Source organism: Schistocerca gregaria, chromosome 7 (genome assembly GCF_023897955.1).
Source record: "Schistocerca gregaria isolate iqSchGreg1 chromosome 7, iqSchGreg1.2, whole genome shotgun sequence".
NCBI lineage: Eukaryota > Metazoa > Arthropoda > Insecta > Orthoptera > Acrididae > Schistocerca > Schistocerca gregaria.
In genome coordinates, this window is record NC_064926.1 from 113,764,851 (window position 1) to 113,909,029 (window position 144,179).

The window sequence follows — 144,179 nt, forward strand, 5'->3', positions numbered from 1 at the left end:
TTATGTAAGCAGCCATTCAGCTTGACATTGATTCATAGAGTTGTTCGATATCATCCTCAACGATGTCGTGCCAAATTCTGCCAAATTGTCGCGTTAGATCCTAAAAATTCTGAGCTGGATGGAGGGCCTTGCTCATAATACTCCAAACGTTCTCCAATGAGGAGAGATCTGACCATCTTGGTTGCCGAGGTAGGGTTTGGTAAACAAAAAAAGAGAAACGTTAGAAACTTTCCGTGTGTGCTGGCGGGCACTTTCTTGCTAAGAATATCGTCGACGTATCGTTGTGCTGTAAATCTATCGCAGCTGACAACCAAGAGGGTCCTGCTATGAAATGGAATTGCATCCCAGGCCATCTCAACCCTCCTGATTGTTGGGCAGTATCGCGGGCGACTGTCAGATTGGTATCCCACTATTGTCCAGAGCGTCCCTCCACTGGTCATCGGGGGTCAATTGGAGGCGGGACTCATCACTGAAGAAAGTTCTACTACATTCAGTGAGATTTATGGCTGAAGACGTCTCTGCACACGCTTCAGACAGTCATTGGACACCAACCTGATTGCGGCCCGCCGAATGGCCCGACAAGCAAGAACGATGGTCTAGTGTGCCATTTGTCTTCATAACCCCTTTGCCGTCATAGACGGCACCCTTACATCACAACGATACATCCACCCTGCGCTTACATTTTAGCAGGATAATGCCCGCCCACATATAGTAAGAATTTCTACTGCTTGTTTTCGTGCTTGCCAACCCTTACTCGGGCAGCAGTTTCGCCATATATCTGCCCATTAGAGAACGTTTGGAAGATTATTGATAAGACTCCAGCTACCTCGGGATTTTGACTATATAACGCAATCAATCAGTGCTGAGCAGAATGACAGCTTGCATAATGGCCAAAGGTGGACAAACGTGTTACTGACTGGCTCACTTTGTGAAGATTGTTCTCTTGAATGAATCATCCAATTTTTCTGAAATTGCAATTATTTAGAAGTATGTGTACGAGGGGGGAGCCGAAAAATAACCGGAATTTCTTTCTAGAAAGCATATACTTTGTTTTCAAATACAACCTTAATCTCCTTCGAAGTTGTCTCCGTTAGCAGTAATACACTTGTCCAAACGCTCATTCCAGTGTTCGAAGCACCTTTTAAATTCGTCCTCTTTGATACGTGCTTGCACTTTCATGACATTGCGTTTTACGTCTTCCACATCCGCAAAACGCTTCCCTCTCAAGTCTCTTTTCATCCTCGTGAATAGGAAGAAGTCCGAGGGTGCTAAATCCGGTGAGTAGGTCAAGGTAGTCGTCGTCGTTGAGGCCAAAAACTGGCGGACGCTGAGAGCCGTGTGCGCGGGAGCGCTGTCGTGATGCAGGAACCACACGCCAGAATCCCACAAAGCCGGACGTTTTCGCGCCAGACTTCTGCGTTTCATAACCTCGAAACAGAATTTTTGGTTTACTGTCTAGTTTTCAGGGACAAATTCAGTGTGTACGCCCTTGATGTAAAAAAAAATCAACATCGTTTTCACATTCTGTTTCACTTGTCGAGCTTTTTTTGGTCGAGGTGAGCCAGGTGACTTCTATTGTGATGACTGTTATTAACTTCCTGGATCGTACCCATAGCACCATGACTCTTTTTCAACAAAATCATTACATGTGATGAGTCGTGGTGTGAATCATCTTTGAACGCGTCCTTCATTTCTAGACAGGCTTGAATTTTGCTGCCACTCTTCGCATCCCCAAATCGATGGTCAAGATGCGCTGAATTGAGCTCCAGGACAAGTTCTTGAGTTGGTCGATTGTCCTGCGTCGATCTTCACTGATGGCGTCACGGATTTTGTCGATGTTGTCTTCGCTTCGAACAGTTGGAGGTCGACCGGAACAGGGCTGATCTTCAACCACCGTTTCTCCTTTTTTAAACCGAGAAAACCATTCGTACACCTGAGTTTCACTAAGAGCATGGTCTTTGTAGGCTGTCTGAATCATCGCAACAGTTTCTGCTGCGTTCTTGCCGAGCAAGAAACAAAACTTCGCTGCCACACATTGTTCGTAGGAACTAGGCATTTCCTACTGTCACGTCTGCACTGTAGGCACACTCAAAGAACTGTCAAAGGAACCACACTTTTCACTGTTGGGTGACGCCAGGTGGCAGAATGACTCAGCAGACCTCCTACTGCAATCCTCTGGTGGCGCAACCTGCTACTACAACTACACGATGTGCATCATTACGATTCTGGTTACTTTTGGGTCCCCCCTCGTATGTGAATCACATCTACCGATTTACGTTCCATGCAGATAATTCCTTCCTGGTGCGTTCGCCAGTTTTTGGCCTCAACGACGACGACTACCTTTACCTACGCGCCGTACTCACCGGATTTAGCACCCTCGGACTTCTTCCTATTCACGAGGATCTCTTAGGGTGTACATTAAATAACAATGTAATTGGCTAAATAGCAGGGCCCATGAATGCAGTAAATAAAATAAGGGGTGGAATTGGTGATCGCCGAGAGCGCTAGACAAGGCAAAGTGTGACGCGGTGACGTTTGCGCTGCAGGTGGCTGCTGGCGGGTGCGGTGTCGATGTCCGCGTCGGTGGTGCTGCTGCTGGCGCTGGCCGCCTGGTGGTGCTCGTCGCGACGCCGCCTGGACGCCACCGCCGACGCCGGTCGCCGGCGCGGTGTCTCCAGGGGCCGCCGGGCCACCTACGTCAATTACCGCCGCGTCGGAGCCGACGAAGACGACGACGACGACGACGATGACGACCACGTCCGCGGGAAGGACGCCGCCGTCAACCTCTCCACCTCAGAGTCCGAGTCGGAAGACACGCAGTACGACGCGGCTGGGCCGCGACCCCCAAAGATGACCGCCAACGGCGCGCCACCGTGAGGAGGGCCTGCAGACCGGAGGCTGTCTAGAGGCGCCGAGGCGAAGCGACCGCTGAGCTCGGCGGAGTACCGGGATTAGTGCTCTTCTCAAATATCTTGTACTTACCTCTCTAAGCCGCAGTATCTGCTAATTCCTCTGAAGGGCCCTTGCACTCGCCGTTTCCTGTGATTTCCTGAAATTCAGTTAATCTAGTCCAAAACTTACGAGAGAGGACAGCGAGTGCCACTCTTATCAACTACGATTTGCTGTAATGCATTGTAGCTTCCCACTTCCTGGCTTTCCATGCACGTTTCTGCTATCGTACTGCCTCTTTCGTACTTAGATTCTGTTACTGCTATTGTCATAGTCGTTCCTCTAAAATCCCTCGGTCGTACATTGCCGTTCAGCATTGAGTTCGATACGCCCCACAGTAGAGTGACAATATCGTATCTCCGGCGTGCTAATTCAATGGAGGGATTGCTGGTCTGAATATGCTTTCCTTCTTTGCTCTTTCTAAACAAACACTAGGGTCAGTGACACTGTTGCCAGTTTTTCAAAGTAAAATCTTTGTGGGAATGAAGGGTTTTAAAGACTGAAACAATGTAATGTATTTCCTAAGTAGGGTAGAAAATACAGCACCCCTAAGTTACATGAAATTTTATGCTCTAATCCCATAATTTGATATACTCTGACTGCAGTTTTTCCAGCAATCCGCATAACAGTACTTTCGTGCGCAGCCTTTATTACTGAGTAGAAGTCAAAACTGTTATATGAAATTCCAGATTAAATTAGAATTATTAATCAGGCGTGCTGAAATTCACCATGACTTATATAGAATATCGTATTTTAATACGTCTTAAATGTATTCCCATTATGCGGAGCGGTATTAGGTGGGCGTTCAACAAAACTCAGGGATACGAGGTTTGGAAATAACAGCAACGATTTTGCACGTTTCGAAAGTTCTAAACAACTTGCAGAAACTTTGGAATACTCTTTCTTGAAAGAGTTTAATTGAAAGAAATTACATTCTATTCAAAACATTCTTCTCTCCTGCTGTTCCTACTACTACTTACTCTGCTGCCGTAGATATAAATGCTGAGCAGAAAAAAAAAATGATGGTGTCAAAAGCAGAATGGAACTTATCCGTAAATTTTCAAATTAGTCCTTTTTGGTGTCTCCTGAGGTAATTCATTTATGACTGACGAAACCAACTTTCTATTTCAAAGCAGAGATTATACACCTTCATCGGCCTCTAGAAATATGCACGGAGGCCTTCCACTCTGCAAGCAACGACAAACCGGCACGTTCTCAGAGACACTGTTCCTTATCGCCATAGAGAATTTTTAGTGATAAGTACTCCCGTTCCACCCATGCTACTGCACAGTCAATTATGTTGTCTTTAGCGAATACGAATATCCGCATTCACGCATGCCACATTACTGTGCCATATATATTTTTCACACTTGCTATTGTCATCTAAAACTCTGCTTTGAACACTCCAAAGTTTAAAGAATTTCTTAAATGTGTCTGCTCTTATCTTCAATCCCCCTTTTTATTTTTCCTATACTTATTTTTATCTTTTGTTTCCTTTTGTGTTCAGAAACATGTAATATGATACGTACCATTGAGAAAGATATTTACAAAATATAAATTACTGCTTATCGAAATATACAGAGATTCCTCGCACAAAAGTCCTGACTTCGTATAAAAATATAGAATTCTACCTTAATTGTAACTTGATACCAATAAGAATATATAAATGATGGTCTAACATTAGTAGTGTGCAACCTCTTCAAAATAAAAGGGCCCTATATTGAATAGGAATAAAATGTCGTTGCTGTGGACATTAATACAAAGTTGTTCACACCTTGAGACAATGTAAATCTGCAGATGAGCTTTAAACTATACCTGTAAAATGTGATAAGTTTTTGCAATGTAATTATTATTATTAAATAGGCAGTATCTGCGCTCCCTCTGCAAACTTAATTAGTCGTGGACTTGTTACTGTTTTACTGTAGTGACGTGAGTGAGAGAAAACTAATATGGCAATGAATGAGTTTCTGTCTTTCTTGAGTGCCTTAGCGTTCGCTCAAATTGTGAGCAACTGCAACTGTCTCAGTAATACTCCAAATACTTTCAAATGAATAACATCAGTCAAAACAGCCACGTTTTGTGTATTTTTGGTGTACTCATGACATTTATGAATAAGCCACTTCTCAAAGTATGTAACGGAAATGTACTTTAGCTATAAGCTGATTCAGTATCCTGTTGCCCTGCAGAGGATTTTTAATATTTATGGGGAAAAAAGATTGTTTTAAATAATTGACTTACTTTTTCAAAAGGTGGTGGGAAATCTTAATTTTTGTAAAATGTAACTTTTATCCTAAAATGTTCATGCTTTCAGGAAATCCTTTAATTCGTTGGTATAAAATTATAAATGATCAGGATTGTTAGCCTGTTATTCCGGAAGCATAGTCATTGTGATTTTTGTATGAATGTTAGATGTGTGCAATGTACAAATCAATAACTGCTGTGAATATTATACCGTTCATTTATCAGGCAATTTACAAATGTCTTTCATTTAAAGTAATTTAGAGGCGTAGTGTAGCTACTATAGTTTTCATCACAAGTAGTTTAAGAATATTGTTTTGCCAATAATGAGTTATTCGAGAAAAAAGTGCAATGTGTGGAGAAAACAAGACTTTCGACATTAATAAAATTTATGTTCCTACTCTGTTGCCTATGGTGTTTTTATTGTCAATACTTATACCGTAATTTAATATTTCCCATTTATATGTGAAACAGAGAAAATTATTCCATGGCTATTTAGACTCAGTTCGACATATCCCAGCATGCTTAATTCGTTGCAGTCAGTGCATTCTCTTATGAATATTTAACTGCTTCTGGCTGCAGGCATCGATCCTGCCCTCCGGCTTATTTGTTCCGTTTTTATTGAGAGGACAGGGCACAAAGACAGTTGTGGAACACGTGTGGTCGGCACGATATTGGACCTCGGAAGGCCACCACCAGGAATTTTAATTGAAATTGTTTTGAATCCATCTTTTGCAAACGTATACGACGCCATGTTATTTCGCTCTGCGGTTACCAGCATAGCTTCACGTTGTCTACCTGTGAAGTCCGAAATACTGACTCACGGAGTTTAAACGGCAAAAATAATTTCTCCATTGCGAAACTGTATCCTGATTTTTAAATTTATCTGTGATAGATTTTAGTGGAATTATATGGTAAAAATATTCGCACTTATTTGGCAAATATGGTCACATTCAGTGTCACACCGTAGTTACCACACTCAGTTACACTAAGCACGTTTTCTGATTTATATCTGGGTCATAACTTGTAAGTCCTAAAATTTTTAGCTGCTGGATTAATACAAAATAGAGAGAAGTTAATACTATGGTTTGAATGTCTCGTGTGTTCTACATAATGTCCTCCCACTTGATTACAATGCACAGGATGTTCATACAACGATGGAAAACTGTAAGAAATTTTGTCTTTCGGGATTTTATTCAACACGTGCGGCACATTAGTACGTTATTCGGTCTTACCGAATCATTAGAGACTTATTCTACGCTTCGTCGCTTTCTTTGTAGGTTCGTGCTGATAACACCAAGTGTCGACGCCTATGATTATTCTTTTTTGGAAAATAATTCTCTGCGTATTTCAAAAAAATGTTCAAATCTGTGTGAAATCGTATGGGAGTTAACTGCTAAGGTCATCAGTCCCTAAGCTTACACACTACTTAACCTAAATTATCCTAAGGACAAACACACACATCCATGCCCGAGGGAGGACTCGAACCTCCGCCGGGACCAGCCGCACAGTCGAAGACTGCAGCGCCTAAGACCGCTCGGCTAATCCCGCGCGGCCCACTTTTTTCATTTCGATTAATTCTCAACAGACATTCACACGTCGTTGTTTTTTGCTCGGGAGACAGTATGTGCGAGTCAATGTTGCAGATTTTATTCAACACTTGACTTACAGATGTTGAGTTCACTGCTCCATTGCGATTTGTAACGCAACAATGTTCACACAGTATGGTCGAACGTCCGATTCTTACCAATGGCTGCTCACAACTGTCTAGTCGAATACGCATGTATTGTTAACAGCTGATAGTTCATGCAGCCACCGTAGTTGCCGCACTTACGCGCAAGGAATAAAGTCAGCCGCTGAACTTTTTGGACGGATGGTGTATAAAGGCTACACATTGAGAAGCGTTACAGAAGACTATGCAACGGAATAGGAGCCTCCGTAGTATTATGTCTGCATGAATTAATGATGATGTTCATACACACTGAAACGTCAAAGAAACTGGTTTAGGCATGATTATTCAAATACAAAGATATGTAAACTGGCAGAATGCGACGCTGCGGTCGGCAGCGCCTATCTAAGACAAGTGTCTGGTGCTGTTATTAGCTCAATTATTGCTCATACAATGGCAGGTTATCAAGATTTTACTGTTTTTGAACGATGGGACAAAGCATCTCAGAGGTAGTGATGAATGGGGATTTTCCCGTACAACCATTTCACGAGTGTACCGTGAATATAAGCAATCCGGTAAAACATCACATACCTGACATCGCTGCGGCCGGAAAAAGATCCTGTAGGAACGGCGCCAACGACGATTGAAGAGGAGAATCTTTCATTGTGACAGAAGTTCAACCATTCCGCAAATTGTTGCAGATTTCAATGCTGGGCCATCAACAAATGCTAGGGTGCGAACCATTCAACGAAACATCATCGACATTGGCTTTCGGAGCTAAAGACCCACTCGTGTACCCTTGATGACTGCACGACACAAAGGTTTACGCCTCGCCTGGACATGTCAACACCGCGTCGGACTGTTGATGACTGGAAACATGTTGTATGGTCGGACAAGTCTCGTTTCAAATTGTATCGAGCGGATGGACGTGGACGGGTGTGAATACAACCTCATGAATCCTGCATGTCAGTAGGGACTGTCCAAGCTAGTGAAGGTTCTGTAATGGTGTGGGGCGTGTTTAGTTTAAGTGATACGGGACCCCTGATACGTCTGGATAGGACTCTGACAATGACACCTACGTAAGTATCCTGTTTGATCAACTGCATCCAATCATATCCATTATTTAGCCCGACGGCTCCAGCAACACTCTTCTGAGTTTTAACACTTCCGATGGCCACGAAACTGAACATTGAGCATATGAATGGGGGGCTCCATGTGGTTCCCAATTCATGCAGCGACCGTAAACCATAAAATTACGAAATATGCAGCAACCAGTGGCAAAATCATGTTTTATTTATTCACTTTTGCAACTCGATTTCAACTGATTAACAGCCATCATCGGTGCAGAGTTTTGGCGTCTGCTTAAGACTGTATTACTACTCAGGGCACATATTGGTTGAAAGCACCGATGATGGCTGTTAATCAGTTCAAATCGATTTGCAAAAGTGAATAAATAAAACATGATTTTGCGACTGGTTGCTGCATATTTGGTAATTATTGAGCATATCTGGGATGCCTTGCAATGTGCTACTGCGAAGAAATCTCCACCCCTCGTACTCTTACGGATATATGGACAGCCCTGCAGGATTTATGGTGTCAATGCACCCAGGATTACTTCAGACATTAGTCAAGTCCATGCCACGTGGTATTGTGGCACTTCTGTATGCTTGCAGGGGCCCTATACGATACTAATCAGATGCGCCAGTTTCCTTGGCTCTACAGCGTAAATAATTCAATTTTAGGCTTACTGATAAAAACAGTTTGGATCGCGCGAATCATATTTATTGGTGAGAGGTTTCAGCGCACAGGCGGAACGTCGTAAGACCATACTCTGAAACATAGATTACTATAAATGTAGAGGGACATACAGATAAAATATAATCAATGTAATAAAAATAAATGAAGTTATACCAAAAGGTGATGTTTGGAGACAGGTCTACGGAACAGGAAGTACAGAAGTCTCCTGATGCTATCAACTGCTAGAGGAACAACGATGTCGTGAGATGAAATAGCAATTGATTATTTACACTGTAAAATGTAATGTAATAAAAATAAATTAATATAAAATAAGAAGCTAATAACATCACTACATACACTGCCCTTTAGAGGACTATGAGTATACACAAGACGATGCTGATTACTTAGCAACGCACAATATGTCGATAACCGTGAAAGATGCTACAAAGGAGTGAGGAATGTCTAACTGGTTGCTAATGGATATAGAAAAACTCTTGAGTATTGCCTATACCTTGACTGGCACACTCGACAGCACTACGTACCAACTACATAGGCTTTTACAATCATTCCTGCCTGTCAGTTAGCCTGCAAGCGATACGACAGAGGAAACAGGTAGGCATAATTCATTACATCGTAGCATTTTTGACAGCTATCGATCCCGAACGCTGCTAAGGAACCAGCAAGGTCCTGCACGTGCAGACGCTCTTGTAGAGGGCAGTGCATTTTATAGCCTTCTTACTCCATGTTAATTTTCATTTCAGAATGTTAAATCTTACAATGTAAACTTATAATAAACAACTTAAGGCTGTATTGTAATTAGATAACATACGCAAGTTCGTAAAAAATGAAATATAGTTGCAGCCACGATAAACCAGTTGCTAAGAAACCAATTACTTTTTATAGATACGTACTATCCCATAGAGAGCAGTGTATGTCATTGGCTTTTTACTCTATGCTATCCTATGTTGTAATTATTTGGATCAAAAATATAATTGTGATTAATCTTAAGCCAATAATATAAATAGATATCGTTCTTAAGTTAAGTTGCTAAACGTTTTCATCAAATATTCAGTAAGCATTCATTCTACTGGTTACAAATGACTGAAACTGAACACCAATAAATGTGATTGTGCGATCGAGTCTGTGTTTCTAAGTACAGTTGTGAAAATCGATCACTCTTTTCACCAAATTTTTTGGAAAGTAAATAAATTATAGTAACAATTGTTGATCTTCCAATTTTAGCAGAATTTTAGTGGAGGAATCTTGATACATTTGTAATGGAATGAACATAATAGTATGGAACCTGTGGTAACTAAGAAAAAAGTTTCACAGTCATCCCAGAATTCACTGTATGTTACACTCATTCGGACCGGAAAGATTAATCATATTCACCAAAACAGGTAAGCAAGCAGGGACACAAATACTGCAAATACACATTCATATCCATTCAGAGACGAAGAGCATAGGCAATGAGAAAATTTGTATGACTGCAGATTAATGTGCAACACACTTAATTCTTGAATGTATGTAACGTCAGTAAATAAAGCATCCGCAAATACATAATATTCCGCATTTAATAAAAGAAATTAGTTTAATATTCTGAAATCACCAAATGAATGATTCAAGTTTCCTAAGAACTAGCATAGGTGAAGTAGGTAACAACAATGAGAAATCATATTTATAACATCATAAAACAGTTATTGATTGTTATAAGAGCCTTTTCAATACAAAATTACGACAGAACGGATAGGAACAGTCATTACGTCCAGTGAGAAAACAACTAGCTGTGGGAGACGGCGCATCATCATCCCCCGTAGGTGGCTTGTAAGCCAGCAGCGCAATCCGTATTGTAAACTGCCGCTGTAATTACCCACTTAAAAATGGCAGCTTGCAGTACTGAGTCAGTTATTTACAATCTCCACTATCACTGAAGTATCTGTAGTCGGTATGTGAGAAGTAGGACAAAGCCATTTGTAGAACACTTTTGATATCAAATTGATACGGAAATTAATTAAATTCATTAATTAATCAACCCCACCTCCACCCACCCCCAATCCCGACCATGCCCAACTCCGCCCCCGGATGACGTCACGTGTTTTTTTTTCCAGATGCACGTGTGCCCCAACCCCCTCCTCCCTCTCCCCCTCTCTCCACCCCCCCTCCTCACAACCTACACTATTGGAGGTAATTTCGAGTTTAGGTGAGAAGTTCGAATTTTGGGAGGGAATCTCGAATTTTGGTGGGAATTTCGAATTTTGGCGGGAATTTCTTGTTCCCAGGATTGTGCCGACATCCTACCCCATCCTCACCCGGGATTGAAGGGAAATTAAAATTGGCAGTACTCTTTCTGAGACTCGAACACAGGTCCTCCGGGGCAGAGAGCCGAATTGATTCCCCCTAACACAGTTAAACAACCAGAGGCGCTTGGAACTGACGGGAAATTAAAAATGTCTGTGCCCTTTCTGGGACTCGAACCCTGATATTACTGGATGGAAAGGCAAGTGCACGCCCAACACATGGAAAAATTTCAGATGCGGGAGAGGAAGATTAGGTTAGTGTACTTAACTTATTTTGGTCAGGAAACTGCAGCAAAGATGGATCCTAATCTACATCTACATGACTACTCTGCAATTCACATTTAAGTGCTTGGCAGAGGGTTCATCGAACCACAATCATACTATCTCTCTACTATTCCACTCCCGAACAGCGAGCGGGAAAAACGAACACCTAAACCTTTCTGTTCGAGCTCTGATTTCTCTTATTTTATTCTGATGATCATTCCTACCTATGTAGGTTGGGCTCAACAAAATATTTTCGCATTCGGAAGAGAAAGTTCGTAAAAAGGTCTCGCCGCGACGAAAAACGTCTATTATGTAATGACTTCCATCCCAACTCGTGTATCATATCTGCCACTCTCTCTCCCCTATAACGTGATAATACAAAACGAGCTGCTCTTTTTTGCACCCTTTCGATGTCCTGAGTCAATCCCACCTGGTAAGGATCCCACACCGCGCAGCAATATTCTAACAGAGGACGAACGAGTGTAGTGTAAGCTGTCTCTTTAGTGGACTTGTTGCATCTTCTAAGTGTCCTGCCGATGAAACGCAACCTTTGGCTCGCCTTCCCGACAATATTATCTATGTGGTCCTTCCAACTGAAGTTGTTCGTAATTTTAACACCCAGGTACTTAGTTGAAATGACAGCCTTGAGAATTGTACTATTTATCGAGTAATCGAATTCCAACGGATTTCTTTTGGAACTCATGTGGATCATCTCACACTTTTCGTTATTTAGCGTCAACTGCCACCTGATACACCATACAGCAATCTTTTCTAAATCGCTTTGCAACTGGTACTGGTCTTCGGATGACCTTGCTAGACGGTAAATTACAGCAGCATCTGCGAACAATCTAAGAGAACTGCTCAGATTGTCACCCAGGTCATTTATATGGATCAGGAACAGTAGAGGTCCCAGGACGCTTCCCTGGGGAACACCTGATATCGCTTCAGTTTTACTCGATGATTTGCCGTCTATTACTACGAACTGCGACCTTCCTGACAGGAAATCACGAATCCAGTCGCACAACTGAGAGGATACCCCATAGCTCCGCAGCTTGATTAGAAGTCGCTTATGAGGAACGGTGTCAAAAGCTTTCCGGAAATCTAGAAATACGGAATCAACTTGAGATCCCCTGTCGATAGAGGCCATTACTTCGTGCGAATAAAGAGCTAGCTGCGTTGCACAAGAGCGATGTTTTCTGAAGCCATGCTGATTACGTGTCAATAGATCGTTCCCTTCGAGGTGATTCATAATGTTTGAATACAGTATATGCTCCAAAACCCTACTGCAAACCGACGTCAATGATATAGGTCTGTAGTTAAATGGATTATTCCTACTACCCTTCTTGAAAACTGGTGCGACCTGCGCAATTTCCCAATCTGTAGGTACAGATCTATCGGTGAGCTAGCGGTTGTATATGAGTGCTAAGTAGGGAGCTATAGTATCAGCGTAATCTGAAAGGAACCTAATCGGTATACAATCTGGACGTGAAGACTTGCCCGTATCAAACGATTTGAGTTGCTTCGCAACCCCTAAGGTATCTACTTCTAAGAAACTCATGCTATCAGATGTTCGTGTTTGAAATTCTGGAATATTCCATTCGTCTTCCCTGGTGAAGGAATTTCGGAAAACTGCGTTCAATAACTCCGCTTTAGCGGCACAGTCGTCGATAACAGTACCATCGGCACTGCGCAGCGAAGGTATTGACTGCGTCTTGCCGCTTGTGTACTTTACATACGACCAGAATTTCTTCGGATTTTCTACCAAATTTCGAGACAATGTTTCGTTGTGGAACCTATTAAAGGCATCTCTCATCGAAGTACGTGCCAAATTTCGCGCGTCTGCGTGATTTCGCGTTCTTCTGAACTTCGCATGCTTTTTCCGTTGCCTCTGCAACAGCGTTCGGACCTTTTTTGTGTACCACGGGGGATCCGTTCCATCTCTTACCATTTTATGAGGTATGAATATCTCAATTGCTGTTGCTACTATATCTTTGAATTTGAGCAACGTGTCGTCTACATTCGCATAGTCAGTTCGGAAGGAATGGAAATTGTCTTTTAGGAAGGCTTCTAGTGGCACTAATTACGTAATTAATCATAAAGATCAAGTCTAATTACACAACTATATGCATAGCACTACACAGGGACGGCATAAAAGCGCAATACCGCTCAAAAACTGACAATACAATACAACTGGTCTTATCCTGCTGGGAATAAAATTTCGCAATACCACTCAAAACTAGCGACAGATACACTCAAACTCTAGCCTACACCTATAAGCTAGCGGGAAAAAGGCAGGGGTGCAAGGTAGTATGTTTATTGTTTTCGGCAGGAACAAGGTTCAACTGGGGAGATGCTGGTGTTGGACACAGAGGAGTTTAAAAAGTGTAAGCATACAATATCTATCGTTGAAACTTCCTGGCAGATTAAAACTGTGTGTCAGACCGAGACTCGAACTCGGGACCTTTGCCTCGAGTCTCGGTCCGGCACACAGTTTTAATGCGCCAGGAAGTTTCATATCAGCACACACTTCGCTGCAGAGTGAAAATCTCATTCTGGAATATCTATCGTTGTTCAACATCAGAGTTTGCTACAGATGCCTACTCAAAAATCACCATGCATCCCAGGTAACCGATGCCAATACTCTATACCACAAGTGATGGAAAAAATGTATTACAGTGTTGTAATTACACTTCGAAATTGTCATGAAAAAACCAGCACTTATAATGAGCTGGTCATAATAAGGCACATGTACTGAGGAAAATCTTCGTCCTAAAGGACTGCAGAGTGGTCAGTAGTTGAACATGCATACTCCTCATAAGACATCCACAGGATGCCGAAAATCGACGACCTCTTTCTCCCTCCCTCCACCTCTCTCTCCCTCCATCCACCTATGGGGGAAACAGGTTCACTGAAATGTCCAGCTCCTCCGCCAAGCATCTCATTGTTTCTCTGCGCCCTCACTGCTCGCCCTTTGCTGCCATCCTCTGTGGTCACTGGCTGCACTCAGCTCTCCACCATCTGGCTGCCACCTTGTGGTGACGCTCCTATGCCAGCGCAATAAAGTGCATCTTGTTCGTCTAAAACATAGGGACAGAGCCCCCACACACCACCCCATAAGCAGAGAGCTGCTGTGTCCGGCGACCGCTTACAGCAGATGCCCCCCCGCTGCCGCCGCCCTTTGCGCCACTCACGATACGCAGCATGCCTTTGAGGCGGCGGTCCTAGACAGCACAAAAGGGAAATTAAGTAGCATAGCCCCAACAATCTGGTGAAAGCACCACATGGCTATTTCAAAAGTTGGCTGTTTGCGAAACTGGAAGCTCATGCCACCTAAAGCGAGTGAAGCTGTACGCTAGCATCCCACAGAACCGTGATAAGTGACTGTTACCCCGACCAAGGGTTAGCCACGGCCTCGTAGGGCACTCGCCCGCCGTTGTGCGCTGGACTGTTTTAACATCAACTCGATTACTATAATAAATGTCCTCTTTCCACGAAAATAGGCAAAGTCCATTTTCTTTTAGTTTTATGAGAAAAATCGGTATAGTTTTTACGTTCGACTGCAGTCGTATCTCGTCTCATTTTTTCTAACGTCCAACGAAGTCTACCACCACCGATCACAAATGATCAGCAAACATGTCCACCATCATGTATAAAATCAGGAAATAAGCTTCGACTATTTTGCTGCGTAAATTACCGATCACCGCAGTATGTTCTCGTTATCTCGAAACAGTCATTGGAGTAAAGAAAAAGCGATAATTTAAACTTCAAAGAAAAAAATAATAATCTATATTAAAAAATTTCTTCCAGCTTGTAGAACAAATTACTTGACCTGAGAGTGTCTCTTGTGTTTGGTGTCTGTAAATAAACTGTCACGCACGTGAAATAACATTAGAGAATACAATCTTTCATGCTGCCATTGGCTCACATTTGGGAAAAACTCAATTATTTTACGTTTGACAAGAACAAGTTATAATTCAAGGGAACGTAGCTGTCTTGTGCACTATGAGAGGTCCCCCTTTTAAAATTACGATGTTATATCATACTAGCGTTTACGAACCAAAACGAGAGAGCCTGTCTCGCCCTGTGTAACTGAAAGATTGAAATTTCATTCTGTGGCGCCCTAGCCAACCGTTTCACCCGTCAGGAGGCACGTTACTGATATAATTTGAAAGGCTAATTAATTAAACTGATCGTGAGAGTCACTTCATATGGCGAGTAATCTTTTTTTTCAGCAGCCGGATTATACTCGCTAATTAGAACAACTGGGAACCCATGGAGGGAACACGATGTTCTTTTCGAGGAACGCTATTGAGAAAAGATATCTGTAGCTGACCACAGAGGAATTCTACAACCCACAACATACATTTCACTTAAGGACTACACTATTAAAAATACGATCGTAAAGCCCACCATCACTCTGCATAAAAAGCGGTCTTGAGTCTACAGAGGCACACATGGCTCGCTGGTAGTGTTTCGCTTTCAGGCAGAAATGCCTATCGAAATGCTATCCGCAATTTGAAATCAAATCTATCTATTCAACCAGAAATTTGCGTCGGATCCAGTAAAGACGTCTTTTAATTACAAGGTTGACTCAAATGAAAATCTTAAATATTTTTTTAAATATTATTTATTGTGCAGAAGTGGTACAAAGCTGTATCACTTTTCAACATAATCTCCCGCACGCTCAATGCAAGTCCTCCAGAGCTTACAAAGTGCATAAATTCCTATAGAAAAAAAATTATTTTGGTAGTCCGCGCAACCACTCATGCACCGCGTGGGGTACCTCTTCATCAGAAAGGAACTTCTTTCCTCCCATTGCGTCTTTGAGTGGTCCAAACATACGCAAATCACTTGGGGTAAGGTCTGGTGTGTATGGTGGATGAGGAAGGCTCTCAAAATGCAGGTATGTGAATGTTGCAACTGTTATACGGGCAGTGTGGGGCCTTGAATTGTAATGTTGCAAAAGGACACTTGCTGACAGCAATCCACGTCGCTTTGATTTGATTGCAGGCCTCAGATGATTTTTTAGGAGATCTGTGTATGATGCACTGGTGACAGTGGCCCCTCTAGGTATGTAATGCTGCAGAATGACGCCATTTTCGTCTCAAAAGAGAGTCAGCATAACCTTCCCTGCTGATGTTTCTGTTCGAAACTACTTTGGTATTGGGGATGAGGAATGGAGCCATTCCTTGCTCGCTCTCTTCTTTTCCGGTTGGTGGAAGTGAACCCAGGTTTCGTCCCCAGCAACGATTCTTGCAAGGAAGCCATCACCTTCTCGTTCAAACCGCCGAAGAAGTTCTTCACAAGCATCAACACGTCGTTCTCTCATTTCAGGAATCAGCTGCCGTGGCATCCATATTGCACACAGTTTGTGAAACTGGAACACATCACGCACAATGTGGTGTGCTGACCCATGACTAATCTGTAAACATGCTGCAGTGTCATTCTTTGTCACTCAACGGTTTTCCTTCACTATAGCAATGTTCTGTGGAGTCACAACGCGTTGTGCCTGACCTGGATGAGGAGCATCTTCCACTGAAGTCACACCATTTGCGAACTTCCTACTCCATTCGTAGACTTGCTGCTGTGACAAACATGCATCACCGTAGTGATCCTTCATTAGTCGAAGAATTTCAATAGGTTTCACACCTTCACTACGCAAAAACCGAATAACAGAACGCTGTTCTTCCCTGGTGCAAGTCGCAAGTGTGGCGGCCATGCTTATACTGATACTGTGACGATATGTGTGCATCTGCACTATGCTGCCACCTACAGGCCATTTTGCACGCTGTTTGTAGCACGCTTACCAACTTACAGGGTAACGAAGCGAAATTTCGATTTGTTATGAAACGTCCACTTACAAAAATTGTGCAAGACTGTGCTTAAGCTGACACACAATATTTTTAGCGCAACGCAATCTGACTTTCAAAAAATCCCTGCAAAAGAATGGCCCTGACTAATATTAACCTATACGTTTCACAAATCACTTACCTCACAAAAATCTTTGTTACTCGAACTACTGCAATACAGCGAGCGCCACTACTGCCAGCTAAATAAAAGATTCAAACTACTGAAGGCACTAACTACTGATAGGCATAGATAGCAAATGAAAGATTTTAATGGAGAACAAACAACGTATTTACCTTAATAGTCATCAAAAGTCATAATATATATAGCAGTTCATGACATCCCGTCTTACAAATTTCAAAACTCCGCCATCTCTCTCCCCATATCCACCACTGCTGGCGGCTCACCTCCAACTGCACGACGCTACGCACTGTTAACATCCAGCTGCCCAACACTACCATGGCGAGTATTACAACAATGCCAACCACCAACTGACTGCACACAGCACAGCCAGTAATTTTCATACAGAGCGCTACGTGGCGTTACCAATATAAAAAACCTAAACAGCCTACTTACAGTTATTACAATTTTAAGGTTTTCATTTGACTCACCCTCGTACTACAGCCACTGGTTAAATCATATTCTTGCCACTTTCGCATCTCTAAACGAGTTACTCTTTTTTTTCGAATCTATCTGCTAAGGATCCTCTAGACCAAGAACTCCAGCGCATCGTGTAACTGCTCCTAAGTCTCTGCCCTGGTCTGCCTACAGCTTAGTCCATGTGATTGTCCTAGTTTAAGTCCGACCTGTATGGAAGTCAGAGAACGCTATGTATAAGACCTTCTGCATCCTGTGGGGAAACAGGACGAGCTGAGTTAATGCGACAGGAGCTGGTTTTGAGCACTCGGTGGAAATGGGAACTTAGTGTCATAGCTCCACCAACCGTGTGCAGTGTGTAAGGCCAGCGCCAAACGAAGCTTTCTCCTGCAACATGAGGCAGTAGAAGAGATAATACGAGCAGTTACGGTGGCGTTCCTTGTTGGAAAAATTAGGAAGACTACACATCATAAATGGCATGTCGGAAGGACGACGATTTTGCTGCTGCATTGCGACACATCTCCAAACTACATATAGGTACTCAGAAGGAGATTTGTGCCACCCAAACATAAGTAGCGGTCCTTTAAATATACAGGTATTGGTTTATTGGAACAGGTGGTTCGTGATTGAAGTCGCTACCACAGACTGGTGTAAAGTTTCATCATCTGTACTGCAGGATGACAATATCCAACAGACTATCAATCACACGAGAGGGTTCCTGTATTGCTCCTTCATAAGGAGTTTAATACATTGTTTTCTTTCGGTTGCCGGCCGGTGTGGCCGAGCGGTTCTAGGCGCTGCAGTCTGCAACCGCGCGACCGCTACGGTCGCAGGTTCGAATCCTGCCTCGGGCATGGATGTGTGTGATGTCCTTAGGTTAGTTAGGTTTAAGTAGTTCTAAGTTCTAGGGGACTGATGACCTCAGAAGTCCCATAGTGCTCAGAGCCATTTGAACCATTTTTTTCTTTCGGTTGTAACGCACCCAATCTGTGTACGCTGCCATACACTTTGTCTTTTCTACAATGACTTAGAGATCCGTGTCAGCTGCTGCTAAACCGACATTAACACGTTACGATCCTCTGGCTCTCACAGAAAACTGAACATCGCATGGCACAACACAGGCTGCTAGAAATAAAACACAGACACGATGTTTCGAATTGACAAAATGTGGAAGACATCGCTACATATGGAAAATGGAGTAATTTGATAGAATTGGAAGGAAAATCAGCATTGGCCGTATTTTGTTGTTTTATTGTGAGCAAAATCGATTTTCAGTCACTTAGTGCCCATCCTAAGTGCTGTAATGTACAATTAAAATTTGTAGTCACTGGTATCAGGCTATAACCACAAGCTTAGAGCGATCACATATACTGAGCAATTTGAAGTATTGTAGAGCACTTCCAACAGCTATTTGGTGATTACCTGTACAGTTAATCTCATCTTCCTATCGACAGGGTAGTGGATTCCCCGTGCTCCCTTAGCACTGTTCCTTTATTTTGCAGTATTGTACATGATTACTGTTCCGGTGTTAACCATAGATAACTTTGAATCAGGTGTTTGCGAAGTATTACAATCCCCGTGTATACATCTGCTTGACAGATGTCTTGTTAATGGAGTTAGTGGTGGAGTGACATGTAATTTCACATGTCAAACACTGATGTTATGCGTTTGTCCCTTTCTTTGTAAGAGACATTCCCCATTACTAACGATCATTTTATATAGGACTGATGCGAGCGTAGAATAACTTCTGATCCGTGATCGAACGTGAATAGTGGGGGCTGTACACCTCTGGAAAGCTGTATTGTACGTGTATCATAAGGAATCGATGTTTCGAGAAAGTAATTCTTTATTTTACAGTTTATCGCCATAGTTTATAGTAGAGAAACCTGCAAGGAGAATGTATGTCATGTGTTGGAAATATATTTCTTACATTTGGATAGTACCAGCGTTGCATTTCATACGATTAATATGTCGGAAACCGCAACGATCTAACATTATAGGATATTTTAAGTGGAGAACCTTGTAGCCTTAGGAGTGCATGTGTTTATGTTCTCTCTTACCAATACCTTCTTGGTAGTGACCCCAGACACCAGAACATTACTTTAGAATTCCTAGAGAAGTTTATTTACGTAAAACGCACCAAACTCCGTCCGTCTGTAGCTGCATCATGCATAAAAGCCGCCTGTTTATTGTTCTGAATCATCTGTTACATCATCACAACAGTTTCATATCTACTCTACACCTATAAGGGGTGCTAATCTCCTCGACGTTGCCGCATATGAAGATATCTTGTGCTCTTGGATGGGTGCGGGACAGCAGTTACAGCTTCGGTTTGAACTGTTCCTACACGAAACGTGGAATGTAGTAGCCTACTTCTGGTCAGCTGTAGGGACCGGTGGTCAAAGACAATGCTAGGAGATATTTCGGTTTTTAACTTGATCCTAAGAACGCGAGAACGCCCTGTGACAACCATCGACATACAGAAAGATCGTAAGTTATGCACAATGATCGAAGTGCTAGAAATATATAGGTCGCTGTGTGGTATACTTTGGAGTATATGTTCGAGAATTAACAATAAATGAATGTGACACACGTACAGTACAGCTTTCCAGAGGTATATAGCCCCCACTATTTTTCATTCGCCAGCCTTTTTCCTCCATTTACATTTAGCAATCTGCCACTGTAGTTTGTGGGATTTATTAATGTTCACCCTTCATAATTCAGCACCATAGGAAGACCTACAGCTCTTCAAAGTTATCTACACACATCAAAAAAAGTTTTGCATCACCCCGCTTCACAGAACTCCTGGACATAGGCGTTGACAGAGGATATTGTCTCACAGACACCGTCCCTTTGACTGTTCAGAGGTGTCACTAAGCACGCCCAAAGATGAAAACAACAAGGCATGAGCAGCACCTATTAGACAGAGGGGTCTTACAGCCCAGCTACTACTGCAGTGGATGACCGCTACCTACGGATTATGGCTCAGAGCAACATTGGCACCAACGCCACCATGTTGGATAATGCTTTTCGTGTAGCCACAGGACATCGTCTTACGATTCAAACTGTGTGCAATAGTCTGCATGATGCCCAGCTTCACTCCCGACGTCCATGGCGAGGACCATCTTTGCAACCACAACACCTTGCAGTGAAGTACAGATGGGCCCAACAACATGCCGAATGGATCGCCCAAGATTGGCATGAAGTGCCTGCTTTATCAGGGTATGTGTTTTTCGGTCTACATTTTCTGCGGTAGAACCCAACCGTCACGCAGCGGGACATGGCAGACATTAATCAGAATCGCAATATCGATTGTTTGTAGGAAGCTCACGTTATGCCCCGTGCTAGAAAAAGAAACTTCTACAAACAACGTCTTGGAATGCCACAGGGACAGGATCGTGTTCTGTCGATATTGGGATTTATCGTCCCACGATATTGCTGTTCACGTCGGTCAAGATCTCACGCGCATATGGAATTACTGTGTTCTGGGTGGCGTACTCAGAGCCATGTAGGATCTAAACTGCCTCACTCCAGTTGCGCCCTAGAGGACAGGTGTATAGACTTCTCGGTTGTACACGGTCGTACAGCCACGTCACGTTCCTTGAACCACAAAAATAGCCTGTCTGTAGCGAGACAAGAGCTCACGTGGACATTGCGACGACGTGAGCTGAAGTGTCCAGGCTTGAGGCACTTTTACAGTAAGCCAGTGATTACACGCACATATCAATTTCTTGACACTATCAGATTATGATCACAAACGCAAGTTCAGTGCTCTGTTAGCAGTTCAAAAGGAATAAGAGGAATCCTTCTTGAAAAAAGTAATCTCTTCTCTGACAACTTAAAGTTCTTTGAAGCCAACACAAATAGATCTTTGCATGAGTCTGAAAAATTCTCCTGCATATGAAAATGTCTGTCTTCTTAGAGACGCACAGCAGGTAGAGAAGTCCCATCTCATGATCAGTACAAGGAGCTCCAGTGTCAGAGTCCACAGCCAGAGCAGCGGGTCGCGATGAGCGGTAGTCCTGGGTGGCTGCGGCGGCGTCGAGTCCGGACGGCGGCGTGGTTCTCGCGATCTTCTAATTCTGCTGGTGGAGACGGAATTGCCTGCTGCTCGCCGAGGGTAGTTATACCCACGTGGCGGATCACAACTAGATAGCTGTTGGTCTAGCGATGTGGGCTCGGATTGGCTGAGGAAAATTGGCGTGGGGGATGCACCATAAGATCCGTACATGTGGCGCCCTCTATGCTCTTATCCGCGTTCTCGGAACTAGCCTGCTTCCTGCAGGCCAGGCAAAGTTCGACTGACTTCAACCAATATCCTTAACACCGATTTTCTGCACAGTTCTTGAACACATTCTGACATCGAATATAATCGATTTCCTTGAAATAGTAAAGCTTCTCTCCACAAACCAGCAAGGATTTAGAAAGCATCGCTTTTACAGCACAAGTCTTGCCCTGCTCACATGACATCCTACAAATCATTATGAAGAGCAACAGGGAGGTTCCATATTCCTAGATTTCCGGAAAGTGTTTGGCACGATGCCCGATGCCCACACAGCAGATTGTTACCGAAGGTCCGAGCATAAGGTTTAGCTTCCCAGATATGTGAGTCACTCGAAGACTTTTTAATTAACAGATCCCAGTACGCTGTCCTAGACGGCGAGAGTTCATCAGAGACAAACGTCTCATCAGGAGTGCCGCAAGGAAATGTGATTGAACCACTTTTATTTTATGTACATAAATTATCTGACGGACACGGTGAGTAGCAATTTACGGCTGTTTGCTGATGACGCAGTGGTGCACTGGAGTGTGCCATCGTTTAATGACTGCAGGAGGATGAAAGATGATTTAGACAAAATTTCTGGTTGGTGTGTGATGAATGGCAACTTGCTCTAAATGTAGAAAAACTTAATGCGGATGAATTGGAAAAACAAACTTATTCCAAATGCAGAAAAACCTAACTTAATGTGAATGAATTGGAAAAACCATCCTGTAATATTCCAATACAGTGTTACTAGTGTTCTGTTCGACACACTCAATTCGATTAAATATCTAGGAGTAACGTAGCAAACCGATATGAAATGGAATGAGCGCGTGAAGTTGATAGTAGGGAACGCGAATGCTCGGCTTAGTTTCATTGGGAGAGTTTCTGGAAAATGTAGCTCAGCGGCAAAAGAGACGGGGTATAGAACGCTAGTGTTACCCATTCTTGAGTACTGATCGAGTGTTGTGATTCGTACCCGGTCGGATTAAGGTGAGGCGTCGAAGAAGTTCACAGGCGGGTTGCTGGACTTGTTACTAGTGTTACAAAGATGCTTTGAGAACTCAAAGGAGGACCCTGGAAGGAAGACAATGCTCTTTCGGCAAGGCACTATCGCGCAGATTTAGAGAATCGGCATCCGAGGCTGGATTGAGAGCAATTCCATCGTTTACAATATATGATTCGCATAATGACCATGAAAATTAGATGCGCGAAATTGGAGCACATACGGAGGATTTTAGACACTCGTTTCACACTCGCTTTATTTGCAAGAGGAACAGAAGAGAAAATGACTAGTAGTAGTAAAGGGTATCCCCCGACGTGTACCGTACGATGGTTTGCGAAGTACAGTATGTGATCAAAAGTATCCGGGCGTCTGGCTGAAAATACACTCCTGGAAATGGAAAAAAGAACACATTGACATCGGTGTGTCAGACCCACCATACTTGCTCCGGACACTGCGAGAGGGCTGTACAAGCAATGATCACACGCACGGCACAGCGGACACACCAGGAACCGAGGTGTTGGCCGTCGAATGGCCCTAGCTGCGCAGAATTTGTGCACCGCCGCCGTCAGTGTCAGCCAGTTTGCCGTGGCATACGCAGCTCCATCGCAGTCTTTAACACTGTTAGCATGCCGCGACAGCGTGGACGTGAACCGTATGTGCAGTTGACGGACTTTGAGCGAGGGCGTATAGTGGGCATGCGGGAGGCCGGGTGGACGTACCGCCGAATTGCTCAACACGTGGGGCGTGAGGTCTCCACAGTACATCGATGTTGTCGCCAGTGGTCGGTGGAAGGTGCACGTGCCCGTCGACCTGGGACCGGACCGCAGCGACGCACGGATGCACGCCAAGACCGTAGGATCCTACGCAGTGCCATAGGGGACCGCACCGCCACTTCCCAGCAAATTAGGGACACTGTTGCTCCTGGGGTATCGGCGAGGACCATTCGCAACCGTCTCCATGAAGCTGGGCTACGGTCCCGCACACCGTTAGGCCGTCTTCCGCTCACGCCCCAACATCGTGCAGCCCACCTCCAGTGGTGTCGCGACAGGCGTGAATGGAGGGACGAATGGAGACGTGTCGTCTTCAGCGATGAGAGTCGCTTCTGCCTTGGTGCCAATGATGGTCGTATGCGTGTTTGGCGCCGTGCAGGTGAGCGCCACAATCAGGACTGCATACGACCGAGGCACACAGTGCCAACACCCGGAATCATGGTGAGGGGAGCGATCTCCTACACTGGCCGTACACCTCTGGTGATCGTCGAGGGGACACTGAATAGTGCACGGTACATCCAAATCGTCATAGAACCCATCGTTCTACCATTCCTAGACCGGCAAGGGAACTTGCTGTTCCAACAGGACAATGCACGTCCGCATGTATCCCGTGCCACCCAACGTGCTCTAGAAGGTGTAAGTCAACTACCCTGGCCAGCAAGATCTCCGGATCTGTCCCCCATTGAGCATGTTTGGGACTGGATGAAGCGTCGTCTCACGCGGTCTGCACGTCCAGCACGAACGCTGGTCCAACTGAGGCGCCAGGTGGAAATGGCATGACAAGCCGTTCCACAGGACTACATCCAGCATCTCTACGATCGTCTCCATGGGAGAATAGCAGCCTGCATTGCTGCGAAAGGTGGATATACACTGTACTAGTGCCGACATTGTGCATGCTCTGTTGCCTGTGTTTATGTGCCTGTGGTTCTTTCAGTGTGATCATGTGATGTATCTGACCCAAGGAATGTGTCAATAAAGTTTCCCCTTCCTGGGACAATGAATTCACGGTGTTCTTATTTCAATTTCCAGGAGTGTACTTACAAGTTCGTGGCGCCATCCGTGGGCCGGCCGCGGTGGTCTAGCGGTTCTAGGCGCTCACTCCGGAACCGCGCGACTGCTACGGTCGCAGGTTCAAATCCTGCCTCGGGCATGGATGTGTGTGATGTCCTTAGGTTAGTTAGGTTTAAGTAGTTCTATGTTCTAGGGAGCTGATGACCACAGGTGTTGTCCCATCGTGCTCAGAGCCGTTTGAACTATTTTTGAGCCATACGTGGGTAATCCTGTTATTCAGTATGGTGTTGGCCCACCCTTAGCCTTGATGTGAGCTTCCACTCTCGCAGGAATACGTTCAGTCAGGTGCTGGAAGGTTTCTTGGGGAATGGCATTCTTCATGGAGTGCTGCACTGAGGAGAGGTATCGATGTCGGTCGGTGAGGCCTGGTACGAAGTCGGCGTTCCAAAACATCCCAAAGGTGTTCTATAGAATTCAGATCAGGACCGTGCAGGCCAGTCTATTACAAGGATGTTGTTGTCGTGTAACCACTCCGCCACAAGCCGTGCATTATGAACAGGCGCTCTTCAACAGTGAGAAACAAGAGGGCGCTTAAAGCCTCAATGTAGGCCTGTGCTGTCATAGTGCTACACAAAACAAGGGGTGCAAGCCTCCACCATGGTAAACACGACCACACCATAACACCACCGCCTCCGAATTTTACTGTTGTCACTACACTCGCTGCCAGATGACGTTACCGGGCATTCGGCACACCGAGACCCTGCTGTCTGATCGCCACATTGTCTACCGCGATTCGTCACTCGACACAACGTTTTTTTCACTGTTAAATCGTCCAATGTTGGCGCTCCTTACACCAAGCTAGGCGTTGTTTGACATTTACGGTGTGATGCCTGGCTTATGAGCAGCCGCTCGACCATAAAATCCAAGTTTTCTCACCTGCCGCCTATTTGTAATAGTACTTGCAGTGGATCCTGATGCAGCTTGGAATTCCTGTGTGATGGTCTGGATAGATGTCTTCCTATTACACATTACAACCTTCTTCAATGGACGACGGTCTCTGTCAGTCAACAGATGAGGTCGACCTTCTAATAACCCTACCACACAAAGGTCAAAATTTTAAAAACGATTGTGGTGTTGCTCACGCTGCTAAATACTGCATTATCGGGCAACAACATATTAGGTGGCAGGTGTCATTACAGCACAGTTAATAGTCATATCATGTAATAATGAAAAAACTAGTTACTCATATTTTTGTGTTTCCCACGCTGGTCTCGTCGTAAAATCATGGCTCAATCGTTGAAAATCTAGGTGGTTATGATTCCAAGGTCGGATGCAAAAAGGCCTAGGTTTCATACTGCTATATTCAAAAGTTTTGTAGATGAGCTTCTCAAACCATTCTTAGAGATTACACTTTTGCTGGACAATGGTGATGTAAAAAAATAATCTGCACTCCGAAATTAAGTTACACTTCCTTTTAATTCCTTCTATTGCAATATCACGCGACACACTAAACATCACTTCACAATACAAAACATACTTGAAAACATCTTCCTCACATTTTATAAGCTAACTACAATATGCATCTTTCCAATATGACGTCCAGGGCTTGACTTCCTCAAGGTCCGACTCTCTAACAACTCAACAACTAACTAACAATCGCTTACGCGCCCAAAAATCCGAGTTACAAGTACGTCAAAGATCATAGTGACAAAAGAAAGAACACATATAAGAAAAATATCATTGCAATATAAACATTTCGATGTATCACAAATGAAATCAAATCTGAATGTTGTCTCAGAAATATGTTAAGTAGTTAACAGAAACACAGAATATTACTGGTATCGAGAGGTTCAGATGAGGTGCCGCAATGGTTACGTAATTGAAGTACCATTTGAACCTGTACGTGTCCCTTCACGTTTCCACTTCACTATCACATAAACAGTGGACCTAGGGATGTTCAGGAGTGTGGAAATCTCGCGTACAGACGCATGACACAAGTGATACCCAATCACCTGACGACGTTCGAAGTCCGTAAGTTCGGCGGAGCGCCCCACTCTGCTCTCTCACCATGTCTAATGACTACTGAACTACTGAGGTCTCTGATATGGAATACTTGATATTTGGTCGTAGCATAATGCACCTAATATTAAAAACGTAAATTTTTGGGGGTGTCCGGATTCTTTTGAGCACGTAGTGTATGTATGTTGTACTAACATGTACGTGTAGATGTAGAAGGTAGTATGAAAGCAATGGCAAACATCCTGCAACGAGTCCATGCATGCTATAGGAGTTTTGTGTTGAAACAATCTTCGCTTTTTACTTTACTAGTTGTATGTGGTATAACGTCAGAATGTATCTTTAATTAGGGTAATGTACCAAAAGCGCGCTGAATAAGCGACAGCGGCTGCCCTGGTTTCTACCAAATTGTTTTTATTCCCCCAATTTTTGTGAATGCTGTATTTTTCGCGCTATCCTAGGCGCCTTTCATGCTGCGTTTATCGAAGTGAGTCGCGGTTTTCTGAGTCGACAAACATACTGCGTATGAGTAACTGACGCTATATTCGCATATGCGGCTTGTACAGAGCAAGAGCAGGCAGTGCTACTCCTCCGCCGCCAGCCCCCGCCGCCCCCACATTCTGCCAGACAGCCGCCTCGCCTCAGTTCGCTGCGCGACTTGATCTCGGCACTGCGTGCACACCGCCTCTCCTCCCCCCGTGCCACCTACCGCAGTGTCGTCGCTACCTGCCAGGTGTATCGCTTACACTCCGCACCAGAGGCGCCTGAGTGCCCCGACAAAGACGCTGGCGCTGTCGTTCGTGCTGTGCCTACGCACGCGATACCCGACGCCAGAGTGGCTCGCTACTGACAACTCCCTGCCAAGACCTCGTCACTCCCTGTCACGGACGGAGTTACACTTCCTGAATTGTCTAAAGTTGTTTTAGCAATCACATTTGAAATCATTTTAGGCCTTCCTTAATTCCAAGTTCATTGTCATGGCTATCGAATTTTATTAATGTAAGGAGTGGCACAGGTGCGAGGAAATGAGAGGAAACTTATTAACAGTAGTATTTAAGGCAACGGAAAAAGCGTGGTGTCAGTAGGCACCAGAAATTGGGCAGCACTCTGTATGAAATCAGATTTGTTGACAGCCTGCTGATGACGTGCCAGCTAGGCGATGACACTAAGAAGACTACTAATTGTTGGCACACGAACTACGATATCTGACAACCTTCTGGAAGGTTCGGAAGATTTAGGGAAAACATTTGTATAGGACAGACTAGCACAAAATTCCCTAAAAAAACAGTTTAAAATGGTCAGTATAAGGGGGCCAGAGACTGATTACTAGGAAGCAGTCGTTATAGAGTCCCAGTTTGATGCTATTGCACTAAAAACAACGAAAAGTCTAACGATAGTCGAAGGAGGAGAACAGATTTTTGGATAAGTATCCAGAAAAGTTTCAGCTACCAGTCGCAATAATAGATTATTTATTCGTCACACGACCGGTTTCGGACTTGTGCCCATCCTCAGGTGTTTGTACATTTATGTACATGTTTATGTTGCTGGAGATGATTATTTGAATACAAATTTTAAAAATTGTTCAACTGAGTGGAAAAAATGTCACCACAGCATATTTATAATATGGATACTTCATCTTTATGCAAGTGCAGATATATTGCTGCCTTGCCACTTACAATTGTTTCACTTTTATCTGTTTAGTAAAAAAAAAAGTGTGTGAAATCTTATGGGACTTAACTGCTAAGGTCATCAGTCTCTAAGCTTTCACACTACTTAACCTAAATTATCCTAAGGACAAACACACACATCCATGCCCTAGGGAGGACTTGAACCTCTGTTTAGTCACCAGCAAATAGTTTTCTGTGTATTCAAACACTGATCCCCACCAATACAAACATGCACATGAATGTATAAACTCCAGAGGATGGCCACAAGTCCGAAACCGGTCGTGACGAATAAATAATTTTTTATTCTGACTGGTAGCGGAAACTTTTCTACACGCTATGATGGAAAAGTCATGGAGTCATGGAGTTCAACAGCATCCACTATGCGATAAAATTCACTTATTCGTAAAGAGTTGTTAGTATATTTTCTGCTAGTTAGTTACGAACACGTCCTGCAGCCATTGTCTCTAGTATTAGCAAGGAGTAACAGTCGGTCATTTCTGTGTTTCAGAATACAAAGAGAAACAGGAGCTGTTTCTCACTTTCCACCTATCGTGAATGATTGCATGTAGTCACAACGAGCAATAGTTTACAGGTTCTATGCGTCAAAGAGGATAAAGTCCTGTCTTGCACTTGTTTCCCTTTGTGGTTAAAGTATTCACAATCGAGTTGCAGGCATAGCTGATAGCGAACGGTAGAACTCGACAGGACTTACATACAGAGTGGAAGAGTGTACACATTTATTTGCAAAGGTGTGTAGCCATAGTAACAAATCTCTCCACATAAGGTTGAACTACGCGGAAATGAATTGTTCTTAAATTTAATTTGGCTCCATCTATACCTTTATTGGCTTCGTATGAAGCCAACAACTTTTCTTCTCTGGTCCAAGATTACCTGTGCTAAGCATCCTACGAGACTTTCTCCCTCTAACTCCGCTAATGTTAGCTTAGTAGACCTCAGCCCACATTTCCATAAATGTCCTTATGGTGCTGCACATGCCACACCTTCGAAGTTGGTAATAGGACCTGTGCCTGGACTCAACACAAAGGAACTTTGAAAAACTTCGAATAATTATGAGTTCGATTTAACGAAAGTTCGACTGTGCTAGGTGAGCTCACGGGATTTTGTAAATAAAAGTATCGTCTACAAAGTTAAAATATAGTGCCAGAGATTCAATTGTTATTTCTTTACGAAGGGAAGCAGAAAGTAATATCCATATCTCAAATTAAAAGAAAGTTGATGTTTTACCTGTATTATTAATTTTGTTTTATTTTAACGTATCAAACAGACGTCACATACAAATTTCTCAGAGTACGTAACAAAACTTCAGCTTTATTTTGGAAGGAACTAAGTGATCACTGACCTATATAGTTCTTCATCAGGCTCACTTTCTATTGTGAGCAACGTCGAACATATATTATCATCTACATCCGTTCTGAGAATGTACGCGGTGACGACTTTGACTCTTTTGGAGTTGAAATTAGAATCTGATCCCCATTTCCATCTTCTTTGTCTTCATCTCGGTTCTTATCACCCAGAACAGCCAAAATCTCAACGTCAGTCAGGGTATTGCAGACTCAGTTGTCAAAATGTACGAATTCAACAACGGTCGATATTATGTGCAAAGCGAGGAAATGGGGTGCAGGCATCGTGAAAAGTAGAATCCATTTCTCCACTGTTCTGTTGTTGCATATGATTCTCTGGCTCCTCGATCAATTCACATTTCTTGAAACTGTTCATAACTACTCTTGTTTGCTCTGTAGCCATGGCCATCGCTTCGAAATCTTTTGTTGGGCTTCATCTTCAGTTTTCTCCAGTATCATCATCACAACTTCCTTGCTTTCCGCTAGACTGAGTAAGCCATTTCAATAAGCATTTTTCATCAGTTCGGTATCTGTAATTCGAGATTTCGCCAGAATGGATGGTGGATCCTTGGAATTTATCGACGGCATCAATATTCTGCTTTTTTTATCGAGAATCTAAAATCTGCAGTTCTTCGCATTGTTAAGTAAACAACCAGTCGCAGAGAGTTGAATCACGAAGTAGTCATCGAAACCATTCAGAACACAATTCGAACTGCCGTGTGTTAGACAGATGCTGACTTGGAAGTATAAGAGTGCTTGCTGGCTCTGTTGTTGTATCAGACGCTTCGATTTACTTAGCGTAACACAGTACACAGGATATCATCGATTTGTCAAGATTTTTCAAGTTGGCGAACGGCTTTGAGGGTTTCGTACAAACCTAATTGTGTATGTAGAGAATAATAGTCGCGTATCCTTTCGTGCCCCTAAGAAACCGCTCTTTACCAACGGCGGAGAGGGGACCTATAGTTTACTGTGGAATCCGAACTACTCATTGTTTACGACGACTCGTCCCATCTTTGAGAGGTGAACTGTAGTTCCAGAAGACTGAAGAATCCGTTGTTCGGGCTAGGTCCGACACAGCGACCTCTCTGCTTCCAGTCACGTGCTTTACCGCTACACTACCAGACCCGACGTGTATGCAGATACTCAATTGTTTTCCATAAGTGACTTTATGAGCATCAAAGTGTGTGATGTATATGGCGTAACTTCTGATGTATTGGTCTGTAAGCTTAAATTACATTGAAGACCCAAAGAAACTGGTACATATGCATGACATCGTGTAGGGCCCCCGTGAACATGCAGAAGTGCCGCAGCACTAATGCCTGAAGTAGTTCCGGAGGGAACTAACACCATGAATTCTGCTGGCTGTCCATAAATCCGCAAGAGTACGAGGGAGTGAAGAACTTTTCTGAACAGCACGTTGCAAGCCATCCCAGATATGCTCAGTAATGCTCATATGTGGCTAGTTTGGTGGCCAGCGGAACTGTTTAAACTAATAAAAGTGTTCCTGGAGCCACACTGTAGTAATTTTGGACGTGTGGGGTGTCGCATTGTCCTATTGAAATTGTCCAAGTCCGTCAGAACGCTCAATGGACATGAATGGATGCTTACCTAACAGTCACTTGTCAAGAGTCTTATCTGGACTTACCAGGAGTCCCATACCACGCTAACTACACACGCTCCACACCATTACGGAGCAAAAACTGGTTCAAATGGCTCCGAGCACTATGGGACTTAACTGCTGTGATCTCAGTCGCCTACAACTTAGAATTGCTTAAACCTAACTAACCTAAGGACATCACACACATACATGCCCAAGGCAGGATTTGAACCTGCGACCGTAGCAGTCGCGCGGTTCCAGACTGAAGCGCCTAGAACCGCTTGGCCATCGCTGCCGGTCATTACGGAGCCTCCACAGTTGAACAGTCCCCTGCTGACATGCAGGGTCTGTGGATTTATGAGGTTGTCTCCATACCTGTACACGTTCTTCCTCTCGATACAATTTGAAGAGAGACTTGTACGACCAGGCAACATGCTTCCAGTCATCAACAGTCCAGTGTCGGTGTTCAAGAGGCGTAGAGATTTGTGTCGCGCAGTCTTCACGGGTATAAGAGTGGGCCTTCGGGTCCTAAAGTGCACGTCGATGATGTCCCGTTGAACGGTTTGCGAGATGACACTTGTTGACGGCCCAGCACTGAAATCTGCAGCAATTTGCCGAAGGGTTGCACTTCTATCAAGTTGGACGATTCTCTTCAGTCGTCGTTGATCCCGTTCTTGCAGGATCTTTTTCCGTCCGCAGCGATGTCGCAGATTTGATGTTTTACCGTATTTCTGATATTTACGGAACACTCGTGAAATGGTCGTACGGGAAAACCCCCACTTCATCGCTACCTCGGAGATGCTGTGTCCCATCTTTCGTGCTCCGACAATAACACCACACCCAGACTCACCTAAATCTTGATAGCCTGTTATTGTAGCAGCAGTAACCGATCATACAACTGCGCCAGACGCTGGCTGTCTTATACAGGCGTTGTCGACGGCAGCTCCTTATTCTGCTGGTTACGTATTTCTGCATTTGAATACACATTCCTGTTCAAAAATGTTCGAATGCATGTGAAATCTTATGGGACTCTATTGCTAAGGTCATCAGTTACTAAGGTTACACACTACTAAAATTATCCTAAGGACAAACACACACACCCATGTCCGAGTGAGGACTCGAACCTCCGCCGGGACAATGCCGCACAGTCCACGATTGCAGCGCCTCAGACCGGTCGGCTAATCCAGCGCGGTACGCATTCCTGTACCAGTTTCTTTGGCGCTTCGGTGTACCTTAGTATTTGAAATTAATTTCAACCTGATACCTCTCCCCGTTCCTGAGAAAAAAGGGTCTTAACAGACGGATGGACAGACAGACGGACAACAAACGGCAAAAAGTGTTTTTACGTGATATTATTACAAATTAACAATGTTATGACGTTTTTCTTTTACCTACACCGTGAAAGTTTGGTTTTGTCAAATTTCATGATTTCAGTTTAACGAGAAGTATCCTATAGGTTTCTATGAGTGAGTTTGTAAGTATCGAAACGTGTGACATAAATGCTCTCACCTTTCGGTTGCATTGCCATGGGACCGTAGGCCTTAGTATGTGACGTAAATTTCAACTTGATGCCTCTATCAGCCCATAAGAAAAAGCAGTCTCATCAGTCGGAGAGACAGACAGACAGCAAGACAGACGAACAACAGGGTTATCCTGGAAGACCTCCGTTTTTTCCGTTTGACGTACTAAACCCTAAAAACTACAGAGTTGCCAGCAGGCCTGTGATTGCTGTGGTGCTGACTTTACATAATTCCGTGCCCTTCACGTGGTGCATCTGTGGCAAAAACCGCGAAATTAGATTGATTTCACGAATAAGAGTGTCATCTACTTCACATAATACTACCACAAAAAGCAGAATAGCATTATGGTGTATTTACACTCCTGGAAATGGAAAAAAGAACACATTGACACCGGTGTGTCAGACCCACCATACTTGCTCCGGACACTGCGAGAGGGCTGTACAAGCAATGATCACACGCACGGCACAGCGGACACACCAGGAACCGTGGTGTTGGCCGTCGAATGGCGCTAGCTGCGCAGCATTTGCGCACCGCCGCCGTCAGTGTCAGCCAGTTTGCCGTGGCATACGGAGCTCCATCGCAGTCTTTAACACTGGTAGCATGCCGCGACAGCGTGGACGTTAACCGTCTGTGCAGTTGACGGACTTTGAGCGAGGGCGTATAGTGGGCATGCGGGAGGCCGGGTGGACGTACCGCCGAATTGCTCAACACGTGGGGCGTGAGGTCTCCACAGTACATCGATGTTGTCGCCAGTGGTCGGCGGAAGGTGCACGTGCCCGTCGACCTGGGACCGGACCGCAGCGACGCACGGATGCACGCCAAGACCGTAGGATCCTACGCAGTGCCGTAGGGGACCACACCGCCACTTCCCAGCAAATTAGGGACACTGTTGCTCCTGGGGTATTGGCGAGGACCATTCGCAACAGTCTCCATGAAGCTGAGCTACGGTCCCGCACACCGTTAGGCCGTCTTCCGCTCACCCCCCAACATCGTGCAGCCCGCCTCCAGTAGTGTCGCGACAGGCGTGAATGGAGGGACGAATGGAGACGTGACGTCTTCAGCGATGAGAGTCGCTTCTGCCTTGGTGCCAATGATGGTCGTATGCGTGTTTGGCGCCGTGCAGGTGAGCGCCACAATCAGGACTGCATACGACCGAGGTACACAGGGCCAACACCCGGCAACATGGTGTGGGGAACGATCTCCTACACTGGCCGTACACCTCTGGTGATCGTCGAGGAGACACTGAATAGTGCACGGTACATCCAAACAGTCATCGAACCCATCGTTCTACCATTCCTAGACCGGCAAGGGAACTTGCTGTTCCAACAGGACAATGCACGTCCGCATGTATCCCGTGCCACCCAACGTGCTCTAGAAGGTGTAAGTCAACTACCCTGGCCAGCAAGATCTCCGGATCTGTCCCCCATTGAGCATGTTTGGGACTGGATGAAGCGTCGTCTCACGCGGTCTGCACGTCCAGCACGAACGCTGGTCCAACTGAGGCGCCAGGTGGAAATGGCATGGCAAGCCGTTCCACAGGACTACATCCAGCATCTCTACGATCGTCTCCATGGGAGAATAGGAGCCTGCATTGCTGCGAAAGGTGGATATACACTGCACTAGTGCCGACATTGTGCATGCTCTGTTGCCTGTGTCTATGTGCCTGTGGTTCTGTCCGTGTGATCATGTGATGTATCTGACCCCAGGAATGTGTCAATAAAGTTTCCCCTTCCTGGGACAATGAATTCACGGTGTTCTTATTTCAATTTCCAGGAGTGTATATTCTTAATGCGCGAACTCATTCTTTGACGTGAACGGTGAGGACGGTAGGCATGTAAAGATCAGCGTGGCAGTGTAAGTATTGTTATGAGGACCCCATAAGGGTAAGAGTATAATACAGCTGCTGAACTTGAAACTTATTTTAGCCAGGTTGTAATCTGCATGTGGTGTGTACTTGTAGGAAACTGCAGTTTCTTTGCACGTGAAGGTGCTGCAGGAAGCGCGACATTACACTGCACATTTTACAGGGGGAACACATGGCACCCTTCTAATAATATGACACATCGTTCCAGGATCTCTGCTAACTGCGACAGAAGATTTGAGATCCATTGATTGATACTACAACGCCAGTTTGAACAAAACATCACTCAATAGAAAATTGCCGATGTCGGCAATTGGTAGAAATAACCGAGCCAGAAGCCCTGACAGAGGACCTAGGAAGAGCCTCTACTGTTACTGAAATCATTCTACAATCTGACATGTCCGCGATAGAATCACATCGCGACTGTTAAAACTCTGAAGACCAGGAACCTTTTAGCATCATAACAACGCACTACAGCAGCAGTTATCCAACCCTTAACATGCCGCTCATCGCCACTCTTAGTCACAGTAAAGTTCAAAACATAACCGACAAACAACGGCCATGATTTGGTTAGGGGATAGTAGGGGTGGCGAATCTGTGTACGTACATTCTGTGGTCACTGGCTTCGGAGGATGTTACAGCATGTTACGTAATGTCTGTAAATAGCGCACAACCTTGAGCGCCTTTATCTCGTCCTTGCGCTCGCTTATCTAGTCGCATAAGCCGCGTGCACAGTAATACTACTTGTTCGCGTGTACGGGATAACGCCTCGCCGCCGGAACACTGGAATTTTCCAAGTCCTTAATCAGTACCGTACTGCCACTGACTGAGTTAACATTTGACTGAGTGTCCTCGAGTAGTTCTGTTGTGTTCGTGATGTCTCGTCACCGTTACTATAGACGTTATAGTCGTGGTCGTCCTTTTTATAAAGCCGGTCGCTGTGGCCGAGCGGTTCTAGGCGCTTCACTGCGTAACCGTTCTGCTGCTACGGTCGCAGGTCCGAATCCTGCCTCGGGCATGCATATGTGTGATGTCCTTAGGTTAGTTAGGTTTAAGTAGTTCTAGGGGACTGATGACCTCATATGTTAAGTCCCATAGTGCTTATAGCCATTTGAACCTTTTTATAAAGCTATTGACATTGTGTCAGTAACTACATGATCTAAAGCTGGAGCCCAAGTTATTTTGCAGGAACCGTCGTTATTTATCGATTGTGTTTGGAAAGTGTAAGTAAGAGATGCGATAAGCTAGTGTACGATTTGCGATAAGCAACATAGTAATGGTTGGATATCTACTGCTGTACCTAAAAAGGTAACAGGTCTTCAAAGTTTTCACAGTACTGATGTAAATGCTTATCGGATCACTGACAGCGAAACTGAACCACTTGCCAAAGACGGTAGGGAGAACGAGCGTAACGTTAATTATGGCAAATCTTGAAGGAACATAATTCTATACTGTTATAATCTATACTACTGGCCATTAAAATTGCTACACCAAGAAGAAATGCAGTTGATAAACGGGTATTCATTGGACAAATATATTGTACTGGAACTGACATGTGATTACATTTTCACGCAATTTGGGTGCATAGATCCCGAGAAATAAGTACCCAGAACAACCACCCTTGAGCGTAATAATAGCCTTGATAAACCAAGACACTGAGTCGAGCAGAGCTTGCATGGTGTGCACAGATACAGCTGCCCATGCAGCGCCAACACGATACCATAGTTCATCAAGAGTAATGACTGGCGTATTGTGACGAGCCAGTTGCTCGTCCATCATCGACCAGACGTTTCCAGTTGGTGAGAGATCTGGAGAATGCGCTGTCCAGGGCAGCAGTTGAACATTTTCAGTATCTAGAAAGGCCCGTACAGGACCTGCAACATGCGGTCGTGCATTATCCTGTTGAAATGTAGGGTTTCGCAGGGATCGAGTGAAGGGTAGAGCCACGGGTCGTACACATCTGAAATGTAACGTCCACTGTTCAAAGTGCCGTCAACGCGAACAAGAGGTGAGATGTGACCCAGACGTGTAACCAGTGGCACCCCATACCAACACGGCGGTTGATACGCCAGTATGGCGATGACGAATACACGCTTCCAATGAGCGTTCACCGCGATGTCGCCAAACACAGATGCGACCATCATGATGCTGTAAACAGAACTTGGATTCTTCCGACAAAATGACGTTTTGTCATTCTTGCACCCAGGTTTGTCGTTGAGTACACCATCGCAGGCGCTCCTGTCTGTGATGCAGCGTCAAAGGTAACCGCAAACATGGTCTCCGACCTGATAGTCCACGCCGCTCCAAACTGTTCGTGCAGATGATTGTTGTCTTCCAAACGTCCCCATCTGTTGACTCAGGCCGGCCGCGGTGGGCTAGTCCGGAACCGCGCGACTGCTACGGTCGCATGTTTGAATCCTGCCTCGGGCATGGATGTGTGTGATATCCTTAGGTTAGTTAGGTTTAAGTAGTTCTAAGTTCTAGGGGACTGATGACCACAGATGTTAACTCCCATAGTGCTCAGAGCCATTTGAACCATTTTTGTTTGTTGACTCAAGGATCGAGACGTGGTAGCACGATCCATACAACCGTGCGGATAAGATGCGTGGATCTCGAGCAACGCCAGCAGTAATGTTGCGATACGATAAACCGCAATCGTGATAGGCTATAACCCTTCCTTTATCAAAGTCGGAAACCTGATGGTACGCATTTCTCCTCCTTACACGAGGCATCACAACAACGCTTCACCAGGCAGCGCCATTCAACTGCTGTTTGTGAATGAGAAACCGGTTGGAAACTTTCCTCATCTCAGCACGTTGTAGGTGTCGCCATCGGCGCCAACCTTGTGTGAATGCTCTGAGAAGCTAATCATTTGCATATCACAGCATCTTCTACCTGTCGGTTAAATTTCGCGTCTGTAGCACGTCATCTTCGTAGTACAGCAATTTTAATGACCAGTAGTGTACTTCTAGAGCTATTTAAGCTAAAATGTAGAGCCACATGACTTCAGTTCTATACTAATTCCCAGTTCGGCACTGATCATGGGTACACATGGCGAACACATCATCAGTATGACTGCGATTATCATTCCACTCCAATCTGTTGCCTAATGAGAAGAAACGATTTGATGTTGTCAGTTATCCATTAACAAATAAATTTTGTTAAAGACAAATGCATATCTCGCTCCACTGCTACAGTAACTTTATTTTAATTATTTTTATCCATTTAATTTCATTGCAGTATTGTAGTGTGCAACGGGAATTCCACTGTTAAATGCAGAGGAGAGAGCAGATAGGTGGAAAGAATACATTGAAAGCCTCTATGAGGGTGAATATTTGTCTGATGTGATAGAAGAAGAAACAGGAGTCGATTTAGAAGAGATAGGGGATCCAATATTAGAATCGGAATTTAAAAGAGCTTTGGAGGACTTACGGTCAAATAAGGCAGAAGGGATAGATAACATTAGATCAGAATTTCTAAAATCATTAGGGGAATTGCCAACAAAACGACTATTCACGTTGGTGTGTAGAATATATGAGTCTGGCGACATACCATCTGACTTTCGGAAAAGCATCATCCACACAATTCCGAAGACGGCAAGAGCTGACAAGTGCGAGAATTATCGCACAATGAGCCTAACAGCTCATGCATAGAAGTTGCTTACAAGAATAATATACAGAAGAATGGAAAAGAAAATTGAGAATGCGCTAGGTGACGATCAGTTTGGCTTTAGGAAAAGTAAAGGCACGAGAGAGGCAATTCTGACGTTACGGCTAATAATGGAAGCAAGGCTAAAGAAAAATCAAGACACGTTCATAGGATTTGTCGACCTGGAAAAAGCGTTCGACAACATAAAATTGTGTAAGCTGTTCAAGATTCTGAAAAAAGTAGGGGTAAACTATAGGGAGAGACGGGTCATATACAATACGTACAATAATCAAGAGGGAATATTAAGAGTGGACGATCAAGAACGAAGTGCCCGTATTAAGAAGGGACTAAGACAAGGCTGTAGCCTTTCGCCCCTACTCTTCAATCTGTACATCGAGGAAGCAATGATGGAAATAAAAGAAAGGTTCAGGAGTGGAATTAAAATACAAGGTGAAAGGATATCAATGATACGATTCGCTGATGACATTGCTATCCTGAGTGAAAGTGAAGAAGAATTAAATGATTTGCTGAACGGAATGAACAGTCTAATGAGTACACAGTATGGTTTGAGAGTAAATCGGGGAAATACGAAGGTAATGAGAAGTAGTAGAAATGAGAACAGCGAGAAACTTAACATCAGGATTGATGGTCACGAAGTCAATGAAGTTAAGGAATTCTGCTACCTAGGCAGTAAAATAACCAATGACGGACGGAACTAGGAGAACATCAAAAGCAGGCTCGCTATGCAAAAAAGGCATTTCTGGCCAAGAGAAGTCTACTAATATCAAATACCGGCCTTAATTTGAGGAAGAAATTTCTGAGGATGTACGTCTGGAGTACAGCATTGTATGGTAGTGAAACATGGACTGTGGGAAAACCGGAACAGAAGAGAATCGAAGCATTTGAGATGTGGTGCTATAGACGAATGTTGAAAATTAGGTGGACTGATAAGGTAAGGAATGAGGAGGTTCTACGCAGAATCGGAGAGGAAAGGAATATGTGGAAAACACTGATAAGGAGAAGGGACAGGATGATAGGACATCTGCTAAGACTTCCATGGTACTAGAGGGAGCTGTAGAGGGCAAAAACTGTAGAGGAAGACAGAGATTGGAATAGGTCAAGCAAATAATTGGGGACGTAGGTTGCATGTGCTACTCTGAGATGAAGAGGTTAGCACAGGAAAGGAATTCGTGGCGGGCCGAATCAAACCAGTCAGTAGACTGCCGACAAAAAATAAATAAATAAATAAATAAATAAATAAATGTACTATGAGGCTGTACAACGCATCGTGCTGTATTCCTGCCAGCTACAAACCTCAGACGCAGCGGGCTGTTCGGTCTCGCCGCCTCCACCTTTGCTGCTCTTGTTGTTCTCAGTTGTCTGTCGCTCGTCCCCCCCCCCTTCCCCCCCCTCCTGAGAGACCCTGCATGAACAGCGTCGACATAGTGTGTGAGCCACACTGTGGGGGCTGCTCTCTCAAATATCTTTCAGCAACATTTTATGCTATTCTGAAAGATGTTTCCAGCCTGTGACTGACTAGGAGATCGTGACACTTCTTTCCGATACGGCTAATGCAATAGATGCCTTCAATCTAAACTGCCGGTTCATCTTGAGAACTTGACTCCATTTCTCTCCCGAAGACGTACACTACACAGTCACATTAATGTGATCACCTGTCAAAGTGTGAATAACCATCAGCTGCTGCGTGGACCGCTGCGACACTTGCAGGAAGAAAGTCAGTATGGTTCTGGAAATTACTGACTGGGATTTGGAGCCATGCCTGCTCAAGTGCTACGCTGTGTTTTTCGATTGCGGATCCATCTCACGAACTGCCATATTGATGTGATCCCACAGGCTCTCGATTGGGTTTAAATCCGATGGCTTTGATGGCCAGAGGAGTACAGTGAACTCATCTTGGTGCTCGTCGAGCCACGCATTTACTCCGCGAGTTGTGTGACATTTCGCATTGTCCTGTTGGTAGATGTCATCGTGGCGACGAATGGTTCAAATGGTTCAAATGGCTGTGAGCACTATGGGACTTAACTTCTGAGGTCACCAGTCCCCTAGAACTTAGAGCTACTTAAACCTAAGTAACCTAAGGACATCACACACATCCATGCCCGAGGCAGGATTCGAAACTGCGACCGTAGCAGTCGCACGATTCCAGACTGTAGCGCCTAGAACCGCTCGGTCACTCCGCCCGGCGTGCCGAGGAATGTACAAATCTGTGTAAATTCCTAAGGCACCAAACTGCTGATGTAATCGGTTCCTAGACCTACACACTATTTAAACTAACTTATGCTAAGGACAACACACACACACACCCATGCTCGAGAGAGAACTCGAACCTCCGACGAGAGGGGCCGCGCAATCCGTGACACGGCGCCTTCCCGCCCCTTCGCGCAGTGCCGAGATAAACGAACTTACGTTGTGGTGGACTTTGTCCCAAGGATAGATGAGCACTTGAGTTAATCCACTGAGCCTTTCATTATGACATCAACCAAGGATGGCCACGAAACTATTCCCCAGACCATAACGTTCCCTTAACTGCTGCGGGCTGTTTGCTTTCAGACGTATCACACACTACACACCAGAAGCCATCAGTCCAACGATGCATTTAACGTAATTCATCTAAAAAATCCATCTATCGCTCCTCAGTGGATGTCCAACTGCAACACTGTCGTACAAAATTCTGTCAATCGTCGTCGATGAACAGTAATCAGCATGAGTGCATGAACCAGGCCTCGCTGCATAGGTCCGTACTCAGCAACGTTCGCTGAGAGGTCGTTGAGGAGACACTGTTTGTGGCCTCTTGGTTTACCTGTTCAACAGTTACATGTATGCTCGCTTATACACATATCCGCGGCTGGGGTTCACCTCTGTGATCTGTGACTCGTGGTGCACCGTAGTTTGCCTCGGCTCCGGTTTAGGGTAGCGCTGTTTTGCCATACACGGTATATTTTAACTGCGGCGGCACGCGAACAGTTTTGGATAGCGACCACCAAATTTTTAAAAATATCTCTATGTATTACACCAATATTTACGAAAGCTTTAGATATGATCGAAACAAAATCATCGATTTTGATATATCGATATCTTCCCCATTCCAAAGCGAGACCGAGCGAGGTGGCGCAGTGGTTAGCACACTGGACTCGCATTCGGGAGGACGACGGTTCAATCCCGTCTCCGGCCATCCTGATTTAGGTTTTCCGTGATTTCCCTAAATCGCTTCAGGCAAATGCCGGGATGGTTCCTTTGAAAGGGCACGGCCGATTTCCTTCCCAATCCTTCCCTAACCCGAGCTTGCGCTCTGTCTCTAATGACCTGGTTGTCGACGGGACGTTAAACACTAACCACCACCACCACCAAAGCGAGAGAATTATTCGGAATGAAACACTTCTGATATGAGTTCTGCGCATTAAATACTGTACTCACCATGAAAATTTCCGACAATAACAGTCCATTTCCCATTAAATACCGGTGTAGTGATGTGTTTCAGTTTGATGCCGCGTCTAGGTTACTTTTACATTGCGTCTGCCTTTTCTTGGTCCAGGCATACAGGGGGAGAGCCCATTCTGCCTCCTAAATGGGACCAGGGAGTGGTAATTTCCACCATTCTCATACAACACTGTCAACAGCTGTGTTAATTTTGAACCTCTTACGTATAATTTGCAATGGCAGAAATGTACACGGAAATAATAAACTTTAACGAATATGCAGTATAATTACATTCATGTTCACATCCGGTGCTCATCTGTGGTACTGAATATGACATTGCCGGCCGGGGTGGCCGAGCGGTTCTAGGCTACGGTCACAGGTTCGAATCCTGCCTCGGGCATGGATGTGTGTGATGCCCTTAGGCTAGTTAGGTTTAAATAGTACTAAGTTCTAGGGGACTGATGACCTCATAAGTTAAATTCCACAGTGCTCAGAGCCATTTTTCGAATATGAAATTAACTTAAGTCCTTTGCAAGATATTTACTCTTACATTGCAAGGACTTGTCGTAGCTGGAATGGAGCAGAAATCTGCCGATGAGAACTATAGTGCCATTGAGTCAAGAAAAGACAGAAAATAAAAAAATATCACTTTCTATATTCAGTGTTTAACAGTGATTAATCTGTATGTTAATAATTAAATATCGACGACTTACGTCGATTGTATCATGGAAGGATGTCGATATCTTGATATATCTACATTAGTTGGCCATCCATAATTTCTGAGGTGCTTGGCCCTAAAGCTAATGATCTTGCCCCTTTGGACGTCAGATACATGGCTCGGTTTCCGCATTACGAGATCGACTGTACTGTTTACTGATCCTCCCCCTCCCCAACACGCTTTATGTACCCTCCGCTGTTTGTGCTGCCACCTGGCGTCTGTGAGTGGTTACTACACTTTGACGTCGAACACAGGCGGTGCTCACATCAATGTGACTGGAGCGCGTGTAAGCCTTTAAGTTTGCCATCACCAACTACGGACCCACCCACTATTGTCGCAGCTATGAGAGCGCATCATCTCCAGATTAGACCAACTTCTGTGTGGTGTAATAGTTACTTCTCTTATTGATTGACTGTTCTATAGACTTTCAACCTACTTTTTTTGTTCTGTTTCCAGTAATGGCCTCAATGCAGTATTCTTGTCGCCAGCCTTACTCTGCTTCTTAAAGACTGTAGGGCAGGACTCTAGGGAGTCGCTTCGACTTTCTAATAAATGTTGGCCTCACCTTGTGCCGTGCCGTCACCAGTGCACACAGCTGCTCTTTGGCCCTGACATGAATCCGCTTCCTTGTATGGGCTTCACTCACAATTCCGCCTATAAAAGGTACCAATTCGACTGGCATCCGTTTGGTATTCGCTCGCGCAGTGTATTAGCACCTAAGTAATTTTCTGAGTTGTTATTGTGAAACAAATGCCATTGTGCACAGACCTTCCATACTGTAACACGGCCACAGAATTTAATGTTTTGCGAGCATGATACCTCTGTTTCTTGCCTCTTCTGCGCAACTTTTGAAAGTAAGCGGGTTAAGAGGTCTGTTCAGACATGCTGACCGAGTTCTTGTATAGTGTCCTGTAGGCAGTGACCTCTCTCGTCAGTTATTCTGCTGTGCCACAATATACTAATTTGGCATTAGCTTTCATTAGGAACACGTTTCTGTCGTCTCCCCCCAGTATTGTTGCTGTTTTTACTTTCGTAATACAGTTTTGTCTCATGATTGTATTGCAAATACTAGTTGCCTGTCTAGAATTACCATGTTTCTTATTGTTTCTACTATCCCCAGGTGTTAGGGACGTAGTTGATATATCTGTATTGTTATGCTTTTAACTGGCATCGCAATGGCAATCATTTGATCGTGCCCTAATTTTATGACCTGTGACGTGACTGATATGTATTGTAATGTATCATTTCTTGCTTGTGGCACTTGTATACATAATTTGTACACGGAGGTCGTTTCTAAAACTTCCCAGACTTCTTGCAACACATGGTACTGCTCATCTCATTTATCTGGCCGATGTCAATAGTTTTCCCATGTTTCATTGCAGTCAGTTGATCGTAATGCGAATGCTGCAGGAACCTTATGAGAAAAGCCATGAGGTCATTCTAGTCTGTGATCATATACACTTCGACCATAAGTCATCACTGCCTATACAGACGCTCGATGTTGAATATCTTCTGCCTCCTACTAAAGACAACATCAATCAGGATTTGTTATTTCTTTGAGTTTGTAGATAAGTTGTTGACGTGCAGTCGAAGACGTCCAACTTCCTCTACGACGGGAAAACTTTCCCCACAAGCTTTTGGATGAATGTGGTTTATCGGAGATCGTATTTCAATAGTAAACACTTGGTTACCCTCCAGTTTAACTTGTTTCAAAATATTTCGTAAATAGGCTACGCATCTGACCGGACACTCGTTTTATTTTTCATGTTATATCCAGAACTGCTTATATTCTTTTCCTAATTTCTGTTGTCATATGTAAGTCCTCCTCTGATTATCTTTGTGATCGTCCCCTCTTTCTTCTTCTGAGCTATCACACTCCGCTACTATAACGTGTTTCGACCTGTCACTCTCTGCTTTCTTTGCACTTTCAATTAGTTCTAAATCTAATTTGAAAGTACGTAACCCTTCAAGTCCTCCTTGTCCAGAGGTGGACGCTGTTTCTGTTCCTCGATTTACTTTCTTCTGAGTTACGTCCAGGAACTCCATTATCCTTGTTGTTGTCCTATTATTGTCAATCTCTTCATCGTCCTTGTACACACCGTCATCTCATTTTCGACATGTGTGGGTGTATTTCTGTCTTCACCTCATTATTTTTCGACTCAGGTTTTCGTTTCGTACAAGCATGTTTAAGGTAATTCTATAATCTGTTTGATCAAAGCGACTTGGCTTTATGATTTTCTCCTCAGGTGGTATTTCCGTTTCCTTCGACTGTCGAAATGATACTCCTTTCAGTTGTTATTATTCTACTTTAATTATCATTAGCAGATTAATTAATGGTTGGGAATCAGTACTCCATGCCTTGAATTTCCCTCTATAAGGACATTACGTTCGTTGCATTGTCTTCACCCAGTTGCCTGCACGTTTCTTTTCCGTCCGCATGTGGAAGCCGGCCGCTGTGACCGAGCGGTTCTAAGCTATTCAGTCCGGAACCGCGCTGCTGCTACGGTCGTAGGTTCGAATCTTGCTCGGACATGGATGTGTGTAACGTCCCTAGGATTAAGTAGTTCTAAGTCTAGGGGACTGATGACCTCAGATGTTAAGTCCCATAATGCTTAAAGCTATTTGAACCATTTTGCATGTGGAGTGTATACTGGCGCTCGACTGTTATTTCTTCTGTCCTTTTCTAGGTGCGCCGATTCATCGCAGTGGTTGATTTTCCGCGCCAAACTATGCAATATGCGCATAAACTTAGCAGTTATAGCGTTTGGAGATTGCAAGATCGTCCTTCATAATAGTTGGCCGAAATGCGACGTGTGCTGCTTTCTAACTGTGTACTTTCTTTTGGTTTTAGTTCCAAGAGTATGTGTAAGTAGGCTGTTTAGGTTTTTATGTTGGTAACGCCACAAGCGCTCTGTATGAAAATCACAGACTGTGCTGTGTGCAGTCCGTGGCTGGATGGACTCATTGTTGGAATATTCTCTTGCGTAGTGTTGGGCAGTTGGATGTGAACAGCGCGCGTATATATATATATATATATATATATATATATATATATATATATATATATATATATATATATATAATACTCAACATTATTAAGATACATATATTGTTTGTTCCCTATCAAAATCTTTCATTTGCTAACTATGCCTATCAGTAGTTAGTGCCTTCCGTAGTTGAAATTTTTTATTTAGCTGGCAGTATTGGCGCTCGCTGTATTGCAGTAGTGCGAGTAACGAAGATTTTTGTGAGGTGAGTGATTCATGAAAGGTATAGGTTATTGTTAGTAAGGGCCATTCTTTTGTAGGGATTATTGAAAGTCTGATTCAGTTGCGCTAAAATATTGTCTCAGTTTATTGTTGATCAGAATAAGTAGAGAGAGAAATGTCTGAGTACGTTCAGTTTTACTCAGCTGTCTCTGTATCAAATAACGTAGAAGTTTACCAGCACTGTAATTTATAAATTTTCTAAGGGGACGTTACATGTGATGTAATATAAGGTTTCCTCCAGGACCTGCTTTAAACCTGACTTTTGTCTTCTCTAAGAACTGTGCTTATCCGTAGTTGTCTCCAGTTCTCTTTATGTAATGATCGAATTAATTCACTTAATGGCACAATTTCTGGAACGTCATATACACTGTCGAGTGGCCTCCGTTTTATATATGGTTCGCAAATAGTTTCATCATAATTTCCTGATTTTGGCTGCGCGGTGTAGCCACGCGGTCTAGGGCGTCGTGTCAGGGTCATAGCGGCTCCCTCCGTCGGAGGTTCGAGTCCTCCTTTGGGCATGGGTGTGTGTGTCGTCCTTAGCGTAAGTTAAAGTTAGATTAAGTAGTGTGTAAGCTTAGGGACAGATGACCTCAGCAGTTTGGTCCCGTAAGGCGTTACCACAAATTTCCAATTTTACCTGATTTTGCACCAGCATCAAGCTGGGGTCTAGAAACGACGGAGAGGCCCCCGTCCCGCCGCAGGCGCAGTGGTCCACAATCCCACGACGACTACCGCAGTCCACTTCACCCCTCCGACGCCCCGCACCGAACCCAGGGTTATTGTGCGGTTCGGCCCCCGGTGGAACCCCCGAGGGAACGACTTACACCAGACGAATGTAACCCCTATGTTTGCGTGGTAGAGTAATGGTGGTGTACGCGTACGTGGAGAACTTGTTTGCGCAGCAATCACCGACATAGTGTAGCTGACGCGGAATAAGGGGAACCAGCCCGCATTCGCCGTGGCAGGTGGAAAACCGCCTAAAAACCATCCACAGACTGTCTGGGTAACCGGACCTTGACACAAGTCCGTGTCGAGGACCAAGCACTCCTTCCCGCCCGGAAAGCCGTGCGTTACACCGCACGGACAACCGGGCGGGCCTTCCATATCCTTAGTTCTGATGTAGCAATTGGCACTGTGAACCACCTCTATATAGCCTTTGAGCCTTTTTTGTCCGTACATTTGCTGCATTGCTTGCCCTGGGTGGTTTCAGCTCACGTATTGTGGCGACTGTTTGGACGAGTGGAGCGGTGCCTGCCAGAGTGTCGAATGAACGAGTGGAGAGCTGACCTCTCGTTTGATCCTTAGGTCTGGAATCTTCTATTTCTAATAGTTCCATACGACCTGTGAGTTTTGCGTTTGATATGTCTCGGTGGAAGAGTTTGTATTTTAACTCTAGTATTCTTGCAATAATAACCTTCCGGGTAACCTGCAGTTCTTCGTCAATGTGTTCTATTTCTTGTGTTTGTAGGACTACATGATAATAAAGTGTGGTGGTTCGAAAATGATTTTCTTTTGTAGATGTCATTGTTGCACTCTCTGTGTCGCTGTTTGCATCATCAATCGAGTGTCGTACTGCGTGGAAGAGAAGCGCAACACCCGCGCCACACGAAGTGGGATCCACTGGGAGCTCCCCTGCTGCCCGCATACTGTGACGGCCGTCTCGTAGATCACGTAGGCTGCTCGGCTGCTCGTCTGCGTATTTCCGTGTCACAGCTCCAGATTATTTGAATGACAACGGCGTCGACCAATTATATGTGGTGTCAGAGCATGATGTCGCACCTTGAAAAAAAGTGGCCACACTAGAAGTACGCTTGTTTTGAACTTTCACTTTACCGCACCCTGGATCGAAGTGGGACAAGAATGTAGTACTGATCATTTAGTGAAAACAATCAAGTTCACAGAACATCTCATCTCTTAAAATGGCTGATTTTGGCACGTTTAATCGCACATCTTCAGGTTATGAGCATTTTAAGGATATGAAAGTGATTGTTAAATAAGGAAAGCGGCCTTTTCAGAACATATACAAGACATCAGAAACACTGTAGCATGATATTTGGTCCGAGCTTTACATAACTTTACATAGCCTCAACCATGAAGAATTCATATTTTTTTTATTCCTTTTATTAAGCTTAAGCTTTTAATCAAAATCGCTCACGCTGCATAGAATTTGTCACATAATGATACTTATTTGGACATAGCTCATTTATGTGTTTCTCCCTCCCAATTACGACTTCAACGTTCTTTCAAGCATTCCACTGCTGATAACTTCATGCAACGTTCGGCGTATGGTCAACTTACATCTGCAGTAGTAGGTCGCTACAAGGCGCTTTCATCGTAGATGTCCCGTCGTTTACTACGGCGACTAAAAACTATTGCAACCATCACCATGGGAACAGCGTCCGATAGACACATATTTAACCGTTAACGGCCACCTGAACGACGTCTCCAGTTTTATAGTTTCTAACACACAATTCAACTACACCCGACGTTTTAATTTTACATAATTTGCATATGATTGATTTAACTGAACAATTCGAATTCCTACGTGTTCAGATAGAGTCGTGGAAAGCCCACGTGCAGATCTTGTTCAAAGACTTAATGCTGTTCGAACGGTACCTGAAGTAAGTGATCGTTCGACACGAAAATTAGTCTACTTTGCTTATGTTCATTTGCTTATGTCGTATGGTATTATATTTTGATAATGGCATCTCAATGTATATATTTTTTATTGTCGTCTTACTGTGATTTATTTCAAGTTTATTTTCTACAAGCCATGAACTTATGTCATGAACTGCACCATTTGAAAGCGAGCCAGGTGTCATTAGCAAACAGAAATATTTTAGTGTTACCCGTAATACTAGAGGGCATATCATTTATATAAATGAGGTACAGGCGTAACCTCAACACTGATCCCTGGGGCAGCCCCCCCCCCCCCCCCCCCTCTTCCCCAATTGACTGCACCTCCCTCAGATCCCACCATCTGCTCAGACATCGGGGAAATACTTCTATGGTACTAGACGCATTGTGGGAGGCAAAATCTGTAGAAACAGACAGAGATTGGAATACATCCAGAAGACAATTGAGAACGTAGGATGAAACGCTACTCTGAGATAAAGAGGTTGGCACAGGACAGGAATTTGTGTCATGCCGCATCAAACCAGTCAGAAGACTGATGACAGAAAAAAAACAGTAGTTACTGACGACTGAAAAACAAAACCAGTAATTACTGTGAGGTGGAATTCCTATTACTGAAGCTTCACTACATGGCGCAGTACTGCGGCACTACCAATATCTTCAAAGTAAACTAATCTTCTCAAATTGTGAATGAAAGATACATAAATAAGTGTACAGTATTTCTTTCTTTCTGAGAGTTGTCAGACAGACGAAGGAGATAACACTCTTTAATAGTGACTCTCAAATTATTCCAGGCCCTTATATGTGGAGTTATCGTGTAGATGAGGACATATTGACTGTTGATAGGTCTTGCAGAGCTTCCAATAACTGCTTGCTTCTGATTTGCGAGAATTTTTTCTCTGTAAGGTTAAAGGATAAAACCGTCTAAATATCAGAAAATTTTTACGTCTCTTCGTATGTGGCTTAGGTGCAAACTTCTGCAGAAAAATACCGTATGTACATAGTACCGTAAATTACACAGAGACGACGAGTGAATCAGAAATTTGTATGCCGACATAAAAATTATTAATGACTTGTAAATAACCCTTCTTATTAATAGAGAAACCTGCACAGGTTACGGCAGAACTTAGAACTACTTAAACCTAACTAACCTAGGTACATCACACACATCCATGCCCGTGGCGGGATTCGAACGTGCGACCGTAGCGGTCGCGCAGCTCCAGACTGTAGCGCCCAAAACTGCTCGGCCACAGCGGCCGGCTTTCAAGCAATGTTCGGAAACTAGTTTATAATAGTAAATAAGAGGCTGTAAGGTAACAGACGCAAGAGTTTTATATACACATGATCTGGAAATTACAAGAAGAATTAGATTCTAAAATACATCACTCTCTTACAAATGACAAAAAAAGAATAATTAAACAATACTGCATAAAAACACAAAATGACTCTTGTGGTAATGTTCGACCAATGAAACTAATGAAAGGCTAGTTTCATTCGCTCCTTTTTTTATTTGTGAAGGATCTTTAGAAGCCTGCTATAGATTTTGTTTCTGTATAGAATGATTGCGTTATACAGTAACTACAGTTTTCTGTTATTCTTTTGTTGCTGGGTGAGAAAGTCGTTTATCAGCACAGATTTCGTAAAAGTAAGTTACCAAATGTTTCTACTTGCGATATGTGGTATTATAAGTTCAAATCTGCCACCCAGGAGTTGTGCTTAGACGGTTTGTGTACCCAGGATGTCCGATTTTCAGCGCCATACGAACACGTTTCGACTCAACGCGTCACTTCCACTAATCACTATGATTTTGTTTGATTTGTTTACCGTCTGTAGTGTAGGCAACTTATGGCTGTGTGTTTTTCGTTCTTCTATTGTCACACTTACAAATACCTACAAAAAAAAAAAAACAGCAAATACCAGTTAGAATATCAGGCTCAAAATCAGTTAGTTCTAAGTTCTAGGGGACTGATGACCTCAGAAGTTAAATCACATAGTGCTCAGAGCCATTTGAACCATTTTTGTGCTGTCACTACCGTTGGATTGAAATTACTGAGGACCGTATGCTGACTTGCTATGACAGGAGGACATTGTGAATTTTTCATATTTTAGGCAATGAATCCTTGAAAGTATTTGATAAACATGAATTTATCTAGCGTTACCTTTGTGGTTACTCCAGATTTAGAGACAGAGCGTGGCGTAGTCTGTGAAAGAATTCTCCATTTGTCTTGCATTCTCCACTACTCTACGGGCTCTACAATTTCTATAGTTAAACAATCTTTTCTGAAGAATCGTGTCAGATGCACGATGTTCTCGTTTAACCCAAAAGCATAATCCTCCACAAAAATATGCTGCACAGAAAGGTTGCTGCGTGGGAGTGAGTGATTTCAAATTTACTGAGCCATCTATGAGTTTGTGGTACAAGACGCTCTCTGTGAGTGTTCCATTCACAGCATTCATTCTGTCATTGCTGCCTATGTCCACAAACAGAAACATGCAAGTAACATCTACTAAAACTAAGAGAACTGTGCTGTCGCGATATTGATAGTTTCTGAAAGATGAAATACAAGCAGTTAGTGGCTTCAGCTTAACATGTTTCCCTCTGAGAGCACCAATGCAGTTCGTGTCTTGCCAAAGCCTCCGGAAACCATCATTATTTATCTTACATCCTGCAGGACCGCAAGCACAGTAAATAAGATTTAATTTTACACTCGTGCGATAATACGAAGCAAATGAAAGCAAAAACTAACTACCATCCAGCCTCGAATGTTCCCCCTTCAGAATTTGCACCCAACGTACTTTCTGTAGCAGTCAAAGTGTGTCATACGCGAAGCCTGTGAGACACCCCAGTCGAGGAAGCCAAGTCTTTCCAGAATCCATAAATGAACACTAAGCGTGGATAATTCAAGAGGCTGTACACGTTCATAATAATAAAGAAATCTTCATAAACAAAATACAAGTTGATCCTTTAAGGAAAAGTAATACAAATATTGCAGTTACGTTCCCGATACGTAATTGTCTGACATAGACTGTATCTTTCTTCTTAATCAAAGGTGCAAACATATGAAACAACTCTTTAAACATAGATTCATCGATCTGCATATGCGTTATTGATATCGGCAAATCGTAATTAAATAATGACGCTTACTGACACTTCAGACTGAAATAAGTTTCATTTTGACGCTTATCGCAATACTGTATGAAGCGTAGCGAGTGCACCTCATCCAGCATTTCCAATCTGAACCAAAGTTACTGACGACGCTCTTTTCCTCCCTCATTGCACATTATCATCCATTTCTGCATCGGACAGCACCAAAACGACAAACGCCGCTGCTTTTCTCTGACCACTTGCAATTGAAACGGATATTTTGCCAGCAAACAAATCACAGTAAACCTTGCGCGGCTGATGACTTCGGCAGGCAAACTAGTCGTACCCCTTATATGATCACCCCGTTTCACACGACAGATATTCTTGGTACAGTCGGCAACTCGTGGTGAATAAGTCTACTGCAGAGCCCCTGGCGTTTTATTCCTCTTCTGAACTCGTCTGTAAAAACTTTTTCTTTCTTTTTTTGTGTACACATCAGCCCTTAAATTGCAGAGCTTGTTGCTGCTGGCTTTTGAGCAGTTTGGCACATAAACGGTGAAAGTTAAATGGACGACCATCATTAATATGAAACAAATCGAAATATAGTAACAGAACATAGCGACAAGAATGTTAATAGAGATTGCTGATGACAGAAGTAAAGTTCACAGTACGCTGCTGGGAAAAAAGGACAGGAAAAGTGTCGTCCAAACGACAAACCATCTAACTTCATTTTCTCGAGAAGAAATTGTATTTAGGAAACAGAAAATAGTGCGTTGTTCGCCTCAGAGCTATGGGGTGACAGCAGGGGACTGGTAACTAAGTGGGCTTGGGTTCGAGTCCTCGCCAGGTGAGAGATTTTATCCGCTAGGGAACAGGGTGTTGAGTTTTCCTTATTTTCGTATCGTCATAACTGTCACGAAAATAGCTTGCTTGGCGTCACATGACATGTCTTACCTCTGTCATTTCACACCAGAATACGGATCGGAATTGTTGTAGCACACCGTCGTATCGTCTTTCCAACGTTCAGATGGCTGTATGTGCACATCTCTAAAGCCAATACATATTTAAAAAAAGCTAGCCCCTTTTTAATTTAGCCCTTGTATCTCGTTCTCTGTCTAGGATTAAAATTGTTTATCCCATTTACGTTCGTATTTACCCATTAGCATGTTTTTTTCCTTTGTATAAGAGTTCTAAAACGTAAGTATCTTTTTGCTTCCAGATGTTTCGTCTCTCTCTTGAAGTGAACACAAAATAAGTATTAAGAAGGCACCATATCGACTACTACGACACGGACGGGTTCTGCGAGAATAGACTAACTTAATACGTTAGCAGACTAAGTTGCAGTGCCATCTTTCTGCGCGTTCGGAATCTATAGGATACTTGAGACTTTAGAAGTCCACACTCGGCACGGCCGGTTGATCATTGCTCACACCGATCCACTGGCGACGTGGCTAATGGCTGATTTACGCGCAGGAACGTTACGCTCTCCCTCAGCGAGTAACCGAATTTGGCCTGAAAGCCTCTCGCGTAAAACTGGCTGAGACGGACTGTTGCGCGCGCCGCGTGGGCAACGTACAGTGCAACGTGATCCGTGTGAGGCGGGCCACGAACCTCGTCACGGAATCGCGTTGCGTGTTTGGTAGCCGCGTAGCAGGACTGCACTCATTGTCAGCTGTGGGGAGGGTGGGGGGGAGGGGGGGGGGGGCTGCCCGACTGCTTGTCCGCTGACGCCGCACAAGTCGCTGCTGCCGCTGATGCTGGGGTAGCTGGTGCCTGCGTCATCACCTACGTCACAGGCTGCTGCGGTTACCCTCTTTTGATTACGCTAGAGCCGTATGGCTGCTTGTATCGTGGTGTTGGCGCCAAGCTCAGTGCTCATTTCGACGCGTAAAACTCAGCACTGAACTGAAAATGCACTGTTCCCTCAACTGTGGTGTCGTCTTCTTTCACTTACGCCTCGTAGATCTACCTCTGTAAGACACCGTAGGGTACACGATGTTGGAGAGAAATTGCTGAAGCACTAGTTAAGCGAAAGTTAGTTACTCGGGCGTAGTTGGAATGATGGTACGGCAGTGTTCTATTTCCTCTCCACCAACGATCTTCAAGAGAACCAACTAGCTTCTACCGATATGAATATGTGAAGATGGTATCTGTTCTTTCGGACATGTCCGATGGAACAGATACCATATTCATATAGTTAAGCTAACCGGCCATTGACCTTCTTCTTCTGTGATGGATGCACGCTCATTGCCCGTACTCCGTAAGATTGTCTGCCGCGAGTAATGAGTGTAATGGGCAGGGACACTACGAATGTAATGTGTGGACATTAAGTTGGGAATATGGGTATCACGGGGAGCGTGCAAGTGATAAATCGCTGCAGTCGCACTATCCTCTGTGCCGTCGGCGGCTCAGATGGATAGAGCATCTGTCATGTAAGCAAGAGATCCCGGGTTCGAGTCCCGGTCGGGTTACACATTTTCAACTGCCCCCGTTGATATATATCAACGCCTGTCGACAGCTTATGGTCCTGATTTCATAGCTTCTACGAGGTGGACACACTATAAGTTTAGTTTCGTGTTTGTAAAGAGATATATTTAATTTAAAAGTAATTTCGATTACTCATATACAGCAAACTTATTTTTACATCTACATGTACATGGGTACTCTGCAAATCACACTTAAGCGTCTGGCAGAGGGTTCATGTAACAACATTCAGTATTAATTCTCTCTTATTCCGCTCTCGAACAGGGAGCGGAAGAAAAGGAACACCTTTTCGTGCGAGGTCTGATTTCCCTTATTTTATTATAATGATCGTTTCTCCCTATGTAGGTCGGCGTCAACGAAATATTTTCTCATTCGGAGGAGACAGTTGGTGATTGAAATTTCGTGAGAAGATCCTGCCGCAACGAGAAACGGCTTTGTTTTAATGATGTCCACCCCAAATCCTGTATCATGTCCGTGACACTCTCTCCCCTATTGCTCGCTAATACTAAACGTGCTGTCCTTCTTTGAGCTTTCTCGATGTGCTCCGTTAATCTTACCTGGTAAGGATCCTGCACCGCAGCAGTACTCAAAAAGAGGACGGAAAAGCATAGTCTAGACAGTGTCTTTAGTACCTATGCTGCATCTTCCAAGAATTCTGCCAATAAAATGCAATCTTCAGTTCGTCTTTTCCACAACAGTTTCTACGCGATCTTTGCCATTTAAGTTGTTCGTACTGTAATTCTTGGGTATTTAGTTGAATTCGCGGCCTTTAGCTTTGACTGATTTATCGTATAACTGAAATTTGAAGGATTACTTTAAGCACTCATGTGGACGACCTCACACTTTGCATTATATAGGGTCAACTGCCAATTTTCGCACTATGCAAATATCTTATCTAGTTTGTTTTGTAATTGGGTTTGATCTTCTGATCATTTTGCTAAAAGATAAATAACAGCATCATATGCATCCAACCTACGGGGGCTGCTCAGATAGTCTCCTAAATCTTCTATATAGATAAAGAACAACAGAAGGCGTATAATACAACCTTGGGGAACTGCAGGAATCACTTCCATTTTACTCGATTACTTTCTGTCAGTTAGTATCGACTATGACATTTCTGACAGATCACGAATCCAGTCCCATAACTGAGACGATATTCCGTAAGCAGGCAGTTTGATTACAAGCCATTTGTGAGGTACTGTCTCAAAAGCTTTCTGGAAATGTAGAAACACGGAATCAATTTGAAATCCTTGTTGATAACAATCAACACATCACGTGAGTAAAATGGTAGTTGTGTTTCACATAAACGACGTTTTCTAAATCCGTGATAACTATGTGTCGGTAATCCGTTCTCTTCGAGGTAACGTTCGAATTCAAGATATGTTCTAAAATCTTGATACATACCGACGTTAATGATACGGGCGCTGAATGTAGTGGATTACTCCTACTGCTTTTCGTGAATAATGATGTGACCTATGCAGCTTTCCAGTTTTCGGGTATAGATCTTTCGTCGAGCGAGCAGCTGTACATGATTGTTAGCTTTGGAGTGGCTTGATCGGCATACTCTGCAAGAAGTCTACTTGGTATACACTCTGGACCTGAAGACTTGCTTTTATTAAGTGATTTGAGTTACTTCAATACTCCGAGTATATCCACTTCTAAGTTACTCGTGTTGGCAGCTGTTCTTGAATCGAATTTTGGAATATTTACTTCATCTTCTTTGGTGAAGGAATTTCGGAAGGCTGTATTGAGTATCTCTGTTTTAGCAGCACTGTCATGATAGTATTTCCATTGCTATTGCTCAGAGAAGACATTGATTGTGGCTTGCTGCTAGCATACTTTGCATTCAGAATCTCTTTGGATTTTCTGCCAGGTTTCGAGATAAATCTCCGCTGTGGAAAGCATTATAAGCATCTCGCATTGATCTCCTCACTAAATTTCGTGCTTCTCTAAAAGGTCGCCAATCTTGGGGATTTTGCATTGGTTTAAATTTGCCTGCTTTTTCCGTTGTTTCTGCAACTATTTTCTGACCCGTTTTTTGTACCATGGCAGATCAACTCTGTCGTTTGTTAATTTATTTGGTATGAATCTCTGAATTGCTGTCGATACTGTTTCTTTGAATTCATACCACATTTGGCCTACACTTATATCGTTAATTTGGAAGTAGTGCAGATTGTTACTCAGAAAGGTGTCAACCGGTTTTTTACCTACTTTTTGAATGGATATATTTTTCGTTTATTTTTATTTATATTCACTGACACTACGGCAACCCTGTGTTCGCTAATCCCTGTACCCGTTTTAATGCTCGTTATTAGCTCATTGTTATTTGTGGCTAGGCGGTCAAGTGTGTTTTCACAACTGTTTACTATTTGAGTGGGCTCTTGAACTAATTGCTCGAAATAATTTTCAGAGAATGCGTTTAGCAGAATTTTATGCTTACCTCCGGATTTAAACATGTATTTTCATTCAACTTATCGAGGGTAAATTGAAGTCTCCACCAACTACAATTGTGTAAGTCTGGTACGTGTTTGAAATTAGACTCAAATTTTCTTTCAACCTTTCAGCAATTGTATCATACGAGTTTGGAGGTCAGTAAAAGGATCCAATTATTAGTTTATACTGGTTGCCAAGAATGACATCTACCCATGCTAACTCACAGGAATTATCTGCTTCAATTTCGCTACACTATCTATACAACTACATTATGTTCCTTATACTACCTAAGTGTTTGTGCTGGAAGATACTTGTGGTGACAGTAACTGATCAACCCTACCTTGCTTATCTTACGAATGGTGTGTGGTAAGCGTCTGTATTGGGTCTCATTTCTCAAATTTTTTCGTTGTGGTCATTATGCGCTATGTATGGGTGTGGGTGTAATGTTGATGATATTGAAGTTAAGAAAAAGAAAGAATTATATTAGAACAAATAAACCCTCGGTCATAGATATTAAGTCAAAATTGACCAGGTTTCGACGCTACTATGAGCGTCGTCTTCAGAATCACACTAACTATTCTAAAACGTATTAAGTATATAATACTTTAATAAAATTAAAGTTTGTAATGACTGGAAAAATATGTAGTACTTACAAGTCACATATTAAAAAAGATATGTGACCTGTAAGTACTGCGCATTTTTCCAGTTAGTATATACTTTAATTTTATTAATGTATTATACAATGTGTTACAAAAAGGTACGGCCAAACTTTCAGGAAACATTCCTCACACACAAATAAAGAAAAGATGTTACGTGGACATGTGTCCGGAAACACTTAATTTCCATGTTAGAGCTCATTTTAGTTTCGTCAGTATTTACTGTACTTCCTCGATTCCACGCCAGTTGGCCCAATTGAAGGAAGGTAATGTTGACTTCGGTGCTTGTGTTGACATGCGACTCGTGGCTCTACAGTACTAGCATCAAGCACATCTTGATTGGGCCCCATGTTCTTCCACCTAAGCTCAATGGAGCACGTTATCATGATTTCATAAGGGCTACTCTACCTATGCTGATAGAACATGTGCCTTTACAAGTACGACACAACATGAGGTTCATGGACGATGTAGCTCCTGCTCATTTCAGTCGAAGTGTTCGTACGCTTCTCAACAACAGACTCTGTGACCGATGGATTGGTAGAGGCGGACCAATTCCATGGCCTCCACGCTCTCCTGGCCTCAACCCTATTGACTTTCATTTACGGGGGCATTTGAAAGCTCTTGTCTACGCAACCCCGGTACCAAATGTAGACACTCTTCGTGCTCGTATTGTGGACGGCTGTGATACAATACGCCATTCTCCAGAGCTGCATCAGCGCATCAGGGATTCCATGCGACGGAGGTTGAATGCATGTATCCTCAGTAACGGAGGACATTTTGAACATTTCCTGTAACAAAGTGTTTGAAGTCACGCTGGAACTTTCTGTTGCTGTGTGTATCCATTCCATGATTAATGTGATTTCAAGAGAAGTAGTAAAATGAGCTCTAACATGGAAAGTAAGCTTTTCCGGACACATGTCCACATAACATATTTTCTTTCTTTGTGTGTGAGGAATGTTTCCTGAAAGTTTGGCCGTACCTTTTTGTAACACACTGTATACTTGATATTTTTTAGAACAATTAGTCTAATTCTGAAGACGACGCTCATAGTAGCGTCAAAACCTGGTCAATTTTGACTTAATATTTGTGCCCGAGGGCTTATTTGTTCCAATATAATTCTGACACGGTCAATGAACCCTAGCAGCAATGTTAAAAAAATAAAGAACTTGGGGTAGATAGAATTATGCCAAAAGTGGCGCATCAGCTAGCAAACCCCAGCGCTTCCCATAATTTGGAAGATCTCTAATATCATTATAATACAGAAAGGGGAATGGAAGGAAATCAAAACCTTCGCAGCCAATTTCTTTTCTAAATTCTCCAGCCGAAATGCAGGGAAAGCTTCTACGCAGCCTGCGGGATCACAGACAGATACTTGGCGTAACACCCTGTAGTACGGTTTCAGGATCGGAAAGCCACCAAGGATGGTGCGAACTACTCACTGTATACTATCAGCACCTCAAACGACAAATCGCTATAGTCACGATTGATACAGGGCTCTGTATGTAGTCCAGAGTCTGAGATGTCGGCACAAACCCAGAAATCAACCGGCTTCACGATATGACAAGCAGTAAAGGCTGGATCGCCTTTGCAATAATCTGCTAATAAGAGTATCTGTCAACTCAGGCTCAAAATTAGAAGAATAAGCGATTGTTGCTTAGAAAATAAACTAGGCACAGTAGTAAACAGAACTATATGTTACTAAAAGCAACATTATTAGAAACGAGACTTCTCACATTCACAATAAATGACTAATCAGTGAAGAGGAAAGAAAGTAAACTGATGTGTTGGTACAAACATCGATAAATATTAAAACTTCCATGTACACGTCCAAAACGTTTGTCCAAAAGGCACTAAAATCGCGGGTGAAATACCATTAAATATATAAGAATATACAGTCTACAGTTGCAGGTTAACTTTATCGCGTATCGAGTCTATGGCCCTTCATGATGTAGTAGCTTTATGTCACGCTTGGGGAACTACAAATTTATGCACACCCAATTGCAGATAGAGGCAATTTACTGAACGATCAACTGTATCTAAAAAATGGGGCACACTTCGAAGGCTTCCAGCCTATGTAAGGTTTACAATAATTCATAATGCATGTGACTATTACAGTTTCTGTAATAATAGAACCGCTCCTACAGATGTTCATACGAGATTTGTTGGTCAGTTTATAAGGCTATGTAGTAGAATGTAAAATGTAGTCATGCTGGGTACTGTAATTAACTTACATTAGTAAAGTATAAAATTAATTCATAGCATAAATGTAATCTGACGCGTGCGTAATAAGAGTTTGATTCTATACATCTCGCGCATGCGCGCCGCCCTCTGTGAGGCAGTCCGCGAAGCCCTCGCGTTCCGTAGTCTCCAGTCACACGACGAGGCCCATACAACGGGCTTAAAGTGAATTTGCTTCAGCTTGTTTAATAGAAGTGACAAAACCTTATGGTTATGCATCAAGTTTTATAAAGTTGACTTAGGACATGGCTTGTTTTAGGCAAACATTTAAATAATATTTTATGTAAGTACTACACATTGCATCCTGTAGGATGTCCATATCTAATATAATTTACTAGCACATTATAATATTAACGTTTTGCAGGTTCTGAAGAAGACGTTATTACTAACGTTGAAACCTAGGTAAACGATAAAGTTAACCTGCAACTGTAGGTTGTATATTCTTATATAAACGATAGCAGTTGCTGTCGCTGCATAAAAATGTTAAAAATTAAGCATTAAGTATACGAAAAAACATTTTGTTGCCACTGAGTTCAACAAGAACGTACGACAATGCATTTCAATCGGCACTTTGGACCCCAGGTCGAGCTTATGGGCCTACAGAGCCAGAGAGATAAAGGAAGGCAGCGCAAGTCCTTGGACGAGCACGGAGAGAGAGAGAGACAGACAGACAGAGAAAGCGAGAGGGACCAATCGAGGCTCTTCCCGTGATACTAAGATTGGTATCGCCACAGCTGCATCAACATCTATATGATGTTTGACAGAGCATAAATAGTACCACTTTTAAACTGATCCACTAAGTTACGGGTGTGTTCACACATAAATTCAGCTTTCTTTTCTAACATATTGGCTGTATATCTTCAGATTGACGCTCCGGCACTTGTTCCGCCATTCTACACTCGCGGACAGCGAGACTGCACATGATTTTGCGAAGTGCTAGAGATGTTGATCGGCGGCAAACTACAATATGTGTTAATTATATCTATGGCTGCACGATCAGCCCACGATGGGATGTTGATGTATCCCTGTGAGCTGCACTATCGCTACGTCTTTGAAGTTTATTACAGGAAGCTCCAGATTCCTTGACTTATGAAAGCTGAAGCTGCTACCGCTATTAATTCAGTAATTCACTAAACGAATTTCAGTTGAAAATTTTGACATTTTCACACAACATAGAGTGACCATTATAAGTACACCGTTCTGCCACAGTAGATTTATTGGGCTGTAACAGGCGTGTGTACTTACGGTATTCCGTAAACGTTACATGGACTCTACGAGTCGTGGCCGAGCACAGTGTTGATACTGGTGACTCAATGTTGAACGAAGATGTCGAAATTTCAGCATCTACCTCATCTTTCTGAGACTAGTTGGTGAAAGAGGCAGCTGACATTCGCTTAGCGACGAACTGAGTTAGTACAAATCAGCTTCGATTAGTCATGAAATCCGGCGATTTGTGTTATAAACTTCAAAGACATAGCGATAGTGCAGCTCACAGTGATACATCGACATCCCAACGTGTATTGACAGGGCAGCACCAGATCTGATTCCCGCATGTTGTACTTTCTCTGCCGCCGATCAACGTCGGTGGTGGCCGTGTACCTGTGGCCGCATGCGCCATGGCGCTGTCCGTGAGTTTAAAAGGCGGGGCGAGTATTGCAGTGTCATTCTTTCGGGTCACTCTGAAGATGCCAAAATATTAAAGTTATGGGGCTGCACACCCGGAATTTAATGGAGAAGTCGCTGCGACGCGGAAACATGATGTTCACTTGTAGACTATATCTCTATCGTTCCACTCTCGCACAGCAAGTGGGAGAAATGAACATCTAAATCCTTCCTTGTATACTTTCAGCTCTCTTATTTTATACCGGCGATCATTTCTCTCTATTTACAAGGTAGTCAGAAAACTACTGTGGCATTCGGAGGAGAAAGATGGTGGCTGACATTACGTGAAAAGATTTTGGCGCTAGGTAAAACGCCTTTGTTTTGAAGGTTGCCACCAAAACTCACTTATCATGTCCGTGACACTCCCATATTCCTTCGTAGGAAAAAAGGAGCTGCCGTTCTTTTAAATTTTTCGATGTCCTCCGTCAGTCTTGTAAGGTACGCGTCCCATAACGCATAATTATGCTCCAGGGGAGGACTGACAAGCATATTGTAGGGAGTCTCTTTAGTATATTTCTTAATCTTTCTGGGTGCTGTGCCAGTAGACAGCAGTTTGGTTTGTCTTTCCCACAATATTTTTCAGTGTTCGTAATTATAGTCCCTTTGTATTTTATCCAATCGACATCTTTAAATTTGTCTGATTTGACGTGTAACTGATATTTAATGAAATATTTTATTACTCATGTGGAGCACCTCGCACTTTTTAATTTTCAGCGTCAAGTGCTACATGCAGAAATCTTGACCAAATCATTTCGCAGTTCGTTTTGATATTCTGATGAGATTAGTAGACTGTAAACGACGCCATCATCCGCAAATAATTTAGGAGGGTTGCTGAGATAGTCTCTTGAATTGTTTATACAGATTACGAGCAGAAGGACGCCTATCAATCGTCCTAGGCAAATAGAAAGTGTACCTTAGGTTTCTTTAGACAACATTCCATCATTTACTACGATATGTACGCTCTCTAACAGGAAGTAGATCATCAATTTCACAGAATATAAAACTCGCGTATAATACACTCTCGTTTCTTATACGTCAAATTTCCATGTCGCTATAGTTTATCACTTTTGTTGCACACTTGATGGCATACTTGTCTGGCACTGACCGTACTGCACAGTTGTGCAGCTGTATTTATCGCTTCTATGACCTTTAAAGATGTTGAGGACCGCGTGCCTGTTGCCTTGATTTTTTGACAATAATAAAAAAAAAAGATAACTGGCTTCAGTACTGTCAGATAGGCAGAGACACGATCGCCCATTCAAAGTCGTTGAATAATAATTCCGAAGGTAGAATGTCCTAAAGGTACGAAGGAGCGAAAGATAATAGCGACTTTTCTCATGAGCAGCACATTCTCCACTTTATAACCACCCACTGCGCTTCCGATAAATTAGGACTTAAATGAAACGTGTATCCCTGTTGTGTGGGAAGGACACCTACTCCGAACAATAAATGTAATCCGTGAAGTGTATGTGCAGCTATAACCGAATCGCTAGTGCTCAGTACTTGCAGCAATGATGGCAAGAAAAGAAAACTAAGTCAAACTAAATGAATATAAAATTGTGCGGGATCGAATTATAGTGGTTAGTTAAATTCTGAAAAATGTTACAAATTTAATTAATAAAACAATCAAAATTAACGCTCACTACCTGAGCGAAATTACTGCATCTATAATTACTGTCTGCTAATACTGAGGAACTTACATAATAATGATTGCTTTAGTTTGCAAGGTGAAAATAACACAAACTTGTGAATATAGCCATAGCGTTATTTCAGATGGATATGTCACAGTGAACAATTACCTTTCAGTTAAGCAGCAGCTCATGGAAATCATTTATGAATAATTATACAACAGAGTCTCATCGCCGGCCGCGGTGGTCTCGCGGTTCTAGGCTCGCAGTCCGGACCCGTGCGACTGCTACGGTCGCAGGTTCGAATCCTGCCTCGGACATGGATGTGTGTGATGTCCTTAGGTTAGCTAGGTTTAAATAGTTCTAAGTTCTAGGGGACTGATGAGCACAGCTGTTATGTTCCATAGTAATCAGAGCCATTTTTTAGACTCTCATCAGTAGTAAACAGTCACATAACTGCAAAAGTTTCGTGACGTCACTCAATGTAGCGCCTACTGTCTTTAGATTTACCCAAAAAGTTACTTATGTTTCTTCATTACTCAATCCTGTGATTTAGCTTGAAAATCATCTTAATGAAACAGTGTCATTCAAGGAGCACTTTCCTGTACGTATTTTGCAAAGTCAGAATTTATATTGTAAAAGAGTCGGCAAGTTCGTGCTATGATTTTACTGACTTATTGGTTTAATGCAACTTTCATTCAAATAATTATTCACTAGAGTTGAACACTTCTGTTAGTTGTAGTCTTGCAAATTATTAAAATTGTAATTACTGCTATTCCTTTCGTAAACACTGCAATAGTTATTCAATCTTTAGAACTCTCTCGGATCATCTTTAATGGATAGGATGGATCCTTTTTATGTATTTTGTCTTAGGTAAAATTAAAGGTCAGCACTTTAATGTAACTCGGTATTATTCAAACACAAAATGAATTACGAGACTGGCCAGCCGTGTGCAAATCTCACCAACTAATTGATCGGCTCTTGTTTCTTATTGAGATGTCGTCTGTGTAATGTAAGGCATAGTTCAATGACAATGTGTGGCATAGGCTCTTTTCTTTGTAGCTTCGTAAGAAATGAAATTCGGCCTACAATACTTTGCCGATTTGCATCCTCTTGCAGTCAGTATTTATTTCCATATACTTCGCCGAGCCATTACGTACTTCAGCACCATTGTGTTACTTCCATTGCTCAACTAAAGAGCAGCTGCGTGACTCGACTCGACTGTCTTTTTCAACGCTCTCGTACGTCCTTCTCTGCACTGTACTAAACTACGGGCTCGTTTGCGCGTCCAAATGTAATACAGCTGCCACTTACTCTCTGATATCATATCTCCTTGGTTAAACCAGTGTGTCTCTTTACACTAGCTTAGAACTAGTATTTATTTAACTTTATAATGAGAAAACATTTCATCTCATCATGGAAACATTAGTACACTTATTAACAAAACTTGATTCATGGAAAACTACGCCGAAAAGTAAAACAGCAAGGAAAAAAATTTGTTAGCCCACAGAGCTGTTGTGTTAGTCTTCCCATTTCATTGATCTGCGTCACAAGATGAAGAAACAAGCAAACGTTCAAACCATGTCCAGTATAGCAAGAATATTAAACAACATAATTATCATTACATTTAAGAAAATTCCGCTAAACCTTTGTTACATGAAAATAGGTTTTCCAGTTATGTACCACCTGTAGCTAATATCTATAGGTACATACATTTCTATTACGGTTCGTTAGTAAAATTTCACTTCTCAAAATGGCAAGTGTCTTTACAGCTTATTACTCTAATCACCACTCTGTCAATAGACAATCATTTTCTTTATCTTCACTTCAGAAAAACTATTACACTCTATCAAAAATAACTGGAATACTCTTTGTCTAGTTGCAATGCACTCAAAACCCTTATTTTTCGATGACAGTGAAAAGGTCAGTCTCCAAACATTTTGTACAACTATTTCATTTTCCTGTAAGAAAAGTAAACTTAGCACAGTGCAGTGCACCTTCTCCACACACTTTTGACTTGAGTGCCTGCTTGCCAAGCATGTGCATAAGCACAATGCTTTTTGTTTATTCCCACTGGCGCATAGCTCCTTGGTTATGTAATTATACTACTTGTTTCTTTTCCATGCATTTGTTTTCACATCTTTCTCAACTGCAACTTAAATGATAAGTCTGAGTTCATTATTATTTAAACAAATCACATTGTAGTAAATTTCAAAAACCAATAGTATTTAATTTTGTCTGTGTATTCATTTAAATTTTATTTGAGCAGACTTCCTCCTAATATTTATATTTCTAAAAATCTTTGTGGCATAACACAACTTACAAAATAAATATATGATACATGTTACTGTTATGATTATTCCAGCCCTGATTTATAAAATGATAGCTCAAAATTGATGGGTATTCACCCTTCTTCCATTTATCACAAGTACTAGTTACTCCTACACCAGTAGTGTTTCAAATCTACAATGTTTCGTATACCTAATCTTCTAATGGACTGAGGGTAGACCAGACAGAAAACATTAGGGTGAGGAACACTTCCAAGTTTGAAAGGTCTTTTATAAATAAATAGAATTTGATATCTCATTAACTATTTCACTGGATTCATAGTTTTTGGAGGATAACCTTCCGAACTTGTTCCACACTGTGGTCTCGTCTTTTGATCAGTGCCTCAGTACATTACTCGTCTTTTCCCTCACCAATTCCTTTTTATGTGACATGTCCAAACCTTGCCTCGGCAGGAGGTTAATTAAATCCTGCACCATGCTCTTGGATTTGTTACCTAAAATAATTTCAATTGGAGCAAAACCTGTACTTTAATGTGAGATGGAGTTAATAATTTCTTATATTTCATTCATATGTTTCCCCAACGCCTTATCGTTACTGTGGCAGTATGTTCTGGAAAACCTATCCAACTCACAAATATAGTATTCTGAAGTTCTACTTTGCTGATGCTGTGCTGATGTTTGAATAATTTCCACACTGTTTTTGTTCATTGCAACATTCCACATTTTAGTGATAAATTGATATCCGTTGTCAGATAAGATTACTTTCGGTTTTCCATCATGCAAAAAATAATCGTTTACCAATTTAATGTACACTGCTTTAGCTGTGGCTATTCATAAGATATAGAGTTACACAAATCTGCAAAAAGTACCTAACACCACTAATATGTATGCTAAATTTTGAGTTGTAGCAGTTTTATTTCGTAGCGTCGCTCATGTATTTGTATTTTAATTGAGTAGTTACGGTGAATTTATATTGAGTAGCTGTGTCGTTATTTCGAGGCCTCTTCCTAGTCCATGCTTGTCATATTTGATTTTTATTGTATTTTTTAAAGTAATGTTTCAGTCCTCACTGGAGAAAAGTTGTTGGAACTTAGTTGGGTTGCGACGAATGAACACTGATAGATTTCAATCATCGCTTGTTCCATCATTTCAAATCCATACGTACCTGAGATCATCTTCCGATCTTTTCTATTCGCGACGCAGGCTACATTTACAGGCAAAAGATATACTGTTTCAGATCGGTCATTAGCCGCCTAAAAATGTCGCCATGCAACAGTCTCGTTGGTCTGATTTAGTCATACAGCTGGAGGGCAAAAATTATCGCAATGATGTAAAAGAGTAAAACAATTAGTAAAATTAATCTGTTTCACGTTTTATTTTGCAGAACTAGTGCCTTCTCGGCGTACACTTAAAGTTTAGTGTATGTGTGTCCAGAAACTTTGCAAAATGGCCGAAAACAATCAGAGAATTGTAGATGAGGCATAGTTTAGCTTCAAGGGACACGCATTCTTTGTGTCGTCAGATGTCTGACGAACACCAGGCATCCCGAGTTGTTGGCAATGCTATTTCCATTTATTTTCGTGTTGTCAACCTCCCTCTTCATGATTTATAACCTTGGCTCTCTTCTTTCCTTCTTCCCTTTTATTATATATAGTTTAAGCAATGTTAGAAGAGAGTTTGTGGTATAAATAATAGAGTTGTAGAGTCATAAAAAAGCTACTGTTCGAGTAGAGAATAAAATACTAACTAGAATGAATGAGGAGTGGAAATGAGGGAAATAGAATCCAGTAATATTACTATGCGACATATGATTAGTTTTTCAGAAGGCGATGACATGTAGAGACATTGTTGTAAGAAATGTGTTCAAGGCAAGTAAGGATTGCCTGCATTATGAGTAAATCAAATGGTATATGAGGTCTTTTGATAGCCACAGAGAGGTTGGCTCAAGTGCATTTAATAAATTCAGTAATTTGTATTTTTCTTGAACATTGAGCACGAGATGGATTCGTGAGCCACATAAGTTGGCATGAATAATGTTTCAGTATATTTCTATAAAATAGTTTTCTCTTTACATAATTGTATCTGATGAGTACTGGAAAGCCACAGAAGCTGTCATAAGTTATTTTCAATCTGCATAATAATATGGTAATGTTTGTGTATATAGTAAGTGGACGAGAAATTTACTAAAGCCACAAACGCTGGCAGGAATAATATTCAGTAATTTTATAAGGAATTTTCGTTAGTTTGGTATTCCCTGTGTATAATATGTGGGTGACATGGTCTTTCAGAACTACTGAAGCGGGCTTGAGTAATATTTAGTAATTTAATAAAATTGTCATTCTTTGTACGTGATGCACATAGGAGGAGTTGCACAACTACAGAAAGTGGACTGAATAATTTTCAGTGTATTTAATGATATTGTATTTTCTTATATGGTGTGCAATGATGTTTTGCAGAGCAGCAGGAGGTGGCAGAAATAATTTTTCAGTATATTTAATGATGTTGTATTTTTTCTTGGTGTATAACAACTTATGTGTGTAAAGTTAAGCAGTAAATTTTTTTCTGAGAAAAGGTTAAGAAAGAAAGAGTAAAATTTTTAATCAGTAATATTTTTAACAGTAACTTGCTTAACAATTAAAATGGATTTAGGAAAAGAATTCAACAATAGCGCCAATTTTGGGTAGTTTTAAAGTTTTGAGGTACAGTTAATTCCTGTAATAATAATAAATGTAAAGAAATGTTGGATTGACACTGATGTGAATTTTCCTGAGAAGAAATTGTGGGTAAACTTTGGATAAAAGTTTTGAAAAAAATAATTATTGGACAGGTCCTTTGAAAAAGGTTTGCTATTACCTTTTGAATTCAAGAGTAAAGCTTAAAAAATATTATCTATTAGGGTAAATATGTGTGTTAGATTAGGATGTAGATATTAAGAATTGACATTTAGACATACTGCATATTGAAGGCACGAAAAATGAGACAGAACTAGATACGGTACTGAGAGAGAACCCAAGGTAGAAACAGAGCCAAACGCTGTATCCCAGTGACGTACCATTATGTGATCCATGTGTAAATGTTTGCTTCTTCTGGGAAAGTAGTAGAAACCCAAAATTTGTTTTGGGAAAGTATTGTAGTTATAGATGATCCAAGCATTGCAGTATTAAGTTTAGGAAAGGACACAATTCATGGTACCTAAATTCTTGTTGTTGTGGTCTTCAGTCTTGAGACTGGTTTGATGCAGCTCTCCATGCTACTATATCCCGTGCAAGCTGCTTCATCCCTCAATACGTACTGCAGCCTACATCCTTCTCTATCTTCTCTTGGTCTCCCTCTACAATTTTTACCCTCCACGCTGCCCTCTAATACTAAATTGGTGATACCTTGATGCCTCAGAACATGTCCTACCAACCGATCCCTTCTTCTAGTCAAGTTGTGCCACAAACTCCTCTTCTCCTCAATTCTGTTCAATACCTCCTCGTTAGTTGTGTGATCCACCCAACTAATCTTCAGCATTCTTCTGTAGCACCACATTTCGAAAGATTCTATTCTCTTCTTATCCAAACTATTTATCGTCCATGTTTCACTTCCATACAAATACTTTCAGAAATGACTACCTGACGCTGAAATCTATACTCGAGATTAACAAATTTCTCTTCTTCAGATACGCTTTCCTTGCCATTTTCAGTCTACATTTTATATCCTCTTTACTTCGACCATCATCAGTTATTTTGCTCCCCAAACAGCAAAACTCCTTTACTACTATATCATTTCCTAATCTAACTCCCTCAGCATCACCCGACTTAATTCGACTACATTCCATTATCCTGGTTTTGGTTTTGTTGGTGATCATCTTATATCCTCCTTTCAAGACACTGTCCATTCCGTTCAACTACTCTTCCCAGTCCTTTGCTGTCTCTGAAAGAATTACAATGTCACCGGCGAACCTCAAAGTTTTTATGTCTTCTCCATGGATTTTAATACCTACTCCAAATTGTTCTTTTGTTTCCTTTATTCCTTGCTCAATATACAGAGTGAATAACATCGGGGAGAGGCTACAACCCTTTCTCACTTCCTTCCCAACCACTGCTTCCCTTTCATGTCCCTCGACTCTTATAACCGCCATATTGTTTCTGTACACATTGTAAATAATGTTTCGCTCCCAGTGTTTTACCCCTGCCACCTTCAGAATTTGAAAGAGAGTATTCCAGTCAACATTGTCAAAAGCTTTCTCTAAGTCTACAAATGCTACAAACGTAGGTTTGCCTTTTCTTAATCTAGCTTCTAAGATAAGTTGTAGAGTCAGTATTGCCTCACGTGTTCCAGTATTTCTACGGAATCTAAACTGATCTTCCCCGAGGTCGGCTTCTACCAATGTTTCCATTCGACTGAAAAGAATTCGCGTTAGTATTTTGCAGTCGTGACTTATTAAACTGATAGTTCGGTCATTTTCACATCTGTCAACACCTCCTTTCTTTGGGATTGGAATTGTTATATTGTTCTTGAAGTCTGAAGGTATTTTGCCTGTCTCATATATTTTGCCCACCACATGGTAGAGTTTTGTCAGGAATGGATCTCCCGAGGCTATCAGTAGTTCTAATGGAATGTTATCCACTACCGGGTCCTTCTTTTGACTTAGGTCTTTTAGCGCTCTGTCAAACTCTTCATGCAGTATCATGTCTCCCATTTCATCTTCATCTACATCCTTTTCCATTTCCATAATATTGCCCTCAAGTACCTCGCCCATGTATAGAACCTCTATATACTCGTCCACCTTTCTGCTTTCCATTCTTTGCTTAGAACTGGGTTTCCATCTGAACTCTTAATATTCATACAAGTGGTCCTCTTTTGTCCAAAGGTCTCTTTAAGTTTCCTGTAGGCAGTTTCTATTTTACTCCTTGTGAGATAAGCCTCTACATCCTTCCATTCGTCCTCTAGCCTGATTTATTTACTGCATTTTTGTATTTTCTCCTTTCATCAATTAAATTCAATGTTTCTTCTGTCACCCAAGAATTTCTACTAGCCTTCGTCTTTTTACCTACTTGATCATCTGCTGCGTTCACTACTTCACTCAAAGCTACCCATTCTTCTTCGACTGTATTTCTTTCCCCCTTCTTGTCAATTTTTTCCTTATGCTCTCCCTGAAACTCTGTACAACTTTTGGTTTAGTCAGTTTATTCAGAGTTTTAATCTACAGTTTATAACCAATATATTGTGGTTAGAGTCCACATGTGCCCCTGATAATGTCTTACAATTTAAAATCTGGTTCCTAAATCTCTGTCTTACGATTATATAATCTATCTGATACCTTCTAATATCTATAGGATTCTTCCATGTATACAGCTTTCTTTTATGATTCTTAAACCAATTGTTAGCTATGATTAGCTATGCTCTGTTCAAAATTCATGTGAAGAAATAGAATTATTGTTTTTGATTAAATATCTTGTGCAAAACGTTACAGTTTGATTAGAAAAATTCGTTGTAGCAAGAACTTTTGTAAATGTTTCCTCATGAGTGTTTTGTAAGCTTACATTGAAAGAAAATGTGGTAACGTCAGATTTTAAGAGAGAATAATTGAAATTTTTTTGTATAAGAATTTACTGTATGCCATTAAGCCCTAGCCATTGCCTGTTTATATAACTGTATATAAAGCTTAGTCATTTTGTTTATTTGTGAAAGACTTCTGTTCGAAGTAGATTTTAGTAAGAAGTATTTAGATTTGACAGTGTCGGTGTAGCTTTTGAAATCTTTCCTAACTGGCAAGTGTTTAGTAAGAACCGTAAAACATACTCAAGAGAAATTTTACGTTCTTTGGGGGGTGTATAACGTTGCGAGTCGATATGCAGTAGCATTTTATTGCACTAAGCTACTTTGAAGTATGGGCCCATGGCTTTGGAGCCATTATCGGTGGCAATATACAGCTGCTCGTGTCTTAGCATGATTCACTTGTACATGTTGCTAGCCTCGCCGTAGGAAGCACAACCTCTGTTAGTTCGAGCAACAGAATATTCAAACCCCAAAGAATCTAAATAAACAGTATTAGATTTTGTTAAAAGTCAGTATACGGCCCTTTGTTATTAAAAGGAAGGTTGTGTTAAAATCTCAGCTATCTAGCTAAGATTCTTTCAGATTATTACCTAAAACACCAAAAACTGACATTTATAAGATTAAAGTCAGTTAGGATTTATAGCAGTTTGTCTTTTAGTATCACTTGAAATTATTACTGGACATCATTAAATGGCGCAAAAATTTATTTAGATTTTTTATGTTTAAAAACGTTCACTATTTTTCATTTTCATAACATAGAATTCAGAAAGGACTAATTTTTATTTAATAGCTATTTGATTTGTTGTGTGAATAAATGAGAGTGAGTGAGAGAGTATATGTGGGACATACATAATGATTCAGTATTATTTGATGTTAAACATTATGCAACTATATCATGGGAAAGTGTGAAGCAAGCAGTTGCAAAGAAAGCTGTAATTTCCCTACGTTGCTGATGATGGATGTCCAAGGGTACTTGATTTTGTAAGAAGGCAGAAAGAATAGCCATTTGGGGAGTAATAAGTTTCTAAATTTATTTCAAGTTTAGTTTTCCTTTCATTTGGTTTTGTTAAACATTATATTAATATGTAGATGCTGAAATGACGTAAATGCATCTGTGAACAGTGATTGCGTAGGACAGTTGTGGCACGAGAATTATCTTGAAGAATAGTTCTGATTGGCTGGTCAATTTGATCAACCAATCAGAGTAAAGCAGCTCCCTCACTCTGCTAGGTGGTTATACTGGGAGAGAAGCAGACACAAGGGAGTCGCAGGCTAGCTATCGCATGTGCAGGTCATGTCGGACTTACTTGTCCGTCTGCATTATGAGTAAAATGAAGAAGTTATTGGTTTCTCGAATCCTTATTGTTTGCTGTGAAAACAGTTACATTTACTGATAGATTTTGAAAATTTGAGCTCGGTGAAGTGATTTGTTAGAGAGATAAACACGTGTGAAGTTTCGACCTTCTGTAAAATTGCGCGTGGCATTTTCATATTCGTCTATGGAATATTTGGCGAGCAATTTATTTATTAGAAATCCACTGAAAAAGGACCGAATGTGATACTCGTATATTGTAGCAGAGTAATAACTGTAAATCGCGTAATAATTAGTGTCGGACTTAAGTACATTGCTGGGTGCCTTGTGTGTGTATGGGGTTGTATGAACTGTGAGGCGAGGACAGTAACATTATTCGTTAGTTAAATACGGGCTGATGGCAAGTGTTTAGTTTTGAATCTAAAGAAATAAAAGATCTCGCTGCAGAATTGTCATTTTTCTAAAGAGGTGAAACATTCGCCATCCACCCGAAAATAGTGTTTTAAGATATTACAGGATAGCTTGCCGCCAGAGTTTACGCGGACTTTGCAAATGTAAGTATTGACAGTGTTTTTCTCCAACGCTGGTTTTAACATCGTCTGAACAGTATCAACGTATGCAGAGAAACGTGCCTGGTGATCTGACGCCGTACTGAGGTAGGGGATGATTTGTAATGAACAATGCGACGAGAGACAGTGAACATAGACGACACATTTTCTAACCTGCCACGCGGCAGCACCAATAACATGACCCCTGACATTTCGAGGCAGTTTTCCAAGCATTATGTCCAATTTTGTGTTTATCCTTTAATGTGCTCCACCTCCCTGCACATATCTTCGCTGTAATTCTTCATGCTAGTGCCCCTACCAGGTGTGTACGCAGGAGCATAAGTGAATTCCGGTATGAATTCCTCTTGTTCGTCTGCCGCCCAATATTCGCCCTCAGATCGCTTTAAAAACATGTGTGTTCCACAGTATACTATGGCGCGAACTGCCCCACTATCTGGATCACAGCTTAATCGTAGTCTCGCGATTCTGATCCGATTCTCCTGTGGTAAGTCTTTCGGAATCAGCGATGTACAATTACCCATGAGCACGATCGCTATGCTTCCATCCTTTGAAACAAATTTATCCATTTCAATACTTATTCCATTCTGTCACGCTCCTCCTACAACGTGAGTTGCAGTAAGATTTCTTGTGCTCTTTGATAGTACATTTTATCATCTTGGAAAACTAGCCTATCGACGAAATGTTGACTATAGGACTCGAATATGAATAGGTGATTCATGTCACGAGTCTGCAGTCTTCAGGTGACACTCTGCGAAAATGGGAGGTTTCCTGCGTTCGTACATTGAACTAGACCAAAAAAATATGACCTTCGTGCTGAACCTGTAGGACTGCACACCTGTCATGGCCGCCTCCACTCTCCTCTATGACGATAATCAGGCGTCAGACAAATCTTGCAGTCGTCAATGAAGAGGACTCGACGCATATGATGAAGGATTCATTCCAGACGTTTTCTTGCCCAATTTCTTTGCACACCGGGGTTCTGGATTTTTGTGCTGTTGTTCATAATGGACGCGTTGAGGACAGTTCCTATTGTCTCGATCAATACAACCATCCCAGATCCTTCCAAACAAGAAGTGCGAAGCTTTGTTGGATTCTACTCGCTGTATGTGTGGTCATCAGCTGGTGCTGTTAAACATGGACCACTACGATGTATAACTTCAATATTATGTGTTTCACTGTTGTTACTGAACGTTCAAATGACGTCACTTTGATGCACGTCCACTTTTCAAACTGACAACCATTCTTGCCATATAGTCACAATGCACACACACCCTAAGCCTGAAATGAACCCTCGAGTCATATTTACAGACTGAACCAGACGACATCGTCGAGTTCAGAAATGGAGATTTTGCGTGTTATAAGTTATAAGAGGGATGAAAAACTTGTTTTGATAAGCACAGATGGACAGCCCACACAGGACCACTAGTGATAGAATATCTTCAGCGTTCCTTCTGATCCACTATCTCAGACGGGAGTCTCGACTGTAAAGGATGGCATCATAAAGGCTACGTTTGTAAAATGGGTTAATGATGTTACATTGGCACCAGATTTCACCCCAAATCTGCTGAACGCCACCGTGTAAGAGTCACACGATGGGGAGGTCGTCGCACCCCCTCTTATACACATTTTACTTCTGTTGACGCCTCCATTAGTATGCATGTCATAATGGACAGGTGCCAAGAGGTTGCCTACCTGCAGACGCCTAGAACTCTCGTCATGGGTTTCCTCTATACAGGTGCATTTCTGAACTGCTCAACAAATGAGGGCGGGTGATACTGACTGTGTTTCCAAACTGGAGAGTCTTAGAGGGACCATTTTCAATTATAGTCATCTATGTGCCAATGTCAATCCTTCTGTGATCACACTACAGGCGGGGGCCAAGCCGGAATACATAAGCATTCTTTGCTGCTTAAGATCACGTCAAATTTCGTATAATGGCTTTCAACAGTCCCTTGTGGTTTCACATTGTACACGAGAGCAAAAATTGCAGTAGCACTGTACTCCAAAGAGATGCGATCACGTTGGGTTGCAGCCCTATGATCACCTTAGAGAAGGATTGACCTGTCTTTAGGATGTCAGCAGTGTCAAAGATTGTCAAGAACGTCGTCCTGTTGCTCGTCGCTCTGCGAACCGTCGTTTTCGACTGCGGTAGTGATCAACACGTCAGAGCAAGGAGTAGTTTTATTGACGCCTCTGCCCCGCGTCATTTCAACGCAGGAATTTGTGGCTCCAAAGAAGGGGAGAGACGTGGATAAGACAGGTCCGATGACCTCCCAGTCTTGTGATGCGTCTGCGATGCCGTTGAGCAGACTTGTGGTGAAACATTGTGCCAATGTGACATCATTAAAGTACCTTACATCTCACATGATTTTCTGAGCTCTTGTCTTTTCTTCGTGTGGCTCAACATCTTGCTGTTTCAGCGTCACAGAGCCCGGCGATGACATTACAGGGCGTCACGCTTTTGCATCGTTAGAAATCGTTAGAAAGAAAGATTGAGACACCTTTGAGCCAAAGTTCTAACTTATACGACGCTATGGGGATTAATTAAGGGGTTTCGAAAAAGTGGTTCATTAATTCTGTTGCGCAGTGCAGATTCTGTTTCGTCTCGAGTCAGTTCTGACTGTGATGTGTCTTCATACAGGTAAAATAATCATGAGCCATGTCCGATAATGGCTGATCGTCGGGCAACAAGACTTCAGAAGGAGCTTTAGGTGGTCCCAGTCTCGACTCAACTGAGTGCACAGGCGTGTTTGGTGCCGGCTTCTGTGCCTTGTGTCAAGTTGTTCGAAATGACGTGAAAGGCATGGATACGTTGAACATACGACAGCCGCCCCAAACAGGGGCGTTACAATATAAGAATAAGCGTAATTCTTTACACCATATTTAATTAGGATGGTACTGAAAGTTATGTAAATAACTGGTATCCAGAAGTGAAACTGAATTACAATTTTTTTATTATTCACTCTGTCACGAACAATACAAGGGAGTACTAACAACTTCAAGCAATAGGTGAAATCAAAGAAAATGCCTGAGTCGTACAAGAAGCTCTACTAAGAACTTAAAATCTTAAGAAAGACAATGAGTGATCGATTTCACCATGTCTTGTTGCAGGTCAAATATGGATGCCCGTAGTACGGAGACTATTCTGTAGAGATCCGGCAGTCGCATTATTATATTCAGTGCTGCTGCCCAAGGCCACTCTACAATGAAAAGTAGCTTCTAACGTCTATGAAAGCATTCCGAGGTACCATGTTCGTTACTTCCTGCAGTGGACAGCATATGCCAACATTCTTCTGATTCCACTCTCTCTTGCGTCTACGAATATCCAAGATTAACAACGAAATAACACATCTCCTCTGGTCTTCGTAATTGTTACATTTGAGCATTGTGGACCGTTGTGGTCTGTAAGAGGCTCACTTACAGTGTCAGTACAATCGTCTATCGAGAAATGCATAAAAAGTCCACCCATCAGCACTCAAAATTTGCGTGAGTCAGTTGCAGAGAGGATCACAATGTTGTCGATGACAAAGATGGCTCTGAGATCTTCAATAACACTGGTAAATCCTTCCGTGTATATTCGGAGTGTCATACATTCATAGCAGCAGAGATTTCACGTTGAAGGAAGAAGTTTTACTGTAACGTTCAAATATTCTGCCTAGAGAGATTATTTTATAAGTGCACTTACCGGAATGTTTTGTATTTAATATACGTTACTAGGAACGAAACGTATAACATAGTTTGTAAATCAGCGAGTTGTAAACTCCAGTGATCACTACATCATAACTTTGATCGGAAGAGTATTGTAAACAGCCAGACCGCTGAAGCAGAACGGAATGAATTCTGCTGTGGTGTTTCGTATAACACATCAGACAGCCACAGAAATTTAGTTTCGTATATACGTAAGAAAACTGTTGTGTAGGCCGCAGCGTTTTTAAAAGACAGCCTCATTCAGCAAACATGTCACGATTTTAATTATAAAATGAATAAACAACAAGAGCAAAATGTACAAAACACGTATCCCACATTCAATTTAAAGAGGAGGAACACTGTGGCTGAAACATTTGGATTGCCGCTTAACTGTATGCAGTACTTAATTCTCGTTTCTAGCGTTCTACCGTCTGACGCAGACAATTCTTTTCGACTGTATCACAGCTTAAATTGAATTAAAATGTAAATAACTTGTTCTATTGTTGTATGAGACATCGCAGATTTATTTCCCCAGAACTGACAGGACAGCTTACAGTTCATGTCCATACAAACTGTACGTAAGGTACGCGGAGCATTTTTTGAAAGAAGACGTCGAAAAAGCGTATCCATAAGGTCTTCATACAGCGAGTGAGAGATTACATATGATATAGCCGTTAAAATCCTTACTTTTTCTGTTTGTAATGAGGTAATGTCGGTTGCAGTTACAACTTCTACCAACATCTACGAACTTAAACGTTTACATATATTGTGTATGTGTTTGTGTGTGTGTGTGTGTGTGTGTGTGTGTGTGTGTGTGTGTGTGTGTGTGTGTGTGTGTGTGTTTGTGTGGGTGGAATTCCCAGTAATCACTAATTCTGTGATCACACAGTTTTGCAAGTTGCAAAACGGACACCTGCACCATGTAAGTGACGAGCAGCCCTTAGTGGCTCGCCATCACAGTTTTCTTTATCTCAAATATCTTTGTGACTAATGCCCTTTTTTCATATTAATTATTTTATAAATGACATATAAGTACTGCCAGACTTTCACGATGATTCCGTACTTGTACTCTATCATATTTTTTTAGTCATAATCCTGTGACCATATCATAGAATATAGACCATTCTTTGATACAAATTCTGAGGAAGGCATTCCAAGCAGTGTTGAATCCAGGTTAGTTTGTTAAAAATAGTGACCGATGGCTGTTTGTCTTTCAATTGTATTATTAAAAGTTATTAGACAAGGAATATTTATTCGCACGGTTATAAGTTCAACTCTTATCTATTCATCAGTTCACTCACCGCTGATATCCTGCATCAAGAGTTTCGGTGCAGACAAGAATAATTAAAGCCGTATCTAGATCAGTATTCCTGCATCGACATTCTCACTCTCGAGAATCAACGCATTGGAATTAATGTGAAGGTAGTGACTCAGACTTGATAGGCACCTATTAGACATTGGCTACTTATACTAAAAATATTGTGCTTCGCGTGTCGAAGAACGTATAGACAGATCGATTATTTCAGTGACTACGGTGATTATTTGGTACCGAACACTACTGGTAGCAGCAGTACGTAATGAAAATTATGTTTATTGACCTTGAATGTAATGGTATTCAGGGCCTGTTGACATCGGTATCTGTTGAAGTCCACCCAAGACTGTGCAGAGATTGATAAATTAGCTTCATAATTTTCTCAACTAGTCCTTCCAATCAATTTTTCCAATTATTCAAGCAATTATTAATTCATAACCATTTCCACGCCCCTATTCACCACATAAATATCACCCAACCTCAGGCGATAGACGAAATACAAAATTGTGAAGCAGTTGCTGATCACTGCACGAATGTTATTACCTTGGACTGCTGCATATTCCATTTCTAGAACCAAGAATACTAGAATAGAATACTCTGAATTCCCCTGTAAGAAATACAGGAGCTCTATAATTCTGGAAAGAATCCTGTGAGACCTCTTGCTGATGCTGAGAAAGTCCTCTAAGTAACGCGACCTTTTTGTCTGTCTACTAAATACAAAAATTATGAAATTTTTGATGCGCTTACCTCATGACTGCTCCACCTCGCTCAGTACGCCGGAGATGCAGTTGGGTGACGTACAATCATTAACTTGTATTAGCCATCCTTCGTTCTCGCCAAGATAGAGCATTTCTTCTGTACATTTCCACATGTAATTTTTCGTCCTAAATATTGAGAACTTTGTGTCTCGACCTTTTCTCATTATAATTACACTCGTTTTTTCTGATGATATTCACCAGAAGACTTATTATTAATTACTCTAGTAACTTCTCAGAAGGAGAAGAAGACATTCTATGGGTGGAGAAAAGTGGTAGATTGAATGTAAAGAAATAGGCAAAAATTTGTTTTCCCAATTTCGAAACTACTTTTTTATTTGATTATTTAAAAGAAACAAATGGCAAGCATTCGCAAATACCTAATACAATGATATAATTATGTTATTTATTTACACCACTCAAATGAGTCATGTGACTTGTGTCTGATTATATTTAATTTAAAGTACAAGGCTTTGCTGCACTGTTTATTTATTTACTTATTTCTATGAAATGACTAGTATGAAAAGACACAGTCAAGTGTTTTCGGCTTTTTGTCGCAATGTAAAGTAAACTGCAAAGAGAGAATTAAAAAAGCTTTAACTATTGTAATTCATTTTGAGTCAGGCTTGCTTAGATTTCCTGTGCCAGATTTACTTTAGCCAGTATTTCAGATGAGGAAGAACAGTCTACGTTGGTAGTAATGCTGAAAATTCTTATTTGTCAACGATTACCATCCCACACTGACTCTGTCTCGGCATTTATTTAACCAGTAGGCACAATACATGCAACAGTGCTATCCGTTGTCCGGTTGTCTCAAACGTCTGGGGCACGTCACCAGTCAAGCACTGATAGTTCTTGTTTTCAACAATCTCAGTATTAAAGTAGATTATTGTTCTCTAACCCAAGCATACGTATACGTACCTCACAGTCTTTACAAAATTAAACGTATCATGAGTTTGCTGCCGTTTTATCCCTTGAATAATATTAAAAATCTTTAACTCGTAAAGCACGTCGTCATCTGCTTCGTTACTTCTGTTCACATGTCTCAAAAAATGTATTCTGCACAGCAACTATTGTTGCTTTTCAAAAGATATAATTTTCCTAGATGCTGAACAGGTTAATTAACTATAACAGTAAAGAGCTAGTTTAAAAAAAACTCCGTGTAATATAAGAAACTGTGGAAAAACAAGAGATGTGAATGGCCAACGAGTTCTAAATGTTGTGGGGGAACGGTTGGCAATCTTCACTGTGTGGTCAGACAGGGTGGGTATAAACCTACTGTCGGATCTGTTTTATTCTTCAGCTCACCAGTATTTTGACTGGTTTGATGCTCTTCAATACGGGCTGATACTCTCAGCTCTTTACCCATAATATTCCCAATTCCCTCAATAAATCTGTTTTTATGTTCTGACCTTTGTAAGTTTTTGCCATGGCAATGGTTTCTTGGGGCCTCCTGTCCTCACCTTTGGTGTCCAAGATCTGTTCATTCCGTAAATTTTCTGTCCTCTCAGTTCTGACATATCATCAGAGCTGCATATTTCAGTTTCTTCTTCCGTTTCCATATGCCGCAAGTTGTGTTAGCTGCTAACTTAAGCATCCGCATTTTTTCTGCTTACTAATTTATTCGTATTTAAAACTTCTTCTGACTGAAGGCCAAATTTTAGGTACACGTTGTTTGCTGCAATGCTTATTTATTTAGTCGTAGTGACACATTTTACACGACGAACTCGTTTCGACGATTAGCCATTGTTAAGTGTACCTGTGAATTTGGTATGATATGTAGGCCTATGTTCTCCAATTTTTTGCTAGCAGATCCTTTAAGTTTCACTTATAAGAGGCCATAAGGGCTATAAAATATTATGGGTACCTGAAAATAATGCAAACAGATAAATTTTTAACCAATTTTTGTTTTTCATTAATTATGAAATCGCGCTCGCTATCAACAACCTTTTGACACATTGTGTGTAAATTTCCAGTGACGCATCGATAATAATCAATTGCTTTTTGGGCAAAAATGTGGAAATGGCAATTTGGACATTATCAAAAGTTTAAAATTTTTGGCTACTTGGAAAAAATTGTAGCGATCGGAATATCTGGAAATCCGATGTCGCAATATCGGACGATTATTGTGTGTGAGGCAACACTTCCAACCATCATCATCATCATCATCATTTAATACTGATTATGCCTTTCATCGTTCAGTCTGGAGCATAGCCCCCTTATAAAATTCCTACACGATCCCCTATTCAGTGCTAACATTGGCGCCTCTTCTCATGTTAAACCTATTACTTCAAAATCATTCTTAACCGAATCCAGGTATCTTCTCCTTGGTCTGCCCCGACTCCTCCTACCCTCTTCTGCTGAACCCATGAGTCTCTTGGGTAACCTTGCTTCTCCCATGCGTGTAACATGACCCCACCATCTAAGTCTGTTTGCCCTGACTGCTACATCTGTAGAGTTCATTCCCAGTTAGTCTTTGATTTCCTCATTGTAAACACCGTCCAGCCATTGTTCCCATCTACTAGTACCTGCAATCATCCTAGCTACTTTCATATCCGTAACCTCAACCTTGTTGATAAGGTAACCTGAATCCACCCAGCTTTCGCTCCCATACAACAAAGTTGGTCGAAAGATTGAACGGTGCACAGATAACTTTGTCTTGGTACTGACTTCCTTCTTGCAGAAGAGAGTAGATCTTAGCTGAGCGCTCACTGCATTAGCTTTGCTACACCTCGCTTCCAGTTGTTTCACTATGTTGCCATCGTGTGAGAATATGCATCCTAAGTACTTGAAACCGTCCACCTGTTCTAACTTTGTTCCTCCTATTTGGCACTCAATCCGTTTATATTTCTTTCCCACTGACATTACTTTCGTTTTGGAGGTTCTAATCTTCATACCATAGTCCTTACGTTTCTGATCTAGCTCTGAAATATTACTTTGCAACACTTCCAACCCCGAATCATTAATTTGTTTCCAGCGTTCGTCTTGCGCAGTGCCGCCTTGCATTAATGTGTTGCAGAATAACATGTTTTTTCTTGATAATCGCTGGACACTTTACACCTAATGATTGAAGTACTCTATCAAATTGTTCACAGTAAAGGTCTGCATTCATAATTCGCCCAGGTTTCAGCACTCCAGAATGAACGATCTCACGGATATTCCACCAAACCAACATAAACGCCTTGCTGGGGTGTAAACATAGAATAAGCGATTCATCCGGGCGGCCAGTGCCTTTCACGCTATGGGTTATCAAAGAGGTCCCATTTTTCATTTCTAGAGATCAGGGGATCGAGAAAGCTTCTGTACTGTGCCGCTGAAGCAATGAGGTGAATGTGGTTGATCGGTTAGCTTTGTTTCCTTCGCACGGATTAACTGTAAATGTTCTTGTATGGTCGATCAAGTTTGGTTGGGAGTGTCGGACAATTCGTCGATTGTGCATCATGGATTTGCTTCTACTTCCGTCCTTGACATTTCATTGTCTATAATTGTTGGTTTCCTTATCGATACAGGTCGGGTCGGGTTATGTGGATATATATGTAGAAATATGAGTGTTAACTCGTTTGAGCATGGAAAACCACCTTTGCCATTTAAGAATGCCTAATGCACTTGAATAAGCATTAAAAATGTTTTTGGTTACAACTGTTGTGTAAAATTACGAGCCGGCCGCGGTGGTCTCGCGGTTCTAGGCGCGCAGTCCGGAACCGTGCGACTGCTACGGTCGCAGCTTCGAATCCTGCCTCGGGCATGGATGTGTGTGATGTCCTTAGGTTAGTTAGGTTTAAGTAGTTCTAAGTTCTAGGGGACTGATGACCACAGCAGTTGAGTCCCATAGTGCTCAGAGCCATTTGAACAATTTTGAACCGCAACCGAAAAAATCACAGGCATACCACAAACGGGACGTAGCTATATGCTCAGTTTAAAGGTATCGCAGAGAAAACTATTATCCATATATTGACTTTTTTTTGACATAGAAAGATTTTCATTCTGCGAAATAATGTCCGATGTTTTCTTATTCTTGTACATATCTGCGTTTTTACAATCAGTTTCACAACTGAAATGCCAGGAATTTACGTAAATCCGTCAAACATTTATAACTGAAACAACAGTGAAAGGCCGGTCTGCAAAAGAAAGTAGCACTTCAAGTGATAGCATTAAATATTATTACAATCGAACAGGATATGTAACAGAATAAACAAAATCCATCACTCTGAGGTCAGTTTCACTGAGAAAACGGTATTCTGAGGTTCGCCTGGAGATTTTCCAGAGGGGCCCACGCACTTGCGCAGAGTTGAAGTCGCGTTTGAGCAGCGTCTTCTCCCGCTTCCGGCTACTTGGAGTGGGGCTCTTAAATATTTTAGCACTGAGTATCAAGCAGCCAGAGCTCCCAAGCTGCCAGACTCGCGCATGAGCAGAGCAGTCTGAGTTGTAGTAGGTGGTATTCTCCATGTGACTCGTATTTACGTATCATGGTTTTGCTGTTTTCTCTTCGTGTACAGCTCTCACGTCGAATGAAAGCGAAAAGGCTTTCTGTGACTGGGAGTTATCAAGTGAACTACAATACTTCACATAATGACGGAAGGCTAAAATATTATGTTGTTAGTTACAGTTTTCTGATTTTATTTTATTTCCATGTTTTTAGTAGATGAAGCATTTATCGTCTTGCAGAATAAATAACTATTTTTGTCGTTTTGTTAAAGAAATTTGGCTTTTATTAATCAACTACTGGCCATTAAAATTGTTACACCACGAAGATGACGTGCTACAGACGCGATATTTAACCGACAGGAAGAAGATGCTGTGATATGCAAATGATAAGCTTTTCAGACCATTCACACAAGGTTGGCGCCGATGGCGACTCCTACAACGGGCTGATACGAGGTAGTTGTTGTGATGCCTCGTGTGAGGAGGAGAAATGTGTACCATCACGTTTCCGACTTTGATAAGGGTCGGATTGTAGCCTATCGCGATTGCGGTTTATCGTATCGCGACATTGCTGCTCGCGTTGATCGTGTTCAAATGACTGTTAGCAGAATATGGAATCGGGGGGTTCAGGAGGGTAATACGGAACGCCGTGCTGGATTCCAAAGTACTCGTATCACTAGCAGTAGAGATGACAGGCATCTTACCCGCTTGGCTGAACGGATCGTGCAACCACGTCTCGATCCCTGAATTAACAGATGGGGACGTTTGCAAGAGAACAACCATCTGCACGAACAGTTCGACGACGTTAGCAGCATCATGGACTATCAGCTCGGAGACCATGGCCCTTGACGCTGCATTACAGACAGGAGCGCCTGCGATGGTGTACTCAACCAGGTTCTGTTTACAGCATCATGATGGTCGCATCCGTGTTTGGCGACATCGCGGTGAAAGGACATTGGAAGCGTGTATTCGTCATCACCATACTGGCGTACCACCCGGCGTGATGGTATGGGGTTCCATTGGTTACACGTCATCTCTTGTTCACACTGACAGCACTTTGAACAGTGGATGTAACATTTCAGATGTGTTACGACCCGTGGCTCTACTCGTCATTCGATCCAGATCTCTCACCAATTGAAAACGTCTGGTCAATGGTGGCCGAGCGAGTTGCTCGTCACAATACGCCCGTCACTACTGCTGATGAACTGTGGTACAGTGTTGAAGCTACATGGGCAGCCGTACCTGTACACGCCATCCAAGCTCTGTTAGACTCAATGCCCATGCGTATCTAGGCCGTTATTACGGCCAGAAATGGTTGTTCTGGGTACTGATTTCTCAGGATCTATGCACCCAAATTGGGTGAAAATGTAATCACATGTCAGTTCTAGTATAATATATTAGTCCTATGAATACCCGCTTTTCATCTGCATTTCTTCTTGGTGTAGCAATTTTAATGTCCAGTAGTGTAAAATAAAGTGTTCAGAGGCGATCAATTTATTTTAAACAGTTTCGTACCTCATTATCATTGGCTAATGTCAACTCATCATTCAGTTTCAAGTGCACACTTTCATCTTCTGGTACGTACGTCATTATGCCATAAATAGAGAATCAACCATAAGAGGTAATACTGCTCTGCTACTCCAATAAAATTGCCATCCCGGAAAACGCAGTGAGAAGCTCAATACCAGGTAGTTCAGTGTAAACCTGGACACACGAAAGCAAGCTTAAAGCCGAATTGCGAATTTTAATATGGTTTATGAAATCACAATGCACCGAACATGAGGGTGCTATGTCATCGTAGCGGCGAATGCGCAGTAAACGCTAGTTTTCTTGTTCCTGAAAGTAGTTCTCTGGAAACTGCTCGAACGAAGCCCTGGCCTCGTCTCAAATCCAGTCGGCTTCCAGGATTTCCAGAGTTTACCCGAATCTCACTGCAGGTAACTGTTTCGGCATTAGGATCCGGGCAACAAGGCTGCTACACACACGACGCTCGAGACGCCAGCGACTCTCCCTGCACCACTGCCTCTGACACATTAATGTCCTGTTTCCGTTTTGTCACTCTCTGCCTTAATACCGCCGTTAAGCCTAACAAGATTAATTCGCTACCTTGGTTTTTTTTCGCTGTTTTTTCGCTGTTTTCCTAGCCAACTCTGTATCACCGTGTATTCCGCTTTGAGTGCGAGGTTTACGTTCCCAAACAACAAAAAATTAATCATACAGTTCGGGGTAAAAGCGTTAGCGACAAGCCATGGTCTCAACTCCTAGTCGAACAAATCAAACTCGTTTCTGATACTTTTTACCTGCTAATGTGTGACATGTATTCCTTAAGTGTTATATGCGGTATGAGCGTTATAATGAAGCGCAGGTCTCAGTTTGGGTCCTCGGTACACATCTCACATTTATCTGTCTGGAAAGCAGGCCATTCAGCCTCTTTAGGCGAAATGAGACACTACTTGAATACAAAGCAGCGAAACTGACGTGCAAGAAACCAGCCAGAGTCGAGTCAAACAGAAAGGCTAGGAGCCATAAGATCTTTGTTTCTTCACATATTTTGCATAAGACTGCAAAAAATTGAAATACACACTAGATGTTAACGTGCACAGCAAAGTTATGTAGTGACATGGAAGTAGCTGATGTAACCAGTTCGCGCTTTGTTAATCTATTCTGTGTTATGGCCGATATGAATTGAGGACAAACTGAAATTGAGAACATTCTGACCCAACGCAGGCAACGGCGTTGCCGTAGTGGTAACACCGGTTCCCGTCAGATCACCGAAGTGAAGCAGTGTCGGCCTGGGCTAGCACTTGGATGGGTGACCATCCTATATGCCGAGAGCTGCTGGCAAGCGGGGTACCCTCAGCACTTGCGAGCCAAACTGAGGAGCTGCTTGTTTGAGAAGTATCGGCTCCGGTCTCGTAAACTGACATACGGTCGGGAGAGCGGTGTGCTGACAACGTTCCCCTCCATATCCGCATCCAGTGACGCCCGTGGGTTGAGAATGGCACGGCGGCCGGTCTGTACCATTGGCTCTTCATCACCTGTTCTGGCAGAGATTAGCTTTCTAAGCCAAGTGCAGAATTTTTGTTGGGCAGATTAATCTTGGGCTAAAATCAAAACCAAAAAGACATTTCAAATAGTTACATTATTTACAAACACTACCATTAATTTCTTTTGGAAGTAATATAATATTCTTTACATGGTAGTTCATTCTACACTTAAAACGATGAGCCTAGTAGTAAGGAATATGATTATGGGACTTCCAGAACAGGCTGCAATCGCTTAACAGTGTCACTCGATCAATAAGAGTATAGGATTTACAGGATAAACATCAAGAAAAATGCCTAAGATGGCTTTAATTCATGAGCACTTCGCTGTAACCTTTCTGATAAAGCATCGAGTGGATTTTCGTTTAGTGCCGACTTACACGACAGGTAATTTTCTGTGAATGTAGGAATGCGTCATAATTCATCTCCATGTTGTCTGTCGTATGTGCAAGGCTCGGGACGGATCAAAGAAAAGTTAGGTCCTAGCATCTCAATCTAATTCGCATAGCAGCAACGCAATGGAAACGCTAGATTCGACCGAGCATACGAAGACAGAATGTAAGTCCCATTATTCGCTTCAAAAGAGCTTATGGAATTCTTTACAAGTGCTTTGCAAATATATCTATTCTTAACTGTTAACCTCCTTCATGGGGGAGTTGGATGACAATCAAAAGCCTATATTGGGCCTCTGCAGCTTGTATGTATTTGATACGGGACATGTTTCTGTACACAGTGAGCTGCACTTCAAACGTATTTACTCACCAGATGGGGCATTCCTGCGTGTAGCTCACCAGCAATGGAGTGTAGAGTGCACGTCTGTATTCACGGACGCTTCTGTCACACGCAGAATCTTCATGATGGTTTGTGGACGTCGAGAAAGTCATCCACAGTGTCAAATGGATTTAGGTACCCCAAATATAACAAAGAAAATGTGTGGGTGCGATTATGGGGAAATTCAAGTTTATGTCAAGAAGGGAATAACGCCACTGTTTTATTTTTACCTCGCGTCAACAATGAAACAATTATAGGAACTTCCTTTCCAGGGGGCCGGAGGTTACGTGAGCTCAAAGAATAACATGTTTTAGATACAAGTTTTTTAATGCACTGTTTATTTATTTACTCGCAGTGCCACAAGTTACAAGAAGAGCTCGTTTAGACGAGGACTCATTGTCATCTATAAAATTCCAACGTTTCGGCGGCTGTTGCAAGGCGCCTTCCTCAGGATGTATTGCTAACGTCGGACTTTTGTAGATGACAATGCGTCCTCAAACCCAGAGGAGCAGCCGACTGTTACACTCCAAGATGCCACGTGGACCACTTCGAATCAGCTAGGACGAAGTCTAAGGTGCCATACGTAGATATAGACTAATATAGACTTAAGGAGCTATGTCATAGGCCTCCACCTGAAACGAAAATTGGCTTACAATTATCAAAATAAAGACGAAAATAATGAAGAGCAGTAATAGTAGATAAGAACGGCAAGAATTGTCCTGCATTGTACTACCGAACTAGGGTAGGTATCAGGAACAGACTGGCACAGTCGAAGAAAAGTGCTTCAGGGCCGGCCGCGGTGGTCTCGCGGTTTTAGGCGCGCAGTCCGGAACCGTGCGACTGCTACGGTCGCAGGTTCGAATCCTGCCTCGGGCATGGATGTGTGTGATGTCCTTAGGTTAGTTACGTTTAAGTAGTTCTAAGTTATAGGGGACTAATGACCATAGCAGTTGTGTTCCATAGTGCTCAGAGCCGTTTGGTGCTTCAGGAAAAAGAGCTCTGCTTGTATATAACTGAGCGAGAACATGTACGTCCTGAACACAGAATTCTGTGGTGAAGCTTGGCCCACCGTATATTCGAAGAATCTGGAATCATTTGGAATATATCAAAGAATATTAAAATTTAAGTGTGAAGATAAAGTATGAAATGAAGGACTGGCAAAACGAGTAGTTGATGGAATAAGTCTGTGGGAAGTTATTTACCTGAAGAAAGGTCAGGGTCAGGTTAGTGGAATATTTGTTAGGGGGACCACATTCTGCCTATCTAACCCATGTTAATTTAGGCAAGTATTTGACCCATTTCTAAAAAAAACTATTTGATGCAGGACCTTAATATTTTTAGTGTTTGTTACATGATGGTAATAGTCAACTGTACTAAAATCTACATTATATATTTTATAGTTTTTAAGAAATAATTTAGAAAAATTATTAACAAAAAATATTAAGTCTCCTCTGTAGAAAATATTTTTTGTGAGCTTCCTAATGGGGGAATATTAATGAATGAAGTACCAGAGGTGGCTTTTTATGATATGCAGAGTCTCTGAAAATTTCATTCATTTATCTATTATAGTTTCTGATATAAAGGGGCATATGTACTGAAAATTTTAGTTTGTGGGAAATTGATTTTAAAGAACAAACGCCATGCGGGATCAGACGCGCGGTCTCAGGCGCTGCAGTCATGGACCATGCGGCTGGTCCCGGCGGAGGTTCGAGTCCTCCCTCGGGCATGGGTGTGTGTGTTTGTCCTTAGGATAATTTAGGTTAAGTAGTGTGTAAGCTTAGGGACTGACGACCTTAACTGTTAAGTCCCATAAAGTTTCACACACATTTGAACATTTGAAAGAAAAAACTTTTGAAATTTGTTACTTGCAATTAATTAAAACTGTCCTGCTGCAAATGATAGCCCTCTTTCGCCTCTAACAGGTCTTCCAGCTTATTTTTCACCTTCCTGGATGTTTGCCTTGCTTTCTTGGCCATATTAGATGCAGACTTGTCTGCATCGGCTATTCTCATTTTATCGCAATGTTGCAGCCCAGTGATCATATTTTCACCAGGATTAATTCCCAGCTTTTTCAGTACCCAACGCTTTCCAAAATTAGCACAATTTAATGTAATAAGAGCATCATGAACTCCTAGTTTCATTGTATGCATGCCTACAATTACAGTTTTAGGGCGGTGGTTCCAAATTATGCCGTTGAAACATTCATTTGGGTTCTGTGTCTGGCCATGCAGATATTTCCTTAGAAGGTCAGGATCAGCCAAGTCTCTGAAAATAGGTTTAATTACTATAATAACAGCAGCAGGAAGAGAATGCTGCTGAGAATAAGATTCTCCAGTTCCCTGAGCCCTATTGTATGTGCACCACGAAATTTCTCCTGATGGATACAATCCATGACATGGCTTATCATCAGTAGAGGACGTTAGGTATAGGCTTGAGATTCTATATAAATAGCTGTGAAAGAGGTGAGAATATTTGTAAACAAGCATTGCAAAAGTAAGTATAAGAACTACTTGTAATCACACTTGAACGCAGCTAACCACTTGTTTAAATGCGTGTTGTTTACAAACAGCAGAAACAAATGAATACCGACAGTTGCATTTCAAGAATAGCCAACACACTTGGGAGTAAATAAAAAAATCCCTAACGTCCAACGTAGGGGATATAAAGATCTAAAATATATGCAGAAAAGCGGGTGACAGAAAAGTGGGCGCGGCACATAAACACACGTAGTAGAAAATGCTCTTTAAATGCTCGAAAAAAAATTTTTTACAGCAAAATCCTTTTCAGAGTACTTAAATAAAACCTCAGTCTATCGAAATAGGATGAAAACCAAAAATCGATTTTTTCGACCTGAACCACGGTATGGTCCCCTTACGGCATGCAGGCTAGTTGGTTTCGAGCTGGAAAAAGTAGCAGGGAAAGAGGGAGAGGGCCAAGCAGTGGCGGCAACCCAGCAGCTGGGTATCCTGTACGGACTGTGGAAGACCCTGGTTGCATTTGGTGAGTAGCGATGAAAGAGCAAATGACAGGGAAAGATGCAGAATAGTTTCAAACAAGACGAAAGACTTCAAAAGTGAAAAAGTTATCAGCTATTACTTCCGCGATAGCGCGGGGTTTAGTCTATTTTCCCTCTCACAATACAGATTTTTCTCCACTTCTTCAGCCGATACCTCATTAGTCGTTCCTTGTTGTGCCCATGAAACGAAATATTCTTACGAGACAAAATCCGTACGCTTTCTCTCATGTAGATCCGTTGTGTACATGGTGTGGCGGAAGGAAGCTAGTACTGAAGTGCTTCAGGCCCACCTGCAACGACGGTTGCCGCCCTCCCGTAGACGGCGTACGTGTCTTTTGCACCGTCGGCGCGGCGCGCTGCGTCAGCAGCAGGTAAAGCGGCTGCTTGAGGAAGGTGGCGGGGGGCTGGCCGTCCCACCTGCAGACTACGCCAGTTTTTGGCGATATCGCCCAAACGTGTCTCGCAAACAGCTCCGCCCTCATGGAGGTGCAGTAAAAACGCACCACAAAGGAATTATCCAAATGGGACGAAGATCGGTAGATGTGATGTAAGTGTACAGACAGACAAATAACTACACTTTCCAAAGGAAAGAGCTTCACAAATTGAGCAGGTGTGTAACGCGCTGGTTCACCTCTGGACCTTATGCAAGCAGTTATTCGCCTTGGTGCTGACTGACAGAGGTGTTCGATGTGCTCCTGATGGATATCTTGCCAAATTCTGTTCAGTTGGTCCGTTAGGTCGTCGAAATCTGCAGATGGTTGGAAAGCCCTGCCCATAATGCACCAAACTGGGGAGAGATCCGGCGACTGTGCTGACCAAGACAGGGTTTGACAAGCATGAAGACAAGCGGTAGAAAGTCTCGCCATGTGCAGGCGAACATGCTTGGCATGAAGGGCCACGACACGGGGAGTAGAATATCGTCGACATACCTCAGACCATCACTTCTGGCTGCTGGGCAATATGATGACCGCTCCCCCCCCCCCCCTTCCCCCGTGCCAACAACCCTTCTTTCCTACGCTGTCCGGGGCGTCTCCAGGACATCCTAAGACAGGAATGACATTGGCTGAAGTGGAATTTCCTTCAGTGAGCCTCTCGCTTCGAACTGAGTCCTGATGATCTGGAGGCACCACGCACAGCAGTGGGTTGCCAATTAACAGACGTGCGGTCCGACATCCAGGAGTGATTACCTGGGATATCTTTTCATTTCCTTGCATGATCGCTTTGGTTGTCATCCGCGCCACTGTTACAGAACGGCACTATGTCAACGCTATTCTTTGTCCCTTTTTGTTGCCCTTCATGGCAAGCCATCCTAGGCTTACATTTGAGCAAGATAATGTCCATTCGCACATGGTGAGATTCTCTACTGCTTATTTTCGTGTTTGCCAATCTCTACTTTGTCCAGGAAGGTCGCCGAATCTGTCCCCAGTTGGGAACGTTGGGAGCATCATCGGCGCGCGCCATCAATCATTATGCGATTTTGACGATCTAATGCGCTTGTTGGACAGAATTCGCAATATGTCTCTCGGGACGACTTCTGAGTGCTCTATCACGGTGAAGCGAAATAACTGCTTGTCTAAGGGCCAGCGGTGGGCCAACGGGATATTGACCTGCTCAGTTTATGAAGTTCTAACGTTTGAATAAATAATCAAATTTTTCTAAAAATGTTATCATTTGTTTGTCTTTTATGTACATAACATCTACTGACTTCCGTTACACTCGAATATTTCATGCTTGGTACGTGTTTTTTTTTGTCATAGAGTTTATAAAGGACTAATTTTCAATTGCTCACCGTCGCTGTAGCTTTTTTTATGAAGTGGTATAGAGAAAACCGAATTCTATCGATTGAGGATAGGGAAACAGGCATGCGTAGCCTACAAGAGTCTTGCGCATAGTAGCAGTAACAAAAATTTGAGAACTGATTTAAGGAGTCTTCAGGTGGTGACTGATACATGACCGTAGCACAGTGTTGTTCCTCACATGTAGATGTATTTCTCCCCGAGTTTTAGAGGTATGAAGTATGAACCTGGAGCCACTCTTTTGTAATTCTGAGAGTGTGGGGTGTCGCATTGTCTTGCTCGAATTACCCGAAGTCCGTCGGAATGCACAATGGACATGAATGGATACAGGGGACCAGAAAGGCTGCTTACGTACGTTTCACCTGTCAGACTCGTATCTAGACGTATCACATTCCACACCATTAGAGTTTCCACCAGCTTGAAGAGTCTCCTGCTAACATGAGGTTGTCTCCATACAGCGTACACCTCCATCGGACGGATATAATTTGAAATGAGACTCGACAGACCAGGCAACATGTATTCAGTCATCAATAGTCCAAGGTCGGAGTTGACGGGCCCACGCGAGGCGTAAAGCTTTGTGTCGTGCTGTCGTCATCAAGGGTAAACAAGTGGGCCTATGGCTTCGAAAGCCCATATCAATGATGCTTCGTTGAATGGTTCGAAATCTGCAGAAATTTCCAGAAGTGTTGCACCCCCGTCACGTTGAACGATTCTCTTCAGTTATCGTTAGTCCAGTTCTTGCAGAATCTATTTCTGACCGCTGCTTTGTCGGAGTCTGATGTTTTACGGCATTCCTGTTATTCACGGTACATTCGTCAAAAAAAGGGTCGTACATAAAAATGCCCACTTCATTGCTACATCGGAGATGCTGTGTGCTATCGCTCGTGCGCCGACTACAACACCACGTTCAAACTCACTTAAATCTTGATAGCCTGCCATTATAGCAGCAGTAACCGATCTAACAATAAGGCGAGACACTTGTTGCCTTATATAATCGTTGCCGACCGGAGCGCCGTATTCTGCCTGTTTACATATCTGTGTATTTGAATACGCTTGTCTATACCAGTTTCCTTGGCTCAAGTGATTCAAATGTCTCTCAGCACTATGGGACTTAATTTCTGAGGTCATCAGTCCCCTAGAACTTAGAACTACTTAAACCTAACTAACCGAAGGACATCACACACATCCATACCAGAGGCAGGATACGAACCTGCGACCGTAGCGGTCTCGCGGTTCTAGACTGTAGTGCATAGAACAGCTCGTCCACTCCGGCCGGCGTTTCCTTGGCGCTTCAGTGTATTTTCTGTGACTTCCACTACCTAATTATACATGCAATGTGTGCTGTATTTCGTCTTTTACTCAAATTTACTGAATTATGCGCTCCTTGCTAGCCATCTCCGTGCATTACGTTGTCCTGTCGGTTGTTATTTGCATTCGCTTAAAAGTATCACAGTACACCTGATTTCTTCGAGTCTCACTACGACTCTTATTTTTTCACTGTTGTTAACGTCCCACCTTTCGTATAACTTTAAGCATAGCTTCAATCACGTCAATTGTGATTAAGCAGAAGTCCTAGGTTTTATTTTAAGCTACCAGTAGGAAATGAAATGTTCAAGTGCCTAGAAGGACTTAGTTGAGAGCAAGTGAGAGAATGGCGACTGTTCTGGCAATCTTAGACTGTTGTCCTACAAGGTTATATTTATATTTTTAACCTATGGATAACAGGTATGTAAAACGGTTTAGCCACAATGAAGGATCCTCAACGGCGCTTATCTGTATTATGTACATGTATCTGACTATGAGTCTCTGATAACGTAAAAATATTAAGCTAACAAAGCCCAGAAATAAAAACTGTTTTAAAAGCTTTAATAGCCAATGTGTGCCTCCAAACACAAACCGCTTTGTAAATGTGTAAGTTAGGCGCGTAGGTAGCAGTTTCCCCCACGGGACACCGTGGAGCACAGAATCGCCACAGGTATATTGTCTAAGAATAATACTGGATGCAAATATATTCACTACGCTGGCCATTTACAGTTGGATTTTCAACCTTAAAAATGATGTCTTTACATCAGGAGATAACGAGGAACGAAAGGGACCGAAGAAATTTATATGCTGGACATCAGACTTTTCCGGATAGAGACTGATACAGTGCGAAGGAATTTGCAGTAGCATGTGTTGGAACCTCCGTGCTAGTCGCTTTGTAGTATACGAACCAGTTTTACGACTTTCAGCATACCGTAAGCTGAAGCTGTTTCAGATTTTGTAGGTTTTCACGTGAATGTCCCGGAAATTTTAGGCAAATACATTTATCCCCCATTTACGTATCTCTAAGTATGTTGTTCAGAAACTCTGCCTTTTACGAAACACGGTATTTTCTCTTTTTTCCGTTCCTTACCTACACGTGTTTCAATACCTATATGTCATATTCCTGAAATTGCAATCCGTCCTGCTTCTTGGCGTTTGACAGTGAGTCAGCATGTCACTGTTTTCATCGTTCTGTGAATCGTTGGTGTGGTTTACGGGTTATAATTATGCACGACATTTAGTCGCATTTCTCCAATTCCACCTTGCCTAGTTTTCATATAAAAGCGAAATTTATTAAAACTTAGGTCTCCATGAGATGTCACATGCATTTTTTAAATTTAATTTTGTGATACCACGTCTGGGTGAAGTTGAGAACGGTGTGAAAATACTGTATGTAATCAAAACCCACAAAGAAACAACCCAGGCATGTACAATACGACGTGGTGTGCTGTCTAGCCAAAACATGTAAAAAATCTGGAGAACCTGTATCGTCTAATAATAAATGTTAATGCTGATACAGAAATAAGACGGACCCGCTCAAGACTACATGTAGGTGTCGAGGCATGTTGGATGAGACACTGAGAAAGGAATAAAACCACTGTGTTTTGCAGAAGGTGGAGTTTTTTAAATCAAAATTCACAAACTGGAAAGAACGGTAACAGGAGCTTTTTACTTCAGGAATATCGTTATTATGTACACCTGTCTGACTGTCAGTAGACCTGTTATTCCTCTTTCCCCCTTTAAGCTAAAGGAGACAACCAAGTTTGAAGAATGTGTGGCCTATTGTTGCAGCTTAGCTACACAATGACTTCCCAGCTAAAGTTTTGAGGACAAACAAAGAACGTGCAAAAACTCAGGTAATACTAGCCAATTCGGCGTATCGAGTAAAGATAAATTGTTCAGAACAGTTTAGGGCCACTATGAGCACTTACGGGTTTAGTCTGCTGTAGATCAGGAAGCTCTTTGTCAATATTCTTTTCACCATAAAAAAACTGCTAAGTTCGCCCCTTGTCTAATGGAAATGAAAGTAAACTTTCCATCTCAGAGCAGCTTAGTAGGCTGTGTTGTCTCCAGACAAGAAAGGGACAATGCGGTATGTGCTCTCTGTTCAGGCTGTCTTTTTAAAATGAAGACGAACTTTATTTAAAATTTATTTAATTTTCCTCCTTCATCAAGCGCTACTGTTCCGCTTAAGGGTACATCCGTTTTATAATTTTGCTTGAGTAAACCATAGCAGTAAGAGGCCTAAACGAAAAATCCAGAAAAATCAAGAGAAAAATTAAGTTAGCAAAATAAAAGATATAAGTGAGGTACTCGATTTAGCATTTGACTGCATTAATATTTTCCTCCCCTAAGGGCACCGCTATCAAATCAACTGCAGACGAAGCGTTAATCCAACAAGTAAACAATTATCGCTCAACCCACCACTCAAACGCAGCAAACAAAGCAAAATTATTGGAAAATAGATAGGGTGCACTATGGGTCAGTTCATTTGTGAAACTAGCCACCAGTCAGTAACTTAAAAAACGTAATATACTCTTTCAAAACTGGACAGACACTGCGTTTCGTGGGAATAACTGCTCTTACAACTTGAATCATAGTCGATAGTGAATTAAATCGCGCTTGCCTGGCCCAGTTATAAACAGGTCAGTCCAGAATGTATAAAGTGCAAAGACTACCCTTTCACATTTAACTCATAACCGCTGCCTTTAAAAAATAAGTGGGCTACGAAGTGCCTCTTGCTGCATGGAGACCGCCCCGCGCCAATACCGCACCCACATTAGCTTTCCGCATCCCGCAAGCCTGGATTCCGATGCTGTGCTCCGGTTCGAACGTTCTTTGTAGTAGTCATGCAACAGTATCATTTTCCACTTCTCGCTTTTCTCCCTTCAATCAGCAACCGTTTAAGACTCGCTGTATTCTGGTTTCTTCTTCTGCTTTCTTCGTTATACCCAATAACAGAGTGATTTTGAACTTGATAGCGTTGCTTGACGGCTTCTGTTCCCAAAATCTCTTCACGACTTCACATTGTTGTTTGTTGCTTTCCTCTGTCCACTGTTTTAAATTGTCCTCTCAGCTTTCTATGTGAATGCGTTATTTGTAACTGGGATTTCATAGACGTTTTGCTGTCTGATGCTGTCTTCTGTGCATTCTTTCCTCGTCAGTCCCCCTTAACTTACTCTAACCTAGTGATTTATAGTTTTTTTAATGTATTATAGCGATTAGCTTTAGGTTAAACTAGTGTTGTCTGTTCTGCATATGTGGCGATAACGCCAAGCATTTTCTGTATATTGTTTCAGTGAAGTTGTGTATATCTGTGTAAGTATGGTTTTTCTGATGCTTTCGGACCGATCTATAATTCTGCTAGATCTCCTCCCCTTATCCTTATCAATGATCTACGCCCCTTGTAAGGTGTCAGGCAAATCCAACACCTTCCATGAAAACCCTGACATAATAAGCAAATCTAGTAGTATGTCACATATCTACGAATAAATCGTGACATTACATTAACCAAAGTAATATGAGTAACTAGTGAGCAAATGGAATACCACAGACTAATACAAGAATGCCTAAATGCATGTCGTACCTTCCCACCGTGAGACCGACGCAGTTCCGAGGGGAGAAACGAGAACAGAAGCCGAGAGCAGAACCGTGTTAAGCTAGAAGGCCCTACGATAAGGGACGGACTGGACACCCACGCCGCCAGCCTACCTGTAGGACTACCACCCGCACATTTTAGCGTGAGACTTTTTCGCGTCTCAGGTACGTCAAGGACCACCCCCCAGCCCATGTTAAAGGATAGAGCCCTCCAGAAGAACAGTATAGACCTTACGATAACGCTAAAAGGACCACACCAGCTGCAGGTTTTAGCGTGAGAGTTTTTCGCGTCTCTGTTACGTTGCAAACTTTAAAAACATTTCCCCGCCACCAAAAGTATAACGTTTCTCATTGGATAGACAGAATTTTTGTAGGCGGAGCTTAAGGTTAACATTGAGACCCTGATTGGTCAGATGAAAACATAGCCAGATAGTTTTTTTAAACTAACTTCGGTAAATTGTAGTAAGGAGAAGTTAGAGGAGAGTTAGTTCCGAGACGGCGAGCTGGATGGCTGCTGCGCCGGTCGCCGCCCACCTGACGAACACCGACAAGGTAATTAACGCACGCTATGCCGCATAACAGCGCATAAAGCTACACTCAGAACTGCAGAAGTCTCATCTTTTAACCCCTTTTTTGCGTAATACTAGTGTCGATCGTTAATTAAAACTCATGGTGTTCACATTTGCCACTTGAAGAACAGATCTGAAATGCGATGATTTTTCTTTTATGTAGTTATTGAGAAGCCACATCAGCCACTGTAGTTTACGACAAGTTAGATAAGTAATTAAAGATAATTGAGGGTCACTGTAGACCATTTTGATAGTTTGCTCTTTTGTGAAACTTAATTTAAACCTAGATTATAGATGTGATATGGCATAGGTCATCCTTCGATCCTTTGTAGAACTTGGAAACCCATTCAGGGAATATTCATTCAGATTTTTGTTGAACGCAGTTGGTTTTTACCATCCTGTATTAAAACATCTCCTTTTATCAATAGTGCAATTTATAAACAATGTTTTGTGAGTAGAATAAAATTTCCAATGGTAAACTTAACTGCTTTTTCGACGTTATTTTACTAAAAATAGGAAATCCTTGAACCCTTTCCACTAAATTTAGTTAGTATTAAAATTCTTTTACAGGGAGTCCAGCAGAGCTGACGCTGAGATCATTTAGTATTTGGTTATATCATCGCTAGTCTCACTGAACTCTTCTGAATTCTACATGTCATGTGTGGTCTGGCGTCTTCTTACCAGCAACAGGTCCCAGGTTCAAACTAGTCAATTCCCTAAATGACACGCTCAGAGCGTCGTTGCGCGAAAGTGGTAGGGAGACACGATATAGAATAAACAGACACCACCATGAATGTTTAGACCCTCACACCCTCTCCGTGCCCTCCTCCACCCTTTCCCTCTCACTTGTCCTGCTGAAGGGCAGTTATCCTACTGGTTCCACAGCCTGCAAAATTTATGGCCTCCTCTCCACCTCACCATCCATCCCACCCCCACCGCTATAGCCTAGCTGCAGGTTTCCTCAAGGTTGAGATAGCACCCTCAGCAACATTACAATCCAAGATGGCTGTTCAGTAGGACTGCCTCTGTGAATTGCCATGTAAGTCCGCCTCTATAGCGTCAGCCCAATGTGAAAACGGTGGAAAATACGGTACGATAACTTATTTATTTAAACGTTAGGAACGTTTTGAGCACATGTGTGTAATGATCTTTGATAATTGGGACCTCACAAACACACTGCATGTCACAGGAGCTTTCCAGTTAGAGCAGCAGTCATATAGGGATGTTTCGAGAATGAGAGTTTCACTCTGCATCGGAATGTGAGCTGATATGAAACATCCTGGCAGATTAAAACTGTGTGCTGGACCGAGACTCGAACTCAGAACCTTTGCCTCTGGCAGGCAAGTGCTCTACCATCTGAGCTACCCACTACGACTGAGGCCCGGTCCTCAGAGCTTTACTTCTGTCAGTACCTCGTCTCCTACCTTCAAAGCTTCACAGAAGCTCTCCTGTGAACCTTGCAGAACTAGCACTCCTGAAAGAAAGGCTATTGCGGAGTCATGGCTTAGCCACAAGCTGTGGGATGTTTCCAGAATGAGATTTTTAGTCTGCAGCGGAGTGTCCGCTGATATAAAACGGTGTTTGGGTAGCTCGGTTGGTACAGCACTTGCCTGCGAAAGGCCCCGAGTTCGGGTCTCGGTCCGGCACACAGTTTTAGTCTGCCAGGAAGATTCATATCAGCGCACACCCCACTGCAGAGTGAAAATCTCATTCTGGAAACATCCACCAGGCTGTTGCTAGGCTATGTCTCTGCAATATCCTTTCTTTCAGGAGAGGTAAATGTGTGAGGACTGGGCGAGAGTCGTGCTTGGGTCGCTCAGATGGTAGAGCACTTGCCCGTGAAAGGCAAAGATAACGAGATCGAGTCTCGGTCTGGTACACAGTTTTAATCTGCCAGGAAGTTTCATATAGGGATGTTACTACAGCCTTTATGTGCTGCGGGGCTGCACCACCAGAGTGTTTTGATGCTGCTCTCTGTCGAGCCTTACTTGGGGGCAATGTGTCCGGCACTCGTGGCTGCGTCTGAGAAAAGTGCGAGGCTGGACAGGCTACTGCAGCCGCTAGATCCCTCAGACTGCCGGCTCTGATTCCAATGCTTTGCTTCCATAATCAAAGGGAACGTCTCACAAGCCTAGGAATAGCACGGCTGGAAGACGTAAGGTGTTTCATACATTTCACGATTTATGCGTAGTTTAAATTCATGCTTTGGCGCAAGTAGGCTGTTGCAAATATGCGGAAACAGCTAGTGGTTGCAAGAGACGGCGCCATCAACATGAGAGCTAAGGGGCTGCAAGTTTTGCCATGGAAGCTGCCACGCCATTCTGCGAGACGCTTTGTCTTGTTACAGTGTGCTTCCACATAAAGATGGCGGGTATTATCTATCATTTATTTAAATATAATAAAATCTGCAGCAGCTGACACACAAGCTTAGATATTACAACTACGAATCCTCTTGTATGAAATGATGCAGACAGATTTATCAGGCGTAATAATGTTCTAATTTTTAGTGCATCCGCCGGGCAAAACGGCAGGCGGCTGATGGAAGATCTGCAGACCGGGCTTCCGTCACGGGAGACGAAAGGTGTGAAAACACCCCCTGCTGCCGCCTCGACCACTAGACAGAAAACCAGATGGTTCGTGCGACTCAACAGGTGGAATGAACGGAACGGGAGACGAGGTAATCGACACCAAGTGTTCCGACCGCTGGAGAGGTTCAAAGGACACACCTATGGAAAACGGAGGATCACCATAACACTTCATCTCAACTCTCTTTCGAATAGTTCTGACTCCATCGCTGCCATCCAAAGAATGAGCAAAAGGACGAAGTTGAGCGACTGGGGGCACCTTTTACTTTGGATCACTTCAGCATCCAAGTGGGGGGGGGGGGGGGGTAGTTACGTCAGAAGCCGTCCTCGGCCGTGACGGTGGCAAACGAAAGAGACTAGCAGAATACTGTCACTGTTAACTGACCGGAGAAAGATTGCAAAACAAAAGCCCGTCTCGGACAAATGGTGAGAAAGTGATCACTCTCGTTACACGAAAAGCAAGTGCCCACCTGGTCACAGTATGTAATTTGTATACGGCAACCACATACTTGCAAATGAGACGGAATATTCTGTTTCACCTGCATTTCTTCGGAACGAGTCGATCTATAACACTGAAGTCTGTGCTTGCTTAACCATCGCTCAAGGCAAATGCTTTAAATGGTTCAAATGGTTCTGAGCACTATGGGACTTAACATCTGAGATCATCAGTCCCCTAGAACTTAGAACTACTTAAACCTAACTAACCTAAGGACATGACACACATCCATGCCCGAGGCAGGATTCGAACCTGCGACCGTAGCGGTCTCGCGGTTCCAGACTGAAGCGCCTAGAAACGCACGGCCACCTTGGCCGGCGCAAATGCTTTAGATCTCACTATATCTAACCAAAACGCTTTAAGGTAAACGTTATCTATGTGGTGTCACCGCCAGACACCATACTAGCTAGGTGGTAGCCTTTATATCAGCCGCGGTCTGGAGTATATGTCGGACCCGCGTGTCGCCACTATCAGTGATTGCAGACCGAGCGCCGCCACACAGCAGGTCTAGAGAGACTTCCTAGCACTCGCCCCAGTTGTACAACCGACTTTGCTAGCGATGGTTCACTGACAAAATACGCTTTCATTTGTCGAGACCATAGTTAGCATAGCCTTCAGCTACGTTATTTGCTAAGACCTAGCAATGCGCCATTATCAGTTACTATTGATATTGTGAATCATGTACCGTCAAGACCGACGTTCGTCATTAATGGATTAAAGTTAAGTATTCCACCAGCTACGTCCGTTTTTCTAACTTCTAATTTCCTTGTCATGTTCCAGACCTCACGCCAGCCTGCGTGAGCTAAAACGCGTGCCTTTCGGCCTCCTCTAGTAACACGGTGTTGGCTCTCCTGCCAACCACAACAATTTACGTAGTGAGGCGTGTATTCTTCTACAGCATTCGTAAAGAGGATTGTACTAACTGTGTCATCTTCGTGACACAAAAGAACCACAAAACCAAGTTCAAGCAATAATTTTCCGAATTGTAACGGATTCACAAATCTGACAAACATAACACAGAGTTCGGTGTCAGAAAAAATTGCGCGTATCTGATCTGAAGTCAAACCAAAAGTAAGTAACGACCAATCGTAGATTTACAGAGAACTGGCCTGCAGATGATCGGTCAAAACCCACAGTACCCTTACGTGGAACAGATCTCGATGCAGTTGAAAAAACAGAAGAGTACACTTAAACTGTTATAAAGACGAATTCGACCTAGGGTTTATACTTACAAAGCACAAACTTCACGTAAACATAAAAACTTCCAATACTCGTACCGCTGTGACGTAGCGGAAGTAAACGACTTCCTATCCGTACGGCGTCCGCAAGCGGAACTCGTCCGCTAGGCCATCACATCAGATACGGAACTGTTCACGTGTGCTGCTCTCTCGACTCAGTGCTGCTCTGTCAGGCTATGCCGGCTGCTCGCTGTGTGGCAGCTGGTCCTTTACACAGTGGCGAGGAATTTTTAATTAATCATAATTCATTCAACTTCCATGTAACATTTGTGAATTGTATAATCAACCCCCTCCCCACCCTCCATGAACCATAGACCTTGCCGTTGGTGGGTGGGGGGGGGGGGGGGCCTTGCGTGCCTCAGCAATTCAGATAGCCGTACCGTAGGTGCAACCACAACGGAGGGGTATCTGTTGAGAGGCCAGACAAACGTGTGGTTCCTGAAGAGGGGCAGCAGCCTTTACAGTAGTTGCAGGGGCAACAGTCCGGATGATTGACTGATCTGACCTTGTAACAATAACCAAAACGGCCTTGCTGTGCTGGTACTGCGAACAGCTGAAAGCAAGGGGAAACTACGCCCGTAATTTTTCCCGAGGGCATGTAGCTTTACTGTATGGATAAATGATGGTGGCGTCCTCTTGGGTAAAATATTCCGGAGGTAAAAGAGTCCCCCATTCGGATCTCTGGGCGGGGACTACTCAGGAGGACGTCGTTATCAGGAGAAAGAAGACGCGTTTTACGAATCGGAGCGTGGAATGTCAGATCCCTTAATCGGGCATTTAGGTTAGAAAATTTAAAAATGGAAATGGATAGGTTAAAGTTAAATATAGTGGGAATTAGTGACGTTCGGTGGCAGGAGGAACAAGACTTTTGGTCAGGTGAATACAGGGTTATAAATACAAAATCAAATAGGGGTAATGCAGGAGTAGGTTTAATGAATAAAACAATAGGAATGCGGGTAGGCTACTACAAACAGCACAGCGAACGCCTTATTGTGGCCAAGATAGACACGAAGCCCACGTCTACGAAAGTAGAACAAGTCTATATGCCAACTAGCTCTGAAGATGACGAAGAAATTGAAGAAATGTATGATGAAATAAAAGAAATTATTCAGATAGTGAAGGGAGACGAAAATTTGATAGTCATGGGCGACTGGAATTCGGTAGTAGGAAAAGGGAGAGAAGGAAACGTAGTAGGTGAATATGGGTTGGGGGTAAGAAATGAAAGAGGAAGCCGCCTGGTGGAATTTTGCACAGAGCACAATTTAATCATAGCTACCACTTGGTTCAAGAATCGTAAAAGAAGGTTGTATACATGGAAGAAGCCTGAAGGTACTGACCATTATATAACGGTAAGACAGAAATTTACGAACCAGGATTTAAATTGTGACATTTCCAGGGGCAGAAGTGGGCTCTGACCACAATCTACTGGTTATGAACTGTAGATTAAAACTGAAGAAACTGAAAAAAAGTGGGAATTTAAGGAGATGGGACCTCGATAAACTGACTAAACCAAAGGTTATACAGAGTTTCGGGGAGATCATAAGGGAACAATTGACAAAAATGTTGGGAAGAAATACAGTAGAAGAAGAATGGGTAGCTTTGAGGGATGAAGTAGTGAAGGCAGCAGTGGATCAAGTAGGTAAAAAGACGAGGGCTAATAGAAATCCTTGGCTGACAGAAGAAATATTGAATTTAATTGACGAAAGGAGGAAATATAAAAATGCAGTAAATGAAGCAGCCAAAAAGGAATACAAACGTCTCAAAAATGAGATCGACAGGAAGTGCAAAATGGCTAAGCAGGGATGACTAGAGGACAAATATAAGGATGTAGAGGCTTATCTCACTAAGGGTAAGATAGATACTGCCTACAGGAAAATTAAAGAGACCTTTAGAGAAAAGAGAACGACTTGTATGAATATCAAGAGCTCAGATGGAAACCCAGTTCTAAGCAAAGAAGGGAAAGCAGAAAGGTGGAATGAGTATATAGAGGGTACATACAAGGGCGAGGTAATTGAGGGTAATGTAATAGAAATGGAAGAGGAGGTAGATGAAGATGAAATGGGAGATATGATACTGCGTGAAGAGTTTGATAGAGCACTGAAAGACCTAAGTCGAAACAAGGCCCCGGGAGTAGACAACATTCCATTAGAACTACTGACAGCCTTAGGAGAGCCAGTCCTGACAAAAATCTACCATCTGGTGAGCAAAATATATGAGACAGTCGAAATACCCTCAGACTTCAAAAAGAATATAATAATTCCAATCCCAAAGAAAGCAGGAGATGACAGATGTGAAAATTACCGAACTATCAGTTTAATAAGTCACAGCTGCAAAATACTAACGATAATTATTTACAGACGAATAGAAAAACTGGTAGAAGCCGACCTTCGATAAGATCAGTTTGGATTCCGTAGAAATATGGGGACACGTGAGGCAATACTGACCCTACGAAGTATTTTAGAAGCTAGATTAAGAAAAGGCAAACCTACGTTTCTAGCATTTGTAGACTTAGAGAAAGCTTTTGACAATGTTGACTGGAATACTCTCTTTCTAATTGTGAAGGTGGCAGGGGTAAAATTCAGGGAACGAAAGTCTATTTACAATTTGTAAACCAGATGTTTGTGGCACAACTTGTCTAGAAAAAGGGATCAGTTGGTAGGACATGTTCTGAGGCATCAGGGGATCACCAATTTAGTATTGGAGTGCAGCGTGGAGGGTAAAAATCGTAGACGGAGACCAAGAGATGAATACACTAAGCAGTTTCAGAGGGATGTAGGGTGCATTACGTACTGGGAGATGAAGAAGCTTGCACAGGACAACGTAGCGTGGAGAGCTGTATCAAACCAGTCTCAGGACTGAAGACCACAACAACAACATCATAATGAAACCTTTCTAATGAATCAGTGTAGCTATTAGTCAAAACTAAAGCAAAATCCCAAAATCCCTACAGTAGTGCCTCACATTGCCTGAGTATAGGTACGGAAGTGTAGAAGGTGACATCAATTTATATAAAGATTTTGGCGTAAAACTGCTCTGTTTTAATTAGTCTCTAGTAATGGAATGGTATTATTGGTAACACTGAATGTTTGTAATATATTTCAGGCAGATATGCCGTTTACTGAGATAATGCGCTGGAGCGGGAATGAACGTGATGTGGCTGTGAAGGCCTGTTACAAAATCGGTGAGTGTGTGGCTGCTGATAGACCTGAATATCGACGTGTTTTCAATCTCAGACGGAATGATTCCGTACCATTGGCACATGCAGTCAGGTTATGGGTGAATAACTTTGGAGCAACAGGAGGTGAACGTAATCAGTCTCACCAGCTGCCGCTCGCAGGAATGACAAGAGAAGGTTAAAAATGCTGCAATCAGTTGTACAAAGCGCTCTGCGAGACAAAGTGCGGCAGTAGTGGCAATGTGCAATCGTAGTGCGCGCATCATTTTACGAAAAGAGTTAAATTTGCAGCCGTACAAGATACAGGTTGTGCAACAGTTAAATGAATGTGATTATGAGAAACAAATGACTCTGCCTGTTGACTAAAGTAAGGAACGATGAAGGATTCTTAAATTTGCTGTGAGCGAAGGGACACATTTACGTCTAGTGGTTATGTCAACAAACAAAACTACCGTTACTGGTGAGAGGATACTTCCCACGAAATCCATCGACGCCCCTTGCACAGCCAGAGAAAGTCACAGTGTGGTGCACTGCCTCTTCAGTGGGCACAAACGACCCATTCTTTTATAAGGATAAGTATGGGCAAGCAACCACAGTCACATCTCAGCTGTATGATACCATGGTGAACAATTCCTCGCGTCTGAACGTGACCAGTTTCCTTCACATGAGTACTGGTTTCGGCAAAAAGGTGCCACGTCTCATTGTGCTCAAATTTCAGCGGTAGTAATGGGCAGATCATTTGGAAACCATATCATTTCAAGGAATGGCCACATTTTGTAGCCTCCAAGATCTTCCGACTTATCCGTCTGTGAAAACATCCTTTGGGAATTCCTGAAACATAACTGCTTGCTAGGTGTCTAAACACAATTGCGAAACTGAAAAGACCATCGGAGGAGAAATGAGAAACATTCCTGTACAGATGCTTGAAGGTGCCGTGAACGATTTATAACTTGAAGGCGCCATGAACGATTTATAAGCTTGAAGGTGGCATGAAAGATTTATAATCGCAGGTTTTTGAACTGTCAACATAACAATGGTGGCAACCTAAAAGTCATCATTTTAGAAACCTGAACAGTGTATGACATGGCTGTACCCAAGTGTTTCGTTGTGATCGAAAATTTCTTACAATTTAATCATCGGCCTGTTACCGCTGTATCCAAATCGGTCCATTTATCATAGCTCAATTTATCTCTGGACGCTGTATAAAGAGAAGAGATATCGTAGGCTACGAAGATGCAATGTGATGCACTTAATTCACAACAACTCACTTACCTGCCACAGTCAAAGTACTAGATCTATTGAGAAAAGCCACATGTTGTCCAGCCGATATCCTCAACACCTAATGAGGGAATGTGTAACATGGACAGCTAGCTGCTTGCCTACCACATATAGTGTGCTGCAAATAAACGTGATGTGGAGACGCAAATGATCTACACCTACATGGATACCCTGCAAATCACCTTTATGTGCCTGGCAGAGGGTTCATAGAACGACCTACACAGTAATTCTCGACTATTCCACCCTCGAACAGAGTGCAGAAAAAGCGAACACCTATATCTTTCCATGCGTGTTCCGATTTTCCTTCTTTCGCTGTGACGACCGTTTCTCTCTATGTAGGGCGGGGTCACCAAAGTATTTTCTCATTGAGATGACAAAGTTGATGCTTGAAATTAAGTGACAAGATCCCTCCGCAACGAGAAACGTCTTTGTTTTAACGATGTCCACTCCCAATCTTATTCGCGACACTCTCTCCCCTGTTTCTTGATAATATAAAACGTGCTACTCTTCTTTCAACTTTCTCGATGTACTATGTTAATCCAGTCTACTAAGGATCCCGTAACACGCAGCAGTACCACAAAAGCAGACGAACAAGCGTAGTGTAGGCATCTGCTTTAGTAGATCTGTTACATTTTCCAGATGTTCTGCCAATAAGCCACATTCGTTGGTTTATCTCCTCAACAACATTTACTAAGTGTTCTTTCCAATTTAAGTTGTTCGTAATTGTAATTCCTAGGTATTTAGTTGAATTTACGAGCTTTAGATATGACTGATTTTCCGTGTACCGATGTTTAACGGATTCCTTTCCTCACATTTTTCATTCGGGTCAATTGTAAATTTCAGCACTATACAGATATCTTTCTTAAATCTTTTTGCAATTTATTTTGATCTTCTGATGACCTTACTAGACAATAAACGAGAGCACCATCTGCAAACAACCTAAGAAGGCTGCTCGGATTGTCTCCTAAATCGTCTATACAATCAAGGAACAGCGGAGGGATTTTAACAGTACCTTGGAGAACGCCAGAAATCGCTTCTGTTTCTACTCGACAACTTTGCATCAGTTACTACGAACTACGACTTCTCTGATAGGACAGCACGAATTCAGTCGCATAACTGAGACGATATTCCACAAGCACGCAATTCGATTACAAGCCGCTTTTGAAGTACAGTGGCAAAAACCTTCTGGAAATATAGAAATGCGGAATCAATTTGAAATCCGAAACTTCCTGGTAGATTAAAACTGTGTGCCCGACCGAGACTCGAACTCGGGACCTTTGCTTTTCGCGGGCAAAGCAAAGGTCCCGAGTTCGACTCGGTCGGGCACACAGTTTTAATCTACCAGGAAGTTTCATATCAGGGCACACTCCGCTGCAGAGTGAAAATCTCATTCTGGAAATTTGAATTCCCTTGTGCGTAGCACAAGAACCATTTCTCTAAATCCGTGGACTGTGTGTCAATAGATCGCTCTCTTCAAGGTAAGCCGCGCGAAGTGGCCGCTAGGTTTGAGGCGTCATGTCACGGTCCGCGCGGCCCCTACCGCCGGAGGTTCGAGTCCTCCTTCACGCATAGGCGTGTGTGTTGTTCTTAGCATAATTTAGTTTAAGTGCTGTGTAAGTCTAGGGACCGATGACCAAAGCAGTTTGGTCCCTTAGGAATTCACACACATTTGAACATTTTGAACATTTCTTCGAGGTAATTCATAATGTTCGAACATAATATATTTTCTGAAATCCCGGTGCATATCGACGTTAATGCTGTTGTTGTTCTTGTGGTATTCAGTCCAAAGAGTGGTTTGATGCAGCTCTCCATGCTCCTCGATCCTGTGCAACCCTCTTCATCTTCGAGTAACTACTGCAACATACATCCTTCTGAATCTGCTTACTGTATTAATCTCTTGGTCTTCCTCTACGACTTTTATCCCTCACGCTTCCCTCCAGTACTAAACTAGTGATCCCTTGATGCCTCAGAAGTGTGCTATTACCCGATCCCTTGTTGTGCCACGTATTTCTCATCTCCTCAATTCTGTTCAGTACCTCCTCATTAGTTACGTGATCTACCAGTCTAATCTTCAGCATTATTCTGTAGCACCACATTTCGAAAGCTTCTAGTCTCTTCTTGTCTAATCTGTTTATTGTCCATGTTTCACTTCCATACATGGCTACACTCCACACTCCTACTTTCAGAAAGGACTTCCTGACACTTAAATCTACATTCGATCTTAACAAATTTCTCTTCTGCAGAAACGTTTTTCTTTCCAATGCCACTCTGCATTATATATCCTCCCTGCTTTGACCATCATCACTTATTTCGCTTCCCATCTACTAATATAAGTGTCTCATTTCGTAATCTAATTCCTTTACGATTACATGATTTTATAACACTGCATTCAATTATCCTCGTTTTTCTTTCTTTGATGTTCGTCTTATATCCTTCTCTCAAGACACTGTTCATTCCGTTTAACTGTTCTTGTAAGTCCTTTGCTGTCTCTGACGGAATTACAGTGTCATCGGCGAACCTCGAAGCTTTTATTTCTTCTCGCTGAACTTTAATCCCCACTCAAAATTTTACTTTTGTTCCTTTTACCGCTTGCTCAATATAGAGATTGAATAACATCGGGGAAATGCTGCAACCCTGTCTCACTCCCTTCCCAACCACTGCTTCCCTTTCGTACTCCTCGACTCTTGTAGCTGCCATCTGGTTTCTGTACAAATTCTAAATAGCTTTTGGCTCCCTGTATTTTACCCTTGCCACCTCTAGAATTTGAAAGAGATTATTTCAGTCAACATCGTCAAAAGCTTTCTCTCAGTCTGCAAATGCTTCAAATGTAGGTTTGCCTTCCGTAAACCCATCTTCTACGAGAAGTAGGAAGGCCAGTATTGCCTCGCATGTTCCTACATTTCTCCGGAATCCCAAATGATCTTCCCCGAGGTCGGCTTCTACCAGTTTTTCCATTCTTGTGTAATGGATTCTTTTTAGTATTTTGAAACCGTGAGTTATTAAGGTGATAGTGCGGTAACTGTCACACCTGCCAGCACCTGATTTCTTTGGAATTGGAATTATTATAGTCTTCTAGAAATTTGAGGCTATTTTGTTCGTCTCGCACATGTTGCACATCAGATGGAACTTTTTTTTTTATGGCTTTCTCCCTCAGTTCTGGTGGCATGTCGTCTTCTCTTGAGGGCCTTCTTTCGACTTAGGTCTTTCAGTGCTCTGTCAAGTATTTCTCGTAGTATCATATCTCCCATCTCATCTTCATCAATTTCCTCTTCCACTTCTGTAATACTGCCCTGAAGTACACCTCCCTTATACAGACCCACCATACATCTATCAATTTTTCCTTTTTTTCTCAGGAGTGGTTTCCAGTGTGAGGTCTTGATATTCATGAAGCCTCTTGTCTGTCCTCCATTGGACTCTTTAATTTTCCTATAGGCACTATCTGTCTTTCTCCGAGTGATATATGCTTCTAAGTGGTCACATACATCCTCTAGCCATTCCTGCTTAGACATTTCGTACTTCCTGTCAAACTCATTTTCTAGACAATTGTATTCCCTTTCGCCTGATTCATTAACGACATTTTTATATTTTCTCGTTTCATCAACGAAATTCAACGCCACCTGCGTTATCCGAGGATTTCTATTAGACATTTTCTCTTTACCTGTTTGACCCTCTGCTGCCTTCACTATTTCATCTCTTAAAAGTACCCATTGGTGCACTACTGTACTCTGTCCTCCTTTCCCCTCTTCTTGTCAGTCGTTGCCTATGCTCCCTCTGGAACTTCTTTCAACTTATCCAGGTCACACCTTCTCAATTTCCTACTGTTTTGAAATTTCTCAGTTTTAATATGCAATTCAGAACCGATAAATAGTGGTTCCATTTCATATCTGTCCATGGAAATGTGTTAAAATTTAAAATCTTGTTCCGAAATCTCTGTCTTACCATAATGAAATAAATTTCCTATTGCCTTTCTTGAATATTGGTGTGACCTGTGCAACTTTCCAGTCATTGGGTACGGATCTTTCGTCGAGTGAGCAGTTTTATGTGATTGCTAAGTAGGGTGCTATTGTACCAGCATACTCTGAAAAGAACCTAAATGGTATACACTCTGGACTGGAAGACTTTTTTTTATTAAGTGATTGAAGTTGCTTTACTACTCCGAGGTTATCTACTCCTAAGTTACTCATGTTGGCAGCTGTTCTTGATTCGAATTCTGGTGCATTTACTTCGTTTTATTTGTGAAGGAACGTCGGAAGTCTGTGTTTAGTATCTCTACTTTAACAGCACTGCCATCGATAGTATTTCCATTGCTGTGGCGCGGTGAAGGCAGTATTTGTGTCTTGCCGCTAGAATACTTTACGTACAACCGGAATCTCTTTTTTTTTATTTTTGCCAGGTTTCGAGACAAAATTTCGAAATATAGAAAACGTTGTTCCTTTATAGGAATAATATCGGTATTTATTAACCGATATTATACTGATTATTTGTGAAAAATATTGGTGCACATTCCCATTATGATGGGCTTTCAGAGTTCCGTGTTCTATATGTTTTATCAGGTCTTGGAAGATATTAATCGATTTTCTTTTTACATATTGTCAAATAAACTTAATGAAAAAGAAGATTAATTATGTCTGCCATCATGTTGCTAATTTGGCATCTCAGCTGATCTGTTGAGTAAGTAAATAGCTAATTTTTAAGAGTTCATTATGTTTCTTTTCAGTCATATTTGATGTATACGTTTCCCTTAGTAATATTAAAATTTGAACAACTTGATTAATTTTTAATGTATTGAGAGCTTCCCAACTGTAACATCCCATCTCGATCTGAATCCATGTAAGTCAGCAAATCCTCTGCGCGAATGAAGCAGTTCATACACCTCCAAAAGTTCGTTTCAGATACAGTCACATCCATGTAGTGTGATGCAAGTGAATTGGCTGACGTCATTCTCTCTGTAAAGAGAGAGGAAAATATGATAATACGGGTGACCGGAACGGAGAAGCATGGAAAAAACTGAAGTGAGTGTTACTGAAGAACATTTCCTCAGTAGTAGAAATGAAAGAGGAGAAAAGCTAATCGATTTCTGTAATAATTTTTTCGGCTAGTAATAGCGAATACACTGTTCAGAAATAACAACAATAAGAAATATATTTGCAAAAGGCGTGGAGAAATGGGAAGAATCCAGCTGGATTTCGTCATGGTCGGACAGATATTTCGGAAATTGGACAGTGAGGCGTTATCCGGAGCAGATATTGACTTAGGTTGATCGATGAAAGAAGAAAAAGTTCAGAAGAAGACAGGAATACAACAATATAATTCACTAAGGAATGAAATAAATAGAAAATAAACAGAAGCCGTGGCGCAATGTCTGCACGAAAAAAGCGAAGATATCGAAGAACAAATGGTTGTTGGAAGGTCTGGTCCAGCGTATAGAAAAACAGCCTTCGGTGAAATGACAAGCAAAGGTGTCACCATTAAGAATGGCAGAGGAATTCTACTGTAAAAGCAGATAAGAAAACTTCCGGAAAGGTGGAAAGAGTGCACTGAAGGCCTCTGTCAGGGAGAGGAACTGTCTGATTACGAGATATAAGAAATTGGGAACTGATACTCAAGACATTGCAGATCTAATATAAGAGTCAGATTTTAGCAGAAGTTTGGAAGACTTCCGATCAACACAAACGGAAGACACAGAGAACATTCCTGCGGAATTTCTAAAATGATGGGAAGAAGTGACGACGAAACGACTTTCAAACAGGTTTGTAGAATGTTTGAGTCTGGAGGTATACCACCATCCACAAAAGTCCGAAAAAATTAAGGGCACAAAAGTACGAGAATTATCGAACAGTTTCGCTTTGGGGAAGGTATCAGCGAAGGAATACCGGCGTTGCGCTTGATAATGGAAACAAGGTTTAGGAGAAGTCAAGACTCGTTAACAGGATTTATCGACATGTAGAAAGCTCTCAACCGTGTGTGATGCTGTTGCATCTACACAACTCTTTGGAATACAAGAGTAAGTTATAGGAAAAAAGTAATATACACTGCTCACGGATCAGGAGGGAATAATAAGAATACAAGACCAAAAGATGTTACAAAGGGTGTAAAACAAGGACATAGGATTTCACCCCTAGTAATGAGTAACAGAAATGAGATTAGCGGTAAACATAACAGCAAAATTTGGAATCAGAATAGACAAAGTGAAAGAATTATGCTGCCTTAAAACCCAAATACCACCTAACGGACGAGGCTTGCAGGATTTAAAAATCAGATTAGCTTGGAGAAAATTTCGGTCGAAAGAAATGTACAAGCATCAAGCATCAGACTTAGTTTGCGGAAGGAATGTCGGAGACTGTAAGTTAGGAGTACTTCATTGTACAGTAGTATATCATGGACTGCTGGAAAACCGGAAAAGAAGAGAATCGAAACTCCGAAATGTGATGGTGTAGAAGCATGTTGGAAACAGGTGAATTGTTAAGAAAAGAGGAGGTCCTCTTCAGAATCGGCGAGGACAAACTTGCGGAAGACATTGATAAGAAGAAGGGACATCAAGGAACAGCTTTATGGTGTTAGAGTGAGAGGTTGAAGAAAAAGCTGTGGGAAACACAGAGACTGGAATATATCCAACAAAAATGCCGCTAGCATAGTAGCGGAATTTGTGGCTGGCCACATCAAACCAGTCAGAAAATAACTAAAAAGATGAGGAGACGTACTGAGTCTCTCGAAAATTTTTGCTGATTGTGGTGTAATTTTCTAACCTAGTGTGTAGCTTGAAAATAGATCCACAGACGTGTTTTACAAAAACCGGTGTACTCGTATTACTTGCATTAAAATTTTGAAAACTCTGTGAATACGTCATACATTGGATTTCAAATTTAAGAAGAAAGAGTGTAATAAGCGAAGATCAGCCATGAAAGTGAGAGAAAGCTGAAAATTATTGCCTAGCTCATTCCTGAATTAATAACGTTTGGTTCGTATTTAAACTGACCTGCTTTTGAATAGCGTTTCTTTGATCCAGTATTAATTTCAGCTATTGATCAGAACTTTAAAAAATGATGATGTGGCTGATATTACTAAATACTATTTTCCTTTGGGAATGACTATCTAAATTATAAACTATAATTAGACAGGTCTATAAATTCTCTTCAATTTTAAAATATTGAAAGTTTTTAAAAAATAACGAACTTTTAGACAAAACTTTTATTTAAAGCAGAAGTGACAGGCTACTCACACCACAATTTTAAAGAATAATAATTTCCTGTGCCACATATAGTAGTTTTTACAAATATAAACGTTGTTTCTGTTAGATTTGAAATTAGTTATATGGGAGATACCTGTTATTTGCTTAATATGTTGTGAGCACAGAGACCAGCACTACGATCTGTCAAAAAATTCGGTGTATCGTTAGTTTAGAAAACTTAATAATTCCTGATAGGGGCCGACGCTGTCTCCCAGAATATACACTTTGATGTTAATGCTATTTTTACATATGGCTGCATTGTGTATTAATCCACAATACATTTAACATTTCCGAATGTATGAACAAGTTTATACATAATAGCCACTCGGAGTGGCCTCGCGGTTTCAGGCGCCATATAACGGATTGCGTGGTGCCTCCCGCCGGAGGTTCGAGTCCACCCTCGGGCATGGATGTTTGTGTTGTCCTTAGCGTAAGTTAGTTTAAGTAGTGTGTAGGCCTAGGGACCAATGACCTCAGCAGTTTGGTCCCATAGGCCTTACCACAAATTTGCAAATTTATACATAATTACTTTGAAAATAACAATAAAACATCAGTTACATAAAAGCTACGACATACCATTTCTGGCTTCTCAGTAAAATATACACATGTCAATAGTTACTTAGAGAAGCAGTTGTGATAATGTGCAAAGGGTGCCAAATCTTAAAAAGGATAATTTCTAGCGTCTCAATATAATTTGGAGACGTTGGCTTCCTTCTGTGCTTCTTCATCCGAACCTGATCATATCACCATATTTCTTAAATTTTTAACACCGGTTTATAAATACTATATTCATTTGTGGGAAGTAGCCCTGTCCTGTTTAGACCTTGGTCTAGGCAATCATGTGCCCCGTTGTCAGTCGAATGTTACGTACTGCTTCATTTCTTACTTTATTCCTGGACGGATTACAATGGCCTTGCTTACTTCCCAAATTTTCCTTTTTGTTCCGCGTGTTAAAACAGTTAAATGGCATTCGAAAATTGTTCTGTTAATAAGTTTCTTAAGAGTGGAAGGTGGAATGAGTTTTTTGTTAGCTTGTGTTTCCGTTTTTCACCAATACCTCAGCAGTCTCATTTCTGTTGATTTATCCGTGTGAAGATAATAGTGAAACACTCTTCGTCTATGATGTGCTTTAATGCGTCTCTTACTGTAATTTCGCTTTATAATAGTACCGTCTGTAATAAAGTAAAATTTGCTTTATATTTTGTATCTAATATCCAACAGCATGAACTGTTAACGTAAAATTATTCTGAAATCTTTGTTTTGGCAGTACCGTTATATGAAAACTTGGATCTGCTACTGTTTTGTTTAATCTCAATTACTTACTTAAAACAAGAATGATAAAAATAATGTTAACTTTTATTCCCCATGCTTCGTGCCAATTGGTTAGAGCGGACGCGTTGGGTTTGGAGAGTGAGGGGCCAAGTGTGGAAGAGTGTGTTTTAGTTGATCAGTTCCAACTTAGAAAGACCGAATCTCAAGCTCTAGGGGATCCACCTCAGATTCTTTTGCTAAATTGCCGAATCCTATTGTGTGCTTATTAAATGGTATCACTGAAAAAGCCATTGACCAATTGAACCATGTTCGTGAACTGTTATGACTGATCGTGCGGGTTAAATTACACGTTCACGCCTTGCAGATCTTACATTTAGTCAATCTTTATTTTCTTTATCCTTTGTCTAGGGATTAGTTAAGCAAGTTGCTATCAGATGTAGTCTGAGAGCGGGGAAATCTGGGGCAGCTTATTTATTTATTTATTTATGCATTTATTTTACCTGGCAAGATTAGGGCCTTCAGGCCCTCTCTTACACCTAACCAGGCATACTCAGATTGAACGAGTTACAGTTTCTACTTAACATTAAGGACATATAGCCTATTATGCAGTATTGATGTTAAAGAAAAAAATAGATATTATAACAGTTGTACAATGATAATTATAACAATAAAAAATAATTATAACAATCAATAATAATAATAATAATAGTAATAATAATAATAATAATAATAATAGTAATAATAATGACTATGTATATGAAAGTAAACATACTTTTCTTTTCTGAATGTCAGTCCCATTGTTAGTTGGGAATTTTCTCGTTATGTTCTTGCAGCTTGTGAGTTATTCTCATCGAGCAGAGACATAAGACGATAGAATGGGGTGAAAGAGATATATAAGAGGTAGATAGGTTAGAGGAAGAGAAATAGAACGGTAGGGCCCGTATAATTGAAAGGAAGTTACCAGCACGTATTAGGGTCGACTTGAGCCCATGTATTATTGGCAAGTACAGGCTTCTGATGAAACCTTGTTTCAATACACCCAGAGTGTCCACATCACTATTTCGGCTTTGAATATGAATATTACCTAAAAGGACTGTACTTGTAACATCTTGAACGGCATGAGGTCTGAAGATCGGGCACGGTTCGTCTTTGCTCGGAAGACGCTCGTTTAGGCTGCTAACGCCATCGTAAGCGAGTAATCGCTCGGGTGAAAAGGCCAGCAGGGTTTTGTGCACGTATTCGCTCTTGTAATGAACCACTTTATCCTTACGATGTGTCCAAGTAAATAGAGAACCAATTTGCGGTCTGCTTGGTCCCGGAAGTACTGTTTCTTTCCTCGGTTATAACTGGTACCTTGAGTTCCGCCGTTTGTTTAAGTTCAAATATCTTAGATCGTCCACCCCCGAGATGTGTTTCCAATGGGCAGGAGTTGCCACTGGTAGGTGAGGTGCGGATATGCTTTGTCCCAGATTTTATTTTAAATTATTTGATGTAAATTTTTCGTGTAAGCCGTAAAGGCGAATTGTTGTGTCTTGTTAAATGGTTAATATTTTCTTTTGAACGTCTGCCCAATGTCTTGGTTTTGGGCTCGCTTACAGAAATTTAACTAATTTAATTGTTTGGTGGTTTGTTTAATATTTTTTAATTTTAAATTTTTGAAGGGCCAAAATGTTAAAGTGTTATCTTCTTGCATCTTGTTTAATGCCATTAAAAGGATAACTGTGTTATTCACCGCTTTGAACGCTTTCCAAGACTGTAAATTTGACATGGCAAATTAACTTGGAACTTTCCTGTCTGTTTTTATTAAGGGGGACCAGTTGCTGTTTTGAAAAATAAAGTTTTCAAGAGAATAAATGATGTTCGTTAAGGGGCCTAGTCCTTCCATGTCATTTCCTTGTCAAGTTTGTGTTGATGTTCATTTTATATTCCGATTTCAAGACACTGTGCATTCCGTTCAACTGCTCTTCGAAGCCCTTTGCTGTCTCTGACAGAATTACAATGATGTCAGAAAAATCTCAACATTTTTATTTCTTCTCTCTGCATTTTAATTGCTACCCGAAATTTCTTTTGACTTCCTTTGGTGCTTTCTGAATGTCTGGATTGAAAAACAGCGCTAAAGGCTACAACCCTAGCTCACTCACTTCTCAATCACTGTTTCCCCTTCATGCCCCTCGATTCGCAACTGCCGTCAGGTTTATGTATAAGTCGTAAATAGCATTTAGATCCCTATATTTTAGGCCTGATACCTTCAGAATTTCAGAGGGAGTATTCCATAAACGTTTCTCTACGTCTACAAATGCTGTCAACGCAGTATAAACGTAGGTTTGCCTTTGCTTACCCTATCTTCTATGAGAAGTTGTAGGATCGGTATTGCTTAGCGTGTCCCTACACTTCTCCAGAATCCAATCTCATCTTCCTCGTGGTCGTCTTCCAACAGTTTCCCCTTTCTTCTGTAAAGAGCTCGTATTAGTATTTTGCAACCATCGCTTATTAATCTGATAGTTCGCTATTATTCACACCTGTCACATCCGCGTTATTTCAAATTGAAGTTGCTATACTCTTATTGAAATCTGAGGGTATTTCGCTTATCTCATACATGTTGCACACTAGATGGAATTCTTTTCTTAAGGCTGGCTCACTCAAGGCTGTCAGAAGTTCTGGTGGCATGTCGTCTTCTCCTGAGGGCCTTTGTTCGACTTAGAGCTTCCAGTGCTCTGTCGAAAACTTCTCCTATTATCATTTCCCCGATCTCATCTTCATCTGCTTCATCTTTCATTTCTATAACACTACTCGAAGCACATCTTCTTTCTACAGGCTTGCCTCCGCTTTTTGAAATTTTCCTCCTTTCCTCAAGACTGGTTTTCCATATTCATTCAGCTTCACCTCTCTTCTGCATAGGTCCCTTTAATTTTCCGGTAGCCGGTATCTGTCTTTCCCCGAATGATATATGCTTCTAACACAGTGTGGACACATATGCTCTGCCATTCCTACTTAGACATTTAGAACTTCCTGTCAACCTCATTTTCTAGAGCTTTGTATTCCCTTCCGTATGATTCAATTACTGTGGAAAAACTGGTAGAAGCCGACCTCGGGGAAGATCAGTTTGGATTCCGTAGAAATATTGGAACACGTGACGCAATACTGACCTTACGACTTATCTTAGAACAAAGATCAAGGAAAGGCAAACCTACGTTTCTAGCATTTGTAGACTTAGAGAAAGCTTTTGACATTGTTGACTGGAATACTCTCTTTCAAATTCTGAAGGTGGCAGGGGTAAAATACAGGGAACGAAACGCTATTTACAATTTGTACAGAAACCAGATGGCAGTTATAAGGGTCGAGGGGCATGAAAGGGAAGCAGTGGTTGGGAAGGGAGTGAGACACGGTTGTAGCCTCTCCCCAATGTTATTCCATCTGTATATTGAGCAAGAAGTAAAGGAAACAAAAGAAAAATTCGGAGTAGGTATTAAATCCACGGAGAAGAAATAAAAACTTTGAGGTTCGCCGATGACATTGTAATTCTGTCAGAGACAGCAAAGCACTTGGAAGAGCAGTTGAACGGAATGGACAGTGTCTTGAAAGGAGGATATAAGATGAACATCAACAAAAGCAAAACGAAGATAATGGAATGTAGTCGAATTAAGTCGAGTGATGCTGAGGGAATTAGATTAGGAAATCTGACACTTAAAGTAGTTAAGGAGTTTTGCTATTTGGGGAGCAAAATAACTGATGATGGTCGAAGTAGAGAGGATATAAAATGTAGACTGGCAATGGCAAGGAAAGCGTTTCTCAAGAATAGAAATTAGTTAACAGCGAGTATAGATTCAAGTGTCAGGAAGCCGTTTCTGAAAGTATTTGTATGGAGTGTAGCCATGTATGGAAATGAAACATGAACAGTAAATAGTTTGGACAGGAAGAGAATAGAAGCTTTCGAAATGTGGTGCTACAGAATAATGCTGAAGATTAGATGGGTAGATCACATAACTAATGAGGAGGTATTGAATAGAATTGGGGAGGAGTTTGTGGCACAACTTGACGAGAAGAAGGGACCGGTTGGTAGGACATGTTCTGACTCATCAAGGGATCACAAATTTAGCATTGGAGGGCAGCGTGGAGGGTAAAAATCATAGAGGAAGACTAAGAGATGAATACAGTAAGCAGATTCAGAAGGATGTAGGTTGCAGTAGGTACTGGGAGATGGAGAAAGTTGCACAGGATAAGGTAGCATGGAGAGCTGCATCAAACCAGTCTCAGGACTGAAGACCACGACAACAACATTTTTATATTTTCTCGTTTCATTAATTAAATTCAACGTATCCTGTGTTATCCAAGGATTTCTACTAGACCTTTGCTTTTTACCTCTTTGATCCTCTGCTGCCTTCACTATTTCATCACTCAAAGCTAATGATTCCTGCTGTACTGTACCCCTTCCCCTATTCTTGTCAATCGTTGCCTAATGCTGCGTCTGAAACATCCAACACGCTCGTTCAACTTATCCAGGTCCCACCGTTTTAATTTTCTACCACGAAGATAAAATGCTACAGACGCGAAATTTAACCGACATGAAGAAGAGGCTGTGATATGCAAAAGATTAGCTTTTCAGAGCATTCACACAAGGTTGGTGCCGGTAGCGACATCTAAAATGTGCTGACATGAGGAAAGTTTCCAACCGATTTCTCATACACAAACAGCAGTTGACCGGCGTTGCCTGGTGAAACGTTGTTGTGATGCCTGGTGTAAGGAGGATAAATGTGTACCATCACGTTTCCGACTTTGATAAAGGTCGGATTGTAGCCTATCGCGATTGCGGTTTACCGAATAGAGACATTGCTGCTCGCTTTGGTTGAGACCCAATGACTGTTAGCAGAATATGAATCTGTGGATTCAAGAGGGTAATACGGAACGCCGTGCTGGATCCCAACGGCCTCGTATCGCTAGGAGTCGAGATGACAGGCATCTTATCCGCATGGCTGTAACGGATCGTGCAGCCACGTCTCGATCCCTGAGTCAACACATGGCGACGTTTTCGAGACAACAACCATCTGCACGAACAGTTCGACGACGTTTGCAGCAGCATGGACTATCAGCTGGGAGACCATGGCTGCGGTAACCCTTGACGCAGTCCACTGAGAGGAGCGCCTGCGATGGTGTACTCAACGAAGAACCTGGGTGCACGAATGAATCCAGGTTCTGTTTACAGCATCATGATGGTCGCATCCGTGTTTGGCGACATCGCGGTGAACGCACATTGGAAGCGGGTCTTCGCTATCGCCCAGCGTGATGGTATGGGGTGCCATTGGTTACACGTCTCAGTCACCTCTTGTTCCCACTGACGGCACTTTGAACAGTGGACGTTACATTTCAGATGTGTTGCGATCCGTGGCTCTACCCTTCATTCGATCCCTGCGAACCCTATATTTCAGCAGGATAATGCACGATAGCATGTTGCAGGTCCTGTACAGGCCTTTCTGGATGCAGAAAATGTTCGACTCCTGCCCTGGCCAGCACATTCTCCAGATCTCTCACCAACTGAAAACTCTGGCCAATGGTGGCCGAGCAACTGGCTCGTCACAATACGCCAGTCACTACTCTTGATGAACTGTGGTATCCTGTTGAAGCTGTATGGGCAGCTGTATCTGTACACGGCATCCAAGCTCTGTTTGACTCAATGCCCAGGCGTATCAAGGCTGTTTTACGGCCAGAGGTGGTTGCTCTGGGAACTGATTTCTCAGGATCTATGCACCCAAACTGCGTGAAAATGTAATCACGTGTCAGTTGTAGTATAATGTATTTGTCCAATGAATTCCGTTTATCATCTGCATTTCTTCTTGGTTGAGCCATTTTAATGGCCAGTAGCATATTTATTTCTGCACTATACAGGTGGAAATCACGGTCTCTAACATTTATTTGTGTTTGGTTTAGCGAACTAATATTTACGAGTTCCAAATTAGAAATATAAAGGAAGAAAATTACAGATCACAAAAGCTCCAAAGAGAAAGCTGACATTTAAACTTAAATAAGAAAATTTAATACAGTAACAAATTCTACGAAACAATTAGGGTTGACACAGCATTAAACATTCACAAGCCTGTATCGGAATTTGATATATAAGTAAGAGCCTGAACTTTAGCGTCTTGGATATCACTCTTTTTCTCTAGACTGTCCCTTCATGGAGCGCTGTTGAACGGTCTGCCCCACGACTTGCTGTGCTCCACACTCTGATTCAGTGCAAGGGACGCCCCACCTATTTAGAGCAGCTCCAGTTCTTCCGTGCCCTGCTGGAATACTGTTTAGGTGGCCCCAGATCCTCCTGAATAGTTCAGACACCAGCTTTGCTAGAGTCTGATTTTCGTAGTCATTGCGATTGTAATCTCAGTTACATTTCCATGTCGCTTTCATGCGACCTGTAGAAGGACGGTTTGACGCTGCGAAAGGTCATCATCTTTCCACACAGACCTGTGAGGCCTCAGGCAGAAGATTAAAGCGTTATCCAACGAAGTGTGGATTGGAAATGCGTTTGGGTGTATGTGTGCTTGAAAATTTTTCCGTCCTGTGGCATGTCTAGGGGAGTGATGTCTGCAACGGAATAAAGCCAATGTGTCTGTGTGGATCTCAGATTTTCAGTGACGCTGCACACCGATTCAGTTAGGTGCAAATATATTTGGTTGGTGAGCTTGCTCCTACGAACGGAGTCTAAGTTTCCAGAGATTAGTGACAATATAGACAGTTCCACAATGCTAAGAAGCAAAATGTTGCCGGAAGTTATCCACAACTACCGTCGCTCCACCTGCATTTCTTTGATGTGATTATTGTGTTACAATATAGAGTGTCAAGCCAACGGAGGCAGGAACTTTCTTCGTTAACGGTCTGCTGTACTAAAATAAACCGTGCTCCTGTCTGTCGAAAAAATCACGTTCCCCCCGGTATTCTTCTTCTCACTCTATTGACGTTATTTGCCGAATAAGCCGTGATGTTTTCACAGTCCATTCGAGCAGCTAACAAAGAACGTTGGCCTCTCTCAGCCATTTGATTTTCGAATGAAGTCTCAGCCCCAGACAATGGAACGAAACTTGCTCGGCGATACACAAAACTTTTGAGACATTTGTTGAATAGAGTCTGGGGGCCCCTGCTGAGATAGGCGAGTGCCAGAAGCGGCCAACAAGTCGGCGGCTAATTAATTTGTTTCGGGCTCTCCGTTGTTAAATAAAAGACGCAGTTACAAGGCCCACAATGCTTGCAGATCTTCATTAAGGAATCAAATTACTGGCATTTCCGGGATAAGGTTGGAAGCGTTAGAAGAAAGACGAATATCACAGACCTTTCAAATTCTACAAATACCATGTTCCCTCTGAAATATGCGGGGAAAAAAAGTACCTGGTTAATAAGAAAATACGGCTATTTATGTCACATATTTTGAGACTCGCAAACTAAAAACCTATAGAGTACCTCTCTCTGCCATGGAATCATGAAATTTGCCATGAATAAAGGTTTCGCCGTACAACTAAAGGAATAATTCTTAAAATTGTTAATTTGTAATTAAATCACACGAAAAGACTGTCAGTCCGTTCGTTTATTACGACGCCTTTTTTCAGGAAATGGTAAGCTTATCGGGTTAAAATTTGTGTCACGTGCTAAGATCTATAGTCCCTTGTTGGTGCGAAAACTTAGACTTCTTAGTCAATGCAACTAAGAAATACGGACATTTGTCACATATTCTGACACTCGCAAACTCATTCACCAAAACCTGTAGGATACATTCAGTTGACGTAGAGTTATTAAATTTGGCACAAGGTTTCACAGCACAAGTAAAGAAAAATTATCAAATTGTTCATGTGTAATTACAGTGGTGTCCAAAATTAATGCAACAAACGGAAATTTTGCAAGGCTGCGTTTCTTTTACCACAAAACAGTATAAACAGGTGACAGTAAAGTAGAAAAAATGTAAAGAATGCATAACGGAAACAACTGCAATACGCATATTGGTGGAAAAAAAATTTTCTTTCTTTTTGCAACCTAACGGATTTTCACACACGTTCCGATAACTGGTTAATGTGCTGAGTACGGGGTGTGCCCACCTCTGCCAGCAATACAGGCCTAGCAACGGCGAGGCATGCTGTGAATGATGTCATCAATCTGACGTTGAGGAAAAAGCGCCCATTCTTCCTGCAGAGCTGCTCGCAAGTCTTGCAGAGTGGTTAGCGCATGCTGACATTATGCAACCCGTCTCCCTAGTGCATCTCAGACATGCTCTGAGGAATTCAAATCTGGAGAGCTAGCAGGCCACGCAATGTGTACAAAATCATTCGTTTTCTAGAAAACATCAACCTCCGGTGCTCTACGAGGTCGAACATTATCGTCCATCAGTACGAAATCTGTGTCCACAGCAGCTCACAACAGCCACACAGATTTCAAGATCTCATCATTATACCGGCAGCAGTTAAACCTTGCTGCCAGCCGTACAGTTTAATGAAGAGATGTTCCAGTGTCAATATAATTCCTACCATCAGGGATCCTCCTATGTACCGGCTTCTTCCGACAATATTTGGTCCCGAAATCGTGTTACATGTTCCCTCCAGATGCGAATCCGTCGAAAATCACTCTCCAGACCAAATCGAGACTCGTCTGTGAAAAAAACATTGGCGCACTGTTCGACCGTTGGCCGTGGTAAAAATTACTGTTTTGAAGAGCGCGCCGCAGCGCGTCGTGTGAAGCAGTCGCCCTCCGTTCCTGGCGGTGGCGCCGCTGTGGCAATCGCAGCTTTGGTGTCTCCCTCTGGTGGGAAAGGGGAAAGGTTGCCTGTTCACGTGCATTTAAGGGGCGCTATGAGCTCCCCAGTGGGTCAGGCTGGGTCGGTCTCTCGTCCCCAGGTTGCTAGTGTTAGTGTGTCTGTCTGTCGTTCGGAGTGATAGTATGTCTGTCGTTCGGATCAACCATTAAAGCCGGCAAAATGAGAGTCTTTCCACTCTGCCACTAAGACAACTCAGCGAGGGGTCACCCGGTCGGGGCTTAGTTCCTGCATCTGAGTCAGAGCGTTAGGCCGCCAGTCTGTTCGAATTTGCTCAGGCAACGGTCATTGGCGGTTGGATCGATCTGTTGGTCGGTCGCGCACTGAGACACAAGATGAGTTGTCCGCCTTGAGCGTCGGCGCACGCGAGGTCGTCACTTGAGTCCGGTGGGCCGCTGCGTATAGCGAGGAGTAGTGGCTTCGCGGTCGACACGAGAGCAACAGGAGTCAACCCACATCAGTCTGGCCGGTGCGAGCTGCGACGCCGTGAGCTCGGAAATCGGCGCTCCTTCCTGCGTCCGTTGAAGCGGCTGTCAGGGGACGGTTCGGGAGAGCGATTTGGGGGTGCTGCGATAGGTCTTATCGAGAAATCGCAGGTTATTAGAAGTTAAGTGATTGGTGATATGTTGTTTAATTTACTCTTGTTAAATTCTACTTGTTGTTTTGGTGAGGTCACCAGCCGTTTTGCTTTGGGGTCGTTCCACCATTCTTCTCCGTTTGCCCACCGCGGCAAGGTTGTTGTTTATAAATTGGGTGGCCCGTTCTTCCCTTGTGGAGTAGGGGCAAGTTAGAGCAACCTGCGGTTCTGGTTTTTCGGTAATCTCCCTACCAATCTACCATACGGTAGTAGCTGCCTCTGTCATTTTATCGAATTTAGTGTGTTAACTAATTTATTGCTTGGAGTGTAACGGCCTAATACCTGAAATATGGTGATTATCTTTGGAAACTTTGATATTATTGCCTAAGATCTTGAGAGGCGGTATCTGTGTACTGTAGAGCATCTTAACTATTGTTTGGTCAATGTTGTGGAATTTTATATAAGATTGCGTTTCATGGACTTTTATTTAAATGATCATTTTAGTATATAAAGTTTCCACCCTTTCAACGTAAGACTTTTCTTAGAAGTTAAAATCAAGTAGCACCTTCTGTGGCAAGGTTAATATTTTAATTGTTAGAGGTTTGTATCATTTCCATCCCTGCTACTGGGGGGGGGGGGGGTGTATAGTTTGTGTGCTTGTGTAAATTGTTAAAACTCTTAGTTTAAAGTTATCTGGTGTGTTGCAGAGCCGGCCGCGGTGGTCTCGCGGTTCTGCTACGGTCGCAGGTTCGAATCCTGCCTCGGGCATGGATGTGTATGATGTCCTTAGGTTAGTTAGTTTTAAGTAGTTCTATGGGACTGATGACCACAGATGTTAAGTCCCATAGTGCTCAGAGCCATTTGAACCATTTGTGTTACAGATTTGCACAAGTGTAGTCTTTCAGACACTGTTATGAGCGGTCGTAACTACGGCGTGTCAAAAGAGAGCGGCAAGGTTGTCTGCCTGAAAGCTAATACAGTCAAAACTTGTTTCTTCCTACCTCTGAATAAACTGCAAACTTTGATATTTAGAGGGTGCTTTCTGATTATAATTCTAAGTCTGTTTCTTTAAAGAAATGCTTTAGGCGATATTAAAGAGAATAAAATTCCCATTTGTTAAAAGTAATTGGGTTATGATTTTATCAGTTACTCTCTGGCAACTACTTCAATGCTTACATAGTGTGATTAAATGTGTTAATGTTCTTGATGAATGGCTAGTAAATAAAATAAATTCTTAAGAATATTCTTCGAAAATAAATCACGGTTCAGACCGTCCGTATAGCATGTTGACGACATCACTCAAGGCGTTCCCTTCTCTGCAGACTTCAGAGGTACTCATCCAGCAGGTCCCCGACAGTAAAGCCACTCTGCCGAAGCCTTTTGTACACAGTTTACCTCGATACAACACGTCCAGTGGTGCTGCTATGTCAGATGACAGTTGCCGTGCAGTACTAAGGATGTATCGCCGTGCCCTTACAGCCAAATACCAGTCCTCTCTTTCTGATTCACACGTGAACTGGACTGTTCTGTTCTGGTATTCTGGATACAGTTACGGTTTCTATAAACTTTCGCACACCATAGAAAGAACAGAACGATTCACGTTAATCCATCGGGCCACATCAGTTTGCGATTGCCATGTTTCAATTCTCCGAATGTCTGCTAGGCGTGCCATACTGCACCATCTGTGATTGCGTACACTACCCCCCTTGATAGATGTCCCGACGTTATCACCGGCGTGCTTCTCCGTTGACCCGAATATCATTTTCCGTACAGAACACGATCGTACGAATATCTGGTGACAGTCTCTATGTTTATTTTGTGAGTTAGGGCAAGGAAATAGCGGTTTATTGCTTTAATTTTTGACACCAGTTTATATTACATAAAAATATTTATTTTGCTATTCGTTATGCAATTTCAAAATCTAAAATTAAAACATTCTTGAATGTCGATAACAGGCAAAAGCTGTCGAGATTCCGGGGATGGACGAACTGTTTATATACATAATTAAATCTGTGCAGACCCTCCGTTCGCGAGTGCTGCTCCGAACTGGCCAGCGATTTTTCCTTATTGATACAAATTTTGAGAGAAACTCACGTCGACAGTTGAACTGCTACAGCGAAGACAGATCATCTTAGTCATCAAGACAGTTGGCATCCTCTGATGGATAAATCTTTTCTCCCCCCCTCCCCCCCGCCCACACACATATATCCACGATCGTCTTGATGTCTTAAATTACTACCATATTCGCTGTCGGACACAGACACAGCGATACGTAGGGAGGGCACCACGAAGCAGGCGCTTACCGAGACGGAGACCACTTACTTCTCATCTGTCGCGACGCTCATGGCGGTCATCAACTGGAACCTATATATGCTCCCTCCAAAAATATTTCCAAGAGTCTGCTCCGTACGTCGCAAATTATGTCAGCTGCAGCGTGGGATGCTGAGACCTGGACTTGCTCTCCTCTTCCTCAAAACAGAACGCCTATGGAGACCATTCCGCCAATCTTGCATCAATAGACTCACACAGCGGCGCTCGGTCAGTTCCAGCTCCAATTCCCAAAGCCAGAGCAAATATGGAGGTCTACACTTATCGCTCACTGATGCAGATCATAATTTCCACCGTTGCAGGCAGGAGCTACTACCCAATCATCGCCCGGCAGAAACCACCGAGTGTGACAGTGTTATTAAATGTTCAAAGCCAGTACTCAGAACTGAAAGAAAATGCAGCCCAGACCGAACTTCTGTAGATTAGCTAGTTCCCCTTCAGTGTTATAGTTTATGTTAGCGTGTAGGTAGCCGCGCGGGATTAGCCGAGCGGTCTAGGCGGTGCAGTCAAGGACTGTGAGGCTGGCCCCGGCGGAGGTTCGAGTCCTGCCTCGGGCGTGTGTGTGTGTGTGTGTGTGTGTGTGTGTGTGTGTGTGTGTGTGTGTGTGTGTGTGTGTTTGTCCTTAGGATAATTTAGGTTAAGTAGTGTGTAAGCTTAGGAACTGATGACCTTAGCAATTAAGTAACGTAAGTCACACACACATTTCACACACAGCGTGTAGGACTTGGATTACAGAGCCACGCTTCATTCATCACTCAAAGTGGAGTGCTTACTTGTATGTATTGTTAATAAATGTTTCTTACTTGCTTCATTTTGTGCTTGCTATATAACTTGCTTTAGATAAGATATTTTGTGAAATTATCGGTTGTTGACATACAAGCCAGACATGTTATACAGAAACTAGTTTTCTATATTTATAGAAACAAACTTTATTTTAATTTTTTCCATCATCGGTTTCGGAGCTTAAAGCTTCATCTTCAGGGTTCCACCAAATAATTATGGGAACATAAATGTGTGGCCGTCGGGCCAGTCAGTCATTGGGGACCACATCCACGTCCCATGAGTTTCTTGACGTGGCTGTGCACCCATGAATTGACTGGCCCGACGGCCACATTTTTTTTGTTCCCATAATGATGTGGCGGCACCTGAAGATAAAGCTCTGAACTTCTAAACTGGTGGCTCGATAAATTAAGAACATTACTGGCATCTGAAGCGGAGCTTTAATCTGTAAATATATTCCTCAGCTGCTGATGTTCTCGTGATAAAATAACTCGGCAGTTTTCTGTAGCACGGTGTTCTTTTCCTGCTGCCTTGGAAGTTGGGCACCAGCGTTAGTCTAATGAATGAACCACTCGTTTGTCTGCCTTTCCCTCGCTACACACAATGCTGCCAAAGAATCCGTTACAAAAATATCGGAAGAGTAGTGTTTCAAATTATGGGTTTTTCATCAAAAGCATTCCAGGCCCATATTTAGTCTTCTGTTTGCCTGTTTATTCATTCACCCAGTCGCTGTGTTAGATCTGTGTCTCCATTGTGAAATCGTATTATTTTATTTTATCTGTGTTTATCTGCAAGGCACCACTGGGCTACGGTTAAACATCAACAGTGCCCCTGATCTGTATCGAGTGAACCGTCTCGATATGTAGATCGTCCATGTGCAACTCAGATGTACTGTGATTAATTGTGTGCAACGGAAACAATTTTAAAATAATGACCCCGGCAAGTGAGTCGTGAGTGTGGTCCTGTCGCGTATGTGTCGCGAACGAGTGGCATGAAGTATTGTGAGTGTACAGCTAAGGCTACAATATTGCAGAAGGCGTACCAGTAACCAAACGTCAGCAGGGACGCTAGGAAGCAGGGAAAACTGCGTTTCTGTGGTAATGGTAGTGCGGGCTACGTGAGCAGAAGCATGTTAGCTTCTGGAAGGAGCCCAGGTCTAGGGGACAGCGCGTGATGGCATGGGGGGCGCGCCGGCCGCGGTGGTCTCGCGGTTCTAGGCGCTCAGTCCTGGCCGCGTGACCGCTACGGTCGCAGGTTCGAATCCTGCCTCGGGCATGGATGTGTGTGATGTCCTTAGGTCAGTTAGGTTTAAGTAGTTCTAAGTTCTAGGGGACTGATGACCACAGATGTTAAGTCCCATAGTGCTCAGAGCCATTTGAACCATTTTTGTGGAGGGCGCGTCATGCGAGCAAATATAAGCGGCGCCGCCGGCGCTGCTGGAAGATTCCGGTTCCGATCACAGTCTTCCTCAGATGCTGGAGCTGCGTTACTCTGTCCCTGGAACGCGACTTAATTTCTCGTGGCACTTAGCTGCAAACGGTACATGTAGGATTGCACAACATACACAAGGTCTTCGTGGACTACACTCTCCCATTGAATCTCAACCTGGTACCCGCCTTACCAACAATTAATTTTATATGATCATTCCACTTCAAATCGTTCCGCACGCAGACTCCCATATGTTTTACAGAAGTAACTGCTACCAGTGTTTGTTCCGCTATCATATAATCATACAATAAAGGATCTAGCTTGGCAGTAGTCATTTTACCTGAGTTAAAAAGCAGGGACTGCCGACAATTCCAGCACCCCACGAGCACAGGGAGCAGCGTACAAGAAGCTCGGGGAATGGGAGCACAGAAGCCAGCATTCTTTAGAAGATGTTTTTATCGACACTGGGGAATTCCTTTCAATAAAGGACGCCGGCAGATTTTGACGCGGAGCCCAAACATGAGTTTGTCCAGGGCTCACGCAGACAGCGGTTATAAAGAAGCGTTGTGTAGCTGCTCTCCCGACAGCCGCGGAATGCAGGAGTGTGAAATCGTCAGAAGGATGCCAGTTCACGAGCCTCACACCAGCCCACGAAAGACAGAAAATATCCACCCTGCATGGAGAGGCGTGGAGACGAAACAGCGATCTGTCATTGGGCTCCATTGAAAACTTCGTCCGCCAAAAACAGCGCCAAAAGGACTAATGTTTCGAAGAGGAGTTGTATTAGAAGCGAAAGAGGAGAGGGGGGGGGGGGGGGGGGAATCGTAGAGACACCGCGGAAGCGAGGGGACATGGACGCCCTTCCACGCATCGCCAACATCCGCTTCTGATAATACCGTGATAGCATAGCTTCCGCCACGCAACCGCTTTAAAATAAAAACGTGTCTACTGCTGCATATCACTAACATCTCGCCTCGTTGTGCTGCCTTAACTTGCCAAAAATGTGCTGTGAGAAGACGGGCTGCTACAACAGCAATCAAGGAATAAGTCTGCTCTGCAAGTGCTGCGTCACGCCAGTCTCTGTCCAGAAGTCGAAGTCAACAACTCTCAGCCAGTGCTCCATCTAGAATTCTTCTCTGTTTTGTGCCAGCGTCATTCAAGAACTAAATCCTCTACGAGAAAGGGTCCAGAAACTGTTCGTTGGCCAACGTGAAGCATTGTTAGAAGCACTGCCAATGAGAGGCCACATTGCCCTTTGGGCTACATTGAAAATTTCTTCCGAGAATGACGACACCGAAAGAAATAATGTTTGTAAGAGGAGTTGAGCGGAGAGATGGATTAGAAGCGAGAGAGAGGGGTAGTCGTGGAGACACCGCGGAAGAAAGAGGACTTTCCACCCATAGCCGCCTTCCGATGCCGTGATAGCACAGCTTCAGCCACGCAACCTACGACGGGCACACAACGTGGAGATGGTACCTGGGACCCGCCGCAAAGCCGCGATTGCTGATGAGGGCAGCCAACCCGTGCAGCACAGCTCTGAAGCGATGCGCCCCACCGACGCAGCGCCTGCCGCCGACAGCAGTACACGACGAACGATAACAAGAATGGTGAGACGGTTCGTTCCCTCCTCCTTCCCCTTAAAAACTGAGTCGTGTCCATGCCCAGTCAAATCGGACCTGAGATTTATAGTTTTGTTTTGTTTTGTGTAAACAGCATGGAAATAAACACATTTCTTTCATGTTTTGAACATATAAGCAATCTTTTTATATTCATACATGAACCCCTTAATGGGGGTAATGGGTAATGTTCATGGTATCTGATGACACAAAATTATTTCTCCAGAGTTTGCTACAATTTTTGGCGGCCAACGTGAAGCTCTGATTAGACTTCATATTCAAGTTGCTCTTAGTGTCACAACTTCTAAGTTTCGAGACACGTGTCAGGAAGAAACCCCATTCCATTATCAGCATATAATAACCTCACTGTGTGAGATGTCAAACACGTGGATGGTGTTTTCGTGTGTGCTAAGTGCGTTGCAGATGAGCATAAAATGTAATTATAGCGGTAGCTAGTGTAGTCAGTTTTGGTTCCCGTAGCCTCCTCGTAACTTTTGATGTAATTTTAGAATGTGTAGTTGGTTATCGTGGATATTCTGTTCCACTATTTCCATTGTTCTGTTTGCTGTTACCAGGGTTGTGATCAGCGATGTAATGTCTCTGTTCGTTCCGTGGAGTGCTTTTAGTTTTTAGTTTCTCTATGCAACTGAGGTCTGGGACACTAATAAAAACGGAAAGTCAAGCCAGGCAAGGGAAGTTCAGGGGCGTGCAAGGAATCACAAGGCACGTTGGTGGGGGATAGGCGAAGTCAAAGTCCACTTGATCGAATCCTTGCGATATTAGAAAACCACACATTTCAGTTAATAGCCATAATGGAGGAGAATAAAATACGGTTAGGAAGACTGGAAACTGAACTAAAGCTTTGGAATCAAAAGCTTCATCTGCAGATCGCTGAAGTTAGGCAGGAATTGGCAACCGAAACCGAAAAGATACGGATGGAGGTCACCAACAGCCTCGACAAGGTGAGTAAAGAATGTGAAACGAAGGTTGACAACATAGAACCGCGGGTAAACGCAAAGATGACTGGTATCTGTGCGTGTAGATGAGAAAAGTAAATCACCCAAGGAAATACAAACACGAGTGTCGGTCCTCGAGCAAGTCGTATTTGCAATGCGACAAGGTGATGTCTTTGTAACGCAGGTTACGCTGGATGTATGGGGTGGACATAGCACTGCCCAAGTTCGGACCAACGCGCTGCACTCACCAGAATGCACATCTACAGAATTTAGACGCGTATCTGGGTGCGAAGGGAGTGGCGGAGTGTAACGCTTTACTCACTGTACGACAGACGCGCGATCAGGAGAAGGCTGCCTGGTTCGACGTTACAATTCGCGAGAACATTAGTTACAAGGGTTTCAGCACTCAGTTTCTAGCAACGTACTGGAATCTGGCTGCACAGGCGAGTGCAAAGATGTGAATATATTGCGGACAGTATGCGTCACAGCCACGCCAATCAATGGCAACCTACGCTGCTCACTTTGTTATTCTGGCAGGATGCTTGCATGACAAAATGTCGGATGAGGAATGGTGCAGCGCGATGCGCTCACGTTTTATTGCTCATATACAACGTGCCCTCGTCGGGGCACTGTAGAGAGAACAAACCCTCGATGTTTTAAGATCCTTGGACGAAATCGAACAGCAGGAGAAGCAAAGGACACCAAATGGACACGTAGCTAGGACAGAAAACGGGGCGCCGCAAGGGTTTGTGCACCGCAATGACAGACAGAATTGGCCCAATTGCGGACGAACGAGAGAAGAGGAGAACAGGCGACAGCGACATAGACGTCATGGTCCACACCATGGAGAACAAGGCGTGAACGAGATGCCAAACCAAAGACGCCACCTGAACTGCGTGCAAGCGTCGCATTATGGGGGAGACTATAAGAATAGTGCAGGTTCACCACGTCTGACCCCGCCCCAGGTAGAGGAGCGTGAGATCACGCAAATGAATTACCAGAGAAGATGGGATATTGCAGGGAACGCCACGGTAGAGAAGGGCCATCACATACGGAATGTGCGTTACTGGCAATCACAAGCACAAGACGACATTGACCAGTAATGTGATGAACCAGAGTTGCCGGAAAAAGCGGACAATCCGTGTCCCCTCATTGAAATAACTGTGGAAGGAATCAAGACGAGAGCATATCTCGATTCTGGGTCATAAGTGACAGTATTTTTAGTCTCTTTTTACTCAAAGCTGGTGGAAAGTTGTAGCAAATTAGCTGAGGTACCGGTTAAAGGAATCTTACTAATTCCCGTTTTTGGGTGAAAAGAAAGAATGTAGAGAAACAGGTCCGCGTGTCGCTAAGTGAGGGAAGAATTACATTCCAGGTGAACGCAGTTATCAGACGTGGGTTGTCGCTCGATTTTATAATCGGGAAAGTCGTACTCTCCAGCAGAGCAGTGATCATGGATTAGACCACTGGAACCGTGGTCAGATTGTTCGAAAATCCGATAGAATGGGTTTCAGAGGGCACAAAGGCCACAGTTAATTTAGTAAAATGTAGGAATAACGAGGAATCTTTCATAGATGGGCCACGGAAGCTAAAAGGTGATTTATTGAAGGGAACAGGTGTTCCAGATGAAGTTAGCCGTCCGCAAGTCGTGATGATAATTCCACGAACAAAGCCGACGAAAGTGAATCTGACGGGTATGATGCAACTGGTTGTGGGTTAGAGACACTCGCGAATGTACTATTAGGGATTAGAGGGTTAGAGGCCGTAAACGAGTACGCTCTCTTGACACCCCTTGCCGCCCATGCGAATATAGATGACGCGTTCAAAACGGAACACAACGATATACAGAGAGAGGCTACAGTCAAATGCCGTGACAAGAGCGCCGAGACAATGAAAAACGTAGAAGGTTAGGCCCCTACAGCCACAGAGAAGCTCATCCGGAGTGTAAAATGCGAGAGCGTTTGGAGGGTGTCAGAGAAGCACTGTAATGCCCACTCACCAGCAGTAGAAGACGATGTTGTTCCCTCCACGGTGGCAAAATTTGCAAAAGTAATACGGTTTTCGGAGGACTGCATGTGTTTTCAATTGTCGAAGTGGCGAGATAAATTGATGACCTCTCGCTCGGAAACAAGGCACACAGGAGATGGCGCCCAGACAATCAGCCAGAAATATGCGTGGTTAACTCAGAGGGTGATCCGGCGGGAATACATAGAAAGGGTATTCAAGATAACACATTGTTGAACCTGCAGCAGAGACAAGAGGTGGAGAAGACAATCATGGAATACAGGGATACATCATCGTTCCTCCCGGGAAGATTTCGTTGAGCGGTCAATAAGTTCAGAGTAACGTGTGACCGGCCGCCGACAGCGAAAATGTACCCAGTGGCCTGGAAGCACCGAAAGGCTACTAGGGAAGCGACACGGGCAATGGAGGCACCTGGAGTCATATCGCGGTCCGCGTCGGAATATGTGAATCCGCTCGCGATTGTACATACGAAAGGTGGGTCGGTACGTTGTTGCCTCGACTCGAATGTGTTAAATGATAATACTAAGGGCAACGGAACAAGGCGAGAACCTATCCAGACATACTGCCGCAGTTCTTTGGAAAAATTTGGCTTTCAATCTTTGGTATTACACCGGTTTCAGTCAAGTTGAGCTCCATCCACCCTGCCGAAAATACACTGCCTTCTTATTCGAAGGGAACAGTAAGTGTACAATCGAGTACCATTCGGGCTGATGGACTCAAGTTCGGCATTTGTGAGGGCTCTGAATGGTATAATCACTCCAGAGATGAGAGAATTTTGTGTTACATAGATCGACCACATAACTGTCGCATCTGAAGCTTTTGAAGAACATGTGTGTCATATAAATCAGCTGCTGGCGGTGCTCCAGAGATATGGAGTGACCGTCAGGCCTGACAAAGCGAACTTGTGCGCAAACAGGGTGCTATGTCTCGGGTTCGAGATCTCACCAGAGGTTTATTTTTTTTTTTTGGGTCATCAGTCTACTGATTGGTTTGATACGGCCCGCCAAGAATTCCTCCCTTGTGCTAACCTCTTCATCTCAGAGTAGCACTTGCAACCTACGTCCTCAATTATTTGCTTGACGTATTCCAATCTCTGTCTTCCTCTACAGTTTTTGCCCTCTACAGCTCCCTCTAGTACCATGGAAGTCATTCCCTCATGTCTTAGCAGATGTCCTATCATCCTGTCCCTTCTCCTTATCAGTGTTTTCCGCATATTCCTTTCCTCTCCGATTCTGCGTAGAACCTCCTCATTCCTTACCTTATCAGTCCACCTAATTTTCAACATTCGTCTATAGAACCACATCTCAAATGCTTCGATTCTCTTCTGTTCCGGTTTTCCCACAGTCCATGTTTCACTACCATACAATACTCTACTCCAGATGTACATCCTCAGAAATTTCTTCCTCAAATTAAGGCCGGTATTTGATATTAGTAGACTTCTCTTGGCCAGAAACGCCTTTTTTGCCATAGCGAGTCTACTTTTGATGTCCTCCTTGCTCCGTCCGTCATTGGTTATTTTACTGCCTAGGTAGCAGCATTCCTTAACTTCATTGACTTCGTGACCATCAATCCTGATGTTTAGTTTCTCGCTGTTCTCATTTCTACTACTTCACATTACCTTCGTCTTTCTTCGATTTACTCTCTAACCATACTGTGTACTCATTAGACGGTCCATTCCGTTCAGCAGATCACTTAATTCTTCTTCACTTTCACTCAGGGTAGCAAAGTCATCAGCGAATCGTATCATTGATATCCTTTCACCTTGTATTTTAATTCCACTCCTGAACCTTTCTTTTATTTGCATCATCGCTTCCTCGATGTACAGACTGAAGAGTAGGGGCGAAAGGCTACAGCCTTGTCTTACACCCTTCTTAATACGAGCACTTCGTTCTTGATCGTCCACTCTTATTATTCCCTCTTGGTTGTTGTACATATTGTATATGACCCGTCTCTCCCTATAGCTTACCCCTACTTTTTTCAGAATCTTCAACAGCTTGCACCATTTTATATTGTCGAACGCTTATTCCAGGTCGACAAATCCTATGAACGTGTCTTGATTTTTCTTTAGCCTTCCTTCCATTATTAGCCGTAACGTCAGAATTGCCTCTCTCGTGCCTTTACTTTTCCTAAAGCCAAACTGATCGTCACCTAGCGCATTCTCAATTTCCTTTCCATTCTTATGTATATTATTCTTGTAAGCAGCTTCAATGCTTGAGCTGTTAGGCTGATTGTGCGATAATTCTCGCACTTGTCAGCTCTTGCCGTCTTCGGAATTGTGTTGATAATGCTTTTCCGAAAGTCAGATGGTATGTCGCCAGACTCATATATCCTACACACCAACGTGAATAGTCGTTTTGTTGCCACTTCCCCTAATGATTTTAGAAATTCTGCCTTATTTGACCGTAAGTCCTCCAAAGCTCTTTTAAATTCCGATTCTAATACTGGATCCCCTATCTCTTCTAAATCGACTCCTGTTTCTTCTTCTATCACATCAGACAAATCTTCACCCTCATAGAGGCTTTCAATGTATTCTTTCCACCTATCTGCTCTCTCCTCTGCATTTAACAGTGGAACTCCCGTTGCACTCTTAATGTTACCACCGTTGCTTTTAATGTCACCAAATGTTGTTTTGACTTTCCTGTATGCTGAGTCTGTCCTTCCGACAATCATATCTTTTTCGATGTCTTCACATTTTTCCTGCAGCCATTTCGTCTTAGCTTCCCTGCACTTCCCATTTATTTCATTCCTCAGCGACTTGTATTTCTGTATTCCTGATTTTCCCGGAACATGTTTGTACTTCCTCCTTTCATCAATCAACTGAAGTATTTCTTCTGTTACCCATGGTTTCTTCGCAACTACCTTCTTTGTACCTATGTTTTCCTTCCCAACTTCTGTGATGGCCCTTTTTAGAGACGTCCATTCCTCTTCAACTGTGTTGCCTACTGCGCTATTCCTTATTGCTGTATCTATAGCGTTAGAGAACTTCAAACGTATCTCGTCATTCCTTAGAACTTCCGTATCCCACTTCTTAGCGTATTGATACTTCCTGACTAATGTCGTGAACTTCAGCCTACTATTCATCACTACTATATTGTGATCTGAGTCTATTTCTGCTCCTGGGTACGCCTTACAATCCAGTATCTGATTTCGGAATCTCTGTCTGACTATGATGTAATCTAATTGTAATCTTCCCGTATCTTACGGCCTTTTCCAAGTATACTTCCTCCTCTTGTGATTCTTGAACAGGGTATTCGCTATTACTAGCTGAAACTTGTTACAGAACTCAATTAGTCTTTCTCCTCTTTCATTCCTTGTCCCAAGCCCATTTTCTCCTGTAACCTTTTCTTCTACTCCTTCCCCTACAACTGCATTCCAGTCGCCCATGACTATTAGATTTTCGTCCCCCTTTGCATACTGCATTACCCTTTCAATATCCTCATACGCTTTCTCTATCTGTTCATCTTCATAGTCTATGCGACACCAGAGGGTATACGTCCACAAAAGTACAAACTGGAGGAAACAACGAAAATGAAACGGCCTCCTAGCTTGCGAGAATTAAGGCAGTTCTTGGGCGTGATTTCATTTTACAGGGGCCACATTGGTCAACTTCTTGCATATGTTGAGTCCTCTATACGCACTGTTGAAGGAGGGCAAAGGGAGGAGCTGGGGAAACAAGGAGGAAAATGCGTTCGAGAAGGTTAAGATTACGTTTCATGACAGAATTTCTTTGACGTCTCCTGACTTCACGGCACCTTTCCAATTCTTCACAGACACAAGTAAGAAAGGCATTGTGGGATGTCTGCAACAGGAAGGCAAGGGTGGGAACGTGCACGTTGTCGCCACATGTAGCCAGAAGCCACTGGATGCAGAGAAACGGTGGCTCAAATGGCTCTGAGCACTATGCGAGTTAACTTCTGAGGTCATCAGTCGCCTAGAACTTAGAACCTATTAAACCTAACTAACCTAAGGACATCACACATATCCATGCCCGAGGCAGGATTCCAACCTGCGACCGTAGTGCAGAGAAACGGTATTTCACGAAAGAATTACAAATGCTGACTATAGTCTATGCGACAAAACAGTTTAGAAGTTACCTGCTCGGCCGAAAAACTCGTTTATATACAGATCACCATTCTCTAACGTTCCTCGAAACTGTCAGATACACAAGTAACAGAGTGATGATTTGGGCCCCGGTGATTCAGGAATTCGATACGGAAATCGCTTATTGCTGAGGTAAACGTAACAAATTTGCCCACAGGTTAAGCCGAAATTCTTCCCGGGAAAACGACGACGACGAAAACAGAGTGCGAGAAAATAAGGAATTTATAATGGCATTGTTACAACAATGGGACCAGGTGAGCATCCGACAATACAGAAGAGAGTTAGCCACAGCACAAGACCAACAGCCAGAAATGCAGGGAGTAAAAGACTTTCTGATGTACGGCGTTGGTGGAGAGGATGTGCGTATTAGGAATATTGCTCTACTGTTTACCATAGAGCGGAGGGTATGTTTCCGATGGAACGTGAAAGAATGAAGGTGGAACATTTGGCTTCCTGACGCCTTTTTAGAAGATTTAATCGATTGCTATCACCAGCACCTTGACCATTGTGGGGCGACAAAGGTGTATGAGGCAATCGGCAAGGAGTGGCAACATAGCATCCTCAGGTGGACAGCTACGGACGTAGAAAATGCGACATGCGCCAGCGTGTAAAACACCCAAACGCGATTGTGAAATATATGCCCTCACACCAGAAGGAACGAGCGACCTGGTGTGCGTTGATCATTACGGCCCTCTGCCGAAGGAACACTTCGGGTGGCAGTTAATTTTCATTGTCGTGGACGCATATACTATGCACGTGAGGCCTCACTCCACAAACCGTACCACAACTAAAAGCTGCCTAAAAATTTTGACGGAAGATTATGTGCGCACATGTGGGAATCCCAAGAGAGTCCTCTCAGACCGACCATGTCACAATGTTCACATCTCCGAGATGGAAGGCAGGATTAGAAAAGGAAGTGATCAAAGGGACATTCTCCTCAATTAGGAACCTCAGTGTAACCCTGCAGAACGATACATGCGACCGCTGGGAGTGTTCTTTAGAATAATGGTTCCTGACAAGCACAATACCTGGGTACAGTACCTACCGAAGATAGAGAGGTACTTCAACAAAGTCGTGGATTGTAGAACAGGATACAAACTAATATACTTACGGTTCCAGAAATCAGAGATGTCTGTTGCTTACAGGGTCGTCAAACCACCGACAGGAGGAGAGGCAGAGACAAACCAGCAACGCATGAATCGAGCCCGAGGGTTAACGATGGAGAAGGCGACGAAGCAGGGGAAACGGACGAAGACTTACGAGACCGGGGACGGAGTCCTTGTAAGAATTCCGAAAAGAAATTAATAGTACTTTCACCTGTATGAGGATGCATACTCGGTTTGAGAGGTAGTAGCACCCAATGCTTACGCAATTTATGAAGGCGAGCGCGAAACTGGAATTTTTAAAGCCCGCAGCATGGGAGCGAACGTGGCTCAATAGAGTACTGCACGACAGGAGTGGTACAGATTAGATTAGATTAGTTTTTCGTTCCATAGATCCGTGTTGAGGAGATCCTCGTGGATGTGGAACATGTCACCTTTTTTATTTTTATTTGTTTTAAGCTGGAATAACAATACTAATAGTATAAATATAAAAAAATTCGTCAATGGAGTAGAAGAAGTTGGCCACTAGTAAGTCTTTCCGAGTCCTTTTAAACTGATCTCTATTTGAACTAAATCTTTTATGTTTGCTGGCAAATTATTGAAGATGAGTGTTCCTGAGTAGTGGACCCCTTTTTGAACTAAAGTAAGTGCTTTGAAGTCCTTGTGCAGATCATTTTTGCTCCTGGTATTGTATGTATGAACTGAGCTGTTTGTTGGAAAAAGAGATATATTATTTAGGACAAATTTCATTAAGGAATAAATATACTGAGGGGCAGTAGTTAGTATACCCAGTTCTTTGAAGAGGTTTCTACAAGACGTCCGTGAGTTTACTCCACAAATAATACGTATTACACACTTTTGGACTCTGAAAACTTTTGTTTGACTTGAAGAGTTACCCCAAAATATTATACCATATGACATTATGGAATGAAAGTAGGTAAAGTATGCAAGCTTTTACACTTTTATGTCGCCTATGTCTGCTAACACTCGAATTGCAAATACAGAAAACTGTAGATGTCTGTTTACAGCACGAAGCACTCTGTGAATAAATTTTCTGTTGCAATAATTAATATGTAGTTTCCTTACCTAGATAGTTATTTTTGAGTGTGTCTAGACTGTGAGCCACTTAGTGTGAATTTGGAGAGATGATATGACGGTTACATGTGTGTGTGCGTGGGTTTCGTGCACCGTCGCGACGTGCAGCGGAAGGCTGAGAGGAGCCGTTCGCTTTTGGCAGAATTACACGTCCCATAGCGCGGGATTATCATGCAGCTCACGCAAGCCCATTGCCACGTCCGTGCCATTCAATTTTTGTTTGTCTGTTTGTTGTATGTATTTAACTGTAATGCTGTGCGATGGACCCATGTTTTATTGTATTACCATGCGAGGTGTTCAGTGTAATGACTCTAGCGTGAAGGATGAAAAACAGACACGCACCAATGTTTGATGAGATTTCTGTTGCAGCATACAGGGGCGTAACAAAGCTACCTTGCCGCTGGCGGAGAAGATATTTTACCTTTGCAAAGTAGTGCATGAAAGGTGGACTGAAGCATGTTAGGATTATTTTGCATGTACGAATTTGAAGACTGGGTAAAATATCGCGAATGTTCAAGTACACAAAAAGTTTAGTTTTAGATAACAGACAATGTAGGCGTCGGCACGGCTCCCACAACTAACACTATTGAAATTAGTTTCTTTTAAAAAAATTGCATGCTAGAGTTAAGGGAATAGAAAGTTAGGTACAGGAACATTTTTTTTTCCTTGATATTCGAGTCCGTCCACGGGGCTCCCATAACTGACACTATGCAACCTAGTAAATTAGAAGGAGGCCTTCCAAAGATCAGTGAGGAGTACTTTATACTTATTGACTGTGAGTTCTGCGGAATAAGGAAAGGTATAAATGTTATTTTTGTACATCTTATAAGGTAACAATACATATGAACTGTTGCTGAAAACGTGAAGGTGTTACACGCCCCATCCTATCCAGCATATCCTTATCATACCAATAAAGTGTGTTGTCGAAAAAATTATTGTTTTGTGTGACTGGAGGTTTGAACTGACATCCATTATGTATCGATTTAATAGCGTCCTTCGATGAACAATGCCACTTATGGGCAACTTTTATGTCACTTGCCTTAGTTTTGTATTGTGTAATTCCAGTGTTGCACTACTGACAGATAAGTCGGTTATAAATATTATTGCTGTGCAAAGTAAACTTTTGTTTCACATGTCTATGTGAAGTCTAGACGTATTGTAGTCTCATCTGTGATGTCATGAACAGTGTTACTGTGAGCGGTTTATTTTTGACTTACACTCGTCTTGAATACATGTTCATTTTGCGTACATCTTGCATACGTCTGTGACATTATCATTACATTCACAGTGTTCAGTGTCATTTGTGTTACACACGTATTGTTTGCTTGTTTTGATCTTCATATAGTTGTGCATGTCTTGTCTACTGTACATATGTGACGTTATCATCATGTTCATTGGGTTCAATGTTATTTGTGTTCCTCATGCACTGTTTGTTCATTTATTTGTGCGTGTCTTGTCTTGTGTACATATGCGACGTTATCGTCAAGTTCAGTGTTTGTAAGGAAATTATTTATCTGTACATCTTTTGTACCTCTTTACTAATGGCAGTCATATATGTAAGTGATCGACTGGGTTTCACATCCTAAGGCACGACTGAAAATGTAATATCCCCAAAGTATCTCATTTCTTTGAATGAAGTGTTTGTGTAACTGTTAGGGAGTAAAGATTTTTGATTAGTTTTGAAGTGCGCATGCGACGGGCCAAGTGAACATAGATGGGCCACTTTGCCATGACTTTCAACCATCTGTATCAGAAGCTTAATAGTCATGACAAGGAGCTGTGTAATACTGCAGCCGCTTTCACCGAGTCGCCGCGAGCGGCCGTGGAGAACGAAGGGACTGGACTCGCTGGGGCGAGGCAGTGAGTGCAGTCATTCTGCAAGCACAGAGCAGGAAGCCCTGCAGACGTCAGCGCCTCACTCAAGGATGGACCGATGCAAAGGGCCTGTCTGACAACGGGAAGCGAGCCGTGCCGAGAACTGATGAGCATCTGCAGCCATTAGGACGGAACGCCAAGAATGTACGCGCGAAAATATCTGAGTTCTTCTGGCCTGGTGGCATTCATTCTACCCGTCCTCGAAAAGCAGGGATTGCCGGCAATTCCAGCACCCCACGGGCACAGGGACCAGCGTACAAAAAGCTCTTGTAGTTGGCAGAGAGAGGCGTGTGAAAAAAAGCCACCATTCTTAAGAAGATATTTTTCTCGACAGTGGGGCATTCCTTGTAAATATCGGACGTCGGCACATTTTGAGATGGAGCCCAAACATGAGTTTGTCCAGGGCTCACGCAGAGAGAGAGAGCGGTTATAAAGAAGTGTTGTGTAGCTGCTCCCCCAACAGCCTCGGAATGCAGGAAAACATTTTAAGAACGTGAAATTGTGAGAAAGATGCCAATTCACGAGTCACACACCAGCCCACGAAAGACAGAAAATTTCCACCCTGCATGGCGAGGCGTTGGGATGAAACCGCGATCTGTCATTGGGCTACATTGAAAATTTCGTCTGCCAATGACAACACCAAAAGGAATAATGTTTCGAAGGGGAGTTGAGGTGAAAGATGTATGAGAAGCTAAAAAGGGGGGGGGGGGGGGGGAGTCGTTGAGACATGGCGGAAGCGAGAGGGCATGGACGCCCTTCCACTTATCGCCAACAGCCGCTTCTGATACCGTGGTAGCACAGCTTCGGTAACGCAATAGAATAAAAACGTGTCTACTGCTGCATATCACTAACATCTCGCCTCGTTGTGCTGCCTGCACTTGTCAAAAATGTGCTGTGAGAAAACGGGCTGCTACAACAGCAATCAAGGAATAAGTCTGCACTGCATGTGCTGCTTCACGCCAGTCTCCGTCCAGAAGCCGAAATCAACAACTCTCCGTCAATGCTCCATCGAGAAGTCCTCTCTGTTTCGTGCCAGTGTCATTCAAAACTAAATCCTCTACGAAGAAGGCTCCAGAAACTGTTTGTTGGCCAAGCTGGAGCATTATTAGACGTACTGCCAATGACAGGCCACATTGCCCTCTCTCTTCCGAAAACTTTATTCTTACTGGAGCCAATCTCTTAATTTCTCACAACACTTGCCACGGTGGTGTAAGAGACCCCTCACACTGCCTGAAAGTGAGAGCTTAGACTAATATGAGGAAATTCATGCTTCGTGTCCTCCGTCTGGCGAAAGTTTTTCTCTATCTCTGGAAACTTTTTAAGGCACCATTCGTTGAATGTGTGCCGCGCTTCATATGCCACAGCCATGCTTCTTGCGGGTCGCGAACCTCCGAGTCTCGGTGACAGAGTATCGGGGTGATGAAATTTCAAGGTGGACCTACTTAGTGTGTGTTTGCTCACCCGCAGGTCTAGCAAGTACGCACCACCGGGACACTACTCTTTCGTGACCAGCTTCCTACCACTGCGAACAAAAATCAACGGACGAAATTCGGTACAATAGTAACTCTGCTTTACAGAAGGCAGGGGTCTCCTGCAGTTCCAGCCATTTCTTTTACACTACAGCACAGTCGCCGGAAAATTCAGTGAAAAAGTCATTCTCGGTCGCCAATGCACAACAGTGTGGGAACGGTCAGCGACCGCCGACTGAATACACCACAGGTGACGGAGGACCCATGACGTGGCAGCGCAATGGGGAAGTGTCCTTTCGGCAACTGGGGCCTGTTCAACTAGCATGAAATGCTCGGATGCAGTGGCTTCACCGAAACTCAGCAAATACACCAGCCAGCCACAGCATGCAAAGCGGATACACAAATTAGTTGGGAAATTGTAGAGGGATGCTGTAACTTCTGCGGTCAGCATGCATGTTTCATTGAATATCAAATTCAATATTATACGAGCAAAAGAAACAGAATAAATCTAGTTATGCCATCATCATGCATGCTTCATTTGAAGATCAAATTCAGTATTATACGAACAAAAGAATAAATCTAGCTATGACGTGACGTGACGATTAACTAGTATACGCAATTAAAATGAAACCATCGGGACGCTTCAATAATGTTACACATTATTTTAATTACGTTAAATGTAATATTCACACCTACCTCCGAACTTGCTCTATTAAGGTCTTTCTTTGGTGCCTGAGGTTTATCTTCACTCAAGACAAATGAACCTAAGTCATCAACAACGTTAAATGGACACGGGCGCGTGGTCAGCTGTGCAAGTTGGAGAGCACAGGAAGAGCCAGACCTGCGAGGGGCGGATGACGGGCGACACAAGGGGTTGGGGGTGCCGGATTGAGTTGGGATTATCGGTAAATGTGCTTGGATTTGCCACGACTGTCATTATATTCTACGTCGGGCGTTGTCACCAGCTGCAGTGCAGAAACAATCAGTTCTCCCTCCGAGAAATGTTTCAGGCAATTAAGTCATGTCGGTTGGTACATGATATATTATTTGTTTGTTGTTGTGCCTGAAGATCAGCCACTCTAGCAGAATTCAATTGGTATTCGTAGTCTCTGAGTCGTGGCAGCTGGCGCTAGGGTGTTCCACTTGCATCTCTGATATCGATATTCGGCTGTCCTGCTATCTTTGACTGCTCTCCCGGCGGTTTTCCGGGTGAACGTGTGACGGGAGAGTCTCTGGTCGGCGTTTAACGAGCCAACTTGTGTTGAAAACAAGCCCACGTCACTAGCCGTGGTGCATGGGCCTTGCCGTGCTCGCCGCCCTTGTCTCTTGGCCAGCGTCGGATGTACGGTGCCGATCACTGGGCACCTTGACGTGCGAAATTGTGATGGGTTCGTCGTCTCACGCTGAACAGCTTCCCAGCTCGTAATTTGCAAACTCCAATTTACGTATGACTTTTGTTCTGTGTTTAACTAAGAAGATTGTTGAAACTTATTGTAACTTGGGTAGCTGCCGGAGATGGTTCTGAACTTGGTTGCACAGTGGCTATGTTAAGGACGCTGATGTTCCTCATTCCGTTTCTGATCATCCATGGAGTGTGTGTTTTAAGTGATTTTCAGGCAAATTTTAACTTGTTTTAGGACATAATGTCCGCTTTGGGACTGGGTGCTGTTGTGTACGTGCCAGGCAGCCGTAGAGTTAATGGTTTAATCATTTGTCACGGCAGGATTTGGTATGTGTATTTAATGTTGAAAGTGCCTTAAGACAACTACAAGTGATCTCTAAGTTTCCTGCTAACTTACTCGGAGACGGGTAAGTATCACTCCATAATTATTTGGAGGCGTGCTTATTACATATTCCACTGTGGCTGTGATTTGACCTTGTTTTCACTGTATTCTATTTGTGCTGCAGGCCATTTGATAAGACTGCTCGTTCCCTGGCGCCGGCGCGGTTATGGATTCTTGTCAGGACCGCTCATTGTGGGGCCGGTCGGATTATATATAAATATATATCGCCTGCTATGTGACCCTGTGCACAAGCTGTGGGGAGTGAACGAGCCTATTGCCTGCCGGCCGTAGCGTTACTGCTTCCAAACACTGCTATGGGCCTTAACGCTGTTCTCTAAAGTTAAGTGCAATTTGGAAATCATTCTGAGTGATTATGCACGTTAGTTAAGAGAGACCAATTTGTTAATATTAGCGTTTCTGTAAGTCATTTTACT

General features: G+C 42.7%; 1 protein-coding gene across 1 annotated transcript in view; it reads left to right on the plus strand.

Annotated features, from left to right (window-relative positions):
• LOC126281686 (furin-like protease 1) overlaps window positions 1-5,587 on the plus strand; it is a 1,379,773-nt gene extending 1,374,186 nt beyond the window's left edge. Inside the window, exon 14 of the mRNA XM_049980852.1 lies at window positions 2,547-5,587. Within this exon, the coding sequence (XP_049836809.1) occupies window positions 2,547-2,877 (331 nt within the window). The 3' untranslated portion in view covers window positions 2,878-5,587. The remainder of the gene's footprint in view (window positions 1-2,546) is intronic.
• Window positions 5,588-144,179: the final 138,592 nt, after the last annotated feature.